The 128047-nt window shown below is 37.0% G+C and overlaps 1 protein-coding gene and 1 long non-coding RNA gene across 3 annotated transcripts; one reads left to right on the forward strand and one right to left on the reverse strand.

The window, feature by feature from the left end:
* Nucleotides 1–32898: 32898 nt before the first annotated feature.
* On the reverse strand, nucleotides 32899–37325 carry LOC125692721 (uncharacterized). The gene is made up of 3 exons (XR_007376811.1): nucleotides 37259–37325; nucleotides 36123–36263; nucleotides 32899–34243 (listed from the first exon to the last, which is right to left on the reverse strand). It is a non-coding gene; the product is annotated as an uncharacterized LOC125692721 (long non-coding RNA).
* Nucleotides 37326–48586: 11261 nt separating this feature from the next.
* On the forward strand, nucleotides 48587–109387 carry POT1 (protection of telomeres 1). Of its 2 annotated transcripts, none has more exons than XM_048937719.1 (21): nucleotides 48587–48744; nucleotides 54901–55032; nucleotides 59024–59096; nucleotides 60483–60568; nucleotides 64295–64405; nucleotides 65216–65263; nucleotides 66471–66585; nucleotides 76135–76265; nucleotides 81288–81578; nucleotides 84562–84717; nucleotides 92767–92930; nucleotides 93578–93666; nucleotides 94684–94728; nucleotides 95147–95303; nucleotides 99542–99747; nucleotides 101666–101801; nucleotides 104042–104136; nucleotides 104569–104660; nucleotides 106616–106721; nucleotides 107736–107876; nucleotides 108003–109387. In XM_048937719.1, exons 1-20 carry the CDS (start codon nucleotides 48631–48633, stop codon nucleotides 107846–107848), a joined length of 2460 nt encoding a protein of 819 aa, XP_048793676.1. In that variant the 5' UTR covers nucleotides 48587–48630; the 3' UTR covers nucleotides 107849–107876; nucleotides 108003–109387. The 2 variants fall into 2 exon arrangements, with proteins under 2 accessions (XP_048793676.1, XP_048793764.1); XM_048937807.1 differs by having other exon boundaries at nucleotides 48644–48930.
* The last annotated feature ends 18660 nt before the right edge of the window (nucleotides 109388–128047 follow it).

The following is a 128047-nucleotide window of genomic DNA, read 5'->3' on the forward strand; positions in this document are numbered from 1 at the left end:
TCTTCCCTAAGTTCATCCCTGCTGAAATGTTACTTTTGTAACTTCATGCTCAACTGAACAAAAGAAAACACCACTCTTCTGAGACTGCAAGAAAGGAGGCAGAATGAGTGAAAGAATAACAGTCAGAAATAAAGAACTAAATATTCTGTAACCATGCAGCTGAAATCAGAGATCCTAGGGTAGAAACCCAACATATATTGTAACAATTTATTATTGTGCACCTGTTATTCAAATGACTTTAGGAACCTACTATTTGTAGCCATTGGCCTCAGTGGAACTAACAACATTACAACACAATAATAATAACAATATGCACAGAGATGTAATCACTCAGATCTTACCTTTTAGTTCTGAGGCTCCAAGAAGGGTAGATATTTTACTGTAGGTACTGCTTTTAAGAAAAAATGTCTGATGCAATTCCCTAAAATACATATTTTTCCTTTTTTTATTTCCTATAGAATATACAAAGTGATCTTAACTATCTTTTATCACTCTGCTATTACTTTCATATTAAAATGAACAGTAACTTGCCAGGTGTGAATACACTGTAGTGAAAATAATCTGAAAATAGTCTTCAGATTGTGTGTAAGGGTGCAATTCCCATCAGTTCTACAGCTTTGTGAATACTTTCAAAGTGAATGGTCTCTTGAGTGAACATTTTAATTAACAGTTAAAAGGAAACTGATTGCAGAAAACTGAAAGACCTGAATCTCAACATTTCTGCATTCTTCTTCTAGAACTGGCGTCTCCCTTAAGGACTTGGAGGTCCTGTTGACATTGATGCTACATAAATACTAATTTGCATAAAACTAGCTACACTTTTGGTGTTGTCTTTGGAATCTCACAGTAATTTTGGACTAAACGGAGGAACAATGTCTAAGCACCGTTTGAATAAGGAACTGTGGTAAGCAAGTCAGCAACAAACATAGATAACTAGATCCAAATTCAGGCTGAAGGAACTTCCCAGCCAATGTTACTCCATGATGCTACAGTGGTTTAGTTAGCTGTGTTGGCCAACTGCTCCCACAAGACTACAGCAAAACATTTTCTGACTTTAGTAATTAAAATAGTTAGATAAATGAGTCAAGTGCAATTATCAATTTCTAGTTCATTTTTCTGAATAGACATTGATCAAAAACTGGGAACTTTATGAGGAGAAAAAAAAAAAAAAACAAGAAAATTCTGTAGATTGGAATTGTATATTTCAAAGAATTACTCAAACTAGCTTTGGGGTAGAATACATTCTTATAGCTAATAGCAAAGGAAAAGTTTATATTTACTTCCTGATTCATGTCGTGAAGAAAATTTTCTTTTGTCTTGAATTCTTTGGTTCTGAATGTTGCCTTATAAAACATCTTATTCAAATGATCAAAATCATTTGCAATAAGCTTGTAAAACAGTTTCAAAATTATATAGAATAACCCAGGAGGGCTTAGGACTATTCTTCTGGAACTGTACTTACCATCAATGATACACATTTTCAAAGCTTATTTTGTATAATTAATATACACAAGTTTTATGAGTCAGCATATGAGGTATGGCAATAATTCCCTATATCTAGAAAGGCAAAATAATTGTTCTCTCATACTTTTATGAGTTATAGCCTTATGCACATTGACTTTTAACAGCTACTGCATAATGACTGTATTTTACAATGTAACCATTCACTATAAAATGTTATATATTGACCACAGTATCAGAAATGTAGCTGCAGTTGGTTTTGGCTTTAATAGACGATGCCAATGTTAACTGGAATAAAAAGTTATTGAAAACTACAGCCTTCTTAAGACAAAAATCGCTTCATTATTTCTATGGTCAGTAAGTCTGGCAAGGGCTTCTCAGGGTAAATGCTTAAATTGAATTAACTGGAAAAAATGTAAACTTGGATATTTTGCATTTGCAGTGGCGATTTCTGCTTTTGCTCAGTACATGGATTGATTACTTTGTGACTGTTGACTGGTTCTTAAAATTCCTCCCATGGCTTTGATATCCTTTGCATTCAAGATCCTTCTGCTTCCCCAGAACTGGAGCTTAAAGTAGCTACAGTGAAGTTATGCTAGGGCCTTTTCAGACATTCTCACTTTTGAGGAGGCAAAGCAACTGCCATGTGGTTAAAAGAAGATTCTGTATAGTTAAATTGCCTGTTCTACACCTTTAGAGACAAGAAAAGGCATTCATGCATTGAGGTTTTGTTCTGTTTGACTGTTGTGTTTTTATTTTTCTTGAAAAGTGAATTCTTTGAGAGGAATCATCCAACCTTTTACTTGTTTAAAGTCAAAGGCAGATCTTAGATGTGAAAGCTGAGCATATGCTAACTTTGACAAGAAGAAAAATACAGATCAGTCAGCAATCAATAGAAGAGTCCAGCTTTCTGCATCTGAATCCTGTGAGGCACCACTGCCAGACAGAACTGCCTAGTTTGCTTCTAAAACACATCCTTCCCTGTGTTCCTCTGTTCTTTGAAGTAAATTTCTTTCTCCTGCCTTTACTGCTGTCACTACTAAATTATATATGCCCTTGTGTTCTAAAAATTCTGCATCAGCCACAGTAATTGAGCACCACTTTCTTCAGTTTCTTGCTGTTCTATGGAGGCTGAGGCTTTCAAAAAAATTCTGTCTCCCCTCCACTGTGTTTTCTCCAAAGAGAGGGAACAACCTCTACCCTGTGTGCAGAAATCAAGTAGTGCCAGTGCTGCAATATTAGCCTCTGTACAACTTTTGTAACAGAAAGATTTTCCATGGTCCAAGATCAGACTTGGGAAAAATCAGTCCAATTAATCAACACTTAATTAAACTATAAAACTAGAGATATCTCCCAAATTGTTTGAATTTTCTGGGAAATCTGGCTTCTCTGTGGCAGGTCTAAGTGTCTATATTAGCTGAGATTTTCAGTAATGTGAAACTGAAAAAAAGTAAATAGAGTAGTGAACTGGGAAGAAAGAGCCACAACGACTTACATAGGATCTCATGGTAACCAACCCGAGTCCATGGTAAATTCAGTGATATTTTGCCTTAATGCAACTGCAGTAAAAAATGTCACGGCCTTGGAAGCAGAGAAGTTATATTTTTCTGCAGTTTGGATCATTAAACTTGGAGAAAAACAATTTCTGTTTAACTATAATCATGCAATAATGGGGGAAAAAAAAGGAGATAAGGGAAATATGTTTCCCTTTCTGCAGGAGGATAATAAACTTAGTCTTATGTTGAAATATCTGGAATATTTTTTAGCAGCTCTAGAAAGGATTTCTGTGGTTTTCTGCTCAAAGTTAGGCAAGTAAATTTAAAGACATCTCACAAAATAAGTTAGAAGTAAATTACTGGACACCATGCAAAGATAATTTCTTTGAAAAGAAGAGGTGAAATGAGTAGTGTCAGTATTGGTCAGTGAGGACACAGAAGGCCACATCGTTTCAAGAACTTAGCAGGGCAGATTTCAAGCAGATCCAAATTCCACCAAAGCCAGTCAGAGTTCTTACATTGCTCAGAGTGGGCTCTATATCAAGTCCAAACTGAGGGAGAAGAATGTACTCCATCATCAGCACGAAACGCTCTAACTTTGTGGACAGTGTTGTTTTGGATATACAGGTTACATGGTATTAGTGTCTATGATACTGGAAAAATGGACACAACCTTTTTCAAAATACCACCCTAGTCTAGCTGGGTAAAATGTCCTTTTCTCTGATGACTTCCCAAAGGAAAAGAGAAGTATGTCTTTCTTTGCTTGCAAACTGTCAGTCTTGCTGCAGTGAGCACAGACATCATGAATCACTCTTCTCTGAGCTCTAATCTCTGTTCACAGTGACAAATGAACCTTGAAAATCAATCCAGTTCTGACTCCTGAAATCTCTTGGAATTTATTCTTTAGAAAAAAAAATAAAATAAAACAAATATATTGCATGGTTAAGGTAAAATTGTGAGTATATTTTAATGAAATTTTGTAGAGCCAGTACCTAGAATGCTCTCACAGTCCTGTAACAAAAATGTAAGCTAATTGCAAACTATTAGCATCATGATTCAGATTACCATTCTAGGCTTATGGTGGTCTTTCAGCTACATGACCTGAAAAAATATCTACATATGTATCTATTCTGCAAGTTAACCCAAAATGCATTCACTAAAAATAGTAAAGGAACTGCAGACAATGACTTGTCATTCTCTCAAAATGGCTGCTATCTTACTACATTCATATCATTGCTGTTTATAATGTATTAAACAAAAACATTAGCTATCTTTTTTTTCATCTTGATTATCCTACTTTTACTTGCCTAACAGGGTTCCTATTTCACCCCTGCTTTTTCAGGCAATAACCAGCTATTTCACAAATATCCCTGGTCTGAACCCCTTCTCCAAAGAGTTTATGGGAGGCCTGACAGGAAAAAGCTAACTTCCAGCTTATGCCAGATGGAAACACTTGAGAGAAATTAATATTCCATATTCTAGAATAAAAAATCTCCTCCTCAAAAATTCAACTGATGATTTAAACAGTTAGCACTTAAAAATGTTGTAACAGAAGAAAACTACCACTAATTAACCTGTGGATTTGCTACCGTTGTAATTGTTTTGGTTGGGGATATAAACATGCTTTAAAATGAAAATAATTAAACAACTAAAATGGAAGAACTCTTGTGAACAGAGATATTGGAAGAAAAGCATTGCTAAAAATGTACTCCTCTCGTGCTGCTTTTGATAGCAATTTAACTGGATGCTTAGCAGATTGGTTACACAACTCGGACTGCAGTCACAGTTGTACAACTTGTATAGGCAAAGAAGTTGTTGGGAAAATAATGTGTTTTCACTTTATTCTCCTCCAAGCTTTGCTGCTGGAATTTGTTTATTTTATAGCAAGTTGACTTTTTCTTTTATCCTATGGTCTCTTACATAACTAATAAGGAAGAAAAAATAGTCCATAAATAGGATTAATTTGATGGAAAAGCATCAGTTTCCAACCAGTAGTACTACTTGATATGTCCAACACCCAAAACTGCTTTTATATTCTTTCTTAATTTGACAAGGCTTTGATTTTATAATATTTTTTCAAATAAACAAAAGCAATAAAGAATAAACTATCGAAATCTAGCTGATACAATAAGTACATAGGTGGGTTTTATTTTTACAAAAGGTAATAGCAGCATTCATAAAGTGGGAGAGATGCATGAGAAGAAAAACATAAGCCTTGTAATTACAAGGCTCAATACTGGCAACACTGCCAAAAATTCTGCAACCTGTTAATCAACCTGCAAGGTAGCTCTCGTTTGGTCAAAGGGAAGAAAATGAGCAGGGAAAAATGGTGCTACACTGTGCTTGCATTTTGAGCACAGAGCTTAAAATTCAAGAAATTGTAACTTTAGCCTTCTTTAAGAAAGCCCTTCAGAAAATTACAGGAAAACTTAACTACCCAGCAGAACAAATTATATGGTTGTGCAATTGCAAGGAGATTGATATAACATTACTTAAGACACTGCAAGGTGGTGTGTCAGCACAAATATGAGAGCCATAAGTAATAAAAGCCTTAAATAATAATATACACACTCTCCCTGTCATCATTATCCTGTATCACTTATGGGTGGACAGCACCCGCATTCCTGCTGAATCCCCTGGCGTGTGTCCATTAGGCGCATTTACTGTCAAGTAAGTATTCTCCACTGCAGTAGATGTGATCCTTTCGCTGCTACTAGAGAAACCTATGGAAAAGATCCAAAGCTAATGGAGGTTTCAGAACCTGGCTGCAAAGATTACTATGTCTTTTAAATTTTTTTCTCTACATTCATTTCAAAATTTCATTTCATATCAGAAGACAGCGTCAATCAGAGCGGAGCTGAAGCCCATAATCGCAGTGCAGATTCACAGTGTTTGGTACAGGGTGCTCTTGGAAGACATATGGGGGTGCAGGAGGCTTGTCAGAAGTTTTGGCTTAAACTGAGGTGCATAATCTCCCCTAGAATCAATACAGAGCAAGCAGTAATTAAGCTTCTCATTCAGTGTTCTAACTTCCTCTCTGAAAACACCCGGCTTTAAATGTTGAGAGGTACTTTTCACTTTCCAATGACTTGAAAGGGAGTGAAAGTGACAAAACAGCGTATGTGAATCACCAGACTTTCCCCAAAATGTATGGCAGATCTGCAAAAGGCCTTTAAGTACATCCACAGAAATATGATGCAAAGAGGAGGCATTATAGAACAAAACTGGCATTGTTTCCCACTGCTGAAGGCTTTGGCAAGTGAATAATCCACAGAGTATAAATGCTGTGTTGGGACTGCTACCATCATGCATCAGAATACTGGCCAAAATGCACACAAGCACACAATACACGCACATTCAATTTTGAAATTCAGGCCTAAAGTGACTCTCAACACAATCCAGGTTGATTGGCATACTGTCTGAAAGCTATTGACAGAATGATCACTAGAGCAGATTAATTTTCATACAAATAAAAGAAGTTATCCTAAAATAGAAGAGATAGACAACCCTGTAATTCCAAGCAAGATATGAAAGTCTGCATTTCTGAAAGCACTTTATCAACATGAGAATTCTTAGGTACATTATTCTTCCATTCTCAATAACACTCTGTGATTAATGACATAAAATAACAATGTGCATTTTGTGATTCTTCCATCTAGGCTTGACTTGTAGACTTGGCTTGACTTGACTCAATTTTAAGTGGAGAAATTGGGATATGACATTGTATGTAAAATAACCACTTTTTTTTCCACTTTCCAATCTACAAAGCTGTCTCCCTAACATTTGAATTTTGTTCTTATATTCTGTTGTTCTATTGTCAGTTGTTCACTGAAGAATCAGGGATCAAAGCAGTACATGGAGATTCATTATTTATTTATTTTTTACAGACTCTGTTAATAAGACTTCTGGATTAATTCTGCCAAACTTTAAGACAGATAAAGTTAGATGCCTCATCTCACCTCATTATCTGTCTTTCCTCCATGTCCAATGCAAGAGGAGAGACAAAGGAATACCTTTACGCGCTGAGTTTTCTCACTTTCTACCATCTTGGGTGGCTTGTGTCAGGCAAACTGAAGCCCATCTGCCTTGCAGTTGTCAGTGGAGTCAGTGAAATAAGTTCAGTCTGACAGCCATGCAGTTCCACAGAGTGCAGCTCTGCTGCTGAAACCCTGAGCATAGAAAAGGGATTTGGAGTAAATTTTTTGCTTACTTTGAACTTTTTCAACTGGAAAGTTAGGAAAGCTTCAAAGGTGGAGGGAAAAGGGAATTTAAAATGTAAGATTTAAACTAACAAAATCTGAAAATATAGTTAATATACTAAGCTATTTCTCAGATTTACAGCAGAAGACTGTAATCTTTACTTGGTTAAAGTACATGTAGCAAGTCTCAGTAAAAAAAAGAAAAGAAAAAATTCTAATGTTTTTCTAAAGCTTTTCTATATATTTTTTTTTATTTTTTTATTTTATTTTTATTTTTTCCCAAATGCCAGCATCGTGCGCTATTAAAAGAGCTCCATCTTCTGGCTACTGGTTACAAAATCCCAGGTCCTTCATAGACGCAGAAGAAAGGTTCAAAATCATTTGCAGAATTTAATGAAAAATTGATCCTGAGTAACTGATGTCTGGAGCTGCATTCCACAGAGACTTTGTGGCATTTTTATTTTAGAGTAATTTGTTACTTGTTAACCTTGATTTCTAACCTTCTGTCAGGAATCTTAGTAGTTATTGAATTAAAATAAAAGGGCAACAGATTAGAACAATCCCAAGGAAAGGAATTAAATGCATAAGCTGACAGTAACAAAATCACAGAAAGATAACTTGCTATCTCCCTTTGTATCAGGTCAGATTCATAGTTTTGCTTCTTCTGTAAGTAAATAAATAAAAATTAAAAAGCACTGAGCATTTAGTTCCAGTTTTCATAATGGATAGAAAAAAATCAATGGAGAGAAACTTGAGAAATATATTCCTCCATATGTTACCTGCCTGCCTTCACAGGGGTTCTATATTTGAAATAGTTAATGGTAAAGAAGGAAGAAGGCATCCTGCATTTTATCATTTTTAGGACACTTCTCATTCTCAATTTTATTACTAAAGGCTGTAGACTTGCTTTTTTTTTTTTTTTTTTTTTTTTTTTACCTTTTGTTAAGGACATTAGAGCAAAGTAAGCTGAATGCCAGACTTTTCTCTCATGTTCTGCCAGTGATGGTGCGTCTACTTGATGTTACATATGCTTGATATTACAGAATAAAAGAACACAGGAGAAAGCAACTTAGGGGATTCATTGCTCTTTTTCAGCATGCTTAGAATAGTAAAAACTTCAGGACATTAAAATGTTTGAGGTTTGCAATACTGAAATTCTTCCCATGAATAATAACAGAAATAAACATTAAGATACCAATTTCCATTTTTGTGTTTAGCCCCATGTTAGAAGAGATCACCTGAAAAAAGAGAGATCTGGCTGCAAAATCAGTTGTCCAGAGATTTTTGAATCACTGATTCCTATGTCATGGCTTGCAAAATAAAGGTTAAATATTTTAAATCTTGAAACACATCTAGAGTATTCCTTTTTGAAGGAAAATGCAAACACAAGTGAGGAAACAGGAATGTAATTTTGCTTTATAGGCACTCCATCATTAGTAATTAACTGTCCATTGTCTATACTGAAAAATAGTATGAAACGATTGCTTAAGTGAAGTAATTATGATTTGCCCTCTAATAATATTAAAAAACAAATCAGACGGTAACTTAAGGTAATCGATATAATACATCATATTTTTCTGTTTCTATTTTTCTTAAACTAATTTTCCATCTGAGGCTGTGCTTAAAATTCTTAAGTTTTCACTTAAAAAATAGCCTTTTCTCATTGACACCTCTAAAAGCATAGTTAGACATTAATTTCTCAAAGATAAACTGGTCATAAAAAACCTAGGCTGGGATTCAAGGGAAGATTTTAAAAATCTAAGTAGCAGGGTCTTTCAGTAAGCACTGCAATTGAAATATCTCACTATTTCTAATTTCAGCATGGTTACACTTGTAGACCCATACGCTAGTAATGAAGTAGGTTTGCCAAAACTGCATTGGGTCTGCTAAAAAGTGCGCTCATTGCTGCTGCTGAGAAGTAATTGCCTTTACAATGATAGTAAAAAGTCCATGCAAAGAACAGCATCTGAAGCCCCATGCTCTTTCTGAAGACCAGAAAGATGTGTCTCATGACCAGACACACAGCACCCATGCAAAATAAGGTATGTTATTACTAAAGTATGAATGGATGATCATAGCAAACTGCCTAAAAATACAGTGTCTTTTGAATTATCAAGTATATACTTGTCATTATTATAATCCGTAGTGTTTTTGTGACTATATAAGATACAATATTCATGAAAAGCTATGCGAAGACTGAAGGAGATCTCATCATCCTGAGTTTACTTAGAAAATTTGAGAAATCAGACGTAATGAAATTCTGACCTCAATTTTGTTTGGGAATGCAGCTGCCTTCAGAAATCCCCATTTACTCTTATCCCTTATTTCTTTCTGGTTCTTTGCTTAAGCCCATTTCCAGAAACACTGGGTCTACCGCATAGTAGAAAGAAGTAGAAAACACTATTGAAGTTGCAATGTACTCATTTCAGAATTTTCTATCATCTAGTTATGCGTTCTTTTCACAAGTTGTATTGAAAAAATTATTCTCTTTTCATCCAATAATAAACTTGAGAAAAGTTTGCTGAATGGAGGGAAAGATATTCATTCTTTTATGCTTTTGAAGTCTTTCAGACAAGTATGTTTAAAGAAAAGTGATATTATATAGGAGTATTTCTGATAGATATTGGACGTGTTCATCTCCAAAATAAATTTGTTTTTGTTTCCTGAAGTTATGAAGGTCTGAAAACTGAATATCAGCTAAGTACATAATCATCTGGATAATATCAATGTAATGAAGAAAAGACATAGTGTTCTAATAAAACCTTCACCCGAGAGTGTATAAGGCATTCAAGAAAGATCACCTTTAGGAAATCTAGATACCATTCTTGTCTCTGTTGTGTGATCACAGTACTGTATTGAATTTTCCCTACTTTAGTTTCTCCCCCTGATAAATGGTGATAACAACCTTCTTTCTCTGGAGAGAGGTCTGCTTAAAAACAAGCCAGAACAAATCACTACTTCAGTGGAAAAGCAAGACGGCAGGAACCATATCAAAGATGTCAGCATGGGTCTGTAACTATGGGGCAGACCCTTTGAAATCTGGTCACAATTTCTTACTTGAAGTTAATCTTCAGAGGGGTCTGTTTGCTGTCTTCTAGCCTGTTTACACTGACCTCGACATAGAAATTCTCTCTTGCCCTTTGACTTCAGTCATTCTACTATGGAGCTACCTAGGCCTAGAGTGGGCTGCTCTAGATTAATAGTAATTTAAAGAATGGATTGCAATAAATAAACCTACATGAAACTTCAATCATGCAGTTGTTTATACAGTCGGAAGAGTGAGGTAACTCCGTATACAAGTAGCTAAAAATCAGGAAAGATGACATCTTATGGCAAACCTAAAAAATGCTATGTGCATTTTTCACTCTACCTCACCATCCACTCATCTATCCCATACTTTCTAAGTTTCATAACAAGGACGTAGTGGGAAACGGTGTCAAAAACTTTGCTGATGTCAAGGTAGAGAGCATCCACTCCTCTCCATCTACCCAGCTAGTGATGACATCATAGAAGGCTACCAGGTTGGTCAAGCATGATTTCCCCTTTTTGAATCCATACTGACTACTCCTGACAACCTTCTTTTCTTTCTATTGTATGGAGAGGGTATCACAGAGGAGGTAAAACAAGTTATTCCATCACCTTTCCAGGGATGGAGATGAGGCTGACTGGCTTGTAATTTCCTGGATTCTTGTTCTTTTTGAAGTTTAGAGTGAGAATGGCTATCCTCCAATCTTCAATCGCCTCTCCCATTCACCAAGACCTTTCCAAAATGATAGCAGTTTTACATTTCTTTTCTGAGGTTTTGTATTGTCATGTCCCACCTTCTTTTCCAAGGTGTTGCAAAGACGATATTTAGAGATATCAGTATTCAGGAGGAAGCTGGAAGAGGACAAGAATATGGTAAAAATAATGGAAAAAACTGTAAAGGGAAAAATCCTTGCAGCAAATAGGCAAATAGAATCCTTTCAGATAAATCATACAATGTGTAAAACCTGCTGTAAGAAAATCATCCCACCCAAAAAAACTTTGTCCTGCATAGTCCTCGAAAATCAGTACCAAGCCTAGAATCATATGCACTCCTGCATACTTCTGAAACAATATAGCAGGGCCACCTACTGAGACTCAGCATCTCTTCTCCATAATATTTGTTTCCTCTGTAGTACTGAAGCAGCATAATAAAAACAAATTAATCATAGACACTCCAGGGATTTATTTCAGAGCATATCAAGAAATTATATATTGAAGGTGATGAAATAATAGTATCTTTGATATAACTATCTACATAGGATATGAAAAAGAAAAAAAAAACCCACCAAGAAATAACAAAGAGAAGAAAACTAGGATGAAAAATAATAAAAGTAATTATAAATTAACAGCCAAGAGTATTACAAGAGCAACTGCATTGCTCTAATGTTCCTTCCTTTGCACTCTGAAGAGATTGAACCTGTTTGAAAAACAACTGACAAAGATCAGTTGAAAAGGAAGAATGAAGGGGAGAAGTTCATTATTTTCAGTAAGCAGAGAAGACTTACAAAGGACTAACCCTATTATTCATGTATAATATAATTTAATTCAATTTAGCTGTTTTCTCCTATCTTCCAAAAAGAGGAGTTATATACTGATGATAAATTGATTAAAAATGCACAGATGCTGCAAATAAAATGCTGCAGATCTGAACAAAATAAACATAAGGTTGATGCCAAGAGAAAATATTAATATGTCAGTAGATGTGTAACTGGAAGTGGCCACAAGTTTGGCAAGGAGGCAAAATATGTTCACATGGAGGAGTTCTGTGCTAGAAAATAAAGAAACTAAACTGAAAAAGATAAATTACATCCATCAGCAAGCTGGCCATCTGTAGCATCATCTTGCATTCTCTGGCTAGCAGGTACTCAGGGCCAGCCCACCAATTTGTTCTATTTTTGACAGTGGCATAGAAGAAATTAGGTTATAGTCAGTAAATGATTAACTCAATAAATACATTTATTAGAAGTACAATCAGAAAATGAAGTGCTGGTGATTTCTTGCAGAGGAATAACTCTACTTTTGATCTCTAAATTATGATCAGCAGAAGAGATCTGAAGCTGTCCTGCAGAGCTTTGACAGGCCTTTTTCATTTTAAATACCAAACAATTCAAGGAAAGAGATACTGCTTATTTATAATGGCATAATTGCCTCCTACCAGTGTTTGTACACAGGAGGTATAGCAAAGAACAGTACTGCTGTCCACCTATTGACCTCTGCTTTAGTGAAAGATTTCAAGCCCACGGGGTGTTGCTTTTAAAATCTGGACATCATTCAATGGGAATATAGCTGTTACCCTCACCTCACAGACCTCAGAGATCTCGGTGTGAGAAGCAAGCTGCTAATCATCTCTTGGTGCTAAGACAAGACTTTTGCAGGAAAATCAAAATATAATTACAGGCATCCCAAGCATCTCTTAAATATGAATGTCCTTACTCTATTACTGACAAGGTTACACCTAAAAACACGCAGACATTTTCTGCTCTTTGATAATCCAATCTATTTTAACTCATAAAGCGCTACTCATCCCAACAATATGGGACTGGTTTTTTTTGCACCAATTACATCCATACTTACCCCTCAGAGCTGCAGAAGATTAACAGAATTAAAAAAAAAAAAAAAAAAAAAAAAAGTTCAAAATGAGAACAATCATGGTTATACATGTGGATGACCATCCACAGTAAATTATTGTTACACGGAAGCATTCATATAAATTTCTAGGGAAAATAAATAGTGTTGTGGATCCCTGCATGGCACTCTAACCATGCATGTAATATTAGAGCTCTGGAGCACTGTGAAATGTTGGGTAATACCTTAGAAGAGCTTTGTTTTCTCCAATAATCATCTAGGAAATTAGAGCTGGCTTTACCAAGACTGCCAAAAGGAAACTTTTCCTAAAAGGAAACCTCTGGATCTTTTTAAAGATCAATTCAATTAAAGATTAGAAATCAAAGTTTTTCTTTTATGTGTGAGGAGTGATATACTGTATTATGAGTTAATTTAGATAAAAGCAAAAAAGAGTTAGCTTCCAATACTGTTTTATTAACAAGGCTATGCAGCAGACAGCAAAAGAGGACTTACTTCCTCTGCTTGCTCAGTTTCCACGCTAAACTCCTTCATACTTTAAGAAGAAGCTACAGTATTTGAGTCAAATGAGGAGACCACCTTGTAGCACTAATCTCCATGTTAGTTGAGTACCACAAAGGTAATTAGAAGCCCAATTACCAACACTCTGTGCCAGAAGAGAATGTCCAGTTGATTTGACTGCAAATGAAATCAAAACCGAACATGTATATTGATTTTCTAACACATTTTGCAGCTCCCTCAGAGACAAGAAAAAATAAGTGTCTGATAAGTATAACATGCTACATGGCATATATTTGAGCTAAGTCAGGTTAGTGATTGAATTTGTTGGAAAAAGATCCATTAAAAAATATATTCACAACTGAAGTTGTTAATCCCACAGTGAAACTACTGCAGCTGGCATATTTCCTTGTAGTACTAAGGCCAAAATGATAATAAAACTTTACTGTCATATTAACTTTAAATGTAGGGAATCATACACAATTTTTTCTTCACCACTAGGCTTTTGACAAGAATAATCAATTTAAGATAACACAGCTTTTTGAAGTGCCTGATAAGAAAAATGTGTCATGGTTATTATAAGTCAAACAATGGACCACCATTCTCATCTGTGTATTAGCCTATGCTAACTTTATATAAAGTTCTTATTAGCTTTGTGAGTTAAGAGTAGGCTTTGATCTGCTGACTTCATAATGGTTACTTTGGTTTTTTATTTTTTATGTTTTCCTCCTTAAATTACCACTGCATCATTGAAAAGGCTATTTTACAACAATACTCTTCTGATAAATCAGCACATGATGAGCAACCGTTTCTCAGATAAACCATTTCAGTACAAAGAAAATGCTGAAAAGGCAATAAATGCAGTGAAAGTGTTTGTCATTTACTTAGCTGGATGTAGAAAACAAATTTGATGGCCTTCCCTTTCACTGTTATATCCTTATTACCTGTTCCAGTGTTTCTTTCTTTCTTTTTTTTTTTTTTAATTCTATTTTGAATGAAGATACTCTTGGAAATAATCATACAAAAATCATTTACTCTGGCTTTTGTGCATGATGTGTTTGCATACTTGTTTCAGAACTTTCCAGCATTCCCAGAGCCTCTTCTCTTGAGTTCAAAAGCAACAGTCAAGCCAAGACGTAGTAAAAGAGAGACTGAAATACTCAAACATGGTCTTTATCTATAAAAAGAAGATAAGGCAATCAGTGCAACCTACCTCCCACAACTTAGACTATGGGAGAAGCAAACTCCAGCGTTCCTCTGATGAAATACTAGTTTTCAGTTCTAGCTCTGAAAAGAAGTTATTTGAGGGATGTTTTAATCAAGAGCATTTTTGATTCTTTGCTGCACTGGCCTCCCTAATGGTATGAAGTATCCTCAGAAGCTCTGGGTCAGTTGTTTCCTAGCACTATGTGTAGTGTTCCTCTGTGTAGCACCTCTTATCCTTGTAGGATCCACAGGCTGCCTTCTACTGCCACCAGCCCATTTGAGTGTGAATCTGGCTTCTGATTTTCTATGTTTGTAATACATGAAAATTTAACAGGGTTAAATTCTGGCCCTAGAGTATTTTCTATGGTCTTCTCATCCACAAGTGTACAAACAAACAGCATAGAGACTTCCCTTCAGCATGTCTCTCCAGTCTCCTGTTCTTCCTATATGATTCATAAATATTCCAGTCTGTTCACATTTAATATATTCATCCAGCCATTGTTGAACTTCTCTTCATATAAAATGCTGCCAATCTTCATTCAATGGTGAACCAAATCTTGCACTGATCTACTTCTGTCCATTTAAAGTACCTAAAGTACCTATTTAGGACACTAATCACATTTGTTGAACTCAGGAATAGTTTTTAGGTACCTTCTATTCTAAACCCTTCTGCTAACTGTGCTGTTTGATATTGCATGCTTATCAGATTGTATGATGAGCCTTTAAAATGTCACAGGTTAAATAGGATCATATTAAATGACAAAACTCTAGAAAGGCTGAGTATTGGAGAAATCCTGCTTGTATTTAGTGAATGTTATTTATTGCTAAAATGTACTGCTAAACAACAAAGCTTTTGAGATAAAAAAAAGGAGCCAGAATAGGAAAGGGATTATAGTGATGCTTGAATAGGCTGCTCAGAGAGGTTGTGGATGCACCATCCCTGGAGGAGTTCAAGGCCAAGTTGGATGGGGCCCTGGGCAGCCTGGTCTAGTATTAAATGGGGAGATTCGTGATCCTTCATCCCTTCCAACCTGGGACATTCTGTGATTCTCTGATTTGTAGTTAGTTGGAAGCTACTGGAGCTTCCAGTCTGTCTACCTACACTTTTCAAACATAGATGCCTTTATTCATTCCACAGTGGTCTGATTTCCATTCTCATACTGTCTAGTTCCTCTGGTGACTGCCACTTGATATTAATTTAGAGCAAAATTGCACATCACTCTACTGCCTGCTCTTAGCTGCTCTAAGCCACTCTGAATATAGCTGTATTCCTGTGGTGGGTGAATAAATCCTACTTACCTACTTCTCCGTGGATTTGTAACACCTAATTTTTGCTTGAAAAGCTCTCTGAGATCATTGATTGAAGGAAAAAAACCCTTCAGCCATCCCAAGAATCATAATGCAGTACTCCTAATAATGAAAAGAACTGCAAAAGAAATAAGTTTTTACCATTCTAGCTTTTTTTTTTTTTTTTAATCATCTAGATCAGTCAGTTCAATGATCATAGCAAAATATCTATATATCAGACCAACCCAAAACACAGGTTAACACTCCAGAACTGCTATCTTCCACATAGAAGATTCAGTCATCTTTAGAGCACACATTCAGTTCCCATAAACTGCTAGCAAGATTAAAATAGATCTTTGATAGAGACCTTGTATTACGGAGTGTACAGACGGACTGCAGGAACTCCATAACTAGAGATAGATGTTTGTATTGCTTATTGTGGTTGTTTTGCATATGAAACATCTCTGCAACTGAGACTCACAAAAGACAATCATAAATTAACTCAAATAAACTATAAGGAAATCCAAGATTAGATTTTGGATCTAGAACTTTAACATTGCTCCAGCATCCTAGGCCACAGAAGTGATGGCTTCTCAAGATTTCTACCGAGCTGCTAGAGAAAGAATAAGGGGAGAGAGAAGGAAAGCAAGAAAAAAGGATATCTTTTCACTTCAGGAAGAAAAAATATACTTTATGAGGATTGTCAGAATAACATGCATTATCATCCAAACAAAATAATGCTTTATATCTCTCAAACACCCTGCATGGGGAGAAGCTAAGTCACTGAGGTGTAATTTTGGCAACGGTGGCACTATAAAAACTACAGATATTGTCTCACATTGTAGAAATCTTTAGCTGGTCTGTATGTAGACTTTTCTTTTTTTTTTTTTCCATATCCATCAAGTCCTTAACTGCTATTTCTTAGAAGCATACACAGTTGTACTTCATGTCCTTCCAGCTCCACCAGCAGCAGGTGTCTTTTATATAGCTCCAGAATCATGAACGGTCGTAAACTTTATTAAAAAATCAGTTTGTTCCCATAACTTGCCATATTGGGGCACCATAATTATCCTAGGCAATTATGATCTTTAGCTTAATGTCTCACATAATCAGAAACAGAATGCAGATACTTGTTAGTACAGCTGTCACCTGTCATTATTTAACAGCCCAATCCATGACTTATTAAAAAAAATGACTACTCATCTCCAAAAATTTTCAGCCAGAAATCTTACTATGAAGACATTTTTCCCCTAAAACATTCAAAAAAACTATCCTAGATTCTTGTCCTACATGAAATTTGACTTCAATTATAGCAGGTAAAAAGAGGACACTGGTTTCTCAAAAGCAATGCCTGTAATCAGTTCTCCTAACTATACAGATCTGTACACACCAAGTCATTATCTCACAAGTTTAGTCACAAAAAAATGGAATTGGTGAACTGGTCTGTCACTGACTCTGTTGCACTTCTTTATCAGAAGCATCAGGTAACCTTTCTCAAAGATACCTCCTGGTGTTGGAGGACTGCCACCCTCAGTAATTGCTCACACTGTCCAATTGCTCTGGCTATTATGGATGGTTTCTTATCATCTAACTTAGCTTTTTCTTTCTTAGCTTCAGGCTATTGCTTATTGTCATGCCACCTTCTGACACAGTGTGATTCAATTAATTCACATTATTGTTACTTTGATGATATTTACAGATTGTGATCATGTCCCTCCTGAGCCTTCTCTTTCTTAGACTAAAAAATGTCACTTTTTCCCTGCACTTACCCTTGAATTAGATTATTCGTACTGAATCTCGTGCTTTCTGACTCCCACTGTTCAGTATCAGAGGTGCCTGCAGTTTGTCAAGCAAAATACCCAGTGACCCACTGATACATCAAGCTCCTTCAAATCCTTGTGGTGCATTACAAGTATGCATGAGTTCCTTGCTTCATTATAAAAAAAAAAAAAAAAAGCCCCAAACCTCTTTATGTTTATCTAAGTAATATTATGTTTTATTCTCACTTCCATCTCTCAGGCATACAAGGCAGGATCTTGCTGCTATGGCCCATTTTGTGGTGAGATGGGGTCTATCTGCTGAGTTCTGCCCTCAGTATTCCCAGCCAGGAGCAGTGGATGTAGCAAAGGATGGTCCCTGGGCATTGGCCACCTCCCTGGAGGCGGGGATGGGCCCTGAAAGATGTGTGCTTCCTCTTGCCCAGAATTAATTAATTTATAATTTTTGGCCACAGATTTCATACAACTTTTAGTCTATTGATACAGCCAGGTCAATCTGCAATATGCTTTTGCATCTATGTGGCTTTCCTACCCAGCCAAAGTTAGCCTTCAAAGAATCTTTCAGTTTTGATGGAAACAAGGCAGAAGATTGGGGTAAGAAATAAAGTACTGAACTGTGCCGGGCTGGGAATCTCAGTCTCTCAAACCAAAAGAAGTATTTCCAAAATATTAATGTATTGTTACAAAAAGAATTGAAATATCAGATTAAAATTGATGACTTCAAACATCTTCTTTTTTTTTTTTTCCTTTTTTTTTTTTTTTTTTTTTTTCTCTCAAAAGCTCTTCTTTTATAAAATTATCTCCTTGCAAGGAAAAACAACTCAACCAGCAAAAAAAAAATATTTGTTCCATTTCAGAGTGATGAACCACTAGAAAAAGATACAGGAAGTACGGGGTAATGATGAAATAAACCTCTAACAGTTTCACTTGGCTACGTCTCTCTGATTTCATTGTTGTCAGGCTGCAGCACGCTACTGCAATCTAAAGTAATTTGAGAAAAAAAGTATCCTTATGAAGAAGAAAATCAGCATTGGGAAGTAATAACAAAGTTAAGCAAGAAGTGGTCATGCGTCCGAGCTCTGTGTTTTCTTTGCACGATAAATGCCATCGGCAAACATAGTCATGATTTAAGTTACATTTATTCTACCAAAGTGAAATTCATTTCTCTTTAATAATCCCATTCCCATTTCTAATCCTGAGAGGTTCTTCAGTTTATTATTTCTCCATCTGATAGAGAAATATATAATCAAATCCATGCTATAGCATTTTCATTCAGCTGTGATACATCATACAGTATTCTATTCTACAGTTGATAGATAGAATTCACTTACTGAACTCATTTTATCAGATATTGAGGGCAAGGGATTCGTTTCATTTGGGACAGTCTCCTTAGCCTACCTAACTTATTAGCTACCAAGGGCCATTTTCCAAAAGTAGTTTAGACAAGTGGTCATGTCCTGGGCCTTAAGGCAATGATGCAAAGCCCAGTGCATACATGCCTATACAGCTATACAGTGTCAGTGGCATATTCACAGAAACTTCCCACCTTCTCAATATCTTTCTTTTTTTTTTTTTTTTTTTTTTTTTTTTTTCCCCTCTTTTTTTCTTTTCTATATAACCCATTGGTAAGGGTAACCCAGAAGACAGAGAAATCATGGATTTGTGTGAACAGAACAGAAGATTAAGCTTTCTTTACATTTACATGTGTGGGTGCCATATCAAAGTCAGATTTACTGCAGGAAGGAGAAACATAAAGGTCAGCTTATACCATGCAACCATATCACCATGCCCAGAAAAGGATGAAATTCAGCAGCGTGTGTATGTGTACATTTGTTCACTTCTGTTTTCTTCTTAAAATTAGCTTATTGGAATTGAGTTATACTGACCTTTCTCAACATCCTTTCTGACTCTCCTCAGTATGAAATATGTGTATACATGCAAGCATATATATATATATATATATATATTTCAAATATAATAGGTTAACTAAAAGAAAATAACAGAATAATGGTTACACAGTTCCATTCCATGCCTGTCATTTCAGTAATACAAACAGTACATGACTTATTTTGTTTTCTTTTTCCTCCGCTGGAATACGAAACAGGACAGAGGAATTCAGATTCCCACACTGCCAAACATTGGTTAAGTTGCTAGGTCAGTTATTAGCCAGATTCTTCTTCAATGTGTACGACAGGCTACTGGGATAGTTGATTGTCAGAGGAATCACAGTAAGAGTTCAAACACTGCTCTGTTACACAAGATGAGCATTCAACATGACTCCACTTAGTTGACATCAAGAAGTAAAGGAACTGCTACAAAATTACAGCATCCTGTAGAACAAAATATAACCACTGAGCAGATGATCTCTCTTCAATAGATACACACCCAGTGAATACCTTCAAGCAAAGACACTGATCTTCAGCCAGGTTATGCTGACTCCAGTGCCCACTGGAGTCCGTAACTAAAGTACAACTAGAAACCAGGCTATATTCTCTCTGCTCCCTGCAACATTTTATGCTGAACACACTCACTATTTCAACGACTGGCTTTACAAATAGTTTCTCCAGTGTCATAATGAAAGATGAAGTAGGAACAAAGTCACTGTACAGTTATTGAATGAAAGAAAATGGATCATATGAAGAAAGCTGCAGGGCAGAGTATAGATCACTCCCAGAAATGCTGCTCTTAGCTCTCTTTCCTCTGTTCAAAAGTTTTAGGTGTTACTTTAAACATAAATAAATTTGAAAGTTCTCTCTTCAGTATGAATCTCAGTTATGGGGTATCCATATACGTGCTTGTGTTTCTATAATTAAATACATCAGTTTAAAACAACAGCAAAACCAGTACACTATGTTATCTTGTATTTCTTGTACTGTTTTACATTTGCAGTCCATTTTCCTTCCATTCTGACATTTGTCCACAGGGCTGCTTCCAACTTATTATTATGTGCAAACATCAGCAACTCTGTGGGACAGTGTTTTAACGAGGATGCAGATATTCCACTTAAAAAAAATCAGGAAGAGAAGGGAAGGGAAGGTATTAGCACCACATTTTTTTTCTAAAGTTCATCCTCTGTCAACCAAAGGAAATCCACCATTGTTACTTTTTGTTCTAAAAGTGTATAATAAAAATTAGCTGTAAGTAATTTTTACAAAGGAATGCCCAATGGATTTAATTATGAAGAAAGACTGTGACACATATGGAATAAATATGGCATTATATTCAAACCTTTCATGTACCCTCCATCCACCAGAGATTACAGCTTTGACCCCTCTGCAGCAAAGGAGTCAGCAGTTTGATTTTTAATGTCATAATCAGAACAATTAGTATATAGTGTCTGGATTTTGACACATCACGGCAGAGGCAGAATAGGATGAAAAAACATGGCCTAGAAAGAGAAAAACAATCCTAACTAAAGAAATAAATGATAGATTTATAATAGATAGATAGATAGATAGATAGATAGACCAACCAACCAATCAACCAACCAAGCAAACAAAGAGAATTAGAGCAATGCTGCAGAACTGATTCTGCAAATACAGATGGATCAATGTCTCCAAATGGCTCAGCTTCATAACCTGTAATACGATTTCTGGGTGACATATACCAGGTTTATTAATTTTTAACAGCTTTTCTACATGCTGAGTTACTTCATATTTGTTACAAACCCAAAGAACAGATTTGGAGGGCAACAGAAAATTATTTTCATGGTCTCTCCATGGGAGAGCAGGACTACTGAGCACTCTTCCATTCTTGCTATTTGATTTATCCTTTTCTCCACCTGATGAGGCATACATATTCTTATTTCATAGAAAAGGACACTGCCTGACTTAGTATAACATCTATAATAGGATGAGAGACTTCTTATTTCAACAACTGATAATATTCAGTGGTACATCATATATGATTAGCCAATCCTACTCAATGTTATTATTTTGAATAATGGAGCTCTTTGCACAGCAAGTGTGTATTATAAATACATATAAAGTAATTCAAAATATTTCAGTTAAAGGGAAATGGTAGCAAATGTAGATAAATGGATACAATGCTGATGTAATCACAGTTAACACAGTCTACGTAGGATTCAAAAAAGCTTTTGACACTGTCTCCCACAGTATTCCTCTGGAGAAGCTGTCAGCCCATGGATTGGACAGATACACTCTTTGCTGGATAAAGAACTGGATGGTGGGCCAAGCCAGAGAGTGGTGGTGAATGGAGTTAAAGCTGTCAGCTGGTCATGAGTGGTGTTCCCTGGAGTCATTCCTGTTTAATATCTTTATTGACAACCTAGATGAGAGGATTGAGTGCACCCTCAAATATTTTGCAGAGGACAAAAAAAGCAGGGAGGAAGTACTGGTCTGTCTGGGGGATGGAAAGACCTACAGATGAATCTGGACAGGCTGGATTGCTAGGATGAGGCCAATGGGATGAAGTTGAACGACACCAACTGCTGGGTCCCACACTTTGGTCTTAACAACCCCGGGAACTCTACAGGTACACGTTGAGGAATCAGTGAGAGGCAATCAGATCCTTCAGCTTTCCATCTTCATCTTCTTCTGGATATAAGGGAGACAGAGGACCAAGGTCTTGAAACCATGTTGCGAATTATTATTCAGGATATCTTTTCAGTTCTCATCTTTCAAAGCACTGTTGCTCTTTCTGCTGCTGCTTCTCACCGAGAAAGGACTGAATATAATTTGACATTATTAAGGTATATTTTGACAGGCTTCTTTTGTCTGTGATGGAAAGTGGAGATAACAAAACGGCCTCCATGGCTAAAACATTATCTGCTTTTAAGTTAATGGAACTAGATCTCATCACATGATAGTGAGTGGGAATATGCTAATCAACATGCACTGGTGCAGAAAGAAGTTATGTAACTTCATTGTTGAGCAGTTTCAGTTCAAAGCAGTTGTGGGTCCGATTTTTTATTCAACAGAAGAACTGAATTTCATTTTCAGTGGTCATTAAATACACATTCTTAAAATTATTTCAATAAGTGGTTATGTGAACAAATATCTCAGGACAATATATATACCCAAAGTAATTGGAGGAGGGAGGTCAGTTGACTAAGTCGAAATTTCATCTTCCCCTTTAAATTGACCTAATGTGAGTTTCGCTCATTTAATAGCAGGATTTATTTCACTTAACTAGATGCCTAGTCTGGGCTTGTCATTGTTCTCTAACTTGTGGAAAGAAATGAGCACAGCCAGAGAGAATCCGTATTGGAGACCTATTTTTGGCTATTATGACCCACCCTAAGAGCCATCTAGACAAGCATCTAGACATGTAATTTTCAGGTAACTGAGGTCAGATGAGACATATCCTATTAAGCTGTCAATGAAGTTATCTTCATAGCATTTTCCATTCTAATAGCAAATAGTTAGCCACAAAATTCACATGTACAAATCTGTATTAGAAATGAATGCCATGTTTTAAATCAGCATTTTCGATGTTTTTCAAGGAAGTAGCAAGTTTCACGCAAGCAGCTGTATTGGAAGTCTGGTGTCCCGTGTGAACACTGGCCACTGCTTTGTGCTTAGAGAAAATCTGTAAACTTTACTCTTCCGGACTCTTATAATGTAACCTGTGTTTCAGTGAACAACATCTGAATCCTTGAAGAAGAGTAGAGGAGGTATTTTCATACCAACGGGCAGCTGCCTGCTCATTCCGCCTCCTCAAAGAGGGGGAGCAAACAGAATGAAAAAGGGATTGAGGGCTGAAATGAGGACAGGGAGATCACTCACCAGTTACTGACACAGGTAAAAAAGACCCAGCGTGGGAAGATTAATGTAATGCATTGCCTATAACTAAAAGACTAACGTGGGGATAACTAAAAGCGAACTAAAACACCTTCACCCCTTCCACCTTCTATAGCCTGCCCCTGAGCAGCACAGGAGAACGAGGAACGGAGGCTGCGGTCTGTCCCAATGCTTTGCCTCCGCTGCTCCTTCATCCTCACTCCCCGTCCTTGCGGGATCTCTCCCACGAGATTCCGACCTTCCCGAGCTGGTCCTGTGCGGGCTTCCTACGGGCTGCAGCTCTCCTAGCACTGCCGTACCCCTTCAGGCCTCATCCACTGCCGCACCGCGGGCCCCTCCGGGGCTGCATGCGGGGATCTGCTCGGCGCGATGCCCGGCTCTGTGCGCCTGTCCTGGGCTGCATGGAGCTGCAGCACCTCCTGCCCTCCTCGTGCCCTGAGCTCGGTACCGCTGCTCTCTCGTTTCTCCTCCCTCTCTCCCAGCTGTGCAGCGGTTGTTTCCTGGCAGCGGCGCTGCCCTGCTGGAGCAGCCCTGCTCTGACACGGGACACTGCGGGGCTCTGCTTGCACAGGTCACTGCTGAAGCCCCCACCAATCAAGACCTTGCTGCATAGGCCCGATACAGTAGGTGAGATATTTTGTTGTTAAAAGTGGACCTTATTAACTTATTGGGAGTTCTTTTTACGTAGGCATTATGGACAAAGGCTAAAATACTTGCTTCTAGAAATGTAAACAGGGCAAAATTAAACTCCTAAATTTCCCCTTAAGGTTTTCACCTTAGTATTTGTAGGAGTTCAAAGTGTAACACAAATCTGTTGGTTGTACATTAATCTTCTTCACGCTGCCACTAAATCCTCCAAATAACACGCAGTAATTTCTGGCTGTGAAGACAATCTACAGACATCTTCTTTAAGTATTACGGATTTCTGTATGCAAGCAGCATGCAGTGGTAGTGAAAGGTACTTTGTTCTTACTGCCAAATACAGAACAAGCTTCTTACATTTTCTCTAACCTGGTTTTATAAAGAATATCCTCTTAAGTGCAACTAATACTATCTGAGACATATATTTACATTTATACTCGGAGATTAAAGATGGAATTTGTAAGCCAAAAGATTTTGTGAAATTATCTCAGATGGTGTTTTCCAAAACCAGAGACATCGTGATGCTATTTTTACACCAGCCCCTCTGTCAAATCATTTGTGCTGTCATCAGGAGATGTGCTGTCAGAAAGGAAGGCAGCAGAATACAGTGCTTATTTTGTACGTGCCAGCCACATCTTAAACTTGCTCCTTACCTACAAAATGTGAAATGTTTGTCATGTTATTGGCACAAATATACCAGTCAACACAGCTCTGCAAAGATGATGACACAGGCTATGAATAATTCCTTTTTCTATTATGTTTTCTTTTTACTCAGTAGGCTATGTATGCTAGATATTACTTTCTTTGCCTGATCTACATAATATTTGGAGTTGTTGGTGCTGAAGTTAAGATCAAGTTTTCTGATTCATGATCGCAAACCTGGAAATCCAGTTTAGCTTTAGTGCATAGCATTGCTCTGTCAGTACTGGGGAAGAACAAGAGCTGAGCCTTTGAAAGGCCTAGGATGGCATTTTGGAAGGAGAGAATTTTTTTCTTTCCCCTAATGTTCTGAAGATGCAAAAAATGCTCATAAGAGTGTTATTGTATATGTAAGCCCTTTCTGTGCCTACTTTCACACTATGTGTAAAAGACCTTCTACTGTAAGAGACTTTGCCAAGAGGCTGTAAAACATTTTTTTTAACCTGATATACCTGCTAAAATAGTCATTATGTTCATTTGAGAAGCCTGAAGACTCTCAAAAGAATGGTCATGCATATTTCAAGCCCGGCACTGTCAAGAGGTGCTTCCTATCTTATGAAATTGCATCTCCCTTGAGCTACAGAAGTGCAATTTCCATTTAGTTCATCTGCGACATGTCAAAGCAATATAATACTATATACTGCAAAACTGGCATGCACCATTTTCATTTATTCTTCCTTCTCGTAGAAAAAGAACACACAGTAAATGTTTATGTGTTGTCTTGGGATAATGGGAGCATACTAGATGGCATACAGACCGACAACATCATACATAGTTGAAGCTGAAAGCAGTTTTTTCAATCAGCTATTTCCCTTTTATTTCCTGCTCCATATGCAAGGAGCAGACACACCACACTAAAGACTGCATGTATGAATGCATATATGCATACTGTTTTGCTCTGAGTACATCCCAAAATATTAATTTGCCAAAATTATCAATGCATAATGTAAATCAGTTTAAAAAACTAAAATCCCACAGAACTTGACTTAAAATCCTATTCTGTGATCTGGGAAAACACAAAGACAAGGTAAGCTTTCTACTACTAAATTAGAGAACAAATTCACAAAAAATCATATAGTGTCACTTCCTGATTTGAATACAAAGGAGATGGAAAACTAGGCAGTCGAAGACACAGTGAAGAGAAAGACTTAAAGAGGAGGAAAACTGGTAGAGCTACAGGAAAAAAGGCATAGTGTAGAAACAGCCATTCACAGAAGATATCCTAATATATTTGGAAAATTTGGTGTGGGTAGTAAAAAGCTAAGAAAGCTTGTGCAGTGTTGAGAGGGACAAAACAGAAGGATCTGAATTACATCTGTAGAACATAAAAATATATATTTTACAAGTGGTGGACAGGCAAGAATAATAAAGCATAGTTTCTGAAAGATATCTATTATTAAAGATAGCTAGAAATAAAAGTGCTGAGGAAACACTAAGCAAATAATGCTACAGGGAGAAGTGATAGAGCAAATAAAACTGAGTCAAGTGCTGGAAAACAGAATCGAGGAATCTGTATCAAGATCCAGAATCAGCTTTAAATACAGAGACCTGTCTGAAATCCAATGATTATTCATTCGTTTTCATTAGGCATAAGATTGAAATAATCCTGAGAACTCAGACTGGAGCCGGTGCTTTTTTATGCAGCATTTTGGTGTTCAGTTCTGTCTTGTTAACTTTTTTTTTTTTTTTTGGGGGGGGTGGGGAGGGGAGGGGGAGTGGGGTGAGGGAGGATTTGTTTTGCTCTGAGCCTCTCTGCTGACTGTTAATCTGGACATTCCAGAGGTAGGCACTTGTTTTCCCCAGACTGGACTGCATCTATGCATAAAGATGAGACTGAGTCCAAAATGATGACTTCAAATTAAGTGACTATTCATGGGGAATAAACTTTCTTAATACTTGTGTTGTATGTTCCAGCAACATGACTATATTCCACCAAATAATAAAGTTTTTGGTTGCAAAAGAAGGCCATCTGAATCTCATCCATCCTCAGCAAGGTTTAAAAGACAGAGGTTGTTAAGACCTTCACTTTCACAAAACTCTTTTTATCATAGCACCAACATTTCTTTTGGGTTTAGATCATCTACTCTTACTTGTTTCCCTAAGCTTATCTGCACTGCTTGTGGAGAAGTGTTTGAGGCAGAAGCAAGACAGAACAAATCAAATGAATGGTAGCACATTTGATTTGAAAAGTCAAAGACAGATTAAGAAAATGGGCCATGATCTCAAAAAAACCCTGAGCTTTTTACCCCTGGCCAATTGCTGATGCAATTCTTTCATTATTTTTCAAACCAGAGATAAGGAAGGTATACACTTACGAATGTGGTGTTCCCTTCTAAATTTCTTTACAAGTGTGTCTATACAACTTTGCCAATATGTAAACAACTGCATGTTTACCTGAGGTGAATCTAATAAATGTTTAATGCATTCCAAAGGAAAATAACCTTTTCAAGCCAGTGCTACAGCTGAGTCTAATGCTTGCTGACAGACTCTATTTTGGCAATTATTTTTAAAGGTCTGTTTCTCTTCATTTTATTAGTGCATGATAAAGTCAAGCCCTAAGGCATCCGATTTCTGAGGTAAGTGATGAAATGCATTAGTTACTGAAGAGGACTAAATTAAAAAGATAGAAATTATATTATATTTTTAAAAAAGATCTCCATGCAAAATGAGTTTTCAGAAACTTGGTATCTTACAAACTGTAGCTAGTACAAGGGGACAGTACTTTATTGACAACCCATTCTTTAAGTTTGTATGTCTTCCTATTGTACTAGGCGATAAGTAACATGTCGCTGAATGCAAGGGAGAAAATTAACTCCTCTGACTTTATGCTGTTTGGAGATAATTGTTAATTGACTTGGTAGGAAATGTATTGACAAAACTAGTAAGAAGGGCAGAAAGCTGGCAAGCCATCAGCATCTATTCTGCAAGTTATTGATGATAGACCTCTTCATTTTGGAATTGCAGTGACGGACATAGTATTCTGAACAGAAAAACTGTCTGCCATTTCAGAACATGTCTTCTTGTCTAATAAAAAGACAGGTTTCACTAATTATCTACATGTTTCTAACACCAGGAGAAAAGGATTTATAGCAGAACGCTGTTTCATCTTCCTAGGACTACTTATTTATATTGTAGGGAAAAGTCTTAAGACTAAGTAATGTTATGAAATATATAAATTTAAAGGGAGCTTAACTCTTTTTTGGATGCATAAAAATACTAAAGCGTCAGTAGAAAACTAATCAATACATATAAACATCTTAGAAAACTAATCAAGACATATAAACATCTTCTGAATGTAGATGCGATGGAGAAGCTAGTGAGATCAGCAATAATCCTCACTTACATTATTCAAACTAAATGGCATTTAGTAATAGCACAGCAACACTGTTTCTAAATGACCTACGAGTCACGGTATCAGAGAATCATTTAGGTTGGAACTAAATGATCTTAAAGGTCCCTTCCAGCCCAAACCATTCTATGATTTCCTGTGTTTGTTGCCCCAGACTTAGATGCAGTACTCCAGCTGGGGCCTCATGAGAGCAGAATAGAGGGAGACAACCCTTGCCCTGCTGGCCACCCCTCTTCTGATGGAACCCAGGATGCCACTGGCCTTCCAGCCTGCCAGCACACACTGCTGGCTTAGTTTCATTGCGTTGCATCATTTCCCACTCTGACCAACACCCTCCTCACTGCAACTTCTTTTCAAGTAACTGTAGAGAGCGAGGAAACCTCCCTTTGGAGATTTCTCCTTTTTTTCCAGACTAAGCAGCTCCAGTTCATTCAGCCTTTCCTCATAATCATTGTTTTTTAATGCCTGCCTCAGCTTCATTGCTCTTCTATGCACACACTTCAGCCCAACTCCATATTTTTTTTGTATTGAGGGGACCAAAGCTGAACTTAGTACTAGATACAGTACCAGATGTGAGGTCCCACCATTGCCACATAAAAGGGGACAATTTTCATAATGACTGGAATAGTGCTGTCTTTTGGATTTAGGAGAAAAGCAAAGCTGATAACACACTGATGTTTTAGTACCAGCTGAGCAATGCTTACAGTCAAGGACTCTCCAGCTTCTCCTGCTTCCTTTCCAGTAAAGAGGCTGTGGTACATGAGAAAATGGGAGGGCACACAGCCTGCACACTGGATTGTGGTATGTATCATGGTAGAGTTCTTATCTTAAAATAAACTGGATCAAATATTACTGCTTTTCCCTTTGATGGTGCGGGATATGTGCTTTGAACATCTCAATCATAAATGTATCCAAAGAGAATATGATGAATTCCAACTCCAAATACAATGGAATTGAGTGGCCTCTGTACATATCCATGTACGAGAAAGCAAGAAATGAAAAACATACCTATTTTAGGAAGCTCCCACTTTTACCACTTGAACACCTCTCCAACTTGAGTGAATGGCTTTCTGCAGTTCCATTAGCAGGAATGTATTTTTAAAAAGCTTCTACCTCACTGACAAGTTCTAACATCTCTTTTTCAAGTAAACAGAAGTATGACTTCCAAAATACGCAAACCAAGCCAGTGAATTTTGTTCAGTTATGGTATGAATTCAGCCATAGTGAGATGTTCCGATCTGAGTATTGTTCTCCAAGAAAGATGCAGACCAAATGAAAAGATAAGATGAGAATAATGAGAATATATAGAAACATGTCATATGAGGTAAAGCCTGAAGAAATAGGATTGCTTGCAGTCTTTAAATATATAAAACTGTTGAGAAAGGAAGTAAATTGTTCATAGCTTCTGTAGTGGATAGGAATAATGTGTTTCAGTTTTGCCAAAACACATTTAGACAGTAGGCAGTAGGGAAGTTTTTCATAAAATCAAATGATGAAACACTGCCAGTGTAAGCTAGGTTGTTTTTGCCACTACAGGTTTTTAATTGGTCAATCAATTCCTCATCAGAAATTATTTACTTCTAGTTTATCGTGTTGAATATAGTAGCAAATGGATTACATGGCCTTGATCCTTTCAGGTGTATCATCTATTAGGCATATTTGCTAGACTTGAAATTCTTCCCAGAATCTAAGAGAATTTACCATTCAGAAAAGGCTCATTATTCTCTACGTTCTGATCTCCCAGCAATTAAACTGTCCTCAGCAAAGACAGACTGTGAACGCACTTACTCCAACAAAAATAAACAAATCTACTTGAAGAAAGAGGACTTGACTCACCAATAATGTAATCATAATTCAGGTTCAGAAGGAACTTTAGATATCATCTAGTCCGTTCTCTTCCTCCAGGCAGCTACCTAAGTGCACCAACAAGGTTCAATTGCCCTGACCACTCTTAAATCACATTCTATGTAATCTCTTTGCCAAGGATTTGCTGCATGTGTCAGTCAGCTATGATGTGGCACAGCTATAACATCCTGGTTCAGACTTCTGTGAAGACAAACTGTGATAAAGAGCAGTGAGAAGCTTTATATGGTTTTTCTGATCATGCACACTATGCACATTGGACCCTAAACTGCACGTGACATAAGGTTCTTGCTTTTCATCTCTGATTGAGCTATAATGTAGGTATGTGTGCTTTATATGTTGTTAAGCCTGGCCTTGTTGACTTGAGTTTCTGGCTTAACCTCAAGCATGCCTTGTCACCACAGAGATCTCTGGTTATCAATGGACTGTTGGATGAACCTGCCACCACAAGGTCTACTCTCCTTTTCTCTTTAGGGTACTGTGGGATAGTATCCCACATCTGCAAGGGAAAATTTGTTTGCAAAAAGCTATTTGTGCCTGTTGCTTCTTGTCCTACCTGTGAGCACAACAGAAAACAGTATGGATCCATCTTTTCCTTCTCTTCCATTAGGTTTTTACAAACATTGACATGATTCCCCTGAGACTTCTCCAGGCTGAACAGTCCCAGCTCTCTCCGCCTCTTCACATGTAAGAGATCCTTTAGTCATCTTCTTGGCCTTTAGGGACTTGTTCCAATATTTCCTTCTCTTATACTGGGGATTCCAGAACTGGACATCATACTCCAGCTTTGGCCTTACTAGTGCTTAGTAGATCGGAAAGTCCCTCTGACTGGCAGTACTACTGTCTGGCATATCAACCACTTTTCCCACTGTATCATATTAGCTTGTATCATATTAAACTTGCTGATAGTATACTTTGTCCACTGTCCAGATCACTAATGAAGAAGTTAACATGCACTTCCCAGGATTGAATCATGAGATATTTCACAAGTGATTTTTACACCAGTGATCACAATTCTCTGGGCCAGTTGCTTAGCCAGTCTTCAATCCAGCTCACTGTCATGTCTATTGCTTATCTAACCTATATTTTGGCATTTAATCTGAGAGGATGTTATGGAAGACTGTGTCAAAAGCCTTACTTAAGTTAAAGTATTGTAAAAGACTATCAGGTTGGTAAAGCATGATTTCTCTTTTGTACACCCATGCTGACAACTCCTGATCACCTTTTTCTGCTTTTCACTGTGCATCTCCAAGAGAGTCTACCTCAACCTTCCTCATTTCATCCTTAGCCTAAACAATTTCAGCTTTGCAGTCTCTATATCTGAATTCTATGCTAAAGTCCCAAAAGCACCTCAGTGGCCCTCCACTGGATCCTTTCCACTTTGCTGATATTTATCCTCTACTCAGGTAGCCAAATAGGGTGATATATCCTGGCAGATGAGGGAATGGTTGTTGATGTAGTCTATCTAGACTTCAACAAAGCCGTTGACACTGTCTCCCACAGTATTCCCCTGGAGAAGCTGTCAGCCCATGGATTGGACAGATACACTCTTTGTTGGATAAAGAACTGGATGGAGGACCAAGCCCAGAGAGTGGTGGTGAATGGAGTTAAATCCAGCTGTCGGCTGGTCACGAGTGATGTTCTTGTGGGGTGAATATTGGGTCCTATTCTGTTTAATATCTTTATTAATGACCTGGATGAGGGAATTGAGTGCACCTTCAATAAGTTTGCAGCTGACAAATAGCTGGAAAGAAGTGTTGATCTGCCTGGGGGATGGAAAGACCCTACAGAGGGATCTGGACAGGCTGGATTGCTGTGATGGGGCCAGTGAAATAAAGTTCAATAACACCAAGTGCTGGGTCCTACACTTTGGTCACAACCCCAGGCAGTGGTACAGACCTGGGGCAGAGAGGCTGGAAGATGAAATGGACCTGGGCATGTTGACTGACAGTTGTCTGAACATGAGCCAGCAGTGTGCCCAGGTGGCTGAGAAGGCCAAAGGCATCCTGGCTTGTATGAGAAGTAGTGCTGCCAGCAGGAACAGGGAGGTGACCTTCCATTTGTAAGGGCAGTGAAGCTGATGAGGAGTCTGGAGCACAGACCTTATAAAGAGTGGCTGCAGGAACCGGGATTATTTTGTTTGGAGATGAGAAAGCACAGGTCAGACCTTATTGCTCTCTGCAACTACCTGAAGAGACGTTGTGGAGTGGTGGACAGTTGGCCTCTTCCATGTAACTAGCAGTGAGACCAGCTGGAATGGCCTCCAGTTGCATCAGGGGAAATTCATGTTGGATGTTAGGAAAAAAATTCTTGTCCGAAAGAGTGGTCAGGCACTGAGACAGGCTGTACAGGGCGGTGGCAGAGTCACTGTCCCTGGAGGTGTTCAAGGAATGTTTACATGTACTGAGGAATGTGGTTTAGTGGGAAATATTGGTGATAGATGGGCAGTTGGACTGAGTGATCTTTGGAGGTCTTTTCCAACCTTGGTGATTCTATGCTTGGTTAATAAGACATACAACAATAATAATATAAACTATCTATTCCTTCTCATTGGTGTTTCTCATTTCCACGACACTGGGATGAGGTGGAATGGGATGGACATTCAACAAATAACAGAAACAGGGAAACTGAAATTAGAGTAAGGCAAAACTGAGATGTTTTGCTTGTTTGAATATACTTTCTGTTCCTCAGAAAATTAAATTATTGTGCATTTGCTTTTGTTTATTCTTTCCAACAACAAAAGAAAGAAGAAAAGGTCTTCAATTATAAGATTTTTCAAGTTGCTTTCAGTCGATGTCATAGGAGTCAGAGCTTTTATCACTATCAAGAAAAAAAACAACAGAAAACAAAACCAACAATTTTATACAACCTTGTTTTAATAAGTTCCATGTGAAAAATGGGACTGAAAATTTTAGGCCAATTACTGAAACTCATAAAAAAGGACCAGGATTAAATTAAAAAAAAAAAAAACACACATAAAAACAACACATCATAATAAGGAAAACAAAACTTATAGAATTTACTTGTATAAAAATGACTGACAGCATTATTGATAATGTTCTAAAATATAATAAAAATTAAATGAAGTCATGAAAATATATATCTAATAAACATTTAAAACATTAGCTAGCCCTCATGAGCCATATGCTGGAAGGTTGTACATATTTTCTTTCTAACTTTTACTACGGTATTTCCAAAAAGCAACATTTTAAGGTTTAATAGACATAGTCTATAATAAAATGGTTAAAGCAGGTAGTTTAAAATGCAAATTGTATATTCTCATGCTTTGTGTGAAGTGGGCCCGTATGTGCAATATGGTTATGGTGAGAGTTTCCTGACAGCAAGAAAGATTTGCCCATTTTTTCAGAGGTAGTTAAGAAATAAAGCAGCAATCAAACAACATTAGCATCATGCAACATTTCAAGCTCCTAGTTTGAGGAGAGCTACTACTCCCAAGTTATAATTATTATTTATGATTAATTCTTATCTCATACATTCTGTCTGGGATCACTGATTTTCTATAGAATTTTTCAGATTATTGTCTCAGAGGAGTACATTTAAGCTAATAGCAAACTAGGCTGACGCTGTGATGAAACTGATGCCGAAGTGTTTTAAACAGAAAGGGCAGAAAAACAAAAAAAGAATTGAAGCAAAAGGACAGCGTGCAATATTTACATCTTTGTTCTTGCTTTTCAACAAGAAATTCAATAAAACACCTGTCTTAAAGTCTGTTTGCTCCTTTCACTATCTTTACCCTTTTGTCTTTTAAAAATAGCTCTGCTGAATGACTCTATGCTTTGCCTTCACACTGAGCTTCTTTTTAGATTCTCGTGCTACATAAATTGTGTTACATAGACAGCTTGGTTAAAAAATACATGTACTCATACAAGCTCACACTTATTCCAACCAAATTAAAGTTCTCCTTTAGATTCAGGGCAGATTATTCAGAAAGCTCTGTTTAAAGCCTCTCTGCTTCCACTGCCATCTGGTTGATCATTTAAGCTAACATTACATGACTGCTAGTGCAGATGAAGTCTTTAAAAGCATAAAAAACTTTAGCTTTATTGAACTTTACTGAAACAACAGGGATTTATTACTGAAATTAGTGGGTGCTAACTTCATATATATGCCATTTTTTCTAAGGCATTTAAAGATTAGGCTAAATAGTTTTGTAATGACAAATCACAGGAATAGTAGGCCATTGGAATAGATTTCAGCTTTTTTTTTTAAGGCTTTCATCTTAAAATGAAATCACAGAAGTGGGATTTGAGTGGCATTCCAGTCCAAATCAGCCTTGATGATGTGGTTGAACTGTGCACCAGGGACCCAGCTGCTCTGGGGATAGAAGTAGATCTCACACAGTGCTGCAGACCATGTGTCCTGTTGGATTTAGCTTTACAAGAAGGAAACAAACACTGGATTAACAAAAGATCACAAGACAAACCCCATTCCTTATCAAAACTACTGCTGTGGAGCAGAAATGGGCAATCTACTTCACAAGGAGGGGAAGCCACAGGTGAGGTTAGCTAAGCAAAGGCATCACAGTCTCCATCAGCACACAGGCCCGTGGTATCTGAGCAGGGTGAGCATAGCAGAGACGTCCAGTGAGGGTCCAGTTAAGCAGACAAACCACAGGAAACAAATCAGGCATAGCAACCATCCAGAAAATCAAATCAACAGCTCAGGAATGGCAGGGAGAGTAATGAAAATAGGAGCTGTACAGTGTAGCAGTGATGAGGACAAGGGGTCCAGGATTTAGGTTCATGGGGTTCATGGCAGAGGACAGGCTGGGTGGTTGGGGGACCCAGGTGTGGTACTAAGGTCTCTCAGTGTCCTCAGGGTCTTGTCAGCTATTCCACGTAGGAGCTCAGGAGCCAGGAGCCTCAGCAGAAGATATTTTCACTACTAGGAGGAAAATGTTCTCAGCAGGGCCTCTAACTTGTCCCCCTACTTCTGTAGCAAAACATCCCAGTCTCATTAAAGTTAGAATTACCCTGGGTAACAGACTGTGAAGGAAAAGTAAATGACTGTAGATAGACCAATAAAACCAAAGAAATAATTAAATAGGTCCTTGTGGATAAGTAGCATTCCAGAAAACACAGCAATGGTTCAGCCTATTTATTATTTGGTAGATGATGTTCTGACTTTATGGGAAAGTGCTTATTACTTCTCCCATTTTCAGTATTGATCTTGGTATTGTAAAAAATAGTACTTGGATTACAATGCCAGCTGGTTCCTGGAAAGATATAAAGTACACAAACACATACCATCCTGGTCATTTCATCCATGATTAGAGTTAGTTAAATTTAGAAAGAATAAAAACCTAGAAATACAGATCAAAAGAGATATTCCGTTCACCAATTCTAGACTCTTGCTTTCGATTCCATTATTCAATTCATAAGCTTAGCATTTGAAGTATTGGTGTTTTTGCCCTCAGAAGCATCACTGATTAACTCTTAATGGTGTTTATCAAACAAGTTAAATAAATGTTCTGACCAGGATTAACAGCTCCATTTGATATCCAGATAGCACTGAAGTGTTGCAAATAACTGTGGTAGAAGGACTCTTCAGCTGACAAAAATTCAAGACAGAACAAGCTACCAAGCGAGATTACTTCGTTCATCAATTTTGCTTCACTCTCTTTGTCCTCCTCCAACTTTTCTCTAGTCTGGGGCAGAGGTATGCTAAGAGTTGCCCCATAATGGATTAACATTTAGAAGCATTCACTTTCCTCCAATTCTACTAGTTAGTTCAACTATTGCCACTCTGTGTTTATATTATATTTATTTTATATTTAAACTTCCATGGCTACATCACCACCACCAACAGTGAAAGGTCACTAGAAGCAGCATTAGTATTGGCAAAACAGTTTGAGCGCTGGAGTAATAGATTGCTGTGCAAATTTGGATAACCTCAAGCTAGTCTTAATCATAAGAGAAACTAAACTGGCCTCTGGCTTTCTAGGATCATAGAAACATAAATTTACCTTTAAGCATTTTTCAAGGGAAATAGTTTGGGCTAACACAGCTACTCATTAGTCTTGTGTAATGTCTGATTATTTTTTAATACAGTTATAGGGAGCTTTATAAAAAATAAACATCCCAAGAAAAAATGCTGGTTTCTTCCATTTGAATTGCCAGCTACCACTCTGAATGTTGTGAGCTGGATTCATAACTTTGTGAGCACCTGCCAATACTTTTGAGGAGGGAAATTTGATCTAGGACAAAAAGAAGAAAACACAAGGCTAGTCAGAAGGGCTTGTAATAACTTACCTCAGATACTTAATAAAATTATGATGGTTTCTTTCGAGGGAAATCACATTTTTACAGCATTGAAATCCATAAATTATATTTTTTAAGCCTGCAGTAAAATTTCTAAGGGGATAATTTTTTTCTTTCTTAGACGAAATTCCACTGGAAGAGAGAAGCAAAATGGTATGCGTTATATATACATTGATTATACAATTTATGTATATATATATATACATATTGCATTATATTATATAATATCATATATAGAATCATGTAATCATTTGAATTGGAAGGGACCATTAAAGGTCATCTAGTCCAACTCCCCAGCAGCAACCTGGGACACCTACAGCTAGATCACATTGTTCAGAAGGTTCAGAGGGTGCAATTTTTTCTGCATGGAAGAATTCAATGACAACACCTTTGCTTATATGCACTTTCATGTCAGACATTATTTTGTCAGACTGCCCCTCTGCTGCCATCTCTCACACAGTAACAAAGTAATGGAATACTGGCAGGAAGGTGCAACCTCTACTGCCGTACCGCCACCAACCACCTCATTTCATGGGCCAAAATGATGCTATAGGAGACATTAATTTTGGAGCAGCCCTTGTAAATACATCACACACTGCTGGCTCTTTATGCAACATGTATTGCTTTTCCTGAGTTGTGGAACTTAACTGCCTGTGCCGGCAAGGTTTTTGGGGGTTTTCTGCAAGATTTTGTCATGTGCCATCTGTAACTCATCCAAAGACTTCCTGGGTGTGTTACTGGAGTTAGAAAATTCCAGTGAAGGTTTCCAACAGGTAGTTTTCATGCAGCCACTGTATTTCCCAGGGTAACAGTGATTAGGAGCAGGTTTTTCTGTATCAGCCGGCGGCAGGATCCAGAAATATTCTCAGTAGATTTAATTTACTAGCATAATTCTCAAGTTCTCATCTTCCCTTAGTTTTTACCTGATCTCTGTAAAAATCCCTCTGATCTCCTACAACCCAGAATTAGTAATACTATGTTCAGATAAAATGAGTTGGATTTTTCATACTTCTTTTTAGTAACAGAAAATAGAAAGGGGAATGCTAAGGTTCTTGTTGTCAAAAACTAGCAATGATCATTTCCTGTAGCTGTTTTCAGATGATGAGCAGAGTGAACAGTGTACTCACATACAGGAAATCACTGAAGGCTTTGTGAACAATCTGCTTCATGAATTGCAAGCTGGAACAAGTATCTGGGATGCAAAGAAAGTAAAAAAAAATCATCCTTATATTATGCAGCATTTTTCATCTCAAACAACATCAGGGTTTGGGAATTTACAAGCCTGCCAGGTGAAACAGTCAAATTGATTTCCTGAAAAGTGTTTTGAGAAGAGTGGTTCAATTTGTCAAATTTGGTAGTTCTCTTTGCTGACAGAGAAATGTCTGGTGTAGTAGCATAAATCAAACTACCTCCAGTAATGTTTGTATGCATGTAGCAAGAACAAAAGGATTTTGTTATTACCCTCTCTGACACATAACAGGCACAGCAGAGCCAAGCATGCAGGTTAGTGCCAAGGCTATGAGGCAAAAGCAATTCGATAAAAGATTGAAAAACACATTTCTAGTCCTGTTTGGGTCATAAATCCTTCAAGGACTTCTGTGACTTTGTGAATATCAATTGCACATCTCTGCCCACAGAGAGCAGTCTCAAGCTCATACTTCTGCTTACAACTGAAAAAGAGTCCTGCTGATTTGGTCAGCACTAAAAGATCACTTACAGTCCTCTGAAGCAACACCGTGTTCGCTGCTCTGCTAAACAAGTTTGCTTTGTCCCTGTACAGAGCCCGCAGTTGTTGGTCAAAAAAGCCAATGCAGTTCTCAAAAAACTGATCTAATCACTCCATGCAAGATACCACCAAATCAGTACAGAAAACGGGGGAAAAAAAAAAAAAAGTTGGCATTCCTCCAAATTTCTACATCATATCATGCAATGCAATGCACTGTCAATAGGTTATCTCATTTGATGACGTTTAATGATCACAGTGAAACTTAATTCTATCTTGGAACTCCATAGATTCAGATTTGTTATATGTGTTTAAATTTTTATTTTTCTTTTTCACTCTTTTTAGATAATTTTGCTTCTTACAGCTTTTGGCAACTGTTAAAACATTGACAAAATCAATTTGAAAAAAAAAAAACCAAAACCCACAAATCATGTATAAAAAGAAAGCAGGAGAGAAAACCTACCTTTTTTTTTTTTATTTACTGCTGTTTATATTCCAATAGTTTAATATCCTGTTCTTCTCTGCAAGAGGGAAATAAAAATAATGAAAACTGTTAAGTTGAAAGGACAAAAATATTTGAGTAATGCAGGACTGAAATTGTTTATCCAGTCAGCAAAATAAGTGGTTTTGTTTTTATTGCCTGCTGAAGTGCTTGAAGTTAAAGGCTGTATTCTCCTCATTTTTTGAACACACATGCCAAGAACTTACAGATACGGACCAAACACATCCTCAAGGAAAGTTTGTTGAAGCACTGTTGTTGTTTTTTTTCCTAGATGAGCGAGATTTTCTGAGGTAAGTCTGCTGCATGGCAACGGTTGTTAGATAATTTTTAATGAAGCCTTCCTGTTACCTTCCAGATTCCTTTCTTTCATTGAGATTTAAAAATAGCTTGCACTATTTCTGAATTAGTCACATTTGAAGCCAACACTGGAAGTTTCCTTGCAGGTCTCTCAGAGTTGTTTCCTGCACAGAAATGTTGACTTCATGAACTGTGAAGAGACGGAAGAAACTGACAAATTTTTCGGCTTGAATTGGAACATAAAGACAGATTTCTTCATGAAATAAATCATGTGAAATCCATTTCCAAGGAGACATTTGACAAGCTGTCAAGATATTGGCTGGACAAGCATTGGGTAGCACTACACAGGAGTGAGACAGTGACAACAGTGAGGAAACGTGTCATTTCAGCTCTGTATTCTATTTCTTGAGAACCAGATGTCATCAGAGAGAAATCATTCTTCCTGTCAGATTGATTTTATGTACTAGAACTCTACAGGCTGACCATTTCAAAGATGCACATTCACAAAATGTAAATTTTGAGCCCAAAGTATGCAGATTCCTTTCACAACCAATGGTGAGACACACAGGTGATTACTTTCATGAGTTCACTCATCTCTTGGGCTCTTGTTGGATCATTTCTCTAGTCTGTCAAAATCCCTCTGAAGGAGAGACAATACACAACCACTCCTCCCAGTTTTTTATTATATTCAAACTTACTGAGGGATACACTCTGTGCTGTTATCCTGGCCATTAAGGAAGATGTTACATTGCACTGGACCCATGATTAATTCCTACATCTCTATCTGTCCTCCCACATGATTTTGTCCTGCTGATTACAATCCTTTCAGACCAGCTGCTCAGCCAGTCTTTATTCCAGCTGTCAATTGTCTCTGAATATATAAGAAATAGAGTTGATAACCCTAATAAAGTCAAGATAAACTAAAGTCAAGTCTCCACAAGCAAGCTTGTCACCCCATCGTAAAGGGTTATCATATTGGTTAAGTATGATTTCCCACTTCAGAAATGCATGCTGACTATTCTCTACAACCTTTTTGTCCTCTTTATGTTTGGAAAAGGTACCCAGGAGGATTTGCTCCATCTTCATCCTACTTCAACATTCACAGGTTCATCTACCACAGCATGTATTCAACAGTACTCTTTAACTAAAGACAAGTCTTAGTTCCTCCCATTGGTCTTACCACCTGGAATTCCTCTTACCAATAAAGACAGTCAAAGGGGGCACTGACTAACTCAGCCATCTCTAGTCTGCTATCACTATGTTTTTTGTCATCGTGCCTTTTGTCACCCCAGCAACATGCATTTTCCTTAGTCTTCCTTCTGCTGCTGATATATCCAGAGGTCCTTCTTGTTGCCTCTCATGTCCCTTGCCAGGTTCAATTCCAAGTGGGCTTTAGCTGTCCTCCCTTTCAGTGACTGTTTTTATTCAGAGGGATTGAACTGTCAGAGAGAAACATCAGACCAGGACATATCAGCTGTATGTCAACAGGGCTTCCTTTTCCAGGAAATTTCTCAGGAAATATTTTGGCCAACTTTCTGCATAGCAGCAGTAAAAGTTGTTCAGAACTGAGATCAACATCTAAATTCATAATTTAAGTTTCTAAGTTCAAATTCAATATTCAACATTTCTGGAGACAAATAAGAACAGTTAAGTATTGCTAACCTTCATTAGAAATCTCCCTGAGAATGAATAGTTTACAAGTGTGATCTTTCCTTCCTTTTCACCTCTGCTTGAAAAAAATACGAAGTTAGGACACAGACAAGCATGTGCGTACGTGGCAGGCTTTATTGTGCATGTTACATCTCCTGCGCTTTAAAATCCTGATGAAAAATCATGAACATTTTTCCAACAGTATTAAAGAGTATCATTATTTTTCCATTGATTTAAAGGAAAGGTATTATGTTAATTAGAATCACAGAATCACAGAATTGTAGGGGTTGGAAGGGACCTCCAGAGATCATCGAGTCCAACCCCCAATCCCAGAATCATGGCCTCACCTGATGAGTCTGACATCTCACAAGATCCACCCTTACTTAATATCTTTTGGGTTTTTATGAGAGCCTTATAAAATAATAAATTCTATGGGGGGACTCTTCTGCTTAAAAAATCAATAAACCTAAGACCTAATTGTTAGTCTCCTCTTTCTTGAAGTTCTTAATCATCTATGCCCTGAGGAATATTGTATTTGTATTTTTTAAACATCTTGCTTGCAAGAAAAATGTTAAATGTCTCTTTTAGCGTTTCTCATAGTCATCTTTTTCTCATCATATTCACTTTCTACCTCACTTTCCATTTCATTTTTTCATATTACTTTTGTTTGGACTTCTACGTAGACACGCCTGTGACAGTTAAATAATTCATATCAGGACTGCTTATGATTCCATAAATATCCATTAATTTCTGATATCTCACTTTGTATAGAGGTCCTGAATCAGTTCTCAGGTAATAATAAGCAACACCTATTGAAACTGGTGGAAGCTGTGCTCTATCATAGGTTATCATCTTAAGTGGTACTGTTAAATTAAACATTTCCTAAAAAATGTTTTCTGACATATAAGAAATGAAGACTTTTAACATTCCAAGCAGTGTGTGATACATTCTCTTGCAAGTACACTACGTGGGGAAATCACTTTATATTTCAGTGATTATTATGTTATGAGTAAAATTATGGTAGTAAACAGACTACCAATTCATCAGTGTCTAACCCTAACCATACCAAATCATCACTGTATTACTGTCTTGCCTGGATCTTCGTGGATCTTGTGTTCCTTCTCAGATACCAAGAGTTTCATGAAACTTCAATGAAGAAGGCTAGGTGAGTTAAAAGGCAGAATTAATAGGCAGGGATGGTATTTTCAGTGTTTAAAGACATTTACAAAGTAATTATCCTTAATCACTATTGCATTCTTTTCCTGAAATGATCTCATTTTGTGATTTCCAATATCATTTAACCAAATACACTAGCTGCAGGGTATTTGAATCCTCTGAAATGGTTATTGGATATTGCTCCAATGAAGTTAATGACCTATACTTTTTTTTTTAAATCTTGTCCACCACGGTTCATGTCTTCTGGCTTTTTTCCCTCCTAACTTTTTCTCATACGTTTGAGATTAGTTTGTGTCAGGCTAACAGGAAAATGCACAGATAACTCACCTAGAAATTTGACCGGTGATGCTGCCATTGTTCAATTTGCTGCTCTTTTAAAGTTATGTCTCATCAGGCTGACCACATTACCTCACTGCCCTTTTTCCTCTCCCAATGTTTTCCTCGTCTTCTGGCTGAAAGAACTGTCAGTAGGTGTTGCTCCCTTTACTGTAATTTAGTTTTAGTTCTTATTTTCTACTGTAATAAAAATAATGAATAATAATCAAATTTGTCCACTCAGAGATTTAGAGCAGAATGTCAAAAGAAATGATAAATTATTTTTTGCTATTACATAGCAATGTCTGTTGAATATCAGGTAATCTCTTCAGTACAATGTGGTTTTTGTTCTCATTTTCTACTGTAATAAAGATAATAATCAAATTTGTCCACTAGGAGAGAGATTTAGAATTGGATGTCAAAAGAAATGATAAATTATCTTTTCTAGTACACAGCAATGACTGTTGAATATAAGCTAGATCAGACCAATAAAGTACATATCTTATACATTATTTATTTAAATTAAAATCCACAGGCTGAAGTGGATTTCCCATCAGTGAACCTGTTGGCACCTCTGTGAATGCATATTTAAGAAAGAAAATGCTGGCTAATGGAGTAGAGAACAGGGGGATAATTAGGGAATAGAGATGGAAACAGAAAGAAAACACCATTTCTAACACCAAGGTCAGAGGGGCAAAGGTGGTGGAGATGTTGCTGAAGGGCTGTGACACCCAGGCGACCCACAACACAGCAGAAGAAAAGAGCAGAAAGGAATGGGTGATGAACAGAAACGTCTATGCCATGACTGGCACCTTCTCTGAGCCCTTCATGTTCTCAGTGGGAAAAGGAAGGATTGGATCTCACTCCCATTCTTTCTATTTGCTCCCCAGTTAGTTGAGGGTGAGGAGAATGAATGAGGCAAGGTGGGTGCTTGGTTGCCAGCCAGGGCCATCTCACTCCAATCTTTTCAGTAGCTATTTTTTTTCTATTGTTGCTGACCTCTTCACCAGTCCCTACCCTTAAAATGAAATTAACTTCCACTGAAGAATCTACCGGTATAAGTCAGAGTAGCAAAAACTCACACAATCCTCACTGTTGTAAGTATTTTAGAAATAGCCTGACATTTGATAAGACATATTTAGACGTGGTGTGTTTGATCAATTATGACGTTGTTCTGTGAACAGAATCACAGAAAAAATAGTCATATTAAAATAGCAAATAAATCCTCATATTCACCGTGGTTAAGAAAAACGTGACTACATGAGTGTGCCTGAAGAAATGTCCTGTTTTCTTAAAGTATGCCTAGATCCCTCTGAACACCATCTCTACAGCTGTAAGTGATATCAACATTAATAATAATATGCAAACAAATTTATCTTCTCTAAGAGAAGACTGTGTTGGCAAGCGTTGCAAGCTTCAAATTTGGTATTCTTTTTTGCACCTTTAGGTAGGCTTGACTGCTTTCTTAAAGACACTGAAATCAGAATCAGGAAGCCTTGTCCATATTCATTGCAAATTCAGCATCCAACTGCAATTTTTCAAAATAATGAGATGTTTGGCTGAACACCTAAATTTAGTCAGTACTGGTGAAATTATGATGTATCAGAAAACATTGCTAACAATGTTTATTGCTTTATACTACTAATCAAATTATCAAATAAATTAATAAAAACTATTTTAAAAGCACAGCATTTCTTCCTGAGATATATGAAAGATGACAGTTAAGCCAATAACACTAGAACATTCAAGGCACAAAACTGAAAGGCACCGTCAATACACAAAAAAGAAAGAACAAATAATTGATGTGGCATGAAAATGTGACAATGAAAAATGATAGAAGATGTTGTAAAATTAAACTAAATGATAGTTTCTAAGCATTTATTAACCACATTTAAACAGATGCAATGAACAAATGCTAAGCCACAAAAAGCTGCATATTCTAAATATCTATCTCATGGTCTGCACAGGAAAAGACTCCCTGACTGGTTCCTGACTACTGGTCTGTTTGGGTTCAGGCAAGCAGCTTTGAATAATGCTATCTGAGAAAAATACAGCTTTAGCAAGTGAATAAACTTGAATTAGATAAATGTTTTATATAAAATCTTAAAGAATCATAAAAAAATGAGTTGATCATCAAAAAATGAGCTGAAGTGACTTTAAGAGGATACCTTACCCATCCATCTACTCTGAGACAGATCAGCTAGTCAAACTAAATCTTCTATTAATCTAGCACAAAAAAATCCACACATCAATGCAAATTTAGGGAAAATTATTCCACACCTCAACACTTTATTTTTTGTCAGAAAGTCTACCTAATGTGAATAAATCATTTTGGAATTTAAGCTCATTAACTTCCTTTTTTATATACCTTGGACAGGGAGAAACAATTATTTCTTCTTTAGTTGCATTTTTGTTGTATCCTACATAACTCCACATGAGAAAAAATGCCCTTGACTTCAAACTAAATAACCCCAGGTCTCTCCATCCATCTTCGGAGGTCAGGTTTTCTAAGCCTCTCATCATTCTCACTGGGATCCTTTCAACTTTCTCCAACTGACCTATGTTTTTCTTGAAGTTTTATGACAGAAATTGAACACATTACTTCAGCTTGTGAGAGGCCTTGGACAGGAAGGTTACTTTATGTATCTTACAGGTTGTATATGTCATTTATTCTTCTTCAGAACTTAATGACACGGCTGACTCACATTCAGCTGTGAATCAGTCCTTTTTTTCTCTAAATGGGTTGCCATTTAGCTGGCCCTTTATCTCTACATGTTTATGCAGTCAATTATTTTTGCTTAAGTGTAGTATGTTTTGCTTGTTGCTCTTGAATGCATAGTATTTTTTTAAATAATTTTCTTCAATTTGTCAAAATGCTTTTGTATTACAACAAGGAATCAACATCTTCAGTACATGACATTTTTTGAGAGCTTTTCTTCAGATTACCATGCTTCCTAGGTGTGCTGAATTTTGGAGACCACAGCAACATCTCTGTCGCCAAAGATGTCAGATCACAGGTATATTCTTATAAGTCTGGAGGTTCTGAATATCTGTTTTGACAGCATTATGAAAATTGAGCCTGTTAGCTCTCCGTTAAAGCTGAGTAGTTTACTAAATGAGCTCTTAATGCAGCTGAAGAATCCTCACTCTTGCAAAATTTCAGGTGGATTTAAGTCCCACCAAGTCCACATTAGAAAATGAGAATCACACTATTGAGGATTCACTTAAAAAACTGGCCAGTAATGGATGAACTCACAAGCACTGTTAAGCAAGCACTAGAAGTAAAGATGAGTGCATCATCACTAAGCTGTTTTAACTGGTGTTATCTTAAAGATTAGAAGTCCTTCCTCTTTATTCAGTTGTTGATGGACACTTACTCATTTCATCTAATGTCAAAACCCCAAAGGTATACTTCAATATTTAGTGTATGTATATATGTATGTATATATATATATATATATATACATACACACACACACATATATATATATGTATGTATGTATATGTATGTATATGTATGTATATATTTATATATATAGTGTTTACCATGTTTTGGAAAATGCTGTTTCTCTTAGCCTAACAAAATACACTGATTAAATAATTGGAAGATTGAAGACAAGCATATTTATAAAAATATTTTAAAGTAAGGAGGTCAGTCAGTCATCACAGATAAAGTTCTCTTTAGTTTTTCTTAAAACACTTAAGTTAAAGAGGTTAAAAGCACAGGATTTTTTCATTTCAACATGTCTCACTGCATTATAGATTAATTCCAGTTCTAGAGGTCTTAGTGTATTTTGTTAATCTAGTGGGGTGGAGACTGGGTTTTTGTTCTCTATTAGGTTGTTAAACACTGAAGGATTCTACTTCATAGAGTTCCACAGTGAGGACAGTGATGCCTGTGATAATAACCAAAGTTAGACATTCATTCCTGAAAGAGAATATTTTCAAAATAAACTGGTTCATAAAGAAAAATGATAATAATAATTCTCAGGCTTTAGTACATATCAGAGGAAAGCAATTGCATCAGTTAATGAAAATAACAGAGCAAGGAACAATTATTTTGCAGGTAATACTTGAACGGCTCTTGCAGAAATAATTCTATTTATCTGTGCTCACACAATTGGACCCTTAAATAAGTTCTTTAATGATTTCCTTAAAAATATAAGCCTAGTTTCCTATCTGCCATTGTATACACCTGAAGCAGACTTATCAAAACTCACACACAATAAATGACATGAAAAGACTTCTCTGATATGAAGTTAAAAAAAAAAAAACAAACACTTCAGTAGTACCATATTCATTTTAACTATCTTCTATGTATGAACACTGCTTTTTTTTTTTTTTTTTTTTTTTTTGTTTATTCTGTTGAACAGATATTCTTGGTTTTATTCCTGTGTTTGAAATGAAAGAAAAGATCATTATGTCAAAAATGTTGGGGTTTCCTTTCATTATCCTACTCCCAAGACATGCATCACACTAGCAGGTCAACTTAGAGAGAAATAAGCCTTTAAGCATCAGTGAAGAAAGTACTAACCTCTGCAGCTGGTCAGACAGGTGAGGTGTTAGGGTAAAATACAGTCTTTTCACATTCTTAAAGCTAAGGAGTATTTCATGTAATGAAATTTAATGAAAAACAGCTACAAGTACCCATTATTTCTCATTCCTACAGAAAGTTGTTGGATGGCTCACTAGAAAATAAAATCCTATTGCTAAGCAAATTACCTAAGAACACTAAGCAAGCATATTTAATGAGTGTATTCAATTTAGAAAAGAAAAAAGTTTCAGATTTAACAACAGCAAACAAAAGTCTAATTTTCAGTATCTCTAATGATTCAGTGGATAGGAAAGCTTTGAAAACAATGGAAAAACTAACAATGACTTTCAACAGCTTTGGGTCAGGTTCCAAACTTTAAACCAATTACAATAACTCTTCATGTGCTATTAATGTCTATCTTAATGCTCAAAAACCCTGTAAATTTTGAAGCAGCCAGCAGGCACAAGAGATTCCACATATCATGTAACACCCTCCTTACAGGAGAACTTGGAGATTTTCAGACTTTTTTTTAAAGCTGCTGAACTACAGAACTGCCACAAGCAGAGAAACCTCCAGAATCACAACAGTGGAGACCTTCCTTCTTCACACCACTGCCAACATTCAGCCTCTTGCTTTTTCCTAGATCATCTCCTGTTTTGTTTACTTATCTTGTAGGAATGGGAGAAAATTGTTTCCTGCCCTGAATCTTTCTTCATCCACTACTTCATTCATGAGTTATCTGAAGCTGGCTTCTTCTGGCCAGGGCGCCAGTTATGATTCTGCAGTGTGAGCCAGCTCCTGAAATACCAGCAATAGCCTGTGAAAGTGTTTCATTGCTATCATATAGCATATACAATCCCTACCCTATGCAATTTGGCCTAATAATAGGCATTATCCTTCTTTGCAAAATCTTGTTTCTTAAATTACAATAATTTATCCATTAAATACCCGCTAAATGTATGCTCTTTTTTTCACATCCATATAAGCTATAACATAAGTGAGCTCAAATTACACAGAACAGTACTGTAAAACAAACAATGAAAAATTAATTATTTGTACTTCTTGTACATTTATTTCAAAAGACTCTCTTATCCTTGTTTCTGCATTTCAGGCTTTCCAGCAGTGACAACAAAAACTTACAGATCTTTTAGAGAAGGAAAAATATTTAAGCACAACACTTCGTAGGCAGAAGTATGATATAGTCATATGATTCCTTATTGATTCATTGCACACAAACTACGTTTACAAAGATGCAATTAGTCAAAATGTTTTCTTGGAAAGCACTAAAATTAACTAAATACTTACACAGCCATCATATTAGTCACTGTAAGAAATTTGAAGTAGCATCTATTAGTCTATCAGTTCTTTTAATATCTAATTCTAGATGTGCTGCAGATTATCTATGCCCAATAACTGATTGAACTTCGCTTGTATCCATAAGAATCTACTAAAAAAATCAAGTGCTGTGAAGAAAAGCAAGCATTAAAGGAGCTGGACTGGACTGTGTTTAGTTATGGAAGCAGTTAGGAATAGTTTTGATTATTTTACTCTTTTACAGTAGCTCTGAAATGAAATCAAAGCTGACTCTTTTTGAGATCTGCATTGTCATCTGTGTATTTCACATTTAACATTATATCAGCAGCCTATAAAATGTCTCATGTTCAACATAGAAAACATTATACAGAGACAGCTTCTATCAGACAATTCTGCAATTACTTAATAAAATATTGGAATAAAATAAAGTTAGGCAGCATTTTCAATATTGCTTATGGACTTGACCGTCACTACAACATTTTTTAAAACACATCTGGAAATCATAGAATAACAGAATTGTCTGAGTTGGAAGCAATCTTCAAAATTTATCTAGTCCTACTCCCTAGCAATGAATAGAAACACCTGGACACAGCTACATCGTGTTGTTCAGAGCCTCCTCCAGCCTGACACTGAATGTTCCAAGGACAGGGCAGCAGCAACTTAACTAAATGAACTCCAAAAGAACATGGAGAGGGAATTGCAGTGGAAGAATAGCACAGGTAGGAAAAGGAGAAAATAATTTCCTGCGGGATTTTCTGGCGAGGAGAAGCAAAAAAAAATGAAACCAAAGCCAACCTCCCAGGACTACAGAAACCACAAGCTACTGAAAAGCGAACACCCCACCACGCCGCCACTTTTCCCTTCCCTCCCGCCCACCCAAGACCGCCCCGCCCCGCCCCGCCCCGCCCCGCCCCGCCGGCCTCCCCGCGCTGCCCGCCCCCTCTCGGGCCGCGGTTGAGGGCAGCGCTTTCCTGCCTTCTCACAGCGCATGCTCTTACTACCCATCGGCACGGGCTGGACGCATGCGCGGGTCCTCGCTGTGGGCAGCGGGCGGAAGCGGGAAGGCGGTGCGGCGGCGGCCTGTTCCTTGCCGCCCTCTCGAGTAGGTCGCGGGACGCGGAGTTGTGTCCTCACCGAGGGCTGAGGGGAGGAGTGCAGCTGCCCTGTGCTGCCCGGACTAGGTTCTGCTTTCAGCGTGAGCCCATGCACTTCTCTTCTGCTTGAACTGCCCCGCAGCCGTTCTCTATGGAGACCGAGTCCCCGCTGTGACAGATACAGTGTTATAACGGTTAGAAGTATCCATATATATGCTATTATTTCTTTTCTCCTAATCCTGTTTAAGCCAGTTTGGCGCTGAGTGCTCAGAAGAAAAACGTTTATATCATCAGTGCTTATAACGTTGTAGTTCTCATGCTAAAGTAAGCATCCAGGCCATTGGTTTTAAACGTGCTTTCTGGCAGTTGTTGGCTTAATGCTAGCCCTCACAGTTTGTGCACTGAGCTTCCTCTCTCTGCCTTCACAAGAAGTGCAGTTCTGCTGCTTCTCAGGGCTGAAGTGCTGCTGAGATAAATGGCAGTAACAGAACATTTTCCGCCAGAAATGCATAGATTTGGCCTGTTAAGCTGTACAATTAGTAGATTACAAGTTGAAATGAATAAATGAGTTTGTATTAATCTGTAAGAATTCTAATTGTATGATAGTAGTCAGCTCTGTTAGAGCAAAAATGGGCTGAACTTACTGCTGTTCACGTGCCCCTGAAGGGTTGTGGCAGCACATGCATCCAAGCAGCCAAGGGAGCAAGGTGTCATGCTGCTCTCTTGGCTTTTCCTTTTGTTTAGTTAGACGATGTCATGTTTTCTCCTCAGGTTACAACATGAGGGGAAAAAAACTTCCAGACTAGGTCTTTCTTCTTAAGTTGTCCTCTTGGTTGTACCAAAACTGCAATACAACAAAAGATTGCTCCTGTTGATGATGGGAGGATTGATCCAGGTTGTAGGACTTCTGTTTGTTTAATGGTTTTTATGAGAAAACTGAACAGAAACTATAAGACTACATTACTGTCTCTACATACACGTTTGTGTTAAAGGTGGATCATTGCCTTCTTCAGACTTGTTTTAGATCTTGCAGAGTGATCCCAGATATTGTGCTGAGTCCTTTGCGTGTTTGTAGGGGCTTCAGAAATATACCATTTTGGCTCCCCCCATCAGTTACATGCTAATGTTCTTGGCTGTTATGTCATTCTTCATGGCATTTTGGTGAGATTTCCTCTGAGTCCACATTTATTCTCTGATTTGGAGAATGACTTAAAGCACATCTCTGCAAGTAGCATCTGCTTTGATAGATAAGGAATTTCCTTGTGCCTTAAACTGCTATAGCTTGTCCCAAAATGACATTAATCCTCTTTATGGTATTTTCAGTGAAATGTTTCTTGTTACAGAGAAAAAAAGTAATCTTTCCAGTTTATCTATTGCTTCTTGAGATTTCTTTATTTTTCTGCTTCAGAGCTAATCTCATTTCTGGAAAGAGAGTACAGAAGAACAATCTATTAGTTGCAGTAATGCCTAAAAATAGGACCCATAGTGTATGCACACCTTTGACTTGAACAAAAGCTAATAGGTTGGATGGGTCTGTGTAATCCAGTTAGAAATGTAATTCTTTTTTATCCCATGCTGGATAATATGTCCTGGATTAATGTACTGTTAGAATAAAATGAATGCAACTTCGGTTTCCTCCCACTTGAACTTAATTCTAGGGTCAGGATGAAGAGTATCAATGGACTTATTTTCCAGTGTTGTTCTTTTCATGATTAAGAGCAGTTGCATTATCACACTTGCAGGGTCTGCAAGGTACTTCTATTGTCTGTAGCATGTATTTCATATTCTGACTATTTTGGTATAAGCAGTAAGCAGTGAAGGTTGTCTTACATCTCTTAGGATTGTATTATGAGCTCTTGTTTTTTTGTTTGTTTTGAAATGTCTTTTGACTCCCCTTCTGAAGATAATAACAGAATTGTATGTTTCAACTGGACATGGAAGACAAAAGTGATGGACCCATTCAACAAATAAATGCAGCGTGCAGTTATTCCTTTGTAATCTCTTTGTCATATTTTTGACTAAATGCTTGTTTCCCTTGATCTGGAGTGGGGAAAAAAAGTAGGACATTAATTGTGATTGTCTTTATGTTATTTTCTTTATATTACTGGTTCCTCATATCTACTCAGAGTTACGAAGTCTTTTGAGTGATAATTCCATTACTACTAAACTGAGTTATTTATAATTTGCTATGATTGTAAAAATTCAGTTGATCTTCATTGCATTCTAGAGATTCTCGAAAAGCATTTTCCAAAAGAATTCAGCAACCTGTATATCCAGAATGTATGTGAAGTGATTGTAACAGGAGGCTGACTTGACCTATCTGTCATGGCTGGTGTGTTTTCAACTGCAAGAATGCCCTCTAGACTGTTACAGCATGTTGGTATATTTAATTTAACATCAGCAGTACACGAGAGTGTTTTTGTGTGCCTGCAAGCTTGCAACCTGCAGTTTTCTGTGTTGAAAATATTGTAGAAAATTTTTACCCCCTTACTATGCTAGCTGAAGTGTAAGATGTGCTGTTTTGTGTTTCTTAGAGATACGTGGAGGAAGATCAGAAGTAGTGATTAATCTTTTGATAAGAACAAGTTTATACTTCTTCTTTACATTTCTGTACATTTCTTCTTGCATGTTTCTTAGTAAGAAAAATATTGCTTACTTTTCTGTTGTTATTCTCTCATTCATGCTGTGATACTGTTCAGATCAGCAGTTTTGTTTGTGACTGTGTGGTGTTAAATGCATTTGCCACTGCAGCTTGTGTTGTCTTAATGATTTGCAGTGTGCCTTAAAGGATTATAGAGCTAATCTGAGAGTTCAAGTTCTGGTGTGTTTTGTTTTTTTTTGTTTTTTTTTCCCAAACACATTTAAGATCTTTTAGTTTTAACAAACGTTTAAAAAGCATGTAGGGGGGAAAAAAAAAGAACATGACTTTCACAAAAGGGCTTCAATGCTCAGGTTCTGCCTAACACCCTATTTTGCAGTGTTCAGTTCAAAAATTACAGTCTTTAAACCACATCTAAGCTACTGCTTGATTCGGTAAGTGCATAGGCTTTGGGTTATATACTTTAACACTAAAGTTACCAGGCTCTCAAAGCTTGTTTCTGAGGTGTGTTGCAAGTAAAATGGAAAGCTAGTTCTTTTGCCTTCTGTATGAATTGATGAAAGGACTGTGAGCCTGACAGCTTTTCTTGTGCCTGCACCCGAGACAGCTTCTTAGCTTCCTAAATGAGGTCTGAGATTGTTAAAGTTAAGCTCCAAGAGAAAGAAATGAGGTGGAGTCCTTCTTTATTAAAACTTATTATTTTATTGTAGCATACTGTTTTCTTTCTGAACCTCAAGATGGAGACATCCTATGATTGCATTATCTTGGTGGGACATGTCTCAATGCATCCAAAAGAACAAATTCTAAAATTGCTGCTTATTTTTGTTGAAGGTTAACCTTTGTTTAAAGCTTTTTCTACTAGGCAGTTGTTCTCCAGTGTACTGTGGTTTAAGGTGTTTTATATGCTTTTGGAACATATGTTAATATTCCCTAGACAATTAAGATAGAACTATTGGATTATAGTAGACTGTTGAACTGTCAGAAATATAAAAGTTAGAAAATCAGGTAAAATTAGGTAGAAAGACAATTATGGGGTAGAGCAGAATGTGGAAAGTTCAGCCCATAGCTGTCTTCAGAGTTACATTTCACTTAGTAAGCAAGTGATGAATGATCTCTTTTTCTCTCTCTTCTGAATTCACGTGCAAGATGAAATCATTTACATAATTCTTTGATGGCTAAAATTATTAAGCCTTTACAGAGGCTGATCTGTATGTTTGTCACTTTTAGCTTTTGGAAGGCAATAGAGGTTTTTAGTTCACTGCCTTTTTCTTTCTGCTATGTGTGTTTTGAACCCATCCACTTTTTCTGCTGTTTGAGGAGTGCCCCGTGATGCTTCTTACCTATCACAGCCTGATGAGTAACTGCAATGCCACTTAGAGAATTCTACAGCAGCAGACTCAGATTTGAAGGGATGCTTGTCAGTGCTACGCAGTTAGCCTTTTGAGAACAAGAGACACCTGGCAGACTTACTTTCACTGAGCTGCTGTTAACACTGAGGAGAGTACTACAGACATCTGCATCTAGATTTGGGATGCCCGTGCTGTATCAATTTGATCTCAAAAATGTATTTCTGTGGGTCTTAGAACTACAGCATATACATGTGCATATGCATGTGCACGCATCCACATTAATGTCTTTATGTTTTAATTGCAGAGAACAAAAACCTGAGAGCGTCAGTGATTATTATTTAAAATACATGAACTTATTTTTACATGTACGGAAACTTAACAATTACAAAAAAAAGAACACCATAAACCATCCTTGTTTTCAACTTGTATATTATTTACATAAATTACCTAAATTGTAGGAGTAAACATGAAGTAAGTAGTGGAAATAATATGGCTACGTCCCACTGCATCAACTGACATATGGCTCCTTTTCATAAATTTTCCTTTCTAATCATAGAGACACTTGTAGAATATTTGTCCAATTGACATAAATGGCAAAATCTTTTGTCTCAAAAGAAAGCAAAGGGGCTGCAAAATTTGAAGGCGGTTTTTGAACCTGAATTTCTTTCTTTGTTTTGATTTAACAGCCATCTTTGAACTGTAACAAAATGCATCTTGCTGTTACACATCTCTGGGAAAAACAAACATCTCCGTAATTGCTCAAGTACTGTAACTGCAAGAAATTTAAGAAGTGTTAATTCATTATGTTGTACATCTTCCTAGCTCATTATAGTGCTGCTGAATGAAAAGTAATGTTACTGATTAACTCTGAAGTTCACTGTTTCTAGATGAAATAGATCAGATGAAATAAATTGTCATCCTGCTAGGTTGTAGTATGAAGTAGAATCATGGAATGGCCTGGGTTGAAAAGGACCTCAAAGATCGTCTAGTTTCAACTGCTATGTGCAGGGTTACCACCCAGCAGACCAGGCTGCCCAGAGCCACATCCAGCCTGGCTTTGAATGCCTGCAGGGATGGGGCATCCACAACCTCCTTGGGCAACCTGTTCCAGTGTGTCACCACCCCCTGTGTGAAAAACTTCCTCATAATATCTAACCTAAACCTCCCTTGTCTCAGTTTAAAACCATTCCCCCTTGTCCTATCACTGTCCACCCTTGTAAACAGCCATAAGTAGATACTTCCAACTGAAAAGTTTTTTGTTTTTTTTTTTTTTTTTTTTTTTTTTTTTGGAGCTTTCTTGTCTTGTGCATGCTGAGGTGAAAGTTACAGAAAAACAAACAAACAACTTGCTAACCTAATGTATGTTGTGAGGTAGGATGCATGGCACTGTGGCTTTGTTACTGACTCTGAGTACAAGTGGCTGGTTTTTTCTGAATTGCTTTTGTGGTTCTGGGGTTTGATGAAGGCTGCTGCAATTAATTCTGGGGATTACTGCATTGCATCTTGAGATCAGTGCCAGGTGAGGCAGCCTATCTGTGTCTTGGGCAGCATCATGAATGCAAGTCCTCAGCGCAGAGATCTGCTATGTGACTGATTCTCACTAACAGCTTCCCATTACTGTAAGGGCCTTTCTGTAGTGTGTGGTAAGCCTAGTCAGTTAACATGCAGTAACTCAGCTGTTTTTAGTTTTGCAGAGTTGAAATCTTTCCTAAAGCACAAAATGTTCTGAAAAACAGAGCAGTACAAACATAATTTGTCACTTGTGCACCCTCTTCTCTAAATTGCTGAAATACTGCGATTGAGCTCGAGCTTTATGTCTGCTTTTCGTGGCAACATGATTCTGCTTTTTCCATTCAAAGTCCCTGCTTGCTTTCTAGCATGTATTTTGTATATAAAGTATTCATACTCTTTATCCTTTATATTCACCAGCTGCTATTAATCATGAGTAAAATAATATTTTGTTGCCATTTTCAACACAGTGGAATGTTTTCAAAATAATCATGGAGGTCTGTCAAATGTTAGCAGATGTGTAGCAAATGTTACTGTCTCTTCCTGATGTATTTAATACTGAGACTGATCCGTCTGAAGTTTTTTAGTCATTTAATAAAACTCTCCCTTTAGAAAATAGATTTCCCCTTCTGAGTATGCTGGAACTTCTAGTAACTCTTAATTTGATGTATTTGGGTAACATCAGGAGTCTGTTTCTTGTCGTTTAGATATCAGCTATGCCTGTTCAATTGCTAAAGATCATTAAAGGAAAACTTGAGACTCAGCTTCCAAGCCACTTGCAGAGGGAGGAGTTAAAACATTTGCAAATAGGACTTGACCATACCAACAAATATTTCCAGGTAATTTACTAACAAACAAATTTTGGTTTGCTTTGAGATAGCTCCTGCCTAATTTGTGAAGTGTCCCCACATTTCAGCTATGTTGTTGACTTACTGGTGCTGTTTCTGTTGATCTGTTGCATATCTTTTTTGTCGGCAGTGTTGAACTTCATTGCATTGTTGCTATTGACTTGATTGGTTTGCAGTTCTTCCTCTTACCTAATTACAGTAGTATACAGAAGACTGCTGAAAATTGAGGGTTTTAGGGAGGGTGTAAATATGTATATTTAAATAGCAGTAAGCACTACTATGCTCCTTATAGATCATGTTTCTCTGTTACGACCGTTAAAGCAGTTTTCCTTTCTTGTATGAAGCAATTCAGTATCCATTTTTATGAAAAGATGTCTCTGTGGCAATTATCTGCACCACGGTGCTAATAGTTTTGTTATTTATTATCAGTTGTGCACTATATTTCTCTAGGAGTCCCAAATATATTTCAGATTCAAAGTACAGTCTAGTGAAGTGCAGAAGTAATATTTTCATTCCTAAAACAAATATACTATGTAAAATGCAGCATCAGTTCTTGAGGGTTTTCTTTTTCAACCTGTTTAATTTTTTGCATATATGCTACTGAAAATCCTGTTTATCATCTTCGATACTTACGAGGCAGAAAGTCAACATTATCCCAAGCTTACCTTCTGACCAGAATGAAAACAAATTCTGGAAAAAACCTTAGGTGACTTGTATCGTAAAGAAAATGGCACAAATATTTTAGAAACATAAACTGAACCAGTTTGTATACAAAAAGAACATCTTGCTTCCTCACCTGTGTATTCCCAGGTCCAGCCCTAGTGCTTTTCTGACTCTGTGTTGAGTCAGTTCAGGGAAATAAATTGCACAAGACTAATCATATTAACAGTGAGAGGATAGTTTTCACCTATTCTTGTTCTCTAGACTGATTCATTATGGTGTCAAAGAGATGCCAGGAGTACTGCAATTAGATAAATCAGAAAGGAGCAAAACTGCCTTTTTTGGAAGCGCAGCAGCATGTGATAGGAGGTGATTTGATGACGTAAATAAGAGTGATCCAGTCTCCGTTGGGTCTCGTAAGGGGACAAATGGAATTATCAATGAAGAGTGCTGCTTGTAAGCAGGGTTTTTATTCCTCAGGATATAGTTTTCTGTCTTCGTTCACCTGCAGGGCATATAGGCTTTCTTACTTTTAAAAGTTCTTTCTGCAAGAATGGTTGGACACTGACAGGGATTCTTGTTTGCAGAAGAAATACTCAAGTAGGCAGAAGTTGAATTAGAAAACGATTCTGCCAAAATAAATGTTTCCAATAGGTAAGCAGAATGATTATTAACAGACTAAGCATACATGTGATATTGTAATTGCTGGAAGTGCACAGAATCTTTCTCAGAATTTTGCTTGAAAAAAACTTCATGCTGCATGGATTAGTAGGTGGCTGAAATGGCTTGGCATAAAAACAGAACAACTGCAGGACTGATAAAGCTTGTGCTAATACACCATTAAATGTGTTGGAGATTCCAGTTCCGCAAGCCAAGCTTGAAGCAAGTGTGAGAATGCACTGATTGCAGGTTATCTTAGTGATGGCCCAGCATGCTACTCCAGAGTTTCAAAAAATCTTTCTGAAGAATATGGAGTTTAATTTGAATTTATGGGAAAACAGTACAAAAAAGTCCTTACCTCCTCAGTTGAGCTGTGCCCTGACTGAACCTGATGCCACCTCCTGTTAACTTTCTGTCCTCTGGACTTTACCCTGGCAGCTGAACCGAAAGTTGAGAATGTGCTGTCATGTCCCTACAGCACTGCTACAGCTGCCAGGTCGGCTTTTGGACCAGACTGAGGAACTAGGCTGTGGCAAGGAGGGAGACAGATTCACTAGAGGCATTGCACATAAGCAGTGTGAGGATGAGTCTAGAGGCATATGGAATGAGGAGGGATTTGGAAGAAGTTTGTTGAGTTTTAATGTACAGTGCAAGATTTGTGGGGGAGGATTGAATTTGAGCAGGTTTTTCCAGGGCAAATTTTAGATAAGTTTGGAGCCCAGGGGTTTTAGGTGAATTAAGAAAGCAGTGGGTGGCATTTGTGCTAGGAAAAGGATTAGAGAGTAGGTGTTCAGGATACAAAGAAAACTGATGGGGGCAGGCAGTTCTACGTAAGAATGGGGTACCAGAATCTGAGAAATCATTTGAAGATACTGGAATGTAGGAGGAAAAAAGTGGAAAGTAAAAATGGCCAAAAAGCAGAGTCCCTTTCTCATAAATGTATGCTGTTCTTTAGTGGATTGAGTGTTCTTTACTAAAAGAACATCGTGTTCCTGAAATGATTTGGCTTTATTGCAGATTTCATTACAAGAAAAAAATCTGTGGAATTTCTTTTACTGGTGAATACAGTTCAAGACAAATAATCGCAGCAAGAACAATTGTACCTAGTAATTGCAATTCCAAAGTTGTGATTTTGAGAATGAGTGAAAAACCTGTCTTTAAGTATTTATACACAGATCTCAAAACATTATTCTGCGGATGCTGATTGCTAAAATAAATATTTGATACCACAGTCCCTCTACAAAATGTAACTGTGTTCCTTGTGAAAAGCAGGAGCTTAACTGCTCAAGACACGTAGTCATAGATCTTTGACCTTTATTTTGGTCTTAAGTTATTCCTACTGTCTAAGAAGCAATAAAGCAATATGGTAAATATTAAATTAATTCAACATAGGGTGCTTTGTTTGTTTTAGTGTAGTAAAATTTGTATGCTTTGGGTTGGAAATGGAGAACTTGTGAATTTTAATTCTTTATAGAAAATAGTCAAATAAGCTATGTTGAATTTTATTTGGATTCTTCCTTAGTTAATTTGTTACTATAGTGTTAACGTTACTCTGAAAAGCCTCTACAATAGCAATTCACTGCTGTATATTTTATCTTAATGTGGTTTAAGAGGTGTTTACTAACATTTAAATAATGTTTCCCACAGAATATGTGCATTATAAGATCACAGTGATTTACCTGACTGTTGTCTTAGTGTTGCCTTTGTGCAGTTACAGATGATTGCATCTGTTGTCTCCTTACAAGAACCTTCTTATTTTATTTGCTGTCTTGTTTTATAGTTCTCTTAGATGTTCGTAGACTCAGTTTTCAAATTTCTGTATTTTTCTTCATTGAACCAATCTCTGTGATTTTATCTTTGAGGTAGATATAGTGCTTTATCTACCATACTGTGTAGAAATACGTTTGGCTGACATCTTTGTTTCCGTTGAAGATGAAACTTTATTGATGAGGTGCCAGGTTTCTGAAAAGCAAAATGAAAACCAACACATTTGTTCCAAAGGAAAGTTAACAAAAATTGCTACAGTTTGCTACAATGCAAGTTGGAAATTCACTGTAATGATTGAATATACACACACATACATATATTTGCATCTTTTAGAGCATTAGTGTTATTGATAAATCAATATATTGCTGAGTTTCCAAGTTTTGTGATGCGTTCTTTGTCATCCCAACTATTTTTTATATTACAGGATGTTGTTTATCTCTGTGTCTTTTATCTCTTGACTGTGATTTCATTTGGATATTTATGTTGTAATCCTTTGACAATAATTTGATACAAGGTTTTGAATGTCCTATTTATTTTAGCAACTTTTTAGCCTTTGTGCAAAAAGTGTGACTGTTGTGTTAATGATGTAAGCAGTAAAAAGGTATTTCCATAGCTACAATTTCTGTTTACTATCCAGGTCATAGCATCTAAGTAATTTAAACTTGTGCTATTTCATTCATAGTGCTTCCTTTAAATCTCTAGAAGCTCATTTATGCTGGCTTGTGCATGTTTCACCAATTAAAACAAAGAAAGATATGTTCTCTTTTTTTTTTTTTTTTTTTTAAGCTTATAGACATTTCATTTGTTATCAGTGCTTCGGTAACCAATAGATTGATTGTATGGTCCCAGTTCATGTATTTATATATATGTATTTAATTTTGTTCTTACTTTTTAGGGAATAGTTATTCTTTCCTACCCACTAACAAAACTTGGAGATGGTACAGACTTTTTCAAGATTGTTCTTCAAGGTACTCCATCATATTACACACTTTCATTTTTGCTAGACTTCTCAACCTTTTTTTTTTTTTTACGTTATACTGTTCCACCACTACTGATTGCTTTGTTTAGTATTCAGTAAAATTTTTATACTTGAAACATATTCATTCTCCATAAAAAATAGATTATTTTAAACTTTTCCATATAGGCTATACGGTATTTGGATTTACGGTTGACTTCTTGTTACAGAATCTTTTAAAATACTTTTCAGAAAATTCATTAGTTATGAGTACAGCATATTTTTAAATTACTTATCATAGAGAAGGTCTAAGAAAAATACAGAGTAAACAGTTACCCAGTGTATGCTATTTCAGTACACATTTGATATAGAACAGTATGCTAATTTGCAGTACATGTGTTGCATTGCTTTAAACTAACCAGTTCAGAAAGGGATTTTGAGATGGTTCTTCTTCTTTCTGTTAGGGAATCATCACTTGCTCCTTATAAGCCTTTTGGAATATATAAATTCTGTGTCTGTGACCCAACTGTAGGCTAAGGAGTTCAAATCCTACATGAAAATGCTGCTTGTGATTAGTGTTACCAGAGGTGAATGAAGTTGATGAGAACAAAGTCGTTTATCTTCTGGCTTTGGGGTTACTGAGGACAGCAACAAAACTTCTCAAGTCGTGCTAATTTCACAAGACTTTTCAGGAAGGTTAAGAGTTTTCATATATTCTGCACAGTCTCAAAAATAAGTTCACACATTTAAATCATTAGTGTTATTTCTGAAATGATAACAGCTAGAATAACCTTCTAAAATAACTTGATGTCTGTTTCAGTCTATCTGAAAGACTACTTACTTGATAGACCCATGCAGTGACTTGGGTTGGAAGGAACCTTATAGCTCATCCCGCTCCACCCCTTCTGCTATGGTCCGGCTGCCCAGGGCCACATCAGTCCTGGCCTTGAACACTTCCAGGGATGGGACGCCCGTAACTTGTCTGGGCAACCTATGCCAATGCCTCACAGCTCTCTGAGTAAAATGATTTCCTCATAATATCTAAATCTCACCTCTCTGAGTTGAAAACAATTCCCTCTTGTCCCATTGTTATCTGTCCATGTAAAGGGTTGGTTTTCCTCCAGCTGATAAATTTCCTTCAAGTACTGGAAGACCACAGTGTCGTCTCCCCAAGAGCCTTCTTTCTTCACCTCTCTCACCATGCTGGCCACCATCCAGATTGTTGATTTACCTATAGTTAGCACATAAACCCAATTGCACAGCTATTTATGTAATTTTCTGTTTGTAAATTAATTGGAATGAAAAATGTTATGTTCTGTAGATGCGTTTATTTTGGAAACCTTTTCCCATTGCTGTTTTAAAGAAGGAATGATAATTGGATACATTATTTTTTTCCTAGATGACACATGTTCAAGGATTAACAGCCTCAATGTTCTAATATATGGAAAAATGGCAGAAGATTGTGCAAAACTTATACGTAATGGGGTAAAATATATTCACTTTTTCTTATGTTATGGACTGTTTTCCGGAGATGTTTTTATTTTATCTTCATATAGCTATTATCAACATTAGAAGTAGTTTATTCAGTCTGTTCATATTTATAAACTCAAAAAAAGTATTTGTTTATGTAAACTTTTTGACAGTAATACTGAAATAGAGCAGTTCTTTTTGTCTGTCAGTGCTGTTTCCTTTACCTAGCAAGAAAAGGATTGAGAATATGGATGAAAGAGAAGCCGTCCATTTATGCTTCTAAGTCAGATGTCTTGCCACACTTTTGATAAGATTTTAAATTTTAATTGATTTAAGGTTTAAGTTACACTAAAACTTTTCTTTTTTATAATTTGAAGCTACATGCACAGACTTTTTTTATTGTGTATGTTGCTAGCATCTTACTTCATTAGAAAAGAAAGCTTGGTTTTATAGTTCCGGGGTAAAGGACATTGGCAAATCAGTCTGAGTTTGATGAGAGTGTGTTGCAAGCTGAAAACAATTACCTCAACAATTTTGATTAGATTGCCTGTCAGTTTGCTGACAGATAGCCAGATATCAACCTAAAGTATGCTGTATGCTATGGGCTCATGTTAGTGCTTTATTATTTATGGTAGGAATTCATATTGAAGATGGAAAGTTATTTAGTAAAGAAAACTGGTTTTTGTTTTCAGGTTCATGGAAATATTTTTATGAGCAACAATTTAAGGCTTTCTCAACCATGGAAATAGGAACAATTAAGTTAAAATTTTATCAAAGCTTTTCGGCTCAGATAATAGAATCACAGAATGTCTTGAGTTGGAAGGAGCCCACAGGGATCACCAAATCCAACTCTTGGTTCCATACAGCATCACCCAGAACTCAAACCGTATTTCCTGAGATGATTGTGCAAATGCATCTGGAACTCCAATTGGCTTGGTGTTGTGATCACTTCCCTGGAGAGACTGTTCCAGTGCCTAGCTACATTTCCAATAAGGAACATTTTCCTACTCTCCAGTGTGGTCAAGTATGCTTGGAATTCAGTTGATTTGAAAAGGCAGAAATTTCAGCAGAGAGGAGAGCCTATTAATTTGACCTTGAAATTGATGCACAGCTAATTTTAGCCATATGTGTGAACTTGGGGAAACGATACAGAGGGTCATCATTCTGGATGGTAATGTGTGCAGGTCAGAGGGTATTCAGTTGTACAGGAGATTCTGCTATGAATCAAAGCCTGGTTTTGATGTTTGTCTCATGCCATGCTGTTCTGCTTATGAGGAAGCAAAATTGTTTCTGACAGGTTCTTGGCAATACCAGGCAAAGTATTTGCAGGTAGGCTGATAACCATATATGGAAAGAAGAGTTGAATTCACCCAACTGGTAAAAGGGACCTCTGGCCATGCAGCGCTCCTTCCCAGGAAGCAGCCTAGATCTAAGAGATGTTCTCTTTTCAGTGTCTAGCCATCATGTTGAGCCTAGGGTGGCTCTGCCTGTGTCCATGCCTTCTGGTGCCTTCTGGTCACGTGGGGAGCACAGATACAAACAATTTGCCTGTGCTACCTGGGCCAGCCACACTCCTTCACCAGGTGCTTAATGACCAGTTAAGGCTCTGACCTAACAGTTCCTCTACACGTGCGGAAGAAACATACCTTGAAGATCAGCAGTCAGTTTGGGACAGAAAAATCTTTCTTTTGCAAATCTTAGATTTGTATGTGAGATAACAACTGTCAGTCTTTATACAGATTCCTGCATTCCAAGAATTTTGGCAGTAATTCCTGGTTGGGAGGTCTTTGAATTAATTTGCTAATTATACAGGATGCAGAATTTTTAAATATGAGGAACTGACTATTTTTATTGTCCTGATTAAAGCACACGTAAAAGGCCCTGAGCAGCAATGAGAGGATAGAAAGATGGGTCCCAGAGAGTGCTATAGGAAACAACAACTCTTAGCAACCCTTCAAGTGGTAGTAACCACCAATGATCTATTATTGTTCACAAGAAAAATCCTCAATTTATTATCGACCTGTGTACACACTTGAGTCTGTGTAATACTAAAGTTCCTCCTGACAAAGGAGAACAAGTCAAGTCAGCTCTACAGAGCTCCAATCCTGACTCAGCAGCCAAGTCCCAGAGCCTTACGCCTCCTGTAATCTAACAAAATGCTGAAACAGGAATAATGCATGAAGGTTAATTGCACTATTGAAGGAACACCATGAAAGAGCATCAGCAACAGAGAAAGGAAAGATGTGCTGAACTTGTTTTCTGCAAAAAAAAAAACAAAACAACCACCTTAATTTTCCTGAAGTGTGTGTTTCTGTGTATTGCTTCTGTCTGTATATGAAAAGAATGAAACAACTTTAATGTACATTAGCTGGATTGTGTGTTTCATGTGCAGAGAATATTAATCCATGTAATTGTTTTCACCTGTTTTAATCTATTTAGTTCTGAGTACATCTTACACTTAGGTGACTTGCACATTATCTTGTAGTCAAAATACACATTTTATTCCTATATATGGCACTAGTTTTGTGTATCAGACTGTCTGATCAAGCAATCTTTTTTGCAGGGTGTTTTTTTTTTGTTTGTTTGTTTGTTTACTTTAATGATTATATTGATAAAACCTAAGGTAACAGCCTTTTTTTAAAAAAAAAAAAAAAAGAAAAAGATTTGGGGCCCTTTATTATTGAGGTCAGCATTATCAGATTGCTGACATAGCTAAAGGAGCTACTGTCATGCAATATTAAATAAACAGCTTTAATCATGTATATGTTGCAGTGTATATAATATATATATATATATGTTGTAATCAAATAAAAACATGAACAAAAGTGATTCATAAAAAACTTCAGAAAGTGCTTTTGGTAGAAGCTTGGATTAAAAAGACACCAAGTCTAGTATGGTAGTTCTCAGGTGTGTTTGTATGTGTGTGGAAGGTTTTGCAAGAGCAGGTATGTTGGAACAAGTTTGCTGTATTGTTCTGACAAGAAAGCAATTGACTCTAAAGGAGCTTTGTTTTGTATCGTAGTTCCTAGCGTTGTGTTTCTTTTGGTCAGAAATACATTTCTTAACATGTCTATCTCCTAAATGTGTTTTCCTTCATCTGTCTTCTCTCTTTTATTATTTTTTTTTTTGTAAGGTTGCTACTAAAAGGTGATCTTCTGCAGGAACTTAGATCTTTTTCTGCTTAAGTAATTCTTTTTCTTCTTTGCTTTGTGATGTGTGAGGAATTTTGTACCAAAAGTGAGCATGCAGCAGCAAATGGATTTGCCTCTTGTGCCAGAAGATTAAGAGGGACATCACAGAAGTTTGTAGCATCTGTTTTGCTACCCAAAATTTAGTCATTTACTTAACTGTTGGACCCCTGAGGAATAAATTGGAGGATATTGATCCAACTAAATTGAAAGTATCTACAAGAAGACTGTCTTTGAAGTGAGGCTGTAATACACTAACAAACAACCACTAAGAAGGAATGCTTTCTCAATATTAATTGGTTGTGTGACTGCTTTTTTTGGCTTAGTTAATTTTATGCAGGAAAGAGTCAATGTTCAATGTATTCGAAGAGTAATGATTCTCTTTGAATTAGAATTAGGGTAAAATTGCTACGTAAAGGAAATTAAAGGCAATGTTTGGAATTTTTTTTTTTAACTGAATGTCTTAAGACTTGAGAGTGAAATTTGACATTAAATCCTCTTTTAAACATAATGTCATGCACAGCACTCATCTGTTTATCACCTGTCTCCGTAGGACACCTTTGTGGTTTCTGGATTTAAGGTGACAGAATCTCCTACAGCAAGAGAAGATGGTAGACATGCTTGTCACCTGCAGGTGTCTGAAGAAGCTGGATCAGCCATTTATGTAAGTGGGTGCTTAGATTTTTTTTTTAACCTCTTTTTTCCAAATACCATCATTAAAATTATGCTTTACAATAGAGAAAAAATCTATTAGAATTTGAAGTGCTGCAGATTATTACAGCATGACCATGAGGAAATGATCTGGACACATTTGTGTGTGTGCCTACAGTTATGTAATACATTCTTCCATCCATTTTGTCAAAGTAGTGTATGTGGATGAAACATTTGTATTTATCTCTGATGGATGAGAATGGGTGTTATCCTTTCTGCCCAAGACTCTGTAAGGTCTGGATGGGGATTGTCTGCTTGAAAATCCTTCATGGTAATACTCTGTGCAGAACAGTCCACGGCAGTGAATAACATTTTGTAGTAGATGACAAACGAGAGTACAGTATCTGTGTCAAAGTATACAATATAGAAGTGATGCAAAGTGTTGCCAGATCCAAATTATCTTGATCTTCAAGGTAAATTTCTACCTGCTGAGTGCAGGCATTTGACATTAGTTAGTTTGAGATAGCTCCTTAGAACTTTCTGAACTGCTCTTGCACATAATGGAAGGGAATAATGCATATAAGGTAAAGGGTGAGAGAGGAGTTTCTGCTTCAGAAACTGTTGTTTAAAGTTGCTTTTGTCTGAGTGTAATCAGAACAGATATTGTTTATTGTGTAGAATAAAGTTTATTAGATTCAGAGGTGTCAGAAGTGATTCCAGTAGCAAAGGTGTTTATTATTCAGCTGTATGAAATGTTACAATATTTGTGCTGCCTTCATTTTTGTAATCAGTTAAGTTTGTGTTTGTTTTTTTTTCTCCTCAGATTTGTACACAGCCAAGCATAACTCCTTTTTCAGAAACTACATCTGCAGTGAGTTTATATTTAGGATATTTTTTAAGCGGGGAATTTTCTAAAAATTCAGGATATTTTTAATATGAGGTGAACTGCATGTAAATAAGAATATGTAGAATTCTTTTTCTTTCCTGTTTTACATTCATGGTCCTATTCTGGCAGTCATTGTTTAGCTTTTATTTCTACAAATGGCATGCCTTGAAAAGAGGATGAAATATGAGAAAGTAATATTTCTGCCATTGTTTCTGTCTGGTTCTCAAAATAAGCTACACATTGGCTTAGGAAATATGAATAAATAAAGTACCTTCCATACCAAAGGAGGTTGTTGTTTTTTTTTTTTTAAAAAAAAGGTTAATCTTCCTTTGATTAAAATCAGACTTTGTGTTTTAATATTTCTTTAGGTTTCTGCTAGGAAAAAGCCTTTACCTGTCTAAATTACAATTCTACAGGAAGTAGTACATTAAAGGCCTAAAATTTGATAGATGATATTTAATTGTTCTTTATCATCAGGTTAAAGATTTAGTACTGAAGATAACGCAGCTTGACTTTGTATTAATTACCTGAGAGTTTTATTTTTTTCCACAATTCAATCAGTAAAATGCAGTTTTCAGTCAGTTTGGGAGAACTCATGTTAAGAGATTCATGTTCTATAATCTTAAGTTGAGAAGAGAGTTGTCCTTAGATAGTAGAAATTAGTCCTTGATTTCTTTTAATCCTCTGACAGGTGTGCTATTACAGTATAAACTTACATGTAACTATGAGAAGTAAGATGCCCAAAGTGGTTATTCTGTGCAGCAGTGCTGCCAATATTAGTTTAAAAATAATTTGTAGCTTAAAAAAGCCATTTGGATGGATGTGTTAATACCAGCCTGGAAAAAACAAACAAACAAAAAACATTATTATGATGACTTTCATCTTCTTGTTCTTCTGTCTTCACTTTTGTATCTTACTTGCACCTACTGGCTGACTAGTTGGTTGTAAGAAATATTTCACAGAAGAAATGGAATGAGGTGTGCTTTTTTTGTATGTGAATGAATGAATAAAATTCTGAATAACATTTAGAAAATCTTAAGTGAATAAGCTAGGAAAAGAATAGGTAGCTTTTAGTTATTAAGACAAATTAAAAACATATCTGAGTCTGAATGGTGTTAAAAGCACAGAATTCTAGATGAACGTTTGCATAATTTTTTTTCTTCTGTCCCCTAATTTTACCATGCCTTTCTAGTCTGTTGCACCAAAATACGTGTATACTCCTTTGAATTGCTTGAAAGATGGGACTGTAGTGAATTTGTACGGCGTTGTGAAATTCTTCAAGCCTCCTTATATAAGCAAAGGAACAGGTATGTACTACTTCCAAAAAATTTAACATCTCTTTTCACAGAACTAAATTCATAGTTATTTCTGTTACAATTGATCACAGAAGTCCTTTGGCAGATCCTTTAGCAGTGGTTCTCAGATAATATCAGGAGAATAAAATAACTAATGGATATCTGAGCCAGTGTAGGCAGACTGGTGCAGATAGCAAGTGAAGTAAATATTTATCAGGCAGATGACAAAATTTGCTCCTAGAAAAGCATTCCCTGCACTCTTAAGAAATGTTGGTGAGGCAGTTGTATTTCTCAACTGTGAAACAAAAAGCAAATCTAAAGAACATAGGCAACTGAATTTCAAGCATTAGAATTTAAAAATAGATGTTCATTTAGGAATGGGACAAGTGATGGTCCATCTGTTTTGTAGCAAATACAGTGCATGTATTTTCATCCTCTTGAAAATAAATAAAAATGATTATGTATTTTTATATACTCATTTATACACAAAACTTAATAAAGGAAATTATACACTGCAAATGTTTCAGATGAAAGTCAATTTTCGATTTGTGTAGTAACAAATAAACAGTTTAACATTTTGCTATTTGATCAATTCTAAAATCTTCCCTTGCATTGCCTGTGAGGAAAAACGAAATCTTCCAGTTACTCTTTTCTTTTTCAGCACATCTTATATGGGGGCATATTAGAGAAAGGAGGAAGGCATTTAGGGAGTAATCGGTCAATTTTGGGTGGCAATATGATGGTTTTGTAATGCAAACCTGTGGAACTTTTTTACATATCTAGAAAAACAACCAGGAATATCTGTTTAATCTGCACTATGTCTAGACATCTTAGTATTCATTTTAATTTAGTAATTACTTTTTTAGATTTACTGATCTGTAGGCAGTTCTCATTTTCTGAATGGTTGATGAATGCGGCGTGCTGTTACAGAACCCCCTGCCCAAAGACTGATTACATTCAGCTATTTGAGCAGTGAGTTGTGTTTTCTGAGAAACAATGTTATATACATCTTAATTTTTTCTGATTGTGAAAAATGTTTCTTTACAGTGCTGGCAGTGGCAGGTTACCTTCCCTCTTCTCTTAAACATTCTAATTCTTTTTATAATTTAGTTGTTGAAATAATTGTTAAAACCTCACCAAACCAACAGAAAGGCCAGCCTTGGTTTCTAGTACCTCTTAGTGATTGACAGACAAAATAATTGTAAATCAGTGCCTCTGTAAAACAAGCTCTATCAATTTGTTTAAAAACATGCAGAACTGAAAAATTGTTTAAAATTGACTTTGTAAGACATTACCTGATGCTATTGTTTGCAAGTATAGCTCTCTAAGGCAGATGAAAGATAATAAATTCAAGTGATAAATTCAAGCTACTGCCTTCCCACGCTAAGAATGTCACGTTATACAATTTATTGTATATGCATGCTTGGACTTCAGTTTGAGACAAATTATTGTGAGGAGAACACACTTGCAAGATTCTTTTAGGTTTCATAGCTACAAGTCTGTGTGCACCAATAATTGGAAAGCGTGTGTGGTGCTGGGGGAAGTCATTTGTCCAGGAGCAGTATGTGCCAGCTTGCCAGGAGGTGCTGGTTCTTGTTATAGTCTGCAAGTAGCCTTCACATCAAAGCAACCTGTGGACCTTTCAAGACTTGCTCCATGTAGTAGTTCAAGACAAGAGGCAACTGAAGCGTTCCACCATGCAATAGCAGATACTCCATCAACTGCTGGTAGGTGGGAGAAATGCAGGAAGGCTGTCAGTCTTATTTTTATGGAACAGAGCAATTACTTTGCACGTTTTGACAAGAGGAAAACTTAGTTCAGTTATCAATGGAAGGCGTGTGGCAGTTTGTTCCACTGAAGATTTACTTCATGATGTGACATTCAGTGACAACACTGAAGTTCCACTGTGGAATTGCATGTTCCGTTAGACTAATTGAAAAGTATGGGTGTTTTCAAAGTGCTGATGTGGAAGGTACTCTATACCAGCCCATTAAAAAAGTAAATGTTCTTGTTTCTTGTTCAGCTTGAAAGTACTTCTTTTCTATTTTGATCTTATATATATATTATATGTGTGTGTGTGTGTGTGTATGTATCTATATATGAACATATATATATATATATGTATGTATGTATATGTATATATACATATATTTTTTGACAAATGTGATTTTTTTTGTATGCTCATGCTCTTTCTGTAACTTTATTTTAAAGAAGGAGGAGAGGGAAGGAGAAGAAAAAACTAATTGAAACCTAAGGCAGCACTTTAACATTAATTATGCTCTAATACACTGCTTAAAGATTAAAAAAAAAAAAAAAAAAAGGTTAAGGAGAAAGTAAAGGAAAAAATAATTTGAGTAATTTAATGTCATTTTTAAAAAGAAACAAGGACTGAGAGATGAAATAACTCCAGTATATGAATGAAGTATATTGCATATAGAAAAAATCTGGTTACGTTGAAGTCTGTCAGCATATTTTGTAAGTACTTCTCGTGGCATAGTAATAGAACATCTAAGTGTTGTGTTCCGTGCTTTCACTCAAGAAACTCCCCCAAAAAACAGAACAGAAATGTTTGTTATGCCCAGTTGTTTGTTTTCATCACCTTCAGTGAACCATAATACAGCAGTTTGAAGATCACACTTCAGCACAGGTCTTAACGTTTTTTTTCAAATATTTGTTGTGTTTACATACAGAGTTTTTTATTCTTTTTAAAGGTAGTTAACTAATATGAGGGAAAAGTAGATTATATTAAGACGTTGTTTTTTAAAATCACTAAATTTTCATGTTATTCATGGATAATTTCAAATCCTCCTAAGATTTTACAAACTTCATACATCTAGAAATGGATGACTTCATTCTTGAAGATTCTTCTGTAGAGTTTTGTAAACTGCTTTTCTCACTGTGAGTTTTCTTACTGTTGCAGTTGTGATTCATTTCATACTTCATCATGAAAATCTCTAAAACACTTTTAATTGATTTTGGTTTTTGTGTAAAAATGTTCTCAGTTAAATATTTCAATTTTTGCATGATCCAGGGCTCTATCTGCTTGAGAAGGTATAGAATGCTTTGATGATTGCTCTGAGTTGCCAAGGCATGAAATAGCTCTTGTCAGAAAATTCTATAGTCACATTAGGTCTGTCACAGTCCTGCACTGATACCTTCTATTTCTGACACAGTGTTAATGGAATCATATAGCTTTAAGCTTGTCCCTGCTGGAAGTGTGGGTGGTAGAGCCACTCTTGCTTCATCCATCTGGATCTTTATTCACTATATGGATATTCCCCTAGATACGTTTCTCCTTATGTGTATTAGAGCTTAAAGCTGAAGCTTTACTTCCTGTTCCCACTGAAAGCAAGTGGTACCCATTTTAGTCTTGTCATTTTATAATTAAAGCATCCGTTTAGCCAGATGCATCTCATTGTTACTGAAAGTTTGAGTACCTCTTAAGTGCAGCGCCACGTTACGAATAAGCTGCATTAAAGCATCTTTCATTGGATTATTTAGTTTGGACTTCAGCAGTATCAGTGTTTCTGTGTGTATATTGGAAATAGATAAGTGCATAATATATGTATGTTCTCATGTTGTTTTGCTTTCCCTATTTTGTAGCACGTATTTAGTAACTTAGCTGGTTCAGCTGTTCAGTTTTAGACTGTTCTCAGTAACACTGGAAAACTTTATTCATGATTAGTGTAGTTTTGAAGAGAGAATAGCTTGCTACAGAAAAATCTGTTTTTAGTATTGCAATATAAGAAGCAGAAGGTAATCTTTGAAGTCTTTCCTTACCAGCAGCCTTTTTATCATTTTTGTGGGAAGAAGTTATTGATCCAGGATAGTCGATTTTGTAAACTTAGAAGTTTGTGAATATATATGCAGTTGACCAAGAGGGGATTCATAATTTAATCAACGCTTCCTACCTTTAAAATTGATTTTACGAGCATATTTGTTATGGACTGCTGAAGTCCTAAATAAAACCAAAATAAATGCATTTAATCAATAAGTACTGAATTGCCTTTTTACAGAGCTTTTGCTGCAGTTCTTTTTTTTTTTTTATGACTGTAAGTGAAACTGCTTTTTTTTGTTTTCTGGTATTGCTACTCTGTGCAGAGTGCTGTCTTTCTGAGCATGCTAATGACTACTGTAATAGTCCAAAGAGGAGTACAAATGCTAATGCATTTTATAAAACAAAAGCTGTAATGTAGAGAGCAAGCTTGAGTTGCCATAGCAGTTGAGGAAACTTTGGCTTTTCAGTGACCGTTAAAATTACACAGACAACACATTCATGTTTTATGCTATTTTAATTTAGAGCTCAGAAGCTTGAAGGTTAGCACCCTCCATATTGTTAGTGTAACTTTCTATTGATGTTGACTTGGAATTTTACTGATTTTCAGATAGTCCTTGTAATAATAATGAATTCCTTTTGTTTATTAAACTCTTTTATAAGCGCTGTTTCACTACACAATTGTGTTTTGTTCTCTTTGTTTTATTTAACAAGGTGAAATGAAAGACTTCATCTTGTAAAATTACTTTAACTATTAATTTGGTAATAGTTTTGAAAGAGCCTTAAGGAGTTAGTCTGAAAGAATATGGGGAGCATGTAAGGCAGACAATTCACTCTGTGCTTCCCATTTAAGTGGCTTCTCTCTCCTAGTTATTTTAAGAAGTGCCAATCCTGAGGTGTTACAAGTGTCCTTGTAGGTTAACTGTCCATTCCTGGTTGTCCATCACATGCTGTTAACCTCCTAATAAGTACTTTCAGTAAGTATATTGAAAAAGAAAAGAGAAAAAAAGAGAAAAGATGCAGTTTGGAGTGCTGCTATTGTAAGACCAATCCTTTTGCTGATTCAGTATAGTATTGAAACTTGATAATTTTCTACCATTCAGATGACTGTACTATGCCAGTTTTTATACTGCTTGAGCTAAGGTGTTGCTTCAGCTGACCAGCTGATAACTTCTCTGAACTGAACAGTACAGAACTTGCTTATTTAGAAGTCCAGAATTTAAATTTTGCTCTGGGTGTTTGCAGGCACAATACAACTCTGAAGTCCTTGTCTTTTACTGGAAGCAGATATTGTAGAATATAATAGTTACAACTGAAAGCGACAACTTGAATTGCAGCACTGTTCATGCTGCCGTAATGATTGTTACCTCTCTTTCCTTCTCTGTTCACTTTTAACTTTTTGATTTTGCAAGACTACAGATCTGTGAAACAATAAGCTCATATAGTTCTTACTACTTTACACATCAGGACAATTTCAGGTGACTGGCTTTTATTTCAGACTTTCTTAAAAATTCACTTGTACTTTTTAATAGCTAGGAGACTCATTCCATAATCGTTTTGTTCACTAAAAAAAACTGGTTTTGGCCTGCAGATCCTAAATTGTTGAAACTTTAAATTCATTTGTGCTGTTAAGAATGATTTCATTATTCATTTTGTTAGGAAAATTCAGCCAGTAAACAGTTATCAATATTTTGGATTTACTTTCAAAACAGTTTAAAACTTTCGCTATTTAAAATGTTCTTGATCTGGATGTGATACAATATGCAAGTAACAATCAGTAAGTTTTTTAACAGCTTAGATTTTATGCATCTGTGTTTTTTTTTTTTCCATTAAGGACGTCAGTCAACTCTAGAAACACCAGATTTTTTTTTGTGTGTGTAATAAAACTCCAAGCCAATTAGCAATTCATCACATTGAAGAAATTAACTAAATTCAACATTCCCTTTAATGCTTAACAGAAATCTTCAGCCATCGCAAAACAGCTGTGGTGAGAAGAGATCTGTAAAGGTCATCTTATCCAACACACAGGGCCACCTAAAGCTGCTTGCCCAGGACCATGTCTGGATAGTTTTTGAGTATCTCCAAATACGGGGACATCAAACAAGTTAAAGCATTTTAAAAGGTTAAAGCAATCTTTTGTAGTATATAAATGTGCTGAGCTTTAGATTTATTTTGCCTGCTTTTTGAAAGGTGTCTGGTCCATGGCCCTTTTGTGAGACAGTAAGTACAATAAGGCAGGGAGGCAGTGAACCAAGTGTGGTTAGCCACACTAATTTGTGAGAGCCGATGAGAATGTGAGATTTTTTTATGCCAGCAGGGTTATCTGATGGAGGTCATCTTGGCTGGGAGACAATCTCAAGAAACAAACCTCAGTCACTAACTGGCAGACTAAGGAGCTACAGGCACTGCTTCTAACATCACTTGTAGCTGATCATGTTGTGAAATGGGGATCCTGGACTGGGAGGATGCAGAAACTGCAGAGCTCTGTAAACTCAAGTGTGCATGCAAGGGGAAGTGGGAGCAGGAGGAATGTGGAGGAGATAGGTAAAAAAGAGTGCAAAAGGGCCGCATGTAAAACAGGGCTGGTCAGTATACCTGTCTGGCTGAGCCTTGCAGCTGAAGGCTGCATCCTGTCTTATCCTCTTATTTTTCTTAAGTCTTTGAATTCTCTGCATATTCACACTCCCACTCCGTTGTGTACAAAAGCTGCAAGGTGAGCCTGAGATCCAAGAAGGGGTGCAGTATAGGTGGAGGGGCTGTGCCTCTGCTTGAGGGATTTGTGAATCTGTGGCTGGAGAAGGCATTCGTGCTCTTCACACTCTTCACTTCACTTAGGTGTCGCATTTTTAAAGCGAAGTGTTATAAGTAAATTACCAGTGGTGAAACTTCCTATAAGAGAAGAAAATTGTCCCTAGTATGTAAACTTATTTTTGGTAGTTTGGTAACTGAGTTTTTCTTTATTGGGAAGTATGTTGTAAAATAAAAAATCAGAAGTTTGAGCAATTACATTTATGATGTTGTTTCATCTACACTAGGACACTATCTTATTATTTAAATTCATCAGTTCTATCTAGAGTTTAACTTACCATTTGTACAGAGAAGTAAATTCAAGCACTGAACTCTCATACTCCTTTGGAAAGCAGAAAGTAATTTTCACATTCCGTATGGAGAAGGAAGGACAGATGACTTTTTCTTTGTTCACCTTCAAAAAGGACTTTCTGGTTGAGGATTTCTTTAAAGGAAAATCAGTCTTTATGCTTTGTTCTTGAAGAAAATTAGTTAGATTTATTGTAGAATTGACGTTTTGAGGTCTTTCTTGATAATGAAAGACTACAGTCACAAAAACAGAGAACCTATATTATGTAGAAGGTCTTTTCCGATTGTTTAAAGTGCAGTATTTTATACTATTTAGAGTAGGAAGGATACTGATCTTCAGGGTGTGCTAGTTGCAAAGAAAATGGAGGAAATGCGTTCACTTCCCCCCCCCCCCCCCCCCCCCCCTTAAATAGGCAGCTGCAGGTGTATGAAACTGACTGGGGTGTATAACCACAGCTTCAAACAGTAGCAACAATTTTAGTGTGCTGTGGGCTTGATATTTCACTTTGGATTCATGGTTGAATTATATCAATGCACTGTAATGTGCTATCGTGTATCTTTACAGAATTGTAAATCAGTGAACCATAAATTTTTCTTCTTTATAGCTGATTTTGCCCTTGTCTCTGTGCATCTGACCTGTTCAACTTAACCCAGAGAAATAAAACAATCAGTATTTGGATTACAGTAGTAAATACTTGCAGTTTCATATCAGCCACTGGCTATACTTTATTCATATCTGCTTATCCTAGCACAGAATATTGGATTAGATGATACATAGTATTGACCTTGTGTCTTTTGTGGGAGTGTGCAAAAGAATGATGCTTAGCAACCTCTGCGTGCAACAGATCAGAATTTATCAGTGTGAGAAAATATTTGAGAGGAAGAGAAGCATCCATTTTATGGAAGTACATCAGTTTTTGTTTCTGGAGGAAAATTAGTTTTGTTTTTCATCTTAGTAAGCCTTCAGTGATTTTTGTTCTTTGAACAATCATTCCGATCAATAGAGAATTTGAACTTTTAAGTTTACATGATAGTAAAATTTAGGGATGTATTTGCTGGATACAGTGGAGTATTTCTTTTGAAAGCACAGTAAGTACACAAACAAGCATGCATTCTAATTCAGTGTAACGTATCTGTTGTCTTCAAGTTCGGGGAATTTTTCACTGTGAATTTACTCATGACGATCATCCACTTTTGATTGCATTCCTGTAGTTTTTTGCATTATACTAATCTGTTAGTTTCAGTAGACTGATAGTTTTCTCTTTTTCAAAGCTGCCTAGAACAATTTATTTATGTTTGTATCTTTATTAAAAATAATGGGGATTTTATCTGCTTTGTTTTAATGCTTACAGCATCTTTGTTCAGTTCTCATATTTTTTTCTTTTTTTCTTTTTTTTTTTTGAGAGCTGGGGAAATTTAATTCATTAGCAGTTTACATAAATGTTTAATTACTGCTTCAGATATTGAGAAACAGAGAAGACAGACATTTAAACTCTTAGGGAAGATTTGTTTTCCCAAGCTCATCTTCACTCTAGTTCTCTCTCCTTGCAGTCTCCAATCTCCTTTCAGTTCAAACTTTAGAGTTCCAACTTCAGAAGTTTTAAACTATAAATTATTTATTACTGTTAATGCCTAAAAAGTGTACTTCTTGCTGGAGGATCTGTACTAGCTTTATTAAAGCCAAAATGCTGTGTACCTTAATGTATAGTTAAAAATAATAAGTTAGGATGCAACATTCTACAATTTTTATCTGCTTAAAAAGTTGTAATTTAGCTCTGAAGTGTAAGTTTCAGTAAAAGCCAGCATAATAAATAACCAAAGGAAAAGTACTCCATCTTCTTTTCTTTTAATCTTTTGATTAAAACTAATTAGGATAAGATTTGCAGATGTTTGAGGTTCTGAACATATAGCTAAGTTAATACTGGGTGTTTGAAAAGTTATGAGGAAAGCTAACCAGCTACCATACCAAGAAAGAGCAACGGCATGCTCAGTGACTTCATATATGGCACAGAAGAATAGATGTTCTTCTTTAATGTGAAATGGCAAATAGAGTTTTGTTTTATGTCTGCAAGTACTGTCCTGTACTGGACTGTTTTGTTCTGTCCTATTTGTTTTGCTTTGAATTTGATTTTGTGGGTCATAAATAAAATTCTGTTATGAATGTTTACCCTTAAAAGGGCAGGTTCCACGTTCTTACTATACTTTCTATTAATTACCTTGTGACTGTGTCCTTGCAGAAAATACCTTGTTTGCATATTTGGGACACAATTAATGCTAGATAACTTTTATAATTTGCTTTTAGAGCTTGTTGAACTCATTGCATCTTCAGAAAATAGTGAAAACAAGTCTTGGAAAAGAATTGGATAGTGGACATATACGTCCTCATATTATAAAGAAAGTCATTGGAAGTTTAAAAAAATAGCACACCTGTCAAGTACTGGAGAAAATGTTTTGTGTGTTCCTGGCTCACAGACCTGTGCTTGACCACACATTTTGTTTTCAGTTACCTGTGTTAATTATTTGCATGGTTGGCCATTTGCCAGTTGTTCTGCTGCTTTAACTTTGGGAGAATTGCAGAGATGACAGCAAAAAAGATTTGTCCGTATCATTGTTCACTCCATCTATAACGTCTGTATACCAGTAGCTTATGTAATGTCTATTATTCATTCAATCACTTTCATATTTTACAGATTATTGCTCAGTCGTAACACTGGTGGACCAATCGAATGTGAAGTTAACATGCACTCTTTTCAATGGAAATCTAGATTCTCTACCAAAAATTTACAAAAATGGAGATATTGTTAGGTTTCATAGAGTAAAGGTAGGTATTGGGTATTTTGTTCTGTTTTTAATGTGTTGTGGTTGTTGGTTGGTTGTTTTTGTTTTAGTTTTTTTGCAGTGAAAGAACTGTAGGAAGAATATAGTTGTTCGTATCTTGAAATTCAGTTTTGAAGGTAGAGGATAAAATAGTCAGTTGATAAAATTGAGTGTGGTTAAGGTGTGAGCCAAAACAAAACCATCAAATTCTTAGAACAGCAACAACCAAAAAATCCAGTGTTCTATAGATGATTATGTCAACTCCTGAATGACATCTTCTGTTTTGAGACTCATTTGTTCGTGCATATTCTAAATACCTAGAGACAGAAGCTAGCTAACCTGTTCCTGGTTAGTATAAAGCTTCTTTAAAGGCTTCTTCGTGTATAATTCAAGTAGAATTAAGCTGTAATGAGGTTTTGATGCTTGTGTTGCTTATCAGTACCATATGTGTGGTCAGTCTTGGAAGTTCATAGATTTTTCAGCGAGGAAAATCTAATGCTTGATTTCAAACTCTCTCTGAATCCTGTAGGATAAGCATTACAAACATACTAGTTTCTGAAATTCAGTGGAGGTAAAAATATGTTTCTTGTGTCTGAAGTAAAACTGTGTTTTATATGTGTGTATATATATATATGTGTGTGTGCACAAAAAAAAGGGAGAGAGTAACGCTTAAAAGAACTAAAAAATTGCATGGGCAGTAAGTAAATAATGGATTATTTTTGAGATGTGAACTACAGGCTAAGAAGTCCACTTTCATGGAGGTATTATGCATGCATCTCTGTTACGCAAATCTAACAGTGTTTCAGCTCAACTACTGATAAAGCAAAAACAAGAAAACCTTGTTCACCTGATTTGGGAGCAGCTTTTTGGGTGTTGAGCTGAAATACTTCTCAACTGATTAATCATTCTTCAGGATTGTGTCAGTATTTCAGTAATGTTCCAAACTCTGTTAACGTTCCCCACGCACAGCTTTTTTCGTCACTGCTGAGCTCGTTTAGGTGGTTTCCAGCCCCAACACTTCCAGCTGCCCACAATCCATATCCCCTCACATGCATAAGCTTAACAGCTTGTCTAATTACTTACTAATTTAAAATGATCTACAGTTAGTTTAAATAGTTATATTTTTCTGGACAGGCAAGTTTTGACTATCTTGAGATAACTGTAACTTTGCAAGTTTTGTTCTCCATTCTGAGCAGGTAAAAAGCTGGTGTAGGAGCCTGTTGACAGCTGTTTGGAGATGTGGGAGTAGGGTGACCTCTTCTTTCCTTTCAACTATAGACAGTTCAGGATTTATGATTGCTGTGTAACACAGTTTTCAATAAAAACATGAACAAAACAACAAACACTAATTAGAGCTCTGAGTATGTCTGCAATTCCTCATTCACTGTCTTCACATTTTGCTTTCCAGCCTTTTCACCCTCTCATAGCTTACCAAATGGAAAGCAGAGGTTCTAGCCTGTCACAGCTATGTTTACCAGGGAGAACAGATATACATATTCTTTACAGTGTTTATTCACATTTCTGTGTTCCAGAAATGCTTTGAGAGACTTCCAGGGAATTGATGTTGATAGCAAACGCATTTTAAAAATGGCTGCTCTACTCAGAGGTGTTGGCAAAGTCCTGGAGGAGGTTCTGTTGGTGTTACTCTGGATTGAGAATAGTTTTATTTGCTCAGGATTTATTTAAGAGAATTAATATTTTAAATGTCTTGTTAGTTGGGTTGAGTGATAGTTCAGTTTAAATTACATTTCTATTAATATTTCTTGAAATACATTTTTATGATGACTAGTGATGATGCTTCATGAATTACAATGCTTAGTGAATTACAGTCCCATATTTGGGCCTTCAACCATAGTCAGTACTGACAGTGTGGGGAACTTTTTTGCCTCCTACCATAAAAGCTAGGCCTGCAGTCTTTCTAGTTCCCCTTTATCTTTTGGCAAGGAAGGAATTATTTCAAGTTTCTTTCTTTTTTTCTTCTTCGCTGTGGGTGCTCTTAATAAATTAGACTTAATGCTTACTACTTGAGTTGCTAAATGGAGGGAATGGTCATCCAGCTGCTACTGGCTAAATCTGTATGATTTTATCCTCACTTGACTTTGAGTTTTGGCTTGTGTTCAGCATTCTTAGCATTAGACAAACCCTGCCACGATGATAGAATTGTTCATTTCCTCATCGACCTTTCTTTCGTATTCCTTATTATCTCCGAATGATTCTTGAACAAGGATTTATTTCCATGCTCTTGGCGAAGTGAATTGCTGTTTTATTTCTATTTCAGTGTTTGGGGATTGGAGAGCAATGAGATTGAAATAAACCAGAATATACTTTTGAATACACATCTTGTTCAGCTTGTTCTCCTTCAGTCATTTATTAGAGACACTGGACATTTTTTGTTGACTTTTTTTCAAGGATGTATAACGTTATTGAGCACTTTGCATTTTCAAAACACTGTATTCTTTGACATCTAATACAGTTGTGAGTGTATACTCCTACTACTCAGACCCTGTGTAATTGTAACTCAAGTTGAATTCTTGAAATGTGAATATTGGTTAACATAATGAGATGACCTCTCATTGTAAACTCTACTTCCTTGACTTTCCCAGCATAACACAACCTGTAATAATTGTGATTAAAAAGATGAAAAATCTTAACTCACTGATCTATTTCGTTATATTGCTACTATTATCTTTTCATGCTTTGACTTCTGTACCTAGGTTGAAGTTAGTGCAGCAAATGAAATGGGAGTCTTAAAGATGACAGCTTCTTCATTGCACATGACTGATAAGTCATGCACTGCATAGGAAGATGTTCTGTAGAAATATGAGTAGTGGAATGGGTATCATAAAATGATTACATCATGAGCTGAATTGTGCTTAAATAGACAACAACTGTGTCATTCCAGTACTTTGGAATGTGTATGGTTTACAGTTTTAATGTTCTAACTTCAAAGTTAGATGGAGGAAAGCAGCAATTAAAAAAATCTCTATCAAGTGCATATTCAGCTGTTCAGATTCAGAATATAAACACTCTGCTCCTTTGAGCAAAAGCACTTTATAGCCATGATACATGTGACTATACCATCTGTGTAGGTCAGTCAGTTCGGTAGAGTAAGATATGTTCTGCTAGTGAGTTTCAAGGCTCTTTGCTTGTCAAGAATGGAGCAATACTTAGTAATCTGATTATCAGACATAAGACACTTGCCTTCATAAATACAGCAGAGTCAATCACACGTCCTTTCTAATATCCCTGCTAGTTCTGTCTCTGTTCTTGAGCATCACTTTCTTTAAACTCTGTAATACTTAAGGCAACATTTGTTCCATTATATTACTAACCCTGATCTAAACCAGTTTGCCACTATTTCCAGGAACACTCACCTTTGCACTTGCGTAGTGATTTTCTTGTCTCAGTGTATTCTCTCTTTCAGTTTAGTCAAGATTGTCCCATTAACATTGGTTCCTTCTCTTACTACCTGGTGCACTATGGAAGGTACTGAGAAACCAGTGCAGAATTATATGCTCAGTCTTCATTTCTAGTCAGCTCTGACCATGGTTGTCAAGTTGTAAAGCATAAAGAGAGGAAAGCAAGTTTATGTCCTATAATACATAATGTCAAGAAGTATTAACTCTAGGCAATTATGGTCTTCTTCCAAAATTAGAAGTTCTTAGAATTTCATACGTTTTCTGAAATTTTTGTTCTGAGTTGTAATGGATCAAGTCACCAATCCTGTCTTAAATACCTAAGGATTTTACCAAAATGTAGTTATTTATTGCTTTATCCAAATTTTCTCAAATATACTGGGCCACTTTCTCTGTAGAATATTTCTAAAATGGTATCATAATACCTGCTGGTTTTCAAATGATAACCAAAGCAGAAGTTATTTAATCTGGTTTAGGTATGTATTCTTTGTACATGCAGTTCTTGTGGACATCATGTTTTCTGAACTGGTAAAAGAAATGTGCAATGTATTGTTGATTGTTTCCTTTAATTTGTGTTTAATTACTACAGAAATTTCAACTGATATTTTGAGCACAGTAGTTCACAGAAATAATAGAAGATAAGTTATAATCAATGGTCTTGATATCTCTGTATTTTTATATTTTCATTAAAAAATATTCTGCTTCCATGTGACTTCTTAACTTTTCGTAGGAAGATGTCAGCAGATTTTAACTCAATTTCTTGTTGTTATATTTAAACATGTTGAAAACAGCTTAATTCATACGAGCACACAAATTATTTATTGTCTTACTTTAAATTGCTTCTTTAGTTCATTGCAGCTGAAGCCATGTGTATACTAGGAGTACAGTATTAAAATACAAGGAAATGTAATCTACGTACAATATTATCCAAACTTGTTTAGACTGTCATGACTATACTGGGTGTGAGAAAACTATTTAAAAAATATAAGAAAATAGTGAAAATTTGTTTTACTCCTCTAACAGGGCACATTTTTTATTTGAATAGAATTAGTGACAACTTTCAGACTTTTACAGCAAAATCAATCTCTGGATATGATAGACAGTGAAGGTGCAGGCTCAATTGTCTGGCACATTTCTGAGCAATAACTTATTAAATTAGTAACAATTCAAAAATATAATTTTTTTTGGTGCTAGAGTACTGGTTTGTCTGTAGGTATCTTAAGCTAACCTGTCTCACAAATGACATTCAGAAACCTGGATGCGATTTCAGTCAGCTAATTTTAGTTTTATGAGAATGGGTCAAAGCAACTGGTTGAAAATCACGGTTTGAGATTTCTGGATGCTAAAAAGGTTTTGAGACTTGTGAGTGAATTAGTCTGCACTGATGCTGATCTTAGTCTGCTTCTTGAAATAATTTTTGATGTTGGAAATTCCTCCTTATATGCTTTGCTTATTTGTTAGCGTTAATTTGCTTTTTTCTTCTTATTTCGTCTCTTCTGCTGGCACCAGGAATGAAAATGAGTAGTGATCCATTATTGATGCATATGATAAAACAGAAGCATAAGCATACTTCAGTGAAGTACAATCATTTTTTTCATGTTTTCTTGTAGATCAGGGAATACAATGGACAAATGCAAGGAATTACCAGTGCAGGATTTGCATCCTTGACATTTGATGGAACTGTAGGAGCACCAGTAGTTCCTCGAGCTTCTAGCAAAGTGTATACCTTCATAGATGAAGAACAGAAAACAGTAGAAGAATTACGTATTTGGGCAGCCAGTAATCTTTCTGTCTCTGGACCAGAAGCAAAATTGTCTGATGTTAAGCCAATGATGTTCTTCGATCTCACTTGTCAGCTGGTAGGGAAGGCAAAAGTGGATGGATCATCTTTTCTTCTAAAGGTAGATTTATTTTCTTTAAGTAATTTTTTATATTGTTATGTGGATTAATATGTAGAGATTAAGGAAATGTATGATTCTGTACTATTTTTATGTTTCTGTGGAGACAAAACAGGAATCTCAATTCTTTTTATCTAATTCATTTATTTTGAAAATTTTTTAAGATGGCATTGGTATGGATGGTAAGTACTACAAACATTTCTAGGTAAATATTGTAAGATTTCTTAAAGTTGAGAAATAATTTTTGGTTTTGAATTGTAACCTTGTTTTCTACTCAGTAGCAATTATTGCTTATTTTTCTAGATGTACACTGTATAAGTAATTCAGTACGTGGTACTCTCTAGAGCTCTACGTAGCTTCTTTAGTTACACATGAGCACTTTGGGGGATCATTGCTTAATGAAAGCACAGAATATAAATGCCACACAACAGGAAAATACTTTCTGAGGAGTGATCCTTAGCATCAGCTAAATATAAACTAGTTCTCCTTATTTTTCTTGGTTTAACTCCCTGTGCATCAATTTGATGTTATTCTGAAACAGCTCTGTATTTATTTTCAGTTTTTTAAGTTGATTGTTAAACTGTAAGCATTGAAGGTGTTTTTTGAAGACAAAGTTATAAAATGGAAAATAAAAATATTTAATGGTACTTCTGTATTAAGCTCACTGATACAATCTTTTTAGAAACAGCAGGTTGCATCGTTCTCTTAGTAAAGCAGGAAATACTCTTCTATGTGCTGTACAGAAGCAAAACTTGAGTGTCACCCTGTATCACATTGTGCAACTGTTACAAATATTTCCATTTAACTGTCTCTTACGAAATGGTTGTCAAATGGCATGCAGTAAAATTTCAGAACCTTCTAGCCTAATTCTCATTCATTAATGTGTGTTCAGCATTAAAAGGCCCTTTGCAAGGAGAAGCACAAGGACTTTAAGTAAATATTACTTGTTTTCCCTTCTGAGTTGTAAATTTTGAAGACTGTTTTGTCAACTACTTAAAACAGGGAGGTGAACTTCACAGGGTGGAGCTGTGTGGAGTCAGAATAGTGAAGTCTTAATGAAATCCACTAGCACTAGATCAGTTTTTCTCATACTGAATCCTCTGTCAGTATCCTCTTTTTAGCACTTTAAAATATTAAGTACTTAAATTTGTATTAAAATGAACCAAACAAGCTAAAAACTGATAGATTAACATAGATGTGCTGTTGCTAATTGCAAACAGGCCAAAATTCTTTCCTTACATGTAGAATGTTGGTAAAGCTGTAAGAGAAGCCTTTTTATAAATATTGTAGACAGAGGTCTGATTATTTTGTTGATTCATTAAACAAAAAATCAAAGCACAAGTTCAGTTTGGTTGATGATTACGTATCATGTATTATTAACTTTCTGTTCTTGGGTTTTTTAATAATGGTGTACATTTACTGTGTCATTGCAAGACACAGTTATTTTCATGGTTGATAATACAGTGAAGTATAATGACAGTTTTAAGCACTGAGCTCAAGTTAACTAGTGTGATTGCTTCAAACAGAACTATAATGAATGTTGGTGATTTCTGTGCATCACCCATAGCATAACCTTTAATATTACACTCAATAAATTATTCTGTGCGAGCGTGGCTCCTTAAGCTGATGTGACATGAAGCTGTGTTGCTTGTCTTATGAAGGTAAGCTTAAATTGAAATGAAGCGGCAGTTAATTATTTCTGAAAAATTTAATTTCAAATCAGAGGAGTCTTCACGCTGGAAGTGCTGCTGTCATTTTTCCATTTCATAAGGGTCTTATTAACTATTCTTCTATCTGTCAGTTTCCTGTGTTATGTCATACAATCAGTATATTCTGTTGGAGGGCCTTAATGAGTCAGGAAAGCAGGGTTCATGGTGCCTCCCCTTTTTCAGCATTTTGCAACACGGTGATCAGATGTCATCACTAAGTATTCCATAATTCCTGTTTGTTCGTGACTAGTAATGAAACTATTTGTTGTTTGTTATTCAAAGTTTGATTATTGTTGGTAAGATTGAAGGCATGAGGATAGCTGTTCATAACCGTGGCACTAGCAGATACAGAAAAATTAATAGAAAGCCTTGGCTCCTGTATTTTCATCTGCAATTTAAGTAGAATGCATCTGATAAGCTCTCAAAGTAGCTGTGCTCTTGTACAAGTTTAAAATAGTAAATAAATAAAATCACATAAAACACGTAATTTTCCAAAGAACTTTCTTTTCTTGTAAAGAATGCTTATTGGCTTAGAAATTCTCAAAATACAGCCTGACATCAGCCCCATTAGCTCCTCTTGCAAAGGACATTGTAAGCTTTGACCTGACAGGGCACATTCACATTATTTCAGTTTGTAAGATCCATTTTACAAGTGTGGAACTACCAATGTATCTCAAGCAAAGCCGGTTTGAAGAACAGTGGGAAACTGAGCATATAATTTCATGACTTATGCCTATAGCATTAAATCTGTATTTCTCTAGCTCAGTTCTGGAAAAGCTTAGCTAATTCCAGGAAAGGGCAGCATCTCAATCAAAGGTGGTTTTAAATGTTTCATAGCAGGCCTTTTTTTGTTTGTTTGTTTCAATCTGTGGGGGCATGTGCAAGCTCATTATGTGAGTCCTTCAAAATACCCTACACTCTTATTTGGGAACATTAATTTGATGTTATGGGTCATTTTAGCTGTAAATAATTTCCCCTTTTATCTCTTGATTTGGCATGAGCATTTCAGCCATGAGTTGTTCTCCATGCGTGTATACATTGCTTTGCTGCTTCCTAGATCTTTTCCTTTGTGTCCTTTGATTCATAGCAGTTAAACATTCAGAAAGGGGGAGAAACCCTTTAAAAATTGACCGTTGGTGTCTTCACCCTTCCTTGTCCCTGTTTCCACCCCACCTGAAGAGCATAACTCATTGGTATCTTATTTTCTGTTGCACCAGTATGAATGAATTCCTGTGCATTAATATTTTGAGTATTGAAATAGTTGGTTTTGATTGCAGGTATGGGATGGCACAAAATGCCCCTACCCAACATGGAAGGTACCTGTGGAAGCAAAAGAATTGGAGGGAGACGAAGTTCTTCTTCATCATCTGCGAAATCTAACAGTGGATGTTTTAGTCTATGACAACCACGTACAACTGGCAAAATCACTCAAGGTAATTGTACAATTCATTGTTTCCAGCTCTCAATTTGTGGTCTATTTTCTGTCTGGAACTTGCTTCAGAAAATGTATCTGTGCAGTTTGGTTCTTAATTAGTCTCAAATGTGGCTCTTCATTGTTCAGTGTATTTCTTATACCTTTTATTTGAATACAGAACTCCTTCAACACGTGTAAAACAGCCTCATTACCCTAAATTGCCATGAAAGAAATTCTTCCAATTAAGCAGTTCTCTCCGGACATTGTAATATCATACATACTCTGTACATAGTGCATTCTGAAAATGTATTCTGTGCTGCAGAATTATTTTTAAATGATATAAACAAGGATTGAATTTATCTTGAATATAAACTTAAGGCCTGTAATTCTGAATAAAAGATTTTATCTGTTCTGTAAACTTCTGCAACTTTCAGTGCTGTCTTCATTTAGTGGGTCAGTAATGTTGATTTTGCTCAGTTAGAGAAAGCAACAATGTAATTAAGCACTGATCTTCAGCAATACTGCCATCTTGCTTCTAAATACAGTAAATTAGCCAAAAGTACATCTTTAATCTTATGGGTTGTCTTCTGTACCCAAGCATAGTTTTTATGGTAGTGTTTGACACAAAACAAAGGTACATGGTAGACATTTCTTAGGCCAGAGCCTAAGAATGCTCATAGTGGGAGGTTGAAGGTTGACCCTTAAGGCCCTTTCCAACCTAAACCGTTCTATGAAAATGAAGAAGGAAAATACTTACTGTTAGGAATTAAAATTAATATTTAAGGAATATATTCAGTATATTCAGGAATTCCTGTTGATTACATGCAAATTGGGAGTTTTTCATTAATTCTCTCTTCTGGTTTTTTTCAATCTTACTTGTTCTTAACTGTGAAGTATCTGTGCTTTTGTTGGACACTGCATAGTGCAGAGCTGAAGCTCTGATGTGAAACTGTTCAGGAACCTGACTTGATCTACTGAGTGGCCCAGGCTGTTTTTCTCTACAGAAACACAGGAAGTGTTACTTTCACTCATGTAAACTGTAGAAGTGTTAAGATATTTGTGTTTTGTGGGGGTTTTTGTTTGCTCGTTTCCACTTTTTAGTGGATTATCCTAGTTATTGAAGAAAAAAAATAATAATACCCTTATAATTAAACTTCAGAAAGATTTGCTGAGTTCAGATTACAATTTACACAATTTTATTTTACAGAAAAATCTAAATTGCTGAAGTGGCTTATAAAATTTAATATAATAAAAGGTTTATTTTTAAATACTAGCGAAAATCATATAGTGTTATAAGAAAGTGCAACTAAAGTACTCTTCTTTTACCCATATAATATTTTATTTCAAAGTTTTGTTATACAAAGATTTTTAGAAAATCATTTTGGTGTACTATTGAACTGGTAGGAATTTACTTCATCTATGTCCACCTTCTGAGTGTGAGCACAAGAATAATGTGGACAGAAACTGCGTACTGATTTTTTGCCAGTTTATTATTTCAGAAACAATAGAAGTGCTCAATTTTTGAGCCATCTCTTCTGCATCTGAATGTAATGTAGAATTGCCTTTTTATTGGATGTCGTTGAGGAGCTGTTAGGCTACACTCCCATGTTGTACCATTTGCAATGACAGTTGCACTTCTGAAATGAAGTTTTATGTAGGAACAATACACTTTATGCAGTTTTTCAGTCTGCAGAAGGGCAGAAAAAAACACAATAAATCTGAATTATTTGTTCTTACATTAAAATTGTATCTGTAGGTTACATGCTCAGACAATGTTGTAAATAACCAATGCACAATGTAGAGAAACTGGCTTATATATTATAGTCAGTTGATAGTAAATCCTAGAGCACAGTGTCAGAAAGCAATCATTTGTTAAAGTCTCTTTTAAGGTATGCTGCAGTTGATACTGTACGTGGACTTTTTGTCACCTGTTACTGCCCTCCCTTCATGTAATAAAAGTTGTGACTTTTCAGCATTTTCTGCCTTAGCAAAACACAAACAAAATTTTCAGAAGTGTTATCTCTCTGAATAGATTATTTCCTGGGACAGAAAGACATAAACAGAGCTACAGCAAAGCAGAGATAATGGTGTTCACTGCTTTTTCCAGAATTTCCCTCTCCTGTGCACCCTGAGTGCTTGAGGCTTTCCCATTTTTCAAGGAACCCCAGCCTGCAACTAGCTCTGCAGAGTACCCTTTCTCCCTGTAGGTCTTACTTTGTTATCTTTCTGTGTTTTATTCCTGTGTTTCTAGAGGTTCTTAGGATTCCTGCAGACTTCACTATACTACTCAAAAATTAGATCTATGACATGCATTTCTCCATTGGTGGTATTTTGCTAAGTACTAGATATGTGATTTAGTGGGTGTCAACCCTGCCCATGATATGGGGATTGGAGCCAGATGACCTTTAAGGACCATTCCATCCAGAAATTTCACAGTCCTTTTCATGGATTTAAATATGTGGTATTCCTTTCCTTGGATGTGAAGGACCACATCCCATTACAGTGTATGTGCTTCCTGTCACATGCAGGTAGTGCACAATTAGTGAAATTGAACTGCTGATAGGATAAAATGATCACAATACAATCACCTTGAATATCTGCCATAAAATATGTGGATTCTGTGATGTAAAAATCACAGAATCACAGAATGGCCAGAGTTTGAAGGGACCTCAAGGATCATGGATCTCTAACCCCCTGCCACAGGCAGGGCCACCAACCTCCCATTCAATACCAGACCAGGCTGCCCAGAGCCCCATCCAATCTGGCCTTGAACACCTCTGGGGACGGGGCATCCACAACCTCTCTGGGCAGCCTGTTCCAGCACCTCACCACTCTCTCTGTAAAGAACTTCCCCCGACAGCCAACCTAAATCTCCCCTCCCTCAACTTAAAACCATTTCCCTTTGTCCTGCTGTTATCAACCCTTTCAAAGAGTTGACTCTCCTCCTGTTTTTAGGCTCCCTTTAGGTATTGAAAGGCTGCAGTGAGGTCACCCCACAGCCTTCTTTTCTCCAGGCTGAACAAGCCCAGCTCCTTCAGCCTGTCTTCATAAGGGAGGCGCTCCAGTCCCCTGATCATCTTCATGGTCCTTCTCTGGACCCTCTCCAACAGCTCCCTGTCTTTTTTGTACTGGGGGCTCCAGACCTTGACACAGTACTCCAGATGGGGCCTCACAAGAGCAGAGTAGAGAGGGACAATCACCTCCCTGTTGCTGCTGGCCACCCCTCTTCTGATGGAGCCCAGGATACCATTTGCTTTCTGAGCTGCAAGAGCACACTGCTGGCTCATGTTAAGTTTATCATCTATCAAGACCCTCAGGTCCCTCTCTGCAGGACTGCTCTCAAGTATTGCTCCTTCCAGTCTGTATGGATGCCTGGGATTCCTCCGGCCCAAGTGCAAAACTCTGCACTTTGCCATGTTGAACCTCATCAGGTTCACCTGGGCCCTGTCGAGGTCCCTCTGAATGGCATCCCTTCTTTCCACCATGTCAACCACATCACTCTGCTTGGTGTCATCAGCAAACTTGCTGAGGGTGCACATTGATGTCACCGATAAAGACATTAAAGAGCACTGGTTCAGACCCCTGGGGACCAGACAGACCCCTGGGGGGCGGCCTCCACCTGGTCATAGAGCCACTGATGACCACCCTCTGACTGCAGCCTTTCAACCAGTTTCTTATCCATCGAGTGGTCCACCCATCAAATCCACTTCCCTCCAATTTGGTGATAAGGATGTGGTGGGGGACCATGTCAGAGGCCTTGCTCAAGTCCAGGTAAATGACATCGGTCACCTTCCCTTTGTCCACCAGTGCTGTCACTCCATCACAGAAGGCCATCAGATTGGTCAGGCATGACCTTCCTGTGATGAAGCCGTGCTGGCTGTCTCGGATCACACGTTCATTCCTCATGTGATCAAGCATGTCATCCAGAATGATCTGTTCCATGATGTTCCCAGGCACAGGGGTGAGACTCACTGGTCTATAGTTCCTGGCATCCTCCTTGCTCTCTGTCTTGTAAATGGGAGTGATGTGATCCTTTCTCCAGTCATCCAGGACCTCACCTGACAGCCAAATCAGTACAGATGAATTTAAGTGATTGCTGTGCATAAAGACAAGCTCTGGACAGACACTGGTGACAAAACATCAACATTTAGCTGCTGTGACAAATCACTTTCCGGAATTCACCAGTGCTAAATGTAGATGCAACCCTTTGTTTTGAAGAAATTGCGAGAATTTGCTTTGCTAAAAAATGTTTTTAACTTGAATAGTTGCAGGGAACTGTGTATGGGACTTGTTTTTTAGTTTTCTTTAGCTTTGATACCTATTTCTAAGAGTAGTCATGTTTGAATTGTCCTGCAAGTAGGATATCATTACTGCTATATTTTATGATTCTGCCAGATTTTTTTCTTACTGTTTTAATTGTATTTGAAATAAATTTTCTCTGCAGTAGGCAGGTAGTTTGTAAATAGAATTGCTGTCGGGTCAAATAATTACAGTACTTTTGTACTAGATTTTAGTGATGACTCTGTAAATCATGGATTTTGCTTTAATTTAGGTTATAATTTGTCTCAGACAAGTATACAGTGTATACTGTGATCTGCAGGCATTCAGTAAACACAAATGCAGTAATATTTTAGCTGTAATACGCTCGGTTGTTACTCGCTGCTACTAAGAGTAAGCAATGCTGCCCCCCCAAGGAATTTATGGAAAACGCAGGCCTGTCTTGCACATCAGATCTGTTACTTTGTGTTTGCATTTATACCTTCCTGACTTTTTTCAGTATTTGACAGTGCTGATTATAATGCATCTTTGTAATACAGTTGCGAGTGATATTAAAACATAAAATAACAATAATGCCTTCAGAAGAGATTTAATAAAATGTGGATGGAAAAAAGTAATATTTCTGTGGTGATCACGCATCTTGGGAAGTTAGTTGTTGTGTTGAAACATTGCTTTTTGCATTAATTTCAGCATGCAGTTTGAGAATGCAAACCCAGCATTTTATGTTTTTGATTTCTTGGCTCTCTTCCACTACAAGTAAAGTTTGTGCATGTAATTAAACATTAAATACTTAGTTTTTTCATAGGGTGCTTCTGAAACAAAAAGATCTTCAATTACAGCAGCCTTTTTTCCGATGACTTCTACACGGGTCACTCCAAAAGTAATATCTGCTATTTATTTCCATGGAAACTACGGCAGATACAGGGAGCACAACAGCACTGTTTTGATAGAGCAAGTACTCAGCTACAAAACACTATTTTTCAATGTAGCCACTGCCAGTAGCTGTGCATTTTTCACCAGCAGTGAACAGGAGCCTGTGTGCCACGCTCATAAAAATCTTCACCAGCAGAGGTGACCCACCGTCACTGTTGCCACTGCTGAAAGAAGCCATCCACCCCTCATTATGCTCTCATCCACTGTCTCCATAAGTATTCAGCAAGTGTCAATGTCAGTGGGTGCAGTTTTTTTCCATATGGAGGAATTCAGTGACACACCTTTGCTTCATATGCACTGCCATGTCAGACACCATTTGTTATACTGTCCCTCTGCTGCCATCTGTCATAATGCAACAACATGTATCTGAATATTGTCAGGAAGGTTTGTCCTCTACTGCCATTCCACCAAGATCTACCTCTGACATAGCGAGCCAGTGTAGTAAAACAGGAGGCATTATTATTGGAGTAGCCCTTAAATTGCTTTCTGAAAGAAAAATAGTTTGACATAGGGTTATTTTATAAGTAGAACTTAGCTAGGAACTAAGGCTCTTTATCCAAAAGCATTTATCATAGTCATTGGTTTAGTTTTATGTTGTCTGTCCCTTTGATTTTTGTTTATTCAATGTCCAGTCAGTCTCTTGAACACCATCTAAACGTTGAAACTTTCCTACTGATATCAACAGGCCTTGCATGCTTGTTTGTTTCTGTTGGTGATTAGCAATAAAAAGGAAAGGAGGGCTTGAAAAATGCAGGGAATTTTTCTGGCATATTGCCATAGATGTGTACATTACTGTGTTGACACAACTGTAAGGAGTGTTTCTGTTTCAGGATGAATTAAAATGATGTAATGATGTTCAGTTGCGTGACTGAGTCATAGTCAAAAGCCCTTTTGTTATAACAAACATAATGCTAGATATGGGTTCAGTTACTGCAAAATGGCTTCAATTCAGCTGTGGCTTCAATTGCATGCCAAGTCCACTGCTTCTCTGCAGAATGTTTGTGTGTTTAAGTTTCTTGACTGAGCTTATGGAGATCTACACATCTACTCTAATTTGGGGAGGAGAACTGAAAAGTGGATTATTTCACATGGAGGTTAAGACAGGAAGAACAAAATAAGCTAGGTGTGGTGCTTTTTAAGCATATATGTAAAGGAAACATTTGATAAAAGGTCAATGATGTGATGCTTTCTAGTGTGACTGTAAGATTTTTTTTGTCCATTGAGTGGGAGATGACATGAGTACCTCCTTTCTAACCTGTTTCTGGAACACTGATGCTACCAGTCTGTCACCAGTATTTAAGTGGTTGTGGAATATACGAAGAATGAGTTGTGTGAAATGAGCGTGATGCTTTGAATGAACAAAATGAGCAACTCCTTACTAGTGCACATCAATTAAAACTCCATGCTAAAAGCCAAGTGCATTTTTTATGTCCCAGGTGCCTGAATTTCAAAGTATGCTACCTTTTTCATACGTAATTATTGTTTAAACAAGCAGTTTGATACCAACATTATATAGTCGTAGGCTGTTCTGTGATATAGAGGAGGATTCAAGAATCAATATGCTGCTCTATCTGATTTTATCCATATGTATGTCTACATGTAATCTGTGAGACCTAGCCAGTTCAGTCTAATAAGCACACTTCTTCACTTTCTGCAGATTAAAGCTACTCTGTCACTGGCTGTTAGTGTATCTAAAGTGAGAGCTGAAGCTGAAATGAGACTTAACAGACTGGCTGCTGTAATATTAATGCTAATGGAAGTCCATTTAAAATAATTTATCATTTATATAGTGCTATTTAAAAGATACTTAAAGCAAAAGTAAATCCAGGTTATTGAATATAACTTGCCATCTATCAGCTGAATCTTTGATTATGCTTTAAAAAAGTTATTTAGGTGCTAGTAAATTTGTTTCAAGGGCCTTTGTACCCCATCAAGGGTAAATTAACAATGTCATTCAGTCTCTCGATTACCTACCTCTAGAACATTGGTTTGGGGATTTTTGGAGGGCGGATGGTGGTGAAAGAGATAAAGGGAGTGAAATTTAGAAGTAAAAGCATAGTTGCAAAGTTATATTCAGTGATCACCACTCCTTAATTTCTTTCTGAATAGGTATTTGTGTGAGGTAGCTGAAAGTCCCTTTGTGTAACTTGACACAACTTTTAGAGAAAATACAGAATGACTAAGCAAAACAGGAAGTGTGTGCTCTACGTCCCTGAGCAGTAAAGCTGAGAAAGTTTGGGATAGTGTCAGAATCACTCAATTTCTAACACACATCCTTTTTTTCTGACACTGAAAAATGTTACCTGTAGCATGAAAGTGAGAGATGGTTGATAAATGTGTATAACTGGATGTGTCTGTTCACCTAAACAGTATGCCATGCATGATGATGGACATGAGGTAAATTGCTGAGTGTTCATCATACCTGGGAAGATTACAGCACGTCATTCGCTTGAAGGCTGAACAGTGAATATAGAAGACAAATTATGCCCTTAGAAATGGAATACATTGGCTTCCTTGGTCTGTCTTCCTGTTTGTTTGAGAATCAGATTCTGTAAGAACACTGGTTCTGAATGCAGCCTTTGCTGCCGTTCACATTGTCTGATAAAGCAAAATACACAGGTCAGCCTGAGAGCTTCTGGAGTCTCCATGTTTGAAAATACTCCAAGTACAACTGGATAAGGCCTCAAGTGACCTGCTCGAGTTAACTCTGCTTTGAGCAATGAGTTTGGTCCAAACAACATCCAGAAATCCCTATCAACCTCAGCTATTCTGTGATTCTGTAAAAACAGAGAGAGCTTTATGAATTTTCAAATTAAGTAGCTAACTTTGTGTTATAAATCTTTGTTTTCTCTTTAAGATTGGAAGTTTTCTGAGAATTTACAGTATTCATACAAAACAGGCAAGTGCTAAAAATGAAGATATATCATCGCATATAGAATTTCATCTTCATGGTGGCACTTGCTATGGTCGAGGAATAGGAATCTTACCAGAAAATAACCCAGATGTTGAGGAACTGAAAACGTAAGTGCCATACATTTTTTCCTACATGATTCTGGACAACAGTTATAACTATGCAGTTCAGAATTGTAAATGGATGTAAGAAACTGGGAACTCTGGAACAGAATATGACTTTAGCACCGTTAAGATGAAGAATAGATATTTGGGAGGGTAAGTAAGTGAAGGCTAATTTTTCAAATGGAAAATTAAGATTTTATCTTATAGTGCTATAATGATAAATCCAGGGCACAATAATACACTGTTTCATAGCGACATAATTTTTAGAAGATGATCATCCAAATGAGGATATTTTGAGCATGTGCATATAAGTGCTTTATTGAGCTGAATGTGTACATGAAGAAAAGGTAAGTAACTGACATCTCTGTTTATTTACTGGAATTCTGTTTCCAGTAGTACGGATTTCTTTTGGCAGTGTATTGTGTTTGAAATTCCAGAAGTGCTTTGGAAAGGAGGCTGTTGCCTGCATCATTAATATACATTCTTCCTGCAGCTTCTGATTCAGTTGAGTTTTTTATCTCTGTTGAAGAATTTGTCTGGGCATTTTACCTGTGTGTTGATAAATCACAGGATTCATTTATGTGTAATTTATACGTCTACCTGTGTGTGAAAGTCTCATAAGACTATGAAAATGTGTTGCCCTTTGTTTTTAGGTTCTTAGAATGTGTGGAACTGATAGACAGTCAGAATATGGAAAGCGTGTCTTCATTGGAATTAGGTGACACTTTTGACATTGATACAGGTAAAAGCAATTAACAATTCATTCTTTTTTCTTTGGTATGTATATATAAGAATAGTATAGTCGAGATACATATGGTCCAAATAAGTGTGTGATGTTACTTTGACAAAACTTTAGGGAATTCTTTTGGATTATTAAACTGAACGTTGACATAACTGTATCCATCTCACAGCAGAAGCATTTCACATATAACAAGAAATACTTTCCTGCGAGGAAGTGAATGAATTATTAAACATGAACAGTGTCCTTAAATGTACTCTATAAAGGTCATAAAGTGGAGTGTCATAACTTCCTTACTCTAAAGGAGGATTCCTCAAAGACAGATGCTGAAAGCACCACTAAGCTGCTAGCAACTGAGAATCCTTTCTAAAGCCATTGGATGGAAAAGTTGTGATAGGGGCAGAGTTTCAAGGTGCAACACAATGGAAGAGTAATAGCACAGGGACAGTTCTCCAGATTCAGTCTTACTTTTTGAATGGTATTTTAATCTTAAAAATGACTAAACATTAGTTAAACCCTAGAGCTGGAATGTAGTCTATGCCTTTGTTGCTGGCTTTTAAAATCCTACATTACTTAGCCATCAATAAAATATTCAGAGATTTTTGCATAGATTTGCTGCTCCATATATGTGTCATAGAGGCTGCTCAAAGTAGGGACTAGGCAATCTTTCTTTTTTTTTTTTTTTTGAGTAATATCTATATTTTTGTCCAGAAAGATTGCAGAAGTATAAGTATGATTACTATTAGCAGCTATTCACGGTATACAGTCTGAAAATTTTTATTTTCATGGGTGTTGCTATTTAATATATGCACTAACTTCTCCACAAACTTAATAGCTCTTGACATCTAATATTTGTCTCTTGCATGCTTTCCTTTTATGTATTATTTCCATATATTATTAGGATTTCCATTCTCCCTTGCTCAGCTTTTTGTTTTGTGTGCACACCTGTCTGTTTATCTGGTTTTGTGAGTCTACGTGATAAAGATGTAAAGAAGGAAAATAATTCCTTCTTGATTTCAGGTCTTGAATCGCCATTACAGAGATGTCAGCAATTATCTGCTACAGGTAGGAAACATTTTGTTGTCAAAGTAAACTTTATTCTCACTAGAAAAAAAAAAAAATTGTTGAAGTAATTTCCATTACTTACTACAGTAAGAACAGTTATAAGATTGGAATCTTATAAGTTTATGAATTGTTTTGATTTATAAAGGAATAAAGCATATTTATATATTTTGTTTACATTTGGTTCTTTCTATACGTTGAATTTCTACACCATGAAGTACGCCATGATCCCACAGCTTGTTATGATTTTACTTAACAGCTGAAGTAGCATGTTGTATTAATAAAACTGAGGCTTCAGCTGAGGAAAAAAAAAAGCAGGGAATTAAGGCAAAATGCTTATCCATGCTGATGATTCCTCATGTTCCAAATATTGTGTTATTTAATAGGTACGTATGGTTTTTTTTTTGTTGTTATTTTGCAGTATTGACAGATCATCAGGATATGAGTAACACGATATTGAAAACTGTTCTGAACAGCAGAGCTCCTCAACAGTATCGAATTAAAGCAAAGCTGAGATCTTTTAAACCCCAGAAGCTTTATCAGTCTGTTAAACTTCATTGTTCCAAATGCAATACTTTGTAAGTGTTCTAGGTAATAAAAGTAATTTAGAAATTGTTGTATATGTTTTAGGTTGTCTGTATTTTCAGTGTATTTTCATTTTCTTTTTGTGTAAAACAAGCTGCGTTTAAATGTTTTTAAACATTTTAAACATTTCAAACAGAGATTTGAAACTGGTAATAAGAAAATTTGAAATCATCAGGTAATGTGCATTTGCAGAATCCTTTGAGTGCTTTCAAAACAACTTTTCTTAATTTTCAGATTTGACAGTGAAGTTTTTTCCCTACTGACACTGCATTAAGTACTTGTTTCTGTCGTGCAGTTTTAAAATCGGATATGCAAAAAGATGTGATAGTCTCCAAATTATGGTCTGCATTAATTAATAAAATATCTTTGACTAAAGTAAATCTTCCAGAGAAGATATCTTATCCTGATCCAGAAATATAAGAACAGTACCATTCACTTTAGCTTTTTGGTCTTTTTTCTAACTTGAATCAGTTTACTTACCCATTTTATCAGGTGATGTGGTTTCTCACTGTGACAAATAATGCTTTTGTAAATAATCTTACCTAGAAGTTTCTGCTAATAATGAGGGAAAGTTTGGTTGACATAGCCCAATTTTGATTAAAATATTGAGTAATATACTTTGTAGAGCTGTTCTTGATCATCTGAATCCTGAATCACTTTTTTGCCTGGCTTAGCCTTGCATAAGCTCTAAGAAAGCAGTTTTATAGCTACTGGTGTTAATAATTTTCTTGTGATAGCGTTTTAGCATCTCCTGTCCATTTGAAATTTTTTGTATAATTGAGTTTTATTAGATAAACATTGCTGAGATAACAAAATTCTCCTGCTAGCCTTCTTGTAGTGCTCTAGGTGCAAAGTGGCATCTGCTGCTTTAACTATTTCTCCTTGTCAGATCTTACTGCATTATCTTGGTTGCTAATGTGAAAAGTGCTTAATTGTCTTCACAGTACACAAGTACCTGATCTTTATTACCAAGTATTAATGGAAAATAATTACTGTCTCTGCCATTTCTGTCACTTTTTTGGATATAATTGCTAACTCTGTATAAGCCTATAAAATTGGCAGGAATTTGTTTGTTCCTTGTTGACTGTGTACTTATCTTACAGTTTTCCTTGACTTTTTATGTATTCTTTACTTGTCACATTCTCCATTTGAAGTTTCACTTCTACAAATTACTGCCTTCTCTTTGCCACAGAATGAGGACAGATTTTAAACCAGAAAGTTTTGCAAGACTTCAGTTAGCATATTTCTTATTCAGACTACCATCCTGCTGCAATAATTGGACTACTTGCAATTATATTCTAGAAATTTGATTTCTCTTTTCTCAACTGTATGCATGAGGTAAAAATATTCAAGAATATGTAAGTTAACAGACCATGGAAGAAAATACGATTTGAGCTCCTCTCTCCTTCCTCTTACATATTGTACTAAGGTGAAGAAGTTCTTTGTCTGTTTTTGCATACTTAGCATATTAAGCAGCAACTTGACTGAACAAAATTCAGTGAGAGTTTGAACCTTTAACATTTTATGCAGTGAGGTGCATACAGCTCTTCATAAAGTCTTTCGGAGAGGTGTATTTTTGTTTTTCAGACTTCTGCTGAAGTCTTCCTTCTAAATTCCAAAATGTTCACAGAATCACAGAATATTGAAACGGGAAAGGACTTCTTGAAGTCATCTGGTCCAAGCCCGCTGGAGGAAGCCACACAGATTATGTGCATGTGGCTTTTGAGCATATCCAAGGAAGGATATTCCACAATCTTTCTAGGCAGCCTGTTCAATTTCTCAGTTACCTGCACAGTAAAGTGTTTCCTGATGTTCAGACAGAATCTCCTGTGCTTTAGTTCATGCTCATCACTTTGTCCTGGTGGGCACAACTGAAAAGAGCCTGATTCTGTCCTCTACAACTTTTTGAGTATTCATATATGTTGATGAGATGTCCCATTAACCTTCTCCAGGATAAACATCTCCAGCTCTCTTCAGTCCTTCCTTACAGGACAAATACTTCAGTCCCTTTTTTTTTTTTTTTTTTTTGCCCTTTGTTGGGTTCTCTTCAGTATCTCCACGTCTCTCCTGTACTGGGGAACTGAGAAGTGGACAGAGTACTCCAGGTGTGACTTCATCAGTGCAGAGTAGAGGGGAAGGATCACATCCCTCAACCTGCAAGTGATAATTTACAAAGCAGCACACCAGCAGCATTCTTTGTGGCAAGGGCACACTGCTGACTCATGTTTAAGCCAGGACCTCCAGGTTCTTTTCTGCAGAGCTGCTTTCCAGCTGGCTGGACCCCAGAATGTATCATGTATAGCGTTATTTTCTGAGAAAGTGCAGCACTTCTTGAATTTCACAAGGTTCCTCTTAGTCAATTCTTCCAGCCTGTTAAGGTCCTTTTGGATGGCAGCACAACTGATATATCTGCCACTCTTCTGAGTCATCAGCAAATTTGCTAGGGGTGCACTCTACCCCATCATCCAGATCATTAATGAAGATGTGAACAGGACTGTGTTCCATATTGACCCCTGGCATACTTTGCCAATTTCTAGCCTCTAGATAGATTTTGCACCCTTTGCACCACTGATCACCATTCTGTGGGCCTAGCTGTTCAGCCAGTTCTCAATAACTTTGCTGTCTGCCCATCCAGCCCATTCGTCAGTGACTTGTTTGTGAGGATCTTTATGAGTGATAGTATTAAAAGCCTTACTGAAGTCCAGGTGGGCAATACCTGCTGTTTTTCCTTCATCTACTAGACTGATCATTTCATTGTAGTAGCTTATCATGTTGATGAAGCACGACTTCTTGGTAAATCTGTTCTGACTACCTCTAATGATTTTGTTGTCCTTCACATGCCTGGAAATGGTTTCCAGATTTAGCTGCTGAGTCACCTTACCAGAGACTGAGGTGAGATTGATGACCGTTTAGTTCAGTGAGTCCTTCTTGCCTTTTTTTTCTTTTTCTTTTTTTTTTTTTTTTTTTGTAGCTAGGAGTAGCATTTGCTTTCCTCTGTTACTGGTAAAAATTGAACTAGTTACATTTGTATATCTGCACTAAAGAGATTATGACTCTTGTGTATCATTTAGTTCAAAAAAGAATTCATTCCATTCCTGCCTATGCAGGAAATCTACAGACCATAGAAACGAGCAGAGTTCAATCAATGCATCAGGGGTAATGACCTATTATATTAGGTCCATTGTTTTCCTATTTAGAGTAGTAATCCAGAAACACACATCGAAAGAGTTCATGTGAACAGCACTGTATTCATGTAATAAAAGTTAAATAAATTAAAAAAAAAAAACTTTTTGTATGATAGTTTTGCAGTTATAGCAGGAGAATATCAAAGTTTGGGTTTTACGCACAAGAATTATTCTCCTCAGTGGTGAAAGCAGGGGGTGCTCTTGGATTTGAAAGACAAATCATCAACATAAACTTCAGAAGTTGTCGTTATTTTCTTTTTGACTCTACTCTGAAGTTTGCTGTCTACTTTCCTTCAACGTTTTGTGAAATAGCCCAAACTTCTACTTCTGTCATTGTCCATGCCACGGTTAAGACAGGTCAGGCAGGTCTGAGGAGAAAACATTCTAATGTATTTTTTTTCTGTCTGTGCCAGCTGCTCTCTCTTTGCCTGTTTTTGGCAATAGTAGTAATTTTTGAATTTCTTGTCTTATTTCTCTCTGGGTGAAACAAAATATATGAGTGATGCATCTGCACATGATAGGAAAGAAACTGTTACATGGAGTTGCAGATTTTCCATTTACAGTGCATATGTGAAGTTAAACTGCAGTTTTTCATTCTTTCTCTAAGCTACACAAAGCAAAATAGGCTGGAACATGGAAGTTCATATAACTAAATGTTATGTGAGCTTAAGTGGTCATTCAGTTACAGTACAGTGGAATGCAATTTTGTGTGGGTTTTGTTTTTTTTTTTTTAACAGCCTAACTGAAGTCCCTTAAATTTCTCATTTGTTTTTCCATGGATTTGCATATGTGTGAACAATGCTGCCATGCTGCCTCTGCTCATCAGTAAGCTTATGTTACTTAGTGTTTGTTAAAATGGAAATGAATTATCTTTATATAATTTGCTATATAACTTTAAGTGTGTTAACTGACATAAAAACAAAGCTGCTATTCCTTCATGTACTTGTAAGTTTTGTGACTACATTGTACCTTTCATTTAGAAGTCTGCATTCCTTTTTGCTAGATTGCTGTTAGTATTTACTTACTAATTTTGGAAATGGTTTTAGGCAAGAAGTTCCAAATGGAGATGCCTTCGACTTCATTTTGCAAGGCTGTGAAGCTACTGCCCCAAACCCAGAATTACAGAGTATGTCCTGGTATGAGTCTGTAATGTGGACTACACAAGACGAGAGCAGAAGGAAAGTAACTATTCATTTTGTAAAGCATTATGAAATGCTTCAACGTCCTGAAAATACCTTGCTTATGATAGAAGGTAAGATGAAATTGTAAATATATCACTTTTTATGACAGTGCCCACTCTGAGTTTACAAATAACTAACCAAATTAAGATATGCTGAAGTTGTATTCAGTATAAGTAGCAGTGATCATTAAGGCATTTTATAACAAATGGAGACCTGACCAGGAAATTTGTATTACACACAGGAAAAAGTAATTTTTGAATGTTCATAAGGTTGGTCAGGTACTTCTGTCTGTTCCAAACAATTCCCAAAATTAAAATGTTAATATGTTATTTTCCATCTGTGCTTACTGATTTGCTGTTCAGATTTGGGTTGTCTAAACGGGTTTTTTTAGTCTTGATATGGAAAAGGTATGGAAGACTTCTGCTGCACGAAAAAGGTTTGGGAGACCTACAAGCCTACAATTAACTTTGTCAGCCTCTGGATGTCAGTGTTGTTTCAGACAAATAAGGCATCTTACAGCATGTTTTTGTAGTTCTGGTTTTGTTTTGTTTGCTTTTAAATCAGGTTTGCCTCAGGGAAGAGAAATACCCACTGATCTTTAGACAAAGCAATTTAGCAGTACAAATAAGGAACGTTTTGAGTAGAAGAAGAACAGTAAAAATGTATGCATATAGTACCATTCTGATTCCAGAACAAAGTCCTCAGTTGTGTCCAAGTATAGAGGTGAATAACTAAGTGTGAGTCAGAGGATCCTTTGCATAGGGTTTAGGACAAACCTACTTTTATTTCCTGCTGTTTTATGTTTGACTAATTCTGACAGCAGGCTTATGTCTGATGTGTACAAGACTGGCATTTTTTTTCTATGTAATACAACCTTATCTTTATGAAAACAAAATAAAAGAATGATATAACATGGTAAGTCATTTTCAGATATTAAAATGCCAGCAGCCAAGTATCTTTGTAAATTTAAGTACTTCATGTTGGAGCATAATGAGTGTTTGGACTCATTTTTCCCCAACACATCGATTATGAACTGTTCCTATGCCACGTCCATGTGATATTTTAAGTTTTTGGAGGTTAATATTTTGCATTCTCCTTAGAAATCTTTTTGATGCTTTTCTGGATACTGACCATGCTCAAAGGGCAAATACATTATATCACTTAATGGGCAGATATAATAAAGGTTATTTGTGTTTGTTAAACAGAAGCAAATTGCTCTTGTTCAATACAAGACTCTATTTCTTCCCATAATCTTCATCAAGAACTTCTCACCTCAAGCTTGGCACTTATTTGGCTGCAGCTGAGGAAACAGTTGGATAACAGACAAAATTTTTAGGTGGGCCTCCAAAGGGAATGAGGGAAATCAATAACTACTGCTGCAGATTAGTTGAACTGAAGAATGAAATGTTTCAGTTAACAGTAGTTTAGTGTGATTGAAATCACTGTTAACCCCTGCTTGATTCTCTTTTATACTCATCTCTTAGGAGTCTGAATACATTCAGTTGATGCAGCTTTATATTAAAAATGAAAACAAGTCTGGAGGCCTCTTAGCAATGCCATGGTTAAAACTACTCTGAATTTTATGTATTAATCTCTGGGATGAGAGTTCAGGTGTATATGAAAGGTATGAACTGTGTCACTGGACTTGGAAGACCTTTTCAGAAGCAATTTCAAATATCTGTTTGTTTTACGTATTTTTTTGTAATGAGAAATTCTTTTTGGAGGCTCCATAATATTGGGCATTTTTACATCAGTAGTAATAATGCACCTTTACTTATTTCGTCTATAATTACCTCATCAATAAAAGTAAGAGATATATACCATAAATATTTTACAACCCAGTGCCATAATTACTTGTCATAAAGTCTTGATTATAGTTAGTGATAAACATCAGTTGTCCTCGGATGAACATCTAATCAGCCAAGAAATTCAAGTTCTTCTATTTACTGTCGATTACAGTTTAAGAAAACGTTTTTCCATTTTTAATAGGTGGAACCTTAAAAGAAATCTGGAAACTTACAAGAAGATTTAAATGTGTTATTCCTGTGAAATCCAAGGAAGATGATCTTGAATTATTAGATCTTTCAGCTCCTTTTCTTTTACAAGGCAACATAAAATATTATGGGTAGGTTAAAAGTATTTATTGATAAGAATTGCAGTAATAAAGATCAGTAATTCAAACTGCAGTGCTTAAGGGATAACTTATCTAAGAAGTCTTTGATGCAAAGCAAATATCAAAGCATCCTTTTGGCTAAATTGCATTTGGATTTTATCTTGCTCAGTTACACTATAAGTCTTGTATCTTTAAGTGCACAGCACCCCAGCTTCAGTCTTGCCTGTGGTCCATGGTTAGGGCAGTGATTTCAGAGACTGAAACGTGTGTATGAGTCTGTACTGACTGCAGAATGTCCAAATCTTGATTTTCTAGACAGACAAATAGCATTTTTTTGGTCTTTCTTGGTAGACAGAAATCAAAACATAAACGCATACGTTGCTTTGAAACAGTAAGCTGTGGCCTTTTTTTCCACACAGATAAAAATAGAGGCCCCAGAGGATTATTTCAGTCTTAAGTCTTACTCTCTTTTAAATTCCCAGTGTTGAGTAAGATTTCTTTGCCATTGCTATTTATTGAGGTTCACAATAGTGTAAAATAAGTTGTGAATTTGTAGGTGCTGATCTCTACAGGGAAAGCTTCAACAGGTGTCTGAATTCCACAGTTCACAGAGAATGTGCAATGTGATACACAAATCTAGGTCTGGTAACTGTGCCATAACTTTTAATACTGTATTACTTTTCAGTGAGTGCTAGCTAGTATGTTTGCCCAGTACTGTGCAGCAGCATATAATTCAGAAAACTCAGCAATATGTAGGTCACTCTGAAAGTAGTACCTCCTATTTCCTTGGAAATGACAACAGATACAAAGAGAACAATAACACTATTTGAAACCTGAATTTCTCAGTTACAAGACACTACTTCTCAACATAGTCACCACCATTAGTTTTACATTTTTACCAGCAATGAACAAGAGCCTGCATGCCACACTCATAAAAATCTGCACCAGCAAAGGTGCCACCACTGAAAGTCATCACCCACCCCTCACTGTGCTCACACATATTGTTTAGTCCCCATAGAACTTTAAGCAAACATCAATGAATGTCAGTGGGTGCAATTTTTTCTGCTTGGAAGAATTCAGTGACACCTTCACTTCATACGTGGTTCTTTGTCAAATGCTGTTGTGTCAGACTGCCCTTCTGCTGCCATCTGTCACACGGCAACAAAATGTAACAGAATACTGGTGGGAAGGTTCAACCTCTACTGCCATGCCACCAGCATGCACCTCCAACATTGCAGGCCAACATAGACTCTTAGAATCACCAAGGTTGGAAAAGACCTAAAAGATCATCCAGTCCAACCGTTCACCTATTCCCAACAGCTCCCACTAAACCATGTCCCTCAACACAACATCCAGCCTTTCCTTGAACACCCCCAGGCTCGGTGATTCCACCACCTCCCTGGGCAGTCCATTCCAGTGCCTGACCACCCTTTCTGAAAAGTAATACTTCCTAATGTCCAGCCTGAATCTCCCCTGCCGTAGCTTGAAGCCATTCCCTCTGGTCCTATCACTAATGACACGAGAGAAGAGGCCGACCCCCAGCTCACTACAACCTCCCTTCAGGAAGTTATAGAGAGCAATGAGGTCCCCCCTGAGCCTCCTCCAGGCTGAACATTCCCAGCTCCTTCAGCCTCTCCTCATATGACCTGTGTTCCAGACCCCTCACCAGCTTTGTTGCCCTCCTTTGAACACGTTCCAGGGCCTCAATATCTTTCTTGCAGTGAGGGGCCCAAAACTGCACACAGTACTCGAGGTGCGGCCTCACGAGTGTTGAGTACAGGACAACATAGTAACAACAGGACAACATAGTAACATAAGGATGTATTACTTTTGTAGAAACCTTTTTTACTTTTGTGGAAACTTGTATTTAATATGTTTGAACATAGGTAAAGCCAAATTTCTCTTCTAACTCTGCTGTGCTTTTAGAGCCTGCTGCTAGTTCAGATTCATTCCATCTTTTGTAAAGTAAGATGTTGTCTGTATTGGTAAACAAGTGGTGATACACGAATATATGCTTAGCTATGTAAGATGTACAGACCAAGTTTATTTCTATTCAGGAATGATTGAAAAGCAGCATTAAGGGTTTTGATATGGCCTAAGTCTTGTTTCCAGTAGAATAGTCATTTAAAATAGCAGAAAGTTTAAGCTGCCACTGATTAAGGAAATTTGAGTTATTTTTTTCTGTGCAGAATGTCTCTGGTATAAACGTTGCAATGCTTGGTTAGTCTCACTATTCTTGTTTTAAATGCTAGATGTAAGAAGTGTTCAACTCCAAAGAGTATCAAGAATCTAAGTTCCCTAGCAGAAAAACGAGAACCATCGTGGGAACCAACTGAAATAGCACAAGGTCAGCTGACATGATACTGTCCTGAAACAATTTTGCCTTGATTCTTAAGTGTGCATCCATAATGCCTTGGTTATCACTGACTTACGACTTTCGCCAGGTATGGGTAAGAGGAGTAGGAGGATCCTACCAAAAGGTAAAATCTAACATCTAAGCCAAGGTTAGCTGTTCTATTACTAGGATAAGAGTATCTTAAAATCTTCTGGTGTTTTTGCAGTCTCACCTGTTAAAGTGTTTCTAAGCAAGTTGCAACGCACTCTCAAAATACAAACCACACTTTGACATTGAGAGCCTTTCTTGTTTTGGCCTATCAATTTATGATTTAATTGGAATATTCAAAGTAAGTTACCACTGAAAGAGAGGTATTGTCTGCGTGAGTTGTTATGATTTATCTTGCATATTCACTGTATAAAGCAGATCCATCTTTTCCTTCAGTTTTAGGTATTGAACCACTCCAGTATGTTTTCGTTATGAAGTTCACACTAGTTGATGGAACAGGAGCAATAAATGCATATCTTTTTGATTATGTAAGTAACCCTAGGTAAAGGTAAGCTATATGGATTATGTGGATTTGAATTTTATTTGTTACTAGAATAACAAATGTATGTATAGAAGTATTCATTCTATGTTACCTGCAGCATTTTATAGTGTCCATTGCAAGTGTTATAATGTTATAATGCTGCTCATCAGTGAAGATGCTCAGGATGCAGATCTAATTATTTTTCAATAAAATGTATAGAATATCAAAGCATAAAGACAAAGCTGAAGCTTGTTGATAATTTTGTATCTCCGTAGACTTTTATACTTTTCTCTGTATAAATTCTGCTTTAATTGACAACCTGAATGCGGCTTCAATGAATTTCAGGATTTATGCAGTTCAAAATGTCATTACTTTTTTTTTTTCAACTCCACATAGAATCTAAGTTGTCCATTGAGTAATTCCTGATTGTTTCATATGACCATGAACTACAAGAGACCTTTCTTTCCCTGATACTAGGTTATAGCCATAGTCATGCAAATACATGTTTGATTCCAGAAGCACTTTAATACCATTACTTTGCTTACCCTAGCATTAATCTACTTCTAATCTCCTCTGAAACAACTTAAGTCCATTGAGACATTGAAAAATACATACTTTGCCTGATACTAAATGCTGTACAAATTTTCCTTCTGAAGGCTGTAAAAACAAGGTTAATTTAATCTTCTTCCATCTAAAAGTTTTTATCAGTACCAGAGGTGGGTTTTTTCTTCTGTATCAGAGTTTTTCTAAGCTCTGAACATTCTCAGTTTTGTTCTGAGTTCCTCTCTGTTGGCCCAAAATTTCTGTGAGTACCTTAGCATGAATCATTAACACACAATGCTTCTATTCTGTAATTATAATGAGGATGAATAAATTTCTTGCTTACTGATTCTTGTTTGGTACATTCTTCTCATTTCTAAACAGAGCTCAGCTTATATAATATAATATATAATATAATATATATAATATAAGAAAATGAGATATTTTCTCATTCTTTGTGCAGTTGTTTTGTCTTGCTTAAAACACAGTGTTTTGTACGTGTATCTAGTGAAAAGTGCTTGTCATCTTTCTACTGTTCATTTTCCTTTTATATGAAGAAACTAAAATGCAGAAGGGAGGTGGAGGAAAAGATTTTTAACTGTCTCTCCATTTAGAATTCCAGAAATCTATAGTTTACAGTAGCCAAGAGTCTCATCAGATACTGTTTACAGCTCAGCTGCAGGAAAAAGAAACAAGTTTCTTCTGAAATAACAGCTGCTAGCATCTCTGCTGGTGGTCACTTCAAGGACAGGCTGTGCCTTCCTAGCCTAAACTTCAGTCCTTTAGCATCACCTCAGAAGAAGCTGGGCTACTTTGAAGTACAACTTTACACCACCTTCCAGTCACGCTTTTATTGGAATGTTGTCAGTTCTTTTTCATTATTTGAGTTTTGTAGGAAAACACTGTGAAGTTGTATAGTCAGAAGAACTCAAGGAGGGGAAAAAGCAGTTACCTGTGTCAGTTTTGCCACTGGATTATCTGCTGACTTACAGTCACTTAAGCGTCTCATACAAAAATTACACAAAGGATAAATTATTTAGTATTTTAATTTTTTAAAATATGATAAATTGCCATCAAAAATTTGAGTTCACTTTGTGAAGCTGTAAAGTGATTAGCCGTGAGGGATACAAAATTAGGTAACAAGCATGGAAATTACAAAATTGGAGTTTTGTCAGTGATGTTACTGTAAATAATATCTAAAGAAAAGGTTTATCTAACATCTCCTCGTTCCATTATTTGCTTTTCCATGCAGAAATGCATCCTGCAGTATCAGCCCTTTGCCATAGTTTTTTCCTATATCTGGACTTAGAAGTATTATTTTTTTCTATTTCACTAACTATTTGGATGATTTTTACTTCTTTAAAGGGGCTAATGAGTTCATATCCTTCTTCCAACACCTCACTCTCTTCTGTTCTCTTCCAGGAAAAGTTTTTCCAAATTCCTGCCTCTGAAATCTTAACCAATAGTTTTCTTCAGCAAAAGATGGAGATGACCATGAATACACTTTCTCCTCCAGGAAGAAAATTAGGTCAGCTTGCTGTTGTTTTAGAGGGAGATGAAAATGGAAAGGGTCTTTTGGTCTGCTATTACTTATACAAAGTTTTAGAATTCAGCTTATGCTTGGGTAAAAATCAGAAGTGAGAAATGCTGGTGTCTATAAGGGGAGTTCTAATCAATTTGTTTTGATACATTTCTCTAATAGTAGAAGTCCCCGTTGAGAAAAAAAAAAGTAATGATTCAGTGAATTCTCATGTGGAACGCAGTGATGTGTGAATACAGTCATGTAAAGGTAGACACTAACTTGTCATTTCAGTTCATATGGAAGTGAACCAGAACACCCCTGTGCTGAGTGTCACAGCACGTTAGGGAAGAGATTCAGTGCCTGGCATGTGCAGTGAGTGAGATTCTGTGTTTGCATGTGCACATTCTGATTTAGATCATCCCTTGCTGCAGGAAACTCCCTTAGAAATTAAGCAGAGAACTTCAGTCTAGATCCAGACAGGTTTTTATGTAGCAGTTTTGTTGTGACAGAAAGTAGCTGTGTCCAGGCCACGTCCATGCAAGGTATCTCTATGTCTCTGCCACAGCTTTGACCTCAGAAGCATGGTCCCACAAAGTACATGAGTGTCAAAGGCAACCACACCAAAGTCTTTTTTTTTTTAAAAAGGACCACCTTTTGTAAAGGGTGTAGAAGATTCCCTTTGTGACCAGTTTCATTAATCTTAGTATGACTGAGATTTTGTTTTAGAAAGTCTTTATAAATGCTATAGTACTGTAGAACTAGTGTTATCAAGAGCTTTCAAGGTGGAGGTGCTCTGGGAGGCTGCTTGTCACTGATCAGCATTTCTGGTGATGCATGAAATTTTGAGATACGAACTGGAATGATAGTTATGAATTTTAATTTCAAATGAGTAATTATTTTTTCTTCTCTTTAAATATTTTATATGCTTAAGTATCATAGTTAAGATCCTGCTCTAGTTGTAATTCTCGCCTATAAAAATTAGAAATGAGCTTTAAATTATAATTTGGTTTTGATTTGTAGATGACTTGCCATGGCTGGAATGCTTCATCAAGTCCTATAACATTGCAGATGGAATGAAACATCAAGTTTATTACCAAATTTTTGACACTACAGTTGCTGAAGATGTTGTATAGAAATGTGTTACTAACAGGAAGTCATCCAGTAAGAATTCAATTATTTTTTATATATCAGACTAAGTAAAAAAATCCATGTATATATGGCATTTTGGTTTCTGTTAAGAGGAATGGAAATTATGTTTCAATGTATTTTCTACATTTTTACATGCAGTCTTGTGATCTCACTGCAACTGGAAGAGGCTAAGCTTCACTGGAGGCTGCTCAGCTCAGGCTGATGGAAGAAATCTAATACCCAGCTATCCTTCTGAAAGGCAGCGATGAGGTTATAAACTGATGATTTTACTCAGAAAGTACAATCACAATTATGCTGCTTTGTTCATTTCTGTATTAAAATAAATGATGTTGGTAAAGATAGAGAGAAGAAGCTCTACAGAAAACTTTGAGACTATTTTCTGCAAGTATTTTGATGGAGTTACAAATCTGATCGTGTGATGTTTATCACTAAAATTGAAGTCAGGTCACGAAAGTAAGAGTTTAAAATTATAAAATGAATATTGAAATTCGGTAAACTATAAAGATTTTTAAAGTGACCCAGTTGGGGACCAGAGTTTATTGCCTGGGTTTGTGTTTTCAAAGGCTCTCATATCTAGGTTAAATTTACTGTCAGATTAAACTGCCAAGATCTGTCTTTTCTATCTTACATAATCAGATTGTTTGACTAAATTTAGAGATACCAAACTAATCTAGTGATATCATGGCTTGAAAGTACTGCTGGAGAAATTACTTGGTGGTTTTATTTTGCATTCAGTAGTACGTAGGAGAAATTCAGGACAAGTTTCTCCACTAATGAGAAATCCCTGTCAAATCAAGTGCTTCCCATCTGAGAAAAATCTCAAAATATTTACAACTGTTTTTTAAAGGAGATCAGAAGCAAGATACAATACTTGTAAGCAGATAATTATTTTAATAAAAACACTTTCTTTTTTAATTTTTTTTCAGAGCTTGTTAATAATTATGCAGTTTGTCAATTTAAAATTTCACCAAATGTCTTCTGATAATTTTTGGATACTCTAAAAGATTGTAGTGAATTTCTGTGCCATAACCCCAGAGAACATGCACTTTATTGATCAGTGTGTAAGGGGAACTACTGCTGAAGGTGATTAGTGCATATTTCCTTTAAAGGAAAATCTGAAATTCAGAATGGAGCCGGCCGTTTACTGAAGAGCAATACTGGTTCGTGAAGCAGTGCCTGAATCTGTGAATAACTGCATAAGAAAAAATATTGTGTTATTAAATGTGCATTATTAAACCTGAGGCACTGGCAGGATCCAAATGACTCCAGAAGTTGAGATTTAAACTGAAAACAATCTTTTGTAACTTTTCTTGTAGATAATGCATGAAAATATTGGAAGGAGATATTTTTGTTATTTTATTTTATTTTTGTTACCAACTGACAGCAGTAATTGACAGCGTATGTTTTTTATAATGAAGTCTTTTCATTGCGTCTGATGTCTGAGACCCCTGCCAGAAAACTGACACTTCTGTGCTGGTGAATATTGTAACTATTAAAACATTTAATAAAATCTTTTTCAAATACTGAGGTGTTTTGTATTTGACTTTCAGTTTCTAGTTCTTAAGATATTGAAAACTTTGCTGTCAGTAGGCTTGCTTCAAATGAATGCTTACAGTTTGTTGGATTGGAATGCGTATTTAATTCTCTTTCCAAACACGACCTGTAGAAATAATTGTAATTAGTAATGAATATATATATATATATTGCAATACTAAAGATCATTATGTAGAACAGAATTAGTGCAGAGTTGAAAATGAACATGAACTCTGTTCCTCCCCCACCCTACCAATTACACAGGTGAGTGCATCGAAATGGTGAAAATGTAATTAAAATGAGGACTTGAGTCTTCTAGAAAAAAACAGGCAAAAAAAGCAAAATATATGTAGGAATGGTGTTTTCAGGAATATCTGTATGATTGGGCTCCTGAAGTCCTTGTTTTAAGGTGGTTTAAACAATTAAGATTGGAAGTCTTTCAAAAGTCATTTGAATTTAAGCTCTTGGTTGCCTAAAACCCTCTTGAAGCTTCCAAAGAAAATGTCAGAATGTACAATAATAACACACATTGCAGATGCAAGAAGGCATTTCTGATGGGTGACCTGCTGTTCAGTGGTGATTGAACTTTCTCATCAGCTTTAGCTGTTTCAGGATCCAGAGATTTACAGACAAGACTTTGAAATGCTTTGCTTAATACTAATCCTTTGGCTACTGAGCAGCAGGGAGTGGGATTGAAAACACAGTGGAGCTGGGTCTAACAAGCAACAGAAGGAAGAGAGTTTGTTTTACAAAGGATGAGTTCTTATCTCTTCATACCATGATGTTTTACATTGCAATGAATTTATTCATTATTCAAGTATGTGAAACTGGCATGAACTGGGACATAGCAACTGCAGAAAACTTTCTCCGAAGGAGAAGAAAGAAAAATCGAGTAAGCATTAGTTTCAAATAAGTGTTATTCCAAGTGTACTGAACAATGAGTGTAAAGATAGGAAACAAGGAAATTCAACAGAAAATAAAGAGAGGAAACTTTCAGAAAACAGCAGCAAAGATGTAGTGATGGTAGAGAGGCTTGATGAGATTCTTTGCTGCACACCCTGCTCAGATAGTTTCCTACATACTAAATACCCAGGAAGTACTGTGGCTTGTAGAAACATCCACCCGACAAAGGATCACTAGGTCTGAGTTGCTTTAAAAACGTAGAGCAGAATTATGTTATAATAATGCAATAATAAATACAATAATATAATAAATATCATAATTAGTAGCTTTTTTTGTGTCACTTTGTTGTTTTTTTTCCCAGAAAAGGTATGGATGGGCCAGAGAATTTCTTGTATATCAGAGCAGTGCCATAACATAATTGTGTTCTTTCTTTTCTGATACAGCTTAGATGACAAGTTAGAAATGCTGCTAGAATTTTTTGACTAAAAGAGCAAGAAAACAGAGCAATGAAATCTGCTGACCAAATAGATTTGAGTGCGGTCTTTTGCTTCCTTCTGTCTACAAATAACTCCTTAAGCAAGTCAAAGCTCCTCTGAGCCAATGTTTCAAGCACCAAATATGATCAGTCACACACAGGATGTGTATTACTGGGGAATGTTGTTTTTAACTGGGGAAGGCAGCAGTGTTTAATGCTATTGTGGCATAACTGTGCTTTAATATGATACTTCATCTTGAAAAATACTTCGTCACCATTTACTGTGTTAAAGGAGAAAAATCCCTTTTTAGATTAGATTTAGGTAAGAAAGTGGAGCAGTGATTGAGTTTGACGTAAATCCACAATTTAAAGAGAGGTCAAAGATCATATTGGCATGTCACTCTTTAGATACTCACTGTGCTGTGCTCAGGTACCCTTGCATATTTACTGTTGTCTGTAAGGTCTCACTGCTCATAACGCTACAGTTTTCTTAAAGTCAGATGATTGGGTTTGATTGCTTTTCTGCTCTATGCTGTTCTGTTAAGGTGGGCAACCAGCAAAGCAAGTAGTGGTAAAATTAAGCAGAAAGGTGTGAAATGATCTTCTCCTAAAGGTCAGTGAATTCATTTATTAGCAGTGTGCCGCTGCTTGGGTTCTTTTTGCAGGAAAAAACAGTAATAAACAAAAAAAAAAAAAAAAAAAAAAGATTGAAGAGCTTTGTTTGAAAGCATGGGAAAGGTCAGAAGCTTCACATTAAACCTTGAAGGACAGTTCGGAATGAGAAGTGCCTGTTAAATATCTAACTGCACTTCTAAAAAAAAAATCACAGAATCACAGAATGGATTGGGTTGGAAGGGACCTCAAGGATCATGAATCTCCAACCCCCCTGCCACATGTAGGGCCACCAACCTCCACATTTAATACCAGACCAGGCTGCCCAGGGCCCCATCCAACCTGGCCTTGAACACCTCCAGGGATGAGGCATCCACAGCCTCTCTGGGCAGCCTGTTCCAGCACCTCACCACTCTCTGGGTAAAGAACTTCCCCTGACATCCAACCTAAATCTCCCCTCCCTCAACTTCAAACCATTTCCCCTTGTCCTACACATATCAACCCTTTCAAAGAGTTGATTCCCCTCCCCTCTGTAGGCTCCCTTTAGGTATTTAAAGGCTACAATGAGGTCACCCTGCAGCCTTCTTCAGGCTGAACAAGCCCAGCTCCCTCAGCCTGTCCTCATAGGGAGGTGCTCCAGATATCCAAAAAAATCAGATACTGTAGCCTGAAAACTTTGATGCAAACCTATTGCTTGCCGTGAGCTATGTGATTTGGTAATTTATAACTTTTTTAATATTATTTCAATCTGTAAGCAAGTGATTAGCTAGACTACCAATTCACTAACTTGTTTGCAAATTAGTTCAATTCTTCTGGATCCATATCCTGGAAATTGTTTCTATTTGACTTGAGAGAGATCTGTTTGTTTTTCTATTAAAAATTGAATAGCGGAAAAAAAATCTTGCAAAAATACCATATCCTCTATTGAGGATACATTGTACTTATCCAAGCAACCAGAACTACTCACATCAAGTCATTTTTTTCATCACAAAATGATACCTCACAAATATATCTTTTCACAGCAATCTTGCAGCATTGTAAAAATAGCAATAGTTTTCAAAGCTCATTTAGCTTCTCTAAGGCCTGGAAAAAAAAGGGAATGCCTTTGGCCTACTTTTCAATCTGGTTAAAGAGATGGCTGATCTGATGTGATGGGGCAGGGAATTCTTAACTCATTTCTTAGTGTCTGTAGTGAAGGTACTCATAGCCTCATTTTACATATTGAGGTCATTGGCTAATACGTGTCAGGAAAGCATGGAGCTGTACCAAATACTGTCAAGAGCACATGCAGCAGTGCAAATCAGAATTGGAAATCAATTCCAATTGAAACTGACACAAGGAAAACTAAAGCAGAGGGAAGTGTGACAGTGATATATTCTGCTTTTTGTAAATCTGCTTTGGTAGAGAATTCTATTCTGAAACTTAAACCAAATAATAACTAAAAATTCACGATGACATAAAGTTTAATGAAAATACTCAGAAAGGCCACAAGAGACAGTATGAATACTGAATGTGTATTTATTTTTGAAATCACAGAATCACAGAATGGCCAGGGTTGGAAGGGACCTCAAGGATCATGAATCTCCAACCCCCCTGCCACATGCAGGGCCACCAACCTCCCATTCAATACCAGACCAGGCTGCCCAGGGCCCCATCCAACCTGGCCTTGAACACCTCTGGGGACGGGGCATCCACAACCTCTCTGGGCAGCCTGTTCCAGTACCTCACCACTCTCTGGGTAAAGAACTTCCCCCTGACAGCCAACCTAAATTTCCCCTCCCTCAACTTAAAAACATTTCCCCTTGTCCTGCAGTTATCTACCTTTCAAAAAGTTGACTCTCCTGTTTTTAGCTCCCTTTAGGTATTGAAAGGCTGCAGTGAGGTCACCCCACAGCTTTCTTTTCTCCAGGCTGAACAAGCCCAGCTCCCTCAGCCTGTCCTCATAGGGAAGGTGCTCCAGTCCCCTGATCATCTTTGTGGCTCTCCTCTGGACCCTCTCCAACAGCTCCCTGTCCTTCTTGTACTTTGGGCTCCAGACCTGGATGCAGTGCTCCAGATGGGGCCTCACAAGAGCAGAGTAGAGGGGCACAATCACCTCCCTGTCCCTGCTGGCCACCCCTCTTGTGATGGAGCCCAGGATACCATTTGCCTTCTGAGCTGCAAGAGCACACTGCTGGCTCATGTTAAGTTTTTTATCCACCAGAACCGCCAGGTCCCTCTCTGCAGGGCTGCTCTCAAGTATTGCTCCTTCCAGTCTGTATGGATGCCTGGGATTCCTCCGGCCCAAGTGCAAAACTCTGCACTTTGCCATGTTGAACCTCATCAGGTTCACCCAGGCTCACCTTTCTAGCCTATTGAGGTGCCTCTGAATGGCAACCCTTCCTTCCACCGTGTCAACCACACCACTCAGCTTGGTGTCGTCAGCAAACTTGCTGAGGGTGCACTTGATTCCATCATCAATGTCACTGAGAAAGACGTTAAAGAGCACTGGTTCTAAGACAGACTCCTGGGGGATGCCTCCACCTGGAAATAGAACTATTGATCACCACCCTCTGTCTGCAGCCTTTGAACCAATTGTTTATCCATCAGGTTGTCCACCCAGTATAGAATTAGAATCATAGACTCATAGAAGAATTGCTCAGTTTGGAAAAGACCTTAAAGATCATCGAGTCCAACCGCAACCTAACCATACTACCCTAACTCTAACAACCTTCCACTAAATCACGTCATGAACACAGAATTTAAGCCAGAAATACTGTAGATCTTCCACAGGTACAATATATTACAAAACCTTGCTAGCGCTCTTTAAGTTGAAAACAAACAACCAAGCTAAAATAATGCACAACTAAACTGCTACAGATGATAGGAAATATGTCGTATATTCCTGGGATGGGAAGGAATTTTGGTAAGTGAAGTTCCCAGCTGATACTAGGAAGAGGCCCACTATGGAATGCACAAAGTCCTAAGTGTCTTTGATAAAATGACCAAGCAAATAACTCTTCATGACTCTAAATCCGGTGACTAAAGATAAGAAGGAGAGGGTGGCATGCTGACCTGTGACTGGTGCTACTAGGAGAACCAATCTACATTGCCCCTGCTGTCTATATCCCTTCCAAAGAAGGTAAGCAATGAAATGCACCCAGAAGCCAAGTAATTCAGAGTTAAAAAAAAAAAAAAAAAAAAAAACAACTACAAAAACCTCACCTTTGTTCCCCATCCCTCCAATTTGGAGATAAGGATGTGAGTTGACCTCAGCTGGCTGGCAGCTGTCCACTGCGTCTTTGCAGCTTGTCCTTCCTATACAGATCCCCTGCTCCAGATTGGCTCTTTCCCACAAGTTGCTATGCCTCTCAGAAGCCTAATCCAGCACAGGCTGCCTGCTGGCCACCATGCTTTCAGGAAACATCCACCAACTCTATCTTGCTCTCTTCTGTAGGCTACAGGGGAATCTCTGCTGCAGAGCCTGCAGCACCTCCTCCTTCTTCTCTGTATCTCATATCTCTAAGGCACTTTGCCTTTTCTTAAATACATTTTTTTCAGGGCACTGTGGACTGTGGGGTCCAGCTGTGCCTTGTCGCAGGGCCGTTGGAGCTGGCTAGATCCAGCTGTGCCTGGCATAGGGCAGCCTCAGCCTCTCTTCACAGATGCCCCTGCATCCTCTGCCAGCACCTGGGCATGGACCAGCGCTCTGTCTAAACTCTGTAGACAGAGAAGCAAGCTCACAGGCACTCTGTGAAGCCTATTTACATGTCCTTAGAATGACCAAGGGTACGAAAGGCTGATGGACACAATTTTCTTTCTGTACCTCTGGCAGTATTTAAGCTCTCAGGCTGATAAGATACTGACATCTTGCTATTGCTGGCTCGGTTATTCTGACTTAGTTAAAGAGAACAGCATGAAAATTGACAGTATAGTAAATAACGCTAGAAAGCTGTTAATTCGAAAATCTTAGCCTGTTCAGTGATGGAGCTGAGCCAGGCCGTTAATGAGAATATGGTTTCGGTAAACAGAAATACATTTGGTCATGATCCATAAATGGCTTTATTTCTCAAACTGAGAGCAGAAATTATGTAGGACAGAAATGTGCAGTGTTCTACACTTTGTTCAGCTGTCTGAAAAACACATTATTAAATACTCACATCATTCTTCCCTGTAATAGATGCACGTAACTTAACTTGTAGTTGGCAGTAAAGGACTTGGACATTTTAATCAAGAGAAGAACTTAACATTTAAGTCCTAATTGTGCAAATAACCCATCTGGTTTGAACAGTTCAGAACCAAAGTGATATTTTTAAAGCTAAATCAAGCCCTTAGAAATTAGACAATCTGTTGCTACTTCTACCCAGCTGTACTTCAAGCGATGGCACTATTATCCACTTACTCATCTACAACTAAGCAACATGCAAGTGGAAGGGCTTCAAACGACTGAGCAAATATTGGTGGTAGATGTGCAGTTGGACTGGATGATTTTGGAGGTCTTTTCCAACCTTAATGGTTCTAGGATTCTAAATGATTATCACATTTCTTCATTTAGTGCTACTATCGCAGTGATACTCACTGAATGTTGTTTCACTTATAAATGTGCAAAACAAGACATTAGGAAATTTTCCATAGCTTGGACATGGATTTTATCATTACTTGCAGGTACTCTGTAGTAAATGCTTTTCATTTAAGTAAGATCTTCTTGACAAACACTCTAGCACAAACCTTAGACTCTTCATTCTGTAATGGCAATGTCGTCATCAAGTATCTGAAAGATATTTAAGCTTTTCTTGCTTATTCTCATTGTTCAGGTTGTAGTAAAATGTTTTCAAAGGGAAACCAAATTTAAAGACAGCTGTACTAGTTAAGGGAGATGACTGAAAGTTGGATCAGCAGAAAAGAGACATAAAAACTATCCCAATTACATTTTCTGAAGTTCTTCTGCACTATCATCCAGAAAAACTACCACATTTATTTTATGTTTTGCCATAGGCTCATTCATTTATCTAGCCATGTGTACACGTAGGTAACATCTAAAGTTAAATCCTATGCTTAAAAATTTACCAGTAAGTTCTGATATTCAAGTGGAACAGATGAATTAAACAAGTGGTCGAGCACAGTTCCTCAGTACTGAAGAAATTACTAATATCTGAAATAAACACTCACTTTAATTCACTATGGTCATACTTCAAAATTAGCTGAGAAGATACACAGAAAAGGAAGGAAAAAAAAATCTCACACAACAAGCTGAAAGGAAGTAAGTATTAGTTCTAAAAATTGACTTTACACAATTAGTATGTATTTCATTGTAATTTACCTATCAGCCTGAAAAATCATGTTTTCTTGTTAGAATTACATCTGAAGTATTTTCTATTTGATCTCCATGGACAGAAAATATCTAAAAAACATTACTTCTGAGGCAACCAAGCGAGGGACCACAGCCAGTTGTGAATCCTTTGTGCTACGCTACTCAATATAGAGGTAGTTCTTACCATAGATTGGGTATGAATATGATCAGATGAAACAGAAATGAAACAAATGAAAGCAGGGGATGTGAAAGAGGGGATATCAAGTTAACAGTGTAATTAACAAACTTGCATTGCAACTACAGAGCAGCTCACCACGTTAATATTCCCTGAAGGGGACTCATTCTGTTTCAGGTCTACAGAACACAAGAGATTTTGGTTTCCTGTCTTAGCTTTGCTAAAGATACATAGTCAGTGTTTCAAATATTGCTTATCCCCCACTTGAGAAAGTGACTATGCTTTAAAAGGCACTTTCAGAAGAGCTGTTCTGCTTGCTTTCCAGAAAGCTGGCTATGTTTTTGCACTATGACTTTGTTAGAACCTGTCATTCAGAGCTCCAAAGCATTATTCCTTTTCCTGATATGGGATCAGGTGTAACAAGAATTTATAGTGTCTTTCATCTTGTTATGGGCTAAATCTATTCAGATGTCAGGTGGTATAATAGAGTTAACACTATTTAACTTCAGCACTTCACCTTCTGAAGATAAATCACCAACAGATCTCTTTGCTAGTCTTTGAAAAGAAATGGGTATGTATATCTACTTGAATCTTCAGTGTTAATGCGATTCATTGATTCAGTTAATTGTACATTTGCACTTAAGGAAAGACCAAGATCCAGATTTCTGAACATGATGAATAGTACATATCAAGCCACTGTCAGAACTGGTTTCACGCAAGCAACTACTGTGTTCAAGAATTTCAGTACTGATTTGGACTATCATGAATAATGGATTGGTGGTAGCTGCTGTTTGTGATCTCCTTTTAAATCGATAGGCTAATATGAATGCATTTGTCTGAGGCCTTCACCTAATCTCTAACAGAGAAATGTGACATAAACTCACTACCTGCAAAATCCTGATTCACTTAAAACTTAAAGGTGGTCCTGGACCTTCTGGGATTATAGTGCATACAAAGAAGCAAAAGAAGTGCAAAAGAAGTGCAAAAATAGTGTAAAAAAAGCTAGGAACTTGAATCTTTACAACTTTTTGATTGTGCTCTGTGTCAGGCAGGAATCAATTTTTGAAAGTTTGCCCAATGTTTCGAGTGCTGGTCTTCATTTTTAATCAAGCTAAAGGTGTTTTCTTTATGCCAACAATCTTAGAGTTTGAGGTGAGATTTACACGGCCCTTCTTTGAATGCTAATGAATAATCACCGTCTTTAACATTTTATCTTTGGAAATATAGTAAAGTGTCCTCTTGCTCCTTCCTAAAACTCAACAGGCCTTATTCATCCTTTCTATAACTGTGGTGGTTTCAATGCAGTTAGATTACGAATAGGTTGGACAACTCATGTGAATCAGATGCACTGTGTATGGGTCTTTCTACATAATGAATGAAGACTTAAAACTATTGTATTTAGTAATAAAGATTTACTGTTTTCTTCAAAATATTCCAGCTGATTGCTGATTAGACATTTGGCCTTAACAACAAAATTTTATATGAACACAGAGAAAAGCTTTAATTAATATGATCTTAATCTTTTTAGAGTGACAGTTACCACACTATCATGGGAAAACAAGTAAGGACATTATAAAAGTAAAGGGAAAATAACTTTGAGTTTTATTTAATTGGCAAAAGACTAGAGCCCAATTCTCACGCATCACTGCTGGTAGCCTGAATTGTCATCACTGGATTCTAAAAACAATTGCTGCCCTCTCTAACTTCTCCACTGAAGGACATAAGCATTATCAGGCTATGCATAGATACAATTATTTCTAAAGATGTAATTTCATAAATTGTTTATGCCTGAGGTAATCCATAAGGCCACCCAAAAGATCAACTCTGGTTGTAAATTCCCAAGCCCACATTCATTTTAGTAGTAAAAAAGATGCATGATTTGGCTGATCAGTTCTGTGGTGCAGCTCAAAGCTAAGCTTACTAGAGAGAGGAAAGGAGGAAAAACATAGAAGTGATCTGTGCTGATACAGGGAGAAACCATCTGTTTTAGTAACAGCACTGTCTTAAGGTCTTAAGCAATTAAGACAATTAAATCTGTACCCAGCCAGAGGTCACTATAGGAGAAAAAATACTTATAATTTTCTCTCCAGAGCTCCTAGAAAGAGATCAAATTTGTCTCCACTTCCTGCCAGAAAGATTTGCCATTCACAGTGTTCTGTGCAGATTTTGGCAGCATGATTTGTCATTTTAGTGTGATTTGATCAACAGTGAAGTCATTAAGAGTATGACCAGAAATTGCTCTCATTAACTGGTCATAGCTGAGTGTAGCTTTTATGTCTCAGGACTGCTATTTCAGATTTTCTCCCTGCAGACTGAAGGAAAGGTTCCTGCACTTCTTAGTATTCACTCAGCTTTTGCTTACCAACTACTTTTCTTTATTACTGATTCATTTACTTATTTATTGAGGTTGTAGCTGGAAGAATTTAAACTTTGGAGGATAGTGCACAGGAAAATATTCTTCTTGCACTGTGCTTGCTTGTTGCACTGATGGACAAGCAACTAAATGTGCTGAAATCCTAACATCAATAGATGACTTCTGAATATAGGAAAGAACAGATGAGTGAGTTCCTGTCTAGACTGTTTACTGCCACTTCCAAAACCCATTGCTGTGGCCTCAAAATCCATGTGGCAAAACCCTTATTCAAAGAACAGCTTTGGATATTTTCCAAAGCACCCAGATGCATCTAACAATTAGGGACTGGAACAGTGCCTACCAGGTAGCTCCACTCCCCCAGTGGGATGTAGAAACGTAGAAGTGCTGCTGTGTGCTACTGACCCAGTACAAACATGGGCTATGATGTGACAAGAGCAAGCTAAAAAATTGCTCAATAAAATGGAAAATGCCAAATATATTTAAACACCGGTATTTTGCAGAAACTCATTCCATTCAAACCCTTCTGCTGGAATGCAGACAGTGCTTAGTTGGACACTTGACAGTTGGCTGAAACACCCGATGCTGAAGAGCCTCAGCATTCAGGGTCTGTTCTTTCAAGCTGCACAACCCTATGGATAGCTCTGGGCCTCCAGGGCTCCCAGATTATCTGCTTCCCATCATGGTGTCTGGAAATCAAGAGTCTTTACTTAAGGTGAATGTCTCAAGAGTTGGCTTCCCTCTCCTTAGCAAGAAGACCCCATCCACAGCATTTTCATCAGGGATGCAATGTGTCTTTTTAAATAACCAATTTGGAATTTTCTGTGCATACAGAAATTTTCATTTGCTAATAATAAATAGGTGGTTGCTTTGAATCCAGTGGAAAGCAGGATTTCAAAAGGCCATCTAGTACTTCTCCTTCCCCCATGCAAGGCCAGGTATGCCTAGGCCACTCCTAGAAACGTTTGTTTTGACCAGCTATAACTGACCTTACTTCTCATGTCAGAGTTCAGAAGAGAACTAGGACAGTGAATTCCATGATGTCAAGTAATGCAGAATGGCAGCATTTATCATGTAGAAGTTGTTATGGCAGGCACAGCACTCATAAAGTTTCTTTAAGTTTATAGTACTGTATAGCCAGGATAACCTACAGCCAATCAATACACCTTCATATTTCTGTTGGGGAACATTGGATGAGCCATCTCACATGTGTGTGCATGAAAACTGCAAAATTAAATTTATAATGGAGATAATCCACGATGAATTTTGTGTAAGCAATAAGTGCTAAGTAATAATTTGCTAATTAAAGTAGTGAGGAGAATGAGGGAAACCAGAAAGAAGGAAGCACATTACAAAAAAGGAAATGCTGAATAATACTTCAGTAATCAGTGCTTAGCATATTGCATGTCTTGTATGTCTTTTTTTCTGAATTAATTGGAGGAATTTATACATGAGGTAGGTTTCATTCACATATTCTAAAACTTGGCCTATTACAAGAAATTGTTCAGAAACAAAAGCAGCCTTAATATCTCTTCCAATCTGTCTCTAATGAAAAGTGCTAAATCAACAAGCAAAATCTTGCTTGGGGAACTTCTTTCTATCTAACCATCAACACTGGTGATTGCCTCACATTTCAATAATTTGGCATGTTCTTTGTGAGATTAAAACTTCATATTTGGAAGTAAAAATAAGAAAAGCATGTTTGTTAATAATCTGCATAAGCCCTGATTTCAAACAAGAAAATGCATATTTGTTGTATTAAAAAAGCCCTGCAGACTGAAGTGGATATTTTGGGAACTGTCAAAAATGAGAAACACGAGCAGCTAAAATCTTACAAAAAATTGTATTTACTTTAATTGTGTCGTACCTGTAGTCAAGTTAGTAATAAGCATGCAGGTCATTAAACAGCTTCATTGAATTTGAGTGACATCTGCTTCTGAACAATTAGATGGCACAGCATATTTTCACAATGAGAGAACTGACTTAATTTCCCTCTTCTCTCACTGAAAGTTTATTAAGTGATGCATCCATTAAAGTACTTATTTATTAATGAAGCCCAGATGGCCAAACACTATAAGTGTAAAGAATAGCTGAGCAGTGTCAGGCCTCAATTAAGTAATTACAAATTAGAGGAGTATCACTCAAAGCACAGAAGCTGAAATTATATCCTTTTTTGCTACTATAATTCCATAATGCTTAGTGGGGAGAAAAAAATATAAACGTACGACACGTTCTGAAAATAAATACAAGCACAACAATGTACAAAAATGCGTGATGTACCTTTACCCAAACTCTGTCACTGCTTCTGTTGAACATACCTGAATAATTTCTTATGTGTATTTATTAGGAGCTTTCACTCCTGTGTTTCGTGTGCTGTCAGTGGGAACTAGAGGTACTCAGAAGCTGACGAATTAGGAGAGAAGTCTGCCATACACACTAACTTATGTCCATTTTCTTTCCTCACTCTGGAAGGAAGTGAGCGTATAATAGTCACGCACACTCTTTTTCCCCTAAATGTAAGTAATGGCTGTGGAGTGCGAGACTGGGAAACACACGCACTGGGTAAGGCTAATTATTTTAATATGTGCCAGATACTGTGGGTCTGTTTTCTTGGGTGAACATAGAACAGAGATTCAAACCCTCCCAGCCTAGCAGTTTTTTTGTCCCAAAGTACCTTCTATACAAAGGATGCAGAAAGATGTAATGGTTTAGGCAGCAGGGGGGTTGCATTTCCTGATGGGTAATGCTCAGGCCAGAGAATAGGCTTTCTTGGGCAAAGCTGGAGGAAGAGACAGACAGAAACCAGGTTTATTAGCAGAGGATGATGACAACATTAAGCCCTTTCTATATAAGATTTTATGAATATGGATTTACGGCAAAACTACCACAGCTTAAATAACAAACATGAATTTTGTTGGATGTTTGAAGTTCCTCTGTAACTTCATCTCTCAAAAGTGTAAGAAGAGTTTCCATAACAAAACATAATTCTAAACAAATAGAGGAACTGTTACAACCCAGACATTCAATACAAATGTTATTTAAATAACTGCAGATACTAATTAGGCCAACTGTCCAAGCTAGTGCTCAAATACTGAAAATCAATTTAAGCTTAATGTTGCACATAACTCTTCCTAGTGTAAAGACTGCAAATCTATAACACAATTTCCTTTAAACATTTAGAGATGTTCTGGTTGTTGCCATCAGCAAAACAACTACAACACAGCAACTTTTAATTGTATGTGGCCATGATACAAGCCCACCAGTCCTTCTGTTCCCAGAACAGTCCTCAGTTTTTGCAATGTCACCAGCAAGGATTTATCAGGGGATGGACCTGTCCCATTTGATTTTGACTTCTTTTATTTCCAAAGACCACAGGCATTGAAGATTGCTTTGCAGCCAAATGTGCTATGCCCCTGCAATCACTGTACCTCACTGCAGGAAGCACCAAAACGTGTTTTGTTGGCTAAACTTTTATCATTTCACTCCACTGAATTGAAAAATCCACTTGTCGCACCACCTTCCCAGCATGAAGTAAGAGGTGAGTTTCACAGTGGATCCACTAAGGATGAAAAGAGCAAAAGATCATGAACAAAATAGATGATCAACTGGTGAACAATGCAGTCAGTACATTCCTGGTGTAGCTGAAATAAGTAGGCCTGTATTGCTATTAATTCTGCGAAAGGTTAGATTTTACCAAAAGGTTGCCTGTACCTTACTCCTGGTAGGATTTATGGCTAGGGTTAATTGCTCAGCAGTTCTTTCTTCCAGTCTGTAATTGACTAATTGTAAATATGAATGCTCTGGTACAGGGCATTCCTAAACCACTAAAGTGCATCAATGGAGATTTTTCTTCACCGCTTTTTCTTACACTCCTCCTCAGCTTTTAAAAGATGAAAGAAGTAGGGCTATATCTTATCAGACCTTTACAGATAAATGTCTTGAAACTCTCTTGCAGTTACATTTAGAGGAAAACTGAAAAAGTTTAAGGTTTGCAATTCTCACTGTAAATTTATGATGACTGAAAAAAATAGTCCTTCAGCTCATGTTGATTACAGTGTCTGAGCATACTCCATTATGTCTTACTACTAGGTCTTGTAATACAAAAGTATATAATTTTCTTTTTGTTTTACAGGACTGTAGTGTATTTATTCAGCAATTAATATCCTGAATGGCCACCCATCTTTTCAATCTTCCTAGTAAATCCTGCCTTTGTCTTAATAAGATGGATATGGCTTCTTGTTTTAATAACAATCCTCATTATTTTGTCTTTGATAAAGGGGTATATTTGAAAGATTAGATATGCAGCACTGGAAGCTATATATATTTACATAGCTTCCTCAGATATGGGCCAGTCCATCATTTGTAAGAAACCAAGACAGCACAATCAGTCTCAGTAAGGCTATGCCCCTTGTTGTGGCTGACTCCACAAATATATTGTGCAACCCATCAATACAGTACCACCGACACCAAAAAGTAATTGTGTTTTAAAATATTTGCTGGATGAAAGCAGAAAAGGGAAGAATGAAAAGTGCATCGATATTTCAGTGTTAGTAATTCTGACAGATGTATTTCTCTTAGTGAAGCGATAATTTGTGGCCAGATCATAAGTCCTGGTGTACCTTTGTCTGAAAGGTTCTTCGAGGAGCAAAGAGAAATATCGGCAAAGGTTACACAACCTCAGTGACAGATGGAGACCTAAGTGCTTTATGCCCTATGCTCAGCCTCATGCCCAGTACTCAGGGAAACAACAACAGAGATGAAAACTGTTAGCTTGTCTTCATCTCTTTACAGATTCCTTTAGAAGGCTCATTTTGCCTCATCAATTTTTTCATAAACTTATTTTCAAGTGTGAAGATTTCCTATTTACTGCTCTCTTGTGCCATATAACAAGGTCAAAAGAAAGAAGCCTAGCAGTATGATTTATACATAAACATGCCTTGATATATTGCAGATCAGATGCTGAAAAATGGTTGACATTCCTTTTGACAGACATATTTAATACCTTCTTATTAAAACAACATATGTCTGGATTTACTTTTTTAATACTAATGGATTGCTCATTTATATTAAGCATATGTTGAGAATGATGTGTTTAAACCCTGTGAAGATTCTCTTCAGAAAATAAAGGAAGAGGATCTGAAATTGACACTTATCAACTGTTCTACCATCATAGAATCCTCAGAGCTGGAAGAGACCTTTAAAGATCATCTGGTCCAACCACCCTGCAATGAACAGGGACACCTACAGCTAGATCAGGTTGCTCAGAGACCGATCCAACCTGGCCTTGAATGCCTCCAAGGGCAGGGCATCCACCACTTCTCTGGGCAACCTGTTCCAGTGCCTCATCAATCTTATTAAAAAACTCTTTCCTTATAACCAGTCTAAATCTCCCCTCTTTTAGTTTGAAATCATTTCCCCTCATCCTATCACAACAGACCCCGCTAAAGAGTTTGTCCCCTTCTTTCTTACATCCCCCTCCTTTAGATACTGAAAGATTGCTCTCAGGTCTCCCAGAGCCTTCTCTTCTCCAGGCTGAACAGCCACATTTCTCTCATCCTGTCCTTGTAGGGGAGTTGTTCCATCTCTTGGATCATTTTTGAGGCACTTCTCTGGATGCACTCCAGCAATCCCGCATCTCTCCTGTACTGAGGATTCCACACCTGGACACAGTACTCCAGGTGAATCCTCATCAGCACAGAGTATAAGATCACCTCCCTCGCCCTGCTGGCCACACTGCTTTTGGTGTAGCCCAGGATACAATTAGCTTTCTGGGCTGCAAGGGCACACCACTGGTTAGTGTCCTGCTTGCCATCCACCAGTACCCCCAAATCCTTTCCAGCAGAGCTATGCTCCATCCTTGCATCCCCCAGCTTGTATTAGTAGTGGGGATTAACGTGACTCAGGTGTAAGACCTTGCACTTTGTTTTGTTGAACCTCATGAGGTTCTTCTCCTGGTTTCTCTGTTCAAGCCTGCCTAGGTCCTTCTGGATGCCGTCCTGCCCCTCAAGAGCTTTTTCAATAAAGCAGATACACTTTCAATTTTCGTAGCTGAGGAGGACGATTTGAGAACATGCATTAAAATTTCTAAAGGTAAAGAAATGCTCTTTTGCCATCACCCTTTCAGTATCAAAAGAAATATTTTAGAGGGAATAGAAATAATGCACTCTTCAGTAAGTACTGTATAGCAAGGTTAACAATGTATTCTACAGCTGTGGGCTGGCAAGATAAGAGAGAATCAGGAAAATTTATAGGGTCATAGTAATTTTTAACTGCAGTTTAAAAGTAAACTTTTGGTTCAGTTTTTAAATCTGAGTGTCTCACTCTTGCCACTCCCACTTTACCCAAAGGGATGGGATGCATTTTGATTCTCAGGTTCTCTAGTGAGAACTCTGGCTTGGCTCTGTCTGCTCAGGATCTTAATTCTGCTGTTATTTGAAGTTAATGGCAAAACTTCCCCAGATGTCATTGGAGTACACTCAAGATTATAGTCTTATCATTTGAATTCCAATTCTGGGAAGGTCTTTGATATGACAGACCAAGACTGGATGAAGAATATATGGATGGAACAGAATGGTTTTAGGTAAGGGCTTACAAGCTGGTTCTTGGCAATCCCAGACAGCTTGTTGGGGACCAGAATGTAGCTATGGGCTACTGAAGTGTAATCAGTGCACAAGGGAAGAGAAAAGGGCTCTTAATGCTGTGCATTATTAACAACTGCTGCAGTCCCATTTCAGATGTATTAAAAAAAATATATATGTGGAAATATATTGTGATCTGTCGGGCAGAGAGAAAAAGATCCGCTGGACCACACAAATCAAACCTCCGATAAAAACTTCCTCTCAACTTCTGGCCTGAGTTTATCTTGGCACCTTTAGCTGAGCATTAAAATGTAATTATAAATCTACTGGATAAAAACAGATAAGTTTATTATTCTAGATGTTATTTGAATTTGAAATGCACCTCAGTGTTTCTTGTAGCTTTATATCATAAGCTTAGCACTGGGGGAGGAGGAGGACTTCGATTAATGCTCACATCATTTTTATGATTTGCATTGCTGTCGTACCCAGGGGACCTGGGAAGCTTGGATATTTCCAAACATGAGTTGAGCAAATACAAGCAGAAAATAGTTTCTAAAACACTTTTTCTCATCTTTGGTAAATCCATTAATTATGTTGCTTCTTATAAAAGTCTGCAGGACATACTTCTTACAGAGGGTGCATAATCCCTTAAACTGCTTCATTCTTGTAAACACATGTAGTTTTAGAATTGATCAAAATCGGTTCTCAGGCATCAAGAGCTGATCTTGAAGAAAGTGAGTGTCTTAGCAAAAGATTATTCTCCGTGTATGCTGATCTTATGCTATTCTTGAAGCACTGGACATCAAATACTTTTTGAGGCAAGACATCGTGATGGATGCACTGACTGAGCACCTGCAGTTCTTGCAGCTTTTTACTTTTATACCATTATGCTCCCCACATGCTGACTGTGAAACAGATGTTTCTTTTATCTCCATTTTACTGGGAGAACATCTCAGCCCTCCAACCAGAAAAGATTAGTCTAAGAGATGCAAAGTATTTTTTTATTCTTAGGGAAGAATTTCCTTAATGAGCTGTTTCTGTTGAGTATCTTAAATACTCCTATTATATTTTTAAATGAAGTTACAACCAAATGTCTGACTATAATTACTCTAAATAGAGGAAACACTGTACAAACAGGTCAGCAGGTGCTGTTTGTTGCTGTAGCTCAATTAAAAAGGTCCCTGATTTTTCCCTTTAACACTTAAGAAATAGGTGTGAGATTGATCCTCTCTGGCTTGCAGCAATACCTTCTGTTTTGCAGGGGAGGGAGCTATTCCCTACGTATTTTAGGATGTTATGTGAAAAGTCAATTTAGTATGCTAAAGAGAACTACACAGCAAGTGCAGCCATGCTGGGTAAGCTAGAGATACCTACAAAACACATTCTGTATTGTTCTGCCTCCAAGATGAAAGCAGGTAGAGATGACCAGAACAAAAGTGCACTTTCCTGCAGATTTTCAGCTGAACAACATTTTCCAACCACTCTCTCTATCTGTACACCCCCACTTCACCGAGGAGGAATGGTTTTAAATTGAGATGGGAGATTTATTTTAGATATTAGGAGGAAGTTTTTCACACAGGGTGGTGACACTGGAACAGGTTGCCCAAGGAGGCTGTGGATGCCCCATCCCTGGAGGCATCCAAGGCCAGGCTGGATGTGGCTCTGGGCAGCCTGGTCTGGTGGTTGTCGACCCTGCACACAGCAGGGGGTTGAAACTAGATGATCATTGTGGTCCTTTTCAACTTTTCAACCATTCTATAGTTCTATGATTCATCTATATATAGAGAGACAGGACTATTTAGCTGAGCCTTCCAGTCTCAGTCTGTTTTTAGATAAATGTCTGCATACATTTTATGGTGGTAATGCCACAACATTCTCCTACCAATAAAAACGAAATACAAGGTTAGAATAAATCCTATCAAATCCTGGCTATTTGTTGGCATCTGGTGAAAGATTTCATCGCAGTCTTGTGCCCTGCCAGAAGGTGAATTTCCCATGGGGAAATTGTACTAAGGATCCTTAAAATATGAAGTAGAGTCACAAATTGGTGAAGGAGTAATCTATACATTGGTAGAGACTTAATCTGCAATACCAGTAGCGCAAGACCCTGGGAAAATTACAGATGTTTCTTGCAGGGCAGACAACGTGTGCCTTCTGATTGAGTTTGAAAGTGGGCAGTGCTGGCTGAGCAATGTATTCATCAGTCCGTCCACCTGTGTTGAACCTAGGGGAAAGAATATCACAGC

Source organism: Lagopus muta, chromosome 1, assembly GCF_023343835.1.
Source record: "Lagopus muta isolate bLagMut1 chromosome 1, bLagMut1 primary, whole genome shotgun sequence".
In the NCBI taxonomy this organism is placed as follows: domain Eukaryota; kingdom Metazoa; phylum Chordata; class Aves; order Galliformes; family Phasianidae; genus Lagopus; species Lagopus muta.

Bases quoted from the DNA above. Each gene is read 5' to 3' on its own strand.
- POT1 (XM_048937719.1), top strand. From the start codon at position 48,631: ATGCTCTTACTACCCATCGGCACGGGCTGGACGCATGCGCGGGTCCTC. The intron at 76,266-81,287 runs GTAGGTATTGGG...GTTTTCTTGTAG, and splicing joins TTAGGTTTCATAGAGTAAAG to ATCAGGGAATACAATGGACA. The intron at 104,137-104,568 runs GTCAGCTGACAT...CTTTTCCTTCAG, and splicing joins ACCAACTGAAATAGCACAAG to TTTTAGGTATTGAACCACTC.